Here is a 121,923-nt window from a genome sequence, read left to right on the forward strand (position 1 = left end):
GGGATGTTTGCGGGGCCCCCAGAGCGGAGAGGGACAAACCTCGGATGGTCTCGCCGGGGAGCGGCAGCGAGAGACGCGGATGCTTCTGGGATCCAGAACGACCCACCCAAGGGTCCAAAACAGGCCGCTCCCCAAATAGCCCCCTGCCCGCTCACTCCCCCTCTGTCACTGTGCTGGGCAAGTCCCACTTTTCGGAGGGTGTCTCAGCATTGCCAGGGCTCTGCCGCTGCCTCAGTTTCCCCACATTTACTCCGGCCTCCATTAACGTTCACAGGGTGGTGGAGAGGAGTATTTGCGCAAGATCACGCCAATGTAGCCGTAGCCCTGGGGTCCCTCCAGAGAGGATATGGGATGTGCTGGGGGTGGGGACTCGGGCTGCTGGATCTCTCCCTGGCATGGGGAGGGGCGTGCGGGCCAAGGGCTGGGTTGATGATCAACGTCAATTTCCCCGTGCGAAGGGCTCCCCCTCTCCCAGGAGGCCCTTTGTGGGCACGAACGTCTCCGCCCGCTGGCTCTGGGGGGAGGTGCCCCCAGGTGGCTTTTCTGGTCGGTCACCTGGGACCAGGCTTCTTCTGACCCCCTTTGTGTTGCTGTTGGGGGGGCCGTAGTGGGGGTCTGTCTGCTCTGTAACCCGGTGCCCCCTGTGCTGGGATGTGCAATTCCCACGGACTCACCCACATGTGCATTGGCCCAGACACCCAGGCCCAGCCTGAGGAGAGAACAAGGCGCTTCCCGGGGGGAGACAAAGGGAGGGAGGGGGAGACGAACACCAGGTTTGGGGGAAGGTTTAGTTGCTGGCTGGGGAACATGAAGGAAGCAGCCTTAGCTGAGGTCTGAGGGTCTGTGGGGGACAATGGACCCCCCCCCCCACCCCAAGGGGTCTGAGGCATCCTGGCCCTGACTCCTGTAGCCACGTCACGTCTGTGCTGGGCTGTATCCCGGAGAAGCAATAAACCCTCTTTATTCCACTGGCTGGCAGAGTCTGTTCTTGCTGCTGCGGGGCTGCAGGATCAGGGGAACCCCGACTCGGCGTCACAGGGGGACTTTGGGACCCGGCCCTGGGACCCTGTAAGCAGCAGCTACCTGCTCATTGTCACTGCTCCCCTGCTGCTCGCTCTTGGGTACACGGCCCCAGGAGGCTGCTCCACCCACCCCCGCTCTCAGGGCTGTGAGGTCGAGATCTCACCCCAGGGCTCTGCAATTCACCCTTGTCTATCACAGCCGGTCTGCCGCTGGACCCGTAGAGGGTGGGGAACCCCGGTGGGCCAGCGTCTATTCCGATCTAATTCCGCGGCCCATCGGGGACATCAGTTGGCGGCTCCTTCACGGAGCCGTGAGCACGGGCGTGTACTTGGCGCGGTTTACCCCCATTCCAGACACCTGCCCCTTCTGCGGCGTGAGGGAGAACCTGGCGCATATTTACCTGGAATGCGCCAGGTTGCAGCCCCTATTCCGGCTCCTCCAGAACCTCTTATTGAGGTTCTGGCTGCACTTTTCCCCCCACCTATTCATTTACGCACACCCTATCCGTGGCCCCACAAAGTCGCGAGACCTCCTCGTCAACCTCCTCCTGGCTCTAGCTAAGAGCACCATCTACAATACCAGGAGGAGGATGCTGGACGAGGGGGTTCTCTGCGACTGTGGGGCCTATTTCTGCTCCTCCCTTGTGTCACGAATCCGGGCAGAGTTCCTCTGGGCGGCGTCCACTGGCTCCATCGACAGCTTTGAGGAGCAGTGGGCGCTGTCCGGGGTTCTCTGCTCGGTGTCCCCATCCGGCTCCCTTATTTTGAACCTCTAACCCGCACTCCTTGATCCTTTATTCATTATTTGTCCCAAGCAATTAGTTGGACATGGGTCCAGTGTCCCTCCCATAAAGCTGGGGAGGGGCTTTTAGAAGGTGGGCGGGCTTCGCCCGCCCACCATCCCATGTTTTCAAATAGACCCGGGTCTGGGCCAGATCCCAAGGCCAGTGCCCACTCGGAGCTGTCCCAGGTACCACTGTCCTCTCAGGCTAGCTCCTCCCTGCTGCTTATTTCAGCAAAAGGTATGGAAACGGCTCTCCGCAGTGTGTGCACCTTTTCCCAATAGCATTGTTGGAGGGAGGGCAGGGGGGCTCTGATGTCAGAGTGTCCCTCCTGCCCCCACTCCTGTACCCCGTCTCCTCACAGAGAGGAGGAGCTGGAGGGAGCTTGGCAATACAAGTCTCAGTCACTCACACCCTGTGTGCGTCTGTCATTCTCACACACACACACCCGGCCCAGCACTCTCCTCTCCCGACCCAGCATGTTACCTGAAAACTTCCCAGTGGAGACCCCCCAGGGTTCCAGGAGGGTGGCTGTATTGATTGAGGAATTCGCACTCCACTAGATGGTTCAGCTAAAGAGGAACCAGCTCTCCCTCTCTCACACACACACTAATACACACCCCCACATTCCTGGCTGAGAGGAGAATGCCGCTGAGAGTAAGTTACAAGCAGAGTGGAGGAAAGTTGCAAGAAGTTGTGAGGTTCAACAATCACCCAGCTGACCGTAGGATTCTGAACTTACAAAGGCTGAGAGTTGCAGTCGCGAGGTTGAACAAAGATTCCAAGGAGTTGCAGAGTTTAACAGGCGATGCAGCTGGAACAGTTACAAAGTTTTCAATTACTGGCAAATCACCTGGAATGAAGTGATAGAGAAGACAACTTTCTTCCATCCCCCCCCCCCCCCACCTCCAGCATTGCCGTCAGCAGGAGGTTTTGTCAGTCTCTGAGTCATGTGTTGGCAGGACCTTAGAGTTCAGTGTATTTCCAGGAAATGTACGTGGACATCAAGCAATAGCTCAGGTGAAGGCTTTTGTGCCACACCACACATGTGGGGGGTGTCAGCCAATGGTGAGGGCAGTGCGTGGTGTGTGTGCGTTCTATGTTACACACCCAAGACTTCAACTGCTAGGACACACGGTCCCTTCACAGCAGGCAACCTAGGGAAGGCTGATGGATGCCTCAAGGGGGGGGTCTGCTTCGGGGAGGCAGCACCCCAGTACCCAGCTCTCTGACTGCGTCTGCCCATATGACCGGCTGGAGTTGTTCTGATTGTGTCTGGTTCTGTTACAGCAACTGAAGGAATCAGTTTAAAGCTTAAACAGTTACAGGTTTATTAAAGAAGCTTATAAATCATACGGTTACAATGGCTATTGCTCTATTTCTTAACTGCTAGCAAATATAGATTTAAAAAAGTGGTTACAAAGGAAATAAAGATAGAAGAAAAATAATGGTACCAAGTTAACAGCTTAATCTTTAAAGAGCTCTAAGTCTATGCGTACACTAAGACAAAGGACACATCCAGGTACAATTTTTACCCCCTTCTGCACCTCTTGACTCCAGCGGGTCAGGCCAAGGCCAGTCCCTCAATTCCTAGGAAAGACGAATACGAAGTGGGTGTCCCTGTGGAACCTCGGGAAGTCGAATCACCTATCCCGACCAGCAGGAAAATGGTATATTGACACTCGGAGTAAGTGTTCTGCTGGACCCATCTTTATAGCCATAGGGGCATGCATCCTCTTTCTTATCTGTGGTGCCAAATTGTGTTGGTCCGTCTTTGTGACACCAGTTCTTACAAGGGAGTTGTGAACGTAATTTACACTTGCAAGAGAGATAACTAAATTGTGAGTACTGGACATTCAATACTGGGCGGGAGATTTCTCGCTCCCCCCCCCCCCCGTGAGTGTGTGATGGTATCAATATGGGTTTGAGTCAAGGGCACTCCTTTGCAGCCTCGTGGTCAGCAATTAGCTTGAGCACCCTCACATCTTTGCTTACAGTTGTACAGGGTCACTGTGAGCTAGCATATCCGGGCCTCTTGTCAAGGCTTCGAAGACTATGCTGATTTTACTGCTCTGTGCTCTGTGTGTGTTCTCCAGGCAAGCAAGATGGATGTTACAGGGGGGGTTTCTGTCTGGCTACAGGGGGTTGTGGTTACTTCTGTCCCTGCTTGCAGAGTGGGGTAGTTTGGGGGTTTGGCTGCTCTGGGCATTTCATCATGTTCATTTCTCTCTTACCCTTACGTTTATTTCTGTGAGCAGTGAGTTCTCAAATGCAGAACCTGCCGTGGCTGGAGTCATCATCCCGTGGTCACTGCATCCCCTGGACGTGGCTGGCCCGTCCCTATGGCCCATGAGAAAGGCAGAGCAGGGGGTCTCCATGTGCTGTCCTGGCCTGCGGACACGGCTCCTGTAGCTCCCAGTGATGGGGAACCGTGGCCAGTAGGAGCTGGGGACTCGGTGCCTGGAGACGAGGGGCAGCACATGGGCCAGGGAGCCATCGCTGTAGGTGCAAGATCATTATCGGGAAAACCTTCCTCTCTATCTCTCTTTTTCTTAAAGGGGGACTTTATTTAAAAAAAAAAAAAAAAAAAAAAAAAAAAGCCTGGGAAAGCCTGGGATGCTTCAAGGAGCCACCATGGTAACCTGGACCCAGGCCTTCGGCCCCCTCTGCTGGCCAGAGCCTGAAAAGCAGGTTAGGGAGCTGCTAAACCACAAGGCTGCAGACAGGTCTCCTTTACTTCCAGTGTTCAAGGCTCCTGTTTTCATCTACCCCCTCCTCCCCTCGCGATCTCTGCCTGAGTCCAGGGTTCTCTCCCGGCCCAGGGATCTTTCCAGGAGCTGCTGTATGCCGGAAACCGGGTGGTTTCCAGCCCTGGCTGGTGGCCCCACCATAAAACCACATTCACAGCGTAATTAAGGGGGAGCAGCGGGGGAGGGGAACATATTCTTTAGTTTATGACAAAATGTGGGACTATTCTAGGCTGTAAAACGCCCCACAAATGAACCAACCTCATTTCCCTCCCGCACGAGGGCCTGTCGGAGGGGAGACACAGGAGACGGCAGTGCAGGCTCCATTCCGTGTGTGTGTGCGTGTGCATGTTCATGTGTGTGTTTGTGCGTGTGTGTATGTGTGCACTCCTCTGCACATGCCCTCCACATTCCATTACAAGGGGTCGGCCTCGCTCCACTAAGCCTCAGAACGAGGCTTCTGACACCCCCTGGACCCTACTAGAATTAAGCATGAGGAAATCCATCAGACAGACATAATCCCCAGATGCACACCACACAACCCTGGACTCACTATCACACACCTGATCCACGATTCACGATGACACACTCAAACCAGGATTTGGAATTATACAAACAAAGACACACACAGAGTTCAATACTTAGGCACACACAGTCCAAGGTGTGATTACACACACATGATCCAAGACTTCCTATTACACACACACATGAACACACGGTCCAAGACTCATGATCACATATGCACAGGGCCATTTTTCCAAAAAAGCCTGAGTTACATCCACACTGAAATCACGTTCTTTTGAAAGAAAACTGAAAGAGCAGAGGGGTTTTTCCGGCATTGGTAACCCTCATTCTACAAGGAAGAAGCCTGTTTCTGAAAGATCTCTTCTGGAAAAAGGCCTGTGTGGAGGGGGAAGAGGGAGTTCTTTCCCAAGGGAGGAAAGAGGAAAAAGCACAGGTGCCCGGGTAGCCACTCCACCCACAGTAACCACAGCTCACATACGAGATAGAGTCCATTCAGTGTGGACGCTCCCTTTCAGAAGACGTTTTCCCAGAAGATCCCTTCCGGAAAAGCTTCTTCCAAAAGGAGCCTAGACACAGTCTAGACACAGCCACAGAGTCTAACGCTCATGATCACACACAGGAAGACACACAATATCCGAGATTCACTATTACAGACACACACGATGCAAGAATCAGCCTCCCTTCCCTGCATGCACACAGACACCTGCTGCCGTCCAGTTTTCTCATGCCTGTTTTATACTGTTCATCCCATTCCAGGGGAAGGGAATCCGAGCCCTGCCATGGCAGCATGGTTCCCCAGGGCAGCGGGGCTGTCGTGGGAGGGGGGATCAGGAGAGGCCGTTCACCAGCAGGACAGTAAGGAGAGCCGGGAGGACGAGTCTGGCTGGTTCCAGAGCTACAGTGGCTATGCGGGAGGAGGCTCGGCTGCATTCGACCGTGGTGAGATCTACATCAAACCCCTCGAAGATCCCTTTGAGCTGCTGTATATTAGTGCAGATAGACTTACTGGCGCAGCCTTTCATTATGGTTGTCTCACCTGTGGGAGTCAAGCAAGAGGGTCAGTGTCTGGGAAGCCTTTTATGTCCCCTTCCCTCTCTGAGCCACTCCCTGCTCCCCATCTGGGACCCCATGACAGTCTCTCTTCCTCTGCTCTGATGCAGTGTCACTCAGTGAACCCCCGATCTCTAACGAACTCTAACGGGGCGACGTCAGTCCCACCATTCACCTGGCAATGGTGTTGCTCACTGATGGTGGCAGTAGTGGGATCCTTAACCAGTTCTCATCCAAAGGCCCTGTACAGACCCTGGCAAATAGGGACTCCCAATTTTGTCAACGGCAAGTGTGCAGCAGAGGATTCACCTCTCAGCCAAGGGGTCTGTGCAACACCTGGAACAAAAAGGCCCCGATCTCAGTTGGGGCAACTGTTACACTGTTCCACAATCAGTAAAAAAGAAATATCTCTGGCACTTCCAGGTCCCACCAGCTGGGAGATTTCTGCAGCAGACCCAGGCAGGGTGTGTTTGTCCTGTCACTTTTTCTGTATTACTTTAGAGCCTGCTAGTCAGCAAATCAAGAGACACCAAGGCAGTTTGGGGGAGCCCTTACACAGGCTGCTGTGCACAGGAAAGTATCCTGCCTCAATCAGCGGCCAGCAATAGGTTCTGCACAGAAAGGTATCCAAACCACCAATATGAGGGATATTGCTAATAGCTAGAAATCAGTGTAAGACTGGAAAAAGAAGGTTCAACAATTTTCTGATCATTCATTAAGATCACTCCAGTTCTTTTTGATAAGGAAGAATCTTTTAGAATTTTACATAGCTCTTGACCACAGCAGTTTCCAGTGGTGGGGAGTTCCACAGATTAATGGGTTATTGGCTGGAAAAAACGTTTATTTTAATCATTGTGCACTTCTCCCTTTTCAATTTCATCTTCTCTCTTCTGACAGAGACTGCTCAGAAATTCTGTTGTGCTCTGAGATTTTTCAGGTGAAACCTTTCTGCTGTTAAAAATAGAAATTTGAACACATTTTGTGAATTCAAATATGCCAGACTGTTTCATTCGGAAGAGACCCCCATTAAACAAACTCTGGGAAAAATCAGACTGGTTCATGATTGTAATTCAAAACAAATTTCCCTTCCAATGTTTTATCTACACGCACTCTTTAATGTTTCCCACTCTCAGGGTGGCTCAGGGGTGGGGAAATCAGATAGAGAAACAGCCGGATGCCAATTACCACTTTTCACTGTGCCGCTGACATGCAGGCAGTGGGTCTGGGTGCCTGTGCAGTTCATAATCTCTTCTTCGTTGCAGTCATGGGACGATTGAGAGTAGCAAGCTGGGCAGCGCTGGCCGTTCAGGATGGTGCTATCTGGGGTCACTAGGGTGGTGTTAGCCGGGGGCACTAGGAAAAGTGGAGCAAACACAGTCAGCTTTGGGGACGAGCCCCAGGGGGCAGTGGGACAGGGAAAGCAGCTGGGGGCTGCATCGCTCAGCCCTGGATCCCCCTGCAGGGGGCGCTGGAGCTCTGAGGCACAGGAGGTTGCAGGGGCAGGGAGAGGTTTGCAGCAGGAAATCCTGGATCTAGTTCACACCTGGTGCAAGCCTAGAGCCCCGCCCACAAACCCTCCCCCACTCAGGGGCTCAGTGTTATCCAATGGGGCACACCTTGCAGGGCAGCAGAAATAAAGGTTCTTTCCTAATCCCGTCCCGTCTTCCCACAGGGAGGCCTGAAGGGGCCAGGCAGGGCAGGGGGCGCGCGGGAGCAGACAGGCTGGAGATGAAGGCGGGCGCTGTACCGCTAACAGTGGCTGTTTTGCAGGCCTCCCCGACACAGCAGGTGACGTTCCCGCTCATGGAGATCCTGTTCCCAATAGTCACATAGAGAGGCGCAAGGTTGCACAGGCTGGAGGACACGCAGGCCTTCACAAAGATCGGGCTCCTTGTCCCCTCTGCATGGGAGGAAGAGGAGATGAGGCTTCAGGTTTCTGCCTCTCCCTCACAATGCTTCTCAGGTTTTATTATGATGTATCTAGAGAGGGGGAAACTGAGGCATGACTCACCCCAGGTCAGTAGAGAACCAGCAGGACTCATCCCCCTAGCTACCTCTCACCCGCTGGATTTCTCTTTCCTCCCAAAGTCAGGGAGAGAAAACAGGAGTCCTGACTCCCCCGGCTCTAATCCATGGGACGTCACACCCCTGCCAGGACCAACGAGAGACTCCCCCAGCCTCTCCCTCCACCCACCAGCCCCAGCCCCCTCGCAGAGCCACAGAGAACCCAGGAATCCTGGCTCCCAGGCCCCCTGCCCTAACCCAGCAGCCCCTGGTTCTTGGTGGCCTGACTCCTACCCAGCCTGTGTTCTGGGCTGGTCAAAGTCTCCTGCACCTACTTTCCATGGATTCTACATTAATGATCCCACAGGAATCCAGTTCCTTGCTGCAGACTTGCACTGGGCTCTTACAGCTGTCACCTTCATCGTAGCAGACCTCACAGGAAAGACAGGTCCCTAGAGAAGCAAAGGCAACAGGATCCATCAGTGCTGAGCCTTCGCTGCAGCCTATTGATTGTAATGGAGCTACGGCCCATTGACCCAGCATTACTAGGTTTTGTGCCAGTGATGTCCGTCCCTCTATTACAAAACTAGGGGGAGGGGCAGATACACTGGAGGGCAGGGATCAGGTCCCGAGAGACTTAGACATAATGGAAGATTGGGCCACAAGAAATCTGAGTCCTGCACTTGGGACAGAGGAATCCCAAACATTGTTACAGGCTGGGGACCGACTGGGTAAGTAGCAGCTCTGCAGAAAAGGGCCTGGGGATGACAGTGGATGAGAAGCTGGAGATGAGTCAACAGGGCGCCCTTGTAGCCGAGAGGGCTAACAGAATATTAGGGGGTATTAGAAGGAGCATTGCCAGCAGCTCTAAGGAAGTGATTACTCCCCTTTATTCAGCACTGGGGAGGCCGCATCTGGAGTGTTGTGTCCAGTTTGGAACCCCCACCACAGAAAGGATGTGGGCGCATTGGAGAGGGCCCAGTGGAGGACGACCAAAACGATGAAGGGGCTGGAGCACATGACCGGTGAGGAGAGGCTGAGGGATTGGGGCTTGTTCAGTCAGCAGAAGAGCAGAGTGAGGGGGGATTTGAGAGCAGCCTGCAACTCCCTGCAGGGGGGTTCCAAGGAGACTGGAGAGAGGCTGTTCTCAGGGGTGGCAGAACAAGGAGCAATGGGCTCCAGTTGCAGGGGGGCAGGTCTAGGTTGGAGATTAGGAAAAACTATTTCCTTAGGCGGGTGGGGAAGCCCTGGGCTGGGTTCCCTGGGGGGGGGGGAAATCTCCATCCCTAGGGGTGTTTAAGTCCCAGCTGGACAAAGCCCCGGCTGGGGTGACTGAATTGGGCTGGTCCTGCTTCGGGCTGGACTCGCTGCCTCCCGAGGTCTCTGCCCGCCCTGGGGTTCTGTGAGTCTATGAGAACCAAGGCAGGAGGCCCCGTGTCCCCAGGGGAGAACCGTGAGGACCATCCCCCATCCCGTGTGGGACAGGTGCTGAGCAGCCCAGGGAGAAGATCTCAGAGCTGGGGCGTATTTCACCCCAGGGGGGATCCCCTCTCCTGCAGAGCGACTCTCCTGGGTGGGTTTTAGTGTGACCGCACTGAGCAAGATTCAGAGACCTCCCGCCTCCGTTCTCACCTGTCTCCAGCAGGACCCAGAGGAGGCAGCAGAGGAGAAGCGTCTTCATGGTGCTGGGGCGGGAGCTGGAGCCGGTCTGGGGTCTGAGCCAGGGGGCTCTGGAGCCGCAACCTGTCTGTCGGGGGCTGGCCGTTCTCGACGGAGGCCGGGCAGGGTCGCAAGGAGAGTCACCGGCCCTGAGCTGGGGGCAGGAAGGTTTGTAGCTCAAGTCCTCGGAATATCAGCACAGAGGCCCCAGGAACGTAAGGGCCAGACCCCGCCCCCACCCCAAAGTGTGACTGGGCTTTGGGCACCAGGGTGACGGCCGCTGCCTGCGGTGGGCTGGGCGGGGGCGGTTCTGGGTTTGCTGCAGCTGCCTTGCTCAGCAGAGGCAGGGATGGTGAGGCAGGCTGAGGGGATCCCAGCGGGAGCTCCGATTTCCCACTCTGGGTCCCTGTTCCTAACGTGGCTCCGTCTACACCCACAATGGGTGCCACCCCCTAAAACTCTCCACTCCCTTCATCCTCACTGGTCGGAGGCCCCCAAGAAACATGTGGGACCCCAAATGCCCTAGGGGGGCAGGCGCTCTGTGGTCTGGTTGGCGCTGGCGCAGGCCGGTTCCCTGAGGGGAGGCCCGTGCTGGACACACATGCACCTCGCACCATTTTACTGTTTTGAAATGAACCTTTCGGAGGCAATTTTGCAATATTGCCCGGTGGTTCCTCCTTCCCCAGCGCATGAGCACAGGGAGGGTTTTCTCTGCTTGCTTCCCTCTGCATTTCTTAGCCCCACGCCCTCAAATGGCTACTTAGAAATTGTGTTAGGCCTTGGCCTACATGTCTGCTGTGTTGGCCCTAGGTACTTAGAGCCCCCCCCCCCCCATCCGGCTTTTGTGCCCAGGAGCCCTGGCATAGGGGTAGCAGGGAATGGGGGGTACAGAGGGGATGGGAGATGGGGAACACAGGGTCCCTGGCCTGAAGGGAGGAAAGATGGGGGGCCCACAGAGCTCTTTCATTGAGAGATTTGGAGGGTACATGGATGCCTTGACAGTGGCACAATGGGGTCCCCTGACATGGAAGGGGGGGTAAATGCTGGAGGGTGCAGGAAACCTCCATGGCTGAGGAGAAGGTGAGAGGAAGAAAATGTTCTGTAGCCAGTGTGAGCAGATGGCAAATTGGTTTTAAAGGGACAGACCTGGAGTGGGGGGAGCAGGATGACCCTTCACCCCAGGACCAGTGAGGTACGTCTCTGCTGCCACCCAGGGGGTGCTCACTCTGGCTCGCACCATCAGTGGCTGGTTTCCATGGCGCCCATTTCCAGAGTGGAGATGCTGGGCCCTTGAAGGGCTGGCTCAGAGGTGGGGGGTTTTGGGGTGGGGGGCCACCAACCCACAGACAAATCAGTCGGGGGCCACACTGAGAAGCAAAATCCAAAGCAAGCCCCTCTCTGAGCTGGCCCCCGACAGAGGAGAAAGACCCTCCCCACGTTCCCCTCATGCACCAGCCCCTGGGGGTCTAGACCAGCCCATTCTGTGTCTCCGGCCCCACGGGGGAGTGGGGAGGGGCTGGGCACCAGTGCAGGATCCCCAGTGCTGAGGGAGGGAGCCCTGAACATCCGGGGCCGAATCCAGCCATGTTGGGGGCCACAACCGGGCCCTGGTCCTGAGGTTCCCCACCCTGGTTTAAGGGGTCTCTAACCCTCCCTTCCCACCTGGCCCTGCACCAAGGCTCCAGCCCCAGATGCCCTCAGCCTCCGTCTCGGCCAGGCCTGGGTTCACTCCCAATTCCTCTTCGCGCCATTCAGAGCTGCCCTGGGTCACGGACCCGCAGGGCAAACAGCCCCCAGGGGAGCGGGACCCGCGTTAACCCTCCAGGGGCTCTCAGGGGCCACATCAGGCGACTGTGAGTCACTGCCCTCCGGCTGCTGGGGTCCGTCCCGTGAGCTCTGCCGCAGGCTGGCCCCCACGCCCAGGGAAATGAGAGAGCAGGACGGGGTTTGGCACAGGGCCACCGGTGTGAGCCCACGGACGGGGCAGGGACACGGCAGGAGCCATGACACACTGAGACAGAGGCTGGATGGGACTGAATGGTAAATTTTGTAATCCCTTCAGCTGTTGTTATGGTTAATTTTTTTGTTTTCCTCTATTTTCAGCAGGATACATTTCCCCAGGTTTGCCAAATGTTAGGGTTGGAGCCGTATTTGGTTTGATGTGAATTTCCACATAAGTGATATTTTCAAGTGGGATTCATTTCACTTTCCACAAGGGCGTCCCTACGGGCTTTGTAGCATTTTTTTTGGTTGCTGTTTAATTCCCAAACCTGTGTAAAATGTTGTGGTTTAAGCATTTTATAATTGAATTTTCAAGTTGTGTAAAAGTAGAGTTTTAAGCATTTTTTGCAGTTGGGAGCCATTTTAGTCCTCACACTTGTGCAAACGTGTGGTTTTTAGGCTTTTTTCCATTTAAATCTCCACTGCTGTGAAAAATCCTGGGTTTTAAGCATTTTGGGGGGGAGAGGTCTTCATTTTGGTCTATTTAAATGTTCGTGCTTGTGGGAAATTGTGGATTTTAAGAATTTTGTTTTCAGTTTTAATCCATTTAAAAGTCGATGTGGAGGAGAATAGGAAGTGATTGATAGAAATCTCAGAATGTGGAGCCAGTCAGACACAGCGCACATCTCAGCAGGGCCTGCATCTCCCTGCTCCACTGTCCTCAGCCTGTGGCACACGGCTTTAAACTTCCTCACTGATCAGTTCTGCAGTCCAGGGAGGAATGTGCCCTCCGGGAGCAGACAGGGGCACAGACCCAAAGGGGTGGGCCAGGTCCCCACCATCCGACGCACACGGCAGGCCGGCGGGTGACTGCTCGGCTCCCACCGGGTGGGTCTCTGGGGGCTGTGAGTGTGGACGGGCCCCTCACTGCACGTGGAGGGCGCCCGCCTGGGGTGTCGCTGACCGGTCCCGAGGCTCTGGCTGGCCGGGGATTCCTCTGGCCCGTGGGAAGGGGGCGCTGGAGGTTGAACTGTGGGAACGTTACGGACCCAGAAGAAGGTCAAAGTCCAGGCCCAGCAGGATCCGAGGAGCCGCCCTCCCAGGTGTGTGTGTGTGTGGGGGGGGGGGGTTGGTTAATGAATGGATTCCTTGGTGCCAAGAGGCCGCAGGAACTCAGAGCGTGTAGGGGTCACACAGCCTCATTGCAGCCCCCTCCACCCTGCCGGGCTGTGACCGGGTCCGGCTCCAGCTCCTGCAGCTTCCCCCGGCCGCTTGGCAGGCGCCGACTGGGGAATAACCTCTCCTCAGCCACCAGCCATCGAGGGACGAGAGAGGGAGCCAACGCCCCTCCCCCACTGCTCTGGGGAGTCGATTGAGTCACTGACCCCGGCGCAGGGGATGTTTCTTTCAGGGGAGACGTCTCTGGGAGTGTTGGGGGGGGGGGGTTGTACGTCGGGGTGTCGCGGGAACCTGCTCACTGAGCTCATGTAACAGGGGTGGCAGGTGGCTGGAGTCAGGGGGTTCAGCAGGGTGGGGGTGCCTAAAGCCCAGCCAGGCGATCAGCCAGGGGGGTCCCAGGATCCTGCGTTTAGTGTCCCACTTTAGATGTTCAATAGAGTCAGGGACAGTCTAGGGAGCAGCACAGGTGCCGGTTTCTCTGCTTATCCAGGCAAAGAGACGACACAAAAGCGGCCTTAGCGCTGCTGGACAAGCCCCCTCGTCCGCCAAGGGCCGGGTGTGAGCAACACGGGACCTCAAACGGCATAAAACGGTGACGGCAACAATTGCAAAGGAACAAGCGACTTACCAACGGTGCCAGCGACTCAGCCCCCACCTGGGCGCAGAGACTCTAATCCCGACTCCGTCCTCTGCCAGGCTGACCGACACCGCGCCTTGCCGGTGCGATTTCAACTGGGAGCCAAAGGTCCCTGCAGCTTTGACTGTCAGCTAACGGATCGTGATCTAATATACCCCGTCGATACAGGAAATGCATCTAACAACCGGAAGTGGGCAGGGTGACTTGCTATTACCAGAAAACGAATCTTTTAAAACAACAGTGTTCTGGGACTAACGGTGACTTGGTTCCATTCACCAGCCTATAACAGGGGATGTCATTTTCCCATGGTGCACCCTTCACGATCTGCTCCTTTAAGATACGTAGGCTGTATCTAGACTGGCTGCCTGTCTACACTGGCTGCGAGTATTTGAGCAAGAACACTGACTTCATAAAGTACAAAATCAGTGGTTCTTGTGCAAATACTCTGACGCTCCTGCTCAAGGATTAGCCCTCAGGGCCGCAGGGTGGTCTGGCACTGGCGATGGACCCAACATCCCTCCCAGCTTCAGTCCCTGGAAGGGAGGGATGGGATGTGGGTGGGACACCCCTTCCTGCACCAGGAAGGCAGCGTGGCCTGACGCAGCAAGCCCTGCGATGGGACCAGCTCTGCCACTGGCCAACTGGGAGGCCTTGAGCATGTCTGTGCCTCAGTTTCCCTACTTGTCAAAGCAGGAGAGTCATGACGCTGGTGAGGGAAAGGCATAAAGGGGATGGGAGGTTACACATCTGGGTTCACCAGCGGAGGGAGGCCAGGAGACAGGGCTGTGGGTTGTTTCTTTTGCCCGTAGAAGAGGAAATTTCTGATGGGAAGAAATCCCATGGCCAGCTCTTCCTCTACCCGCACATGGGGCCCTCACCAGACAGGCACCCTGATCCTAGAGGCTCCCACCCAGGCCTCAGGGTGCACGTGCTGACCGATCCCTCCAAGCATCCCTTCGGCTGAGAGAAGGGCCCAGGCCGGCTCACGCCCAGCCTGGGGACAGGCCTGTCTGCACACAGCAGGTGAAAGGAGACCTCTGGCTTCCTGGGCCGCTGGGGGCAGATCTGGGGAGTCGTGCTGGGAAGAGGCGGGGTCACCTGACCCAGAAGGGGAGGAGCCTCTCAAACTCCACCTCCCCCGCCTTGCCTCAGGGACCCCAAGCTACGTTCAGAGGGGGCTGGGCCGGAGGCCCACAGGGAAGCTCACAGAAATGCGCCCCAAGTGGCACTAAGAGCTGGCAGCTCCAGTGCAAAACCTTCAGGGAGCATGGAACCACCCCTCTACATTGCCTAAGGCCTCTGCAGGCCACCCCCCGACCCGCAGGTGTCTCATCCTAAAGGCAGGGAGCATGGGGCACTGAGGAAGGACTGAAAGAATCAGGACAGGCCCAGACTGGGATTAAATGTAGACCCCCAGAGAGTCCCACTCACGCCTGCTCCCCCCACCCCTGCTTCTGGAGCCATCCCACCATCAACAGGCAACGAGCGTCCTGGTGGCCGCCTCCCTCCCAAAATTCAGAACCAGGGGTCCGGCTCTGCCTTTGCACTCCCGGGAGCTCAGACAGGCCTTGCACGTGGTCCGGTCCTTCTGTCCCTCTGCAAGAGAGGAGAGGAGGGAGATTTCACCCTCTCCCACTCAAAGCCCAGCCGGGGAGGAGGTGTGGGGGGGCATCTACCCAGCAGCCCAGTGGGTTGGATACGCCCCACCTGAGGGGGGAATCTGGGTGCAAGGAACATGCCAGTCTGTCCTACAACGTGGGGCGGCTTCCCCCCCACACGACCATAGAGGGGAGAGATCTGGGCTCGAGTTTCTCCCTGACTCAGGCCGAGGCGGGGTTTGAACTTGGCTCCCCAGTGACCCAGCTCAGGCTCTCGGCGCCCGGTGAGGGGTCCCCGCTGCCCAGAAGAGTGGGGGGCTTCCGTGCGCAGGGGCATAGGGCTGAACGACATCTGCAGGAGGGCCAGGGCTCCGGCCACAACCGTCTCTGTGACCTTTCCCATTGTTATGCTTAAACGAAGCACACGAGATCTTTTATGGGGGAAAAGGCAGCACGCCGTATGTATTGGGAATACAACAGTTGCGTATGCTGTTCAATCACTCACACACAAAACAGCATGCATACATCTGTGATGGCGCGTTGGGGGTCTCCTGCACCCCGAAATGGCACAAACAGACTCCACCAGCCGGTGGAATAGAGGAAGTTTATTGCCTCTCCAGGATACAGCACAGCACAGATGTAATCTGGTCACAGAGCTGGGCTAGGATACCTCAGGCCCCCTTGAGATGGGGGAGACTGGGCCCCTAAACTCCAGCCCCTTCCCTAGGCTGTCTCCTCCATGCTCCCAGACAGCAACTAACTAACCCTCTTCCAGCCCTGCCCCCCAGCCAGGGCAGCATTCCCCCTTCCTTTGTTCCTCTCCATGGGGGGTGTCTGGCCATACTCATTTGCATAGTGACTCATCCTGTTTTGCTGGGTCGTGGTACCCACGGCAGCCAGTGGGGGTTACCCCAGAGCCAGCAGCATAGAAACCAGCCAGGTACCCCCACTACGTCACAACATCATCCTGCCAAATGATATCATAGTTACCAGCCCAGAGTCTGTGTCAATCTAGTGGCCAGGTAGATTGAGCACAGAGGGGAGCAGGGCTTTGTCAGTCGATCGATCCGATACTCCTCTCCAGATAGTGTGGCAGACGAACCCAAAGTTCCATAGCAAAGCACCCTGCTTTATATATTCCTTCTTCTCTGTTAAAATCCGTGGATCTCGCTCTGTCAGCTTGTGACCGGAATGTTATCTTGTTGATGTCAGTCATTCCCAAAACATCTCTCGAAGATTCATCCTGCAATTAATCGTCCTTTTGGGGTGCTTGCTCCGCTGCAAGGCTCATCAATCTGCCAATTATCCAATCTCCTTGTGAGCAGGGGTACACATGGATGGTTATAGATGACTTCTCTGCAGTCAGGTTCTCTCATCCTCTGGCCTTTGCCTGCATTCACTCAACCCCCTCCTTTGACCATCTGGTTCTAAAGCCATATAACTTTGCGCATGGCAAAGCAAAAGCCTTGTAAATTAAACAATTAAGGCTTGGCCTTCAACATTAGCAGAATTCCTCTAATCTTATTAACACACCCAAAATACCCAGAACTATTTTTCTACTGCAGAACAAAGAAACTAGGTCTTCAACTGAAAGAACTGGATTTGTAAAATATTAAATGTATGTTTTAATATTTAATATTTAATATATTTATGCCTGATACTGCTATATTATTGCTACATTACTACATTACCTAATCTAAGAAATATAAAAAGAATAAAACTTTCAATCCTAACCATTCTTGAGTGGATCTTATCTTATCTAATTGTTTCATGGCTATATACTGGGAGGCGATCTGAGCTTGCAGTTGCAACTTAACGAACATTCTTTTTGTCCAACAACACATGAATATCATTCCAATTAGGCAAATGCAACACAATGTCAGTACAATCAGCAATGGGTGAAGCATAAATGACACTGTGCTTTTAGATGTGGGAGACCAGCCTGTAAAAACATCATACCAATGATAAGCAGTAAGTTCTTTTTCAGCACCAGCAATTTTAATCATGTCCCCATTTGCATGTGTTATTTGGAGAACTCGCTTTCCCACGTTCTTCTGAGCTTCTTGTAAGAACTGCATGACCTTTTTCTCTAGCAGTAGGTAAATAACTAACTCTCCCCAATTCAGACCGTGGGAAATGGAGAAGTTAACAAATGGGGCAATTAGGGTGCTCTGGGTTTTCTCTATCTTAGGAAGATAATAAGAGTGATTCTTAGAGTACAAGATGCTTGCAGTGCATCTACACTCGTCTACTGGTGGCTGGCTAATGCTGTTATTCTCCCAAAATATTATTTCCCAGGATACAACACATACACATTGTCCATTATGCATTACACAGGTTACATTTTCCAATTCATCCCAGACACATGTGCCTAGCGATATATCCCTACTGCATGGCTCTGTGGTGGCAGGCAGGGAGAGGCATATCCGTCTGCGAGGGTACCACTTTGTACACTGCCATATGTCCAATAATTATTTTTCTTTCCCAACGCACTGACCCATTGTGACGGCGCGTTGGGGGTCCCCCATCTCCTGCACCCCGAAATGGCACAAACAGACTGCACCAGCCGGTGGAATAGAGGAAGTTTATTGCCTCTCCAGGATACAGCACAGCACAGATGGAATCTGGTCACAGAGCTGGGCTAGGCTGCCTCAGGCCCCCTTGAGATGGGGGAGACTGGGCCCCTAAACTCCAGCCCCTTTCCCTAGGCTGTCTCCTCCATGCTCCCAGCCCGCAACTAAACTCACCCTCTTCCAGCCCTGCCCCCCAGCCAGGGCAGCATTCCACCTTCCTTTGTTCCTCTCCATGGGGGGTGTCTGGTTCAACAAGTTTGGCATCACCTTTGCATAGTGAGGTTTTCCCTGCTGGGTCTTGCTCCAGACAGCAGAGGTCACCACAGCCCAGCAAGTACCCCCACTACGTCACACCCATAACACGGGCTAACCAGAACGATCCCATGGCCAATTTGGTACTGGACTGACTTTCCGTAGCTCTGCCTTCACGGATTGTTGATGAGCCATTTTAACAATAATTTATCCTAGTAACAATTCAGTTTCAACTTTGCTGGAAACATACAGTATCCATTCGTGTTTATAAGTATCAAACAAAGATCTTTTTTGTTGTTTAAAAGGTGTTCCAGTACTTTAGCATTGCCTGATATTACCAGAACATTTCATGTTCAAGTGATGATAAGCTGAGAATTTGCATTTCGGTGCATCCCATAGCTAAGGCAATCTTATTTCCCAATTCCAGCTGTTCCTTATACGCAGCCAAGCGGTGGTAGTTAACCATTTTCATAAATTCCATGTTGCTTTCAAGTTACCTAATCCTGTCTGTACCAAATCCACATTGGCATCTGCTTCTCTGTGTATCAAACGCTTCTATAGTTTTGATAAGTCACTTAATTTATTTTCAATTACCTCTAGGTTTACTGTGTTCATAATCCCTGTTCCAACACCAATTCTTCCCAATATAGTGTCTGCTAAATCTCGCTTGGTTTGACTCTGGGGGCTTTGGTGTGTCTATATAATAAAAATCCATTTCCCTTTATCCCAAAAAGAAGCAACCTGACATGCTCAAAAAAAACCAAAAAAACAAAAAAACGGAGCAGCTGCTGTGGAGGAAGGGCCGGGATGGTTCAGCTCGGGTCCCTCCGAGGAGCTGGGGCTGTCGCTGACCCCTGCACAGCCCTAGCCCTTTCCGGGCCCAACGGGGACATGTGCTACCTCTGCCTGGCCCTTCCTTTCAGAGCGACTTTTAGACAAGTTCTATAGCCTTGTCCCAGGAGAGACACAGACACCCCCCCCCCCTTGTGGGCGATCACCTCGGGGTTCACCCGCCATCGTCTGACTTGACCCAGAGCCTGATCTTATATTTCACTGAGTCTGATCAGAACCGAATGATATGATCAGTCCCAGAGCAGACCAATGTCTGCACTATTATACCAGTACTGGGTCCTGCCGTGAAGGCGGGGGACTGGACTCAGTGATCTCTCGAGGTCCCTTGCAGTCCTAGTGTTCTATGATTCTATGATATCTGCCCAGCTTCTGAGCCCCACAAGCCGAGCGCGGCTCCAGGACTCGGGGCCGCAGGGTGGTTCGTCACTAGCGATGGAGGCAACATCCTTCCCAGCTCCAGTCCCTGGAAGAGAGGGATGGGATGCGGGTGGGACGCCCCTTCCTTCACCAGGAAGGCAGCGTGGCCTGACGCAGCGAGCCCTGCGATGGGACCAGCTCTGCCACTGGCCAACTGGGAGGTCTTGAGCATGTCTCTGCCTCAGTTTACCCACTTGTGAAAGCAGGAGAGTCATGTCACTGGTGAGGGAAAGGCATAAAGGAGACTGGGGGGGGGGGCGTTACACATCTGGGTTCACCAGTGGGGGAAGGCCAGGAGACAGGGCTGTGGGTTGTTTCTTTTCCCTGTAGAAGAGGAAATATCGGATGGGAAGAAATCCCATGGCCGGCCCTTCCTCTACCTGCACATGGGGCCCTCACCAGACAGGCACCCTGATCCTAGAGGTTCCCAGCCAGGCCCCGGGGTGCCCCTGCTGGCCCATCCCCCCCAGGCTTCCCTCCAGCTGAGGGAAGGGCCCAGACTGGCTCATGCCCATCCTGGGGACAGGCCTGTCTGCACAGACCAGGTGAAAGGAGACCTCTGGCTCCCCACGCGGCCTGCAGCTTAGTTCGACCTTCCCCGGGGCGCTGCCCAGGCGGGAGCTGGAGGGGAGGGGTGGGAAGGGGCTGGATACAGGGGTTCATAGGATCCCCGGGCGGGCAGGGACCTCAGGGGCCATCGAGTCCAGCCCCGGGCAAAGCATCAGCAGGGTCCAAGCCGGCTTCCTCATCCCTTGTTCCGGAGAACTCCGGTTTGCAAGTGAAGTGAAGTGGAGCGGAGGGGGTGGGGAGCTGTGTCTACACTTCCATTGGAGTCTGCAGGGTCTCTCCCTGGCTCGGGGAGGGGGAGTGCAGGACACGAGCTGGGGGGGCCAGTCCCATAGATCGGCCAAGAGCCGTTTGCAGAGCTCCCTGCCAGCTAGTCCCTTGTGCATGGCAGGGGGGGGGTTGGCGAGCGTGCGAGAGGAAGTGGGTTTGTCAGATCACAAAGCACCGCACGGTCTCTGCAAAACCAGGCGTAGGAGGCTGGCGGCAGAGCGTGAGCAAAACCACTTCCCTGCCTTGCTCAGCCACCAGCTCTGGTGTCCCCCAGCCACAGCCAAGGCCAAAGCCAAAGTCAGGGGCACCGCTCTGGGAAGGCTCAGCCCCCTGAACCTCAGCTAACCCTCCCTTTAATGCTACAGCAGCCTTAGAACAGAGCTCACTAGGCGGGGGCCCCCTTGGTCAGAGACAGAGGCTGCCCCCCACCCCCATAATTATTTACACTGGGTCCCGTAATCAACCAAAGCGCTTTCCCTGAGTATCGAGAGCGGATCTCCGTGGCTGCAGGCGAAGGCAGCCAGATCAAAGTTAGTTACTAAGCCCAATAAAACAAACCGGGCTCAGAACCCCGGCTGCCAATCCCGATTCCTCGCCTTCCCCCCGACTTCAGGCGAAGTCCGTTTCGGGCCAGAGTGGATCTTTCCGCCCGGATCCAGCACGGCCCAGCTCCCCGCCGGTACTTTGAGTGGCCTGTGACAGGAGCGCGAGAGGCGGGACGTGTCGGGGGATGAAAAAGAGAGCTTCTCTACTGAGCTTGCTGGAATCAGCCTGGCCGTGGGGTCCCCTGGAGAGCCGGGGATGGTGGATATGAGTCCCACTCACACCTGCTCCCCCCAGCCCTGCTCCTGGAGCAGACGGGCAGCTTCTGCAGGGCTGGAGAGGGCATCAGCTGACAGCTGTGCTGCCTCCTTACAGGCCAGAGGCCACGCTCAGACTAATTGGCTTCTACACAGCCCACCCGCTGGAACTGAAATGCCCCCTCCCTCATAATCTAAGATCCAGTTCCCGATCAACTTGCTCTCCCGTTTGTTTCATTAAGCAGTGCATTGCACAGTATTTCCGCAAGAACGCTGACGATCTTACATGAGCTTGTCAGTGCTCTTGCGGAAATTCAAGCGGCCAGTGTAGACAGCTGGCAAGTTTTTCTGCAAAATCATTTGATTTTGCGGAAAAACTTGCCAGACTTGACACAGCCTAGGAGGGTGGTGAAGCACTGGACTGGGTCACCTAGGGAGGTGATGGAATCTCCACCCTTATGGGTTTTTAAGGCCCGGCTTTACGAACCCCAAGGGGGCTGGGATGACTTAGCTTGTGTTGGTCCTTTGAGCAGGGGGTTGGACTTGAAGACCTCCTAAGTTCTCTTCCAACCCTAATATTCTATGAGTCTATGAAAATTTAGCCTTATTCACAAATGTTGCTATGTGTAAGCGGGGGAATGGTCCCACTATTGTGGCATTACTAGGAAAGGCACACTAGTAAACTAAATTTAGTGGGGCCAATCTGAATAGATGGAAAATGCCTTTGTCCCAGAAGGTGGTCCGACCTTGAAACCACCGTATCTGTCACTGGTGGGTTTCTCCAGTCGGAAATAAGCACAGACACAAATGTCAAATTTAGAAGATATATCGTGAATACAACACATAACAATACAACACTGCAGAAATCAACCCCTCACCCCAGAAGTAACAGAAGATAGCACAGTATAACTAAAACAGGACAGCACTATACTCAGTGGCTGCGTCTAGACTGGCACGATTTAACGCAAATACCTTTAACGGAAAAGTTTTCCGTTAAAAGCATTTTCGGAACAGAGTGTCGAGATTAGCACGGACGCTTTTCCGCAAAAGCACTTTTTGCGCAAAAGCATCCATGGCCAGTATAGACGCGCTTTTGCGCAAGAAAGCTCCGAAGGCCATTTTACCCAGTGGGCTTTCTTCAGTAAGAAATTAGGTGCCTGTCTACACTGGCCCTCTTGCACAAGTATTCTTGCACAAGAGGGCTTATCCCTGAGCGGGAGTGTCAAAGTATTTGCACAAGAAGCACTGAATTCTTCCATTTGAACGTCAGTGTTCTTGTGCAAATTCAAGCAGCCAGTGTAGACAGGCAGCTAGTTTTAGATGCCAGTGTAGACGCACCCAGTCTGTTCTGAGGTCAGATGAGAGCTGACGCTCAGGACCTTCAAGCCCTTTGGCATAGGCAGCCTCAGGGGGGGAACACTGAGGCATCCAACTGATGGTTTGTCGATGGTATGACGGTGAGTATGTTATGCAGGCACCAGATGGTAATCAGTTCTCGGCTCTGGAATAGGGCCTTCACCACGATGGTCGGAGTGGAAGTGGGTGATAGGCAGCTGCTCTCAGTCCAGAGCTACAGGTAGCTACAACCCACAACACCGGGCAACTGCCACAGTAGTGAGCTAATGCACCCTATAGTCAGCGGTGGAGTTGAGTCTGGTCTGGTCTGGTCTGTTAGGAAGCAGGTCCTGGCCTTTGCCACGGTCTTCTCCAACAGCGATCCAAACTGCCAGCTACCGGAGAACGAGACGGATGTAGGAGCCCAATCCCTTCAGGGGTCTAAGCTTATAAAGATCCCAAGGTGAAAACAGCAGGGCTGTTTCTGACTGGCCAGTTTTTCCGGAAACACTTGCCAGCTGTCTACACTGGCAGCTTGAATTTCCGCAAAAGCACTGACTTCCTACTGTAAGAAATCAGCGCTTTTTGTGGAAATACGATGCTGCGCCCGTTCGAGCAAAAGTCCCTTTTGCGCAAAACTTTTGCGCAAAAGGGCCAGTGTAGTCAGCTCAGATTTGTTTTCCGCAAAAAAGTCCCAATCGCAAAAATGGCAATCAGGGCTTTTTTGCACAAAAGCGCGTCTAGATTGGCCACAGACGCTTTTCCACATAAAGTGCTTTTGCGGAAAAGCGTCCGTGCCAATCCCGACGCTCTGTTCCGAAAATGCTTTTATCGGAAAACTTTTCCGTTAGAAGCATTTCCGGAAAACCCTGCCAGTCTAGACATAGCCCAGGAGTGTCTCTAGTGCACAGGGTGTAGTGCTGGATGCAACTTAGTGTTCCTGGTGCAGACTGTAGTGCTGTCTGCAGAACAACAGTGTTGTGTGCACAACCATGTGCTGTGTGCAAACGGTGGATTTTGGCGGCAAAAGTCTTTGAATCCTTTGGGTTCCATTTTGATCTCCGTGTGGAACTCGACTCCATTTTGATTTCAGTGTCTTTTCGGCTGTAAGGTCCTTGATATTAATGTTCTAACTTACGGTCAACAAAGGGGAACTTTCCTGGCTTATGCGCTACCCCGGTGAAGTGGGTTAGCAAGAGGATCTAAGTCCTTGCTCCCACTTCCTTGACCCAGAGAGCTGCCTGAGATAGAGGGCTCCCCTTCCACTCTCCCATGTGGCAGAGTCCTCGCAACCCCAAGGCTGGGCCCAGGATTCCGGGGTGCGGGGGGGACTCAACCCTCAACCTTGTTGTGGCCCCCTTGGGCAGGGGCTAGGGCGTCCCCACTCGGGGTTCTCTCTCTGCACTGGATGCTTCCCTGACCCACTGATCATTACGTACTGTGCAAAGCAAATACAGCTCAACAGCAATCCATTTGTAAAAAGAAGAAAGAAACAGGAAAGGTGAAAGGAAAACACAGAACCGCTCTCTGGCACGGGGACGTCACAACCACGGTATCTGGAATGCAAGGGAAGTTCGGTCTGTTTCTCACAAGTCCCAGGCCCCGCTCAGACCCTGGCTGTGCTGCAGGGATGCTGCAGCTTGGACACTTGCTCTGGCAGTGGCCACGTGCTCTCCGGCTCTAGGAGGGCCCAACAAAAGGTTAACCTGGCCCTGTTTGGGGCACAGGCTCTGGGATGGAGTTTGGGTGCAGGAGGGGTGCAGGCTAGGGAGAGTTTGGGGGACGGGTGAGGGCTCTGAGCTGGGGCAGGGGATTGGAGTACAGGAGGGGGTGTGGATATGTGGGCTCTGGGAGGGAGTCTGGGTTCAGGAGGGGTGCAGGCTAGGGGAGTTTGGGGGATAGGTGAGGGCTCTGAGCTGGGGCAGTGGATTGGGGTACAGGAGGGCGTGTGGATGTGTGGGCTCTGGGAGGGAGTTTGGGTTCAGGAGGGGTGCAGGCTGGGGGAGTTTGGGGGACGGGTGAGGGCTCTGAGCTGGGGCAGTGGATTGGGGTACAGGAGGGCGTGTGGATGTGTGGGCTCTGGGAGGGAGTTTGGGTTCAGGAGGGGTGCAGGCTAGGGGGAGTTTGGGGGATAGGTGAGGGCTCTGAGCTGGGGCAGGGGATTGAGGTACAGGAGGGGGTGTGGATGTGTGGGCTCTGGGAGGGAGTTTGGGTTCAGGAGGGGTGCAGGCTAGGGGGAGTTTGGGGAAAGGTGAGGGCTCTGAGCTGGGGCAGGGGATTGAGGTACAGGAGGGGGTGTGGATGTGTGGGTTCTGGGAGGGAGTTTGGGTTCAGGAGGGGTGCAGGCTAGGGGGAGTTTGGGGGATAGGTGAGGGCTCTGAGCTGGGGCAGGGGATTGAGGTACAGGAGGGGGTGTGGATGTGTGGGCTCTGGGATGGAGTTTGGGTTCAGGAGGGGTGCAGGCTAGGGGGAGTTTGGGGAAAGGTGAGGGCTCTGAGCTGGGGCAGGAGATTGGGGTACAGGAGGGGGTGTGGATGTGTGGGCTCTGGGAGGGAGTCTGGGTTCAGGAGGGGTGCAGGCTAGGGGGAGTTTGGGGGACGGGTGAGGGCTCTGAGCTGGGGCAGGGGATTGGGGTACAGGAGGGGTGTGGATGTGTGGGCTCTGGGAGGGAGTCTGGGTTCAGGAGGGGTGCAGGCTAGGGGGAGTTTGGGGGACGGGTGAGGGCTCTGAGCTGGGGCAGGGGATTGGGGTACAGGAGGGCGTGTGGATGTGTGGGCTCTGGGAGGGAGTTTGGGTTCAGGAGGGGTGCAGGCTAGGGGGAGTTTGGGGGATAGGTGAGGGCTCTGAGCTGGGGCAGGGGATTGAGGTACAGGAGGGGGTGTGGATGTGTGGGCTCTGGGAGGGAGTTTGGGTTCAGGAGGGGTGCAGGCTAGGGGGAGTTTGGGGAAAGGTGAGGGCTCTGAGCTGGGGCAGGGGATTGAGGTACAGGAGGGGGTGTGGATGTGTAGGTTCTGGGAGGGAGTTTGGGTTCAGGAGGGGTGCAGGCTAGGGGGAGTTTGGGGGACGGGTGAGGGCTCTGAGCTGGGGCAGTGGATTGGGGTACAGGAGGGGGTGTGGATGTGTGGGCTCTGGGAGGGAGTCTGGGTTCAGGAGGGGTGCAGGCTAGGGGGAGTTTGGGGGACGGGTGAGGGCTCTGAGCTGGGGCAGGGGATTGGGGTACAGGAGGGAGTGTGGATGTGTGGGCTCTGGGAGGGAGTTTAGCACCTCAGCATAAGAGAAAGGAGCTGCAGTGATTCCATATAGACATAGAAACTGAGAGAAGACTCTTAAATGCTCCAAACGTGAGAGGCAGAGTTTGAGGAAGGAGCTGTCTGTACAATATCTCACTCTTGTTCACAGAGAGAGGAACTGCGGTGTCTAAGCATTGACCGTCTAGGAATTGGGAGGCCTGTGCCTTTAAGAACACAAGCCCAGGAGCCCACCCCTGCTCGGGGGCTGACATGCAGCATCCTGGGAAGAGAAAGGAAAAAGCCTTTGCACCCCTCGCACCCGCTAGTTACAAGGACCTCAGGTGGCTCGTACCATGGGGTCACTGCTCCCCTCTCCCGCTCCCTAAATGGGGGTTTGTCCATGCACAGGGTCTGGCAGTGTCCCCCATCCCGGACTTAACCCCAGCTACCACCCCCCGCCCCCCGATTCTTCCCCTTCAGCCCCTCTTCTGCCGCTACCTACAGCAGCTTGATCCCCCCAGCCGGTACATTTCTGCCCCCTGCTCAGACCCTGACACGCCCCCACTGCAATTTGCCCCCCTTTATCATTTTAAACCCCTCCAAAGAGGAGGCAGCAAATCCCAGGTAGAAGTGAGGGCAGAGTGAGGGCAGCGGCGACAGCAAAGGCTACTGAGTTTGCTCAGTTCGAAGAGCAGAGGGGGGTGGGGACTCAGGCTGCTGGATCTCTCCCTGGCATGGGGAGGGGCGTGCGGGCCAAGGGCTGGGTTGATGATCAACGTCAATTTCCCCGTGCGAAGGGCTCCCCCTCTCCCAGGAGGCCCTTTGTGGGCACGAACGTCTCCGCCTGCTGGCTCGGGGGGGAGGTGCCCCCAGGTGGCTTTTCTGGTTGGTCACCTGGGACCAGGCTTCTTCCGACCCCCTTTGTGTTGCTGTTGGGGGGGGGTGCCGTAGTGGGGGTCTGTCTGCTCTGTAACCCGGTGCCCCCTGTGCTGGGATGTGCGATTCCCACGGACTCACCCACATGTGCATTGGCCCAGACACCCAGGCCCAGCCTGAGGAGAGAACAAGGCGCTTCCTGGGGGGAGACAAAGGGAGGGAGGGGGAGACGAACACCAGGTTTGGGGGAAGGTTTAGTTGCTGGCTGGGGAACACGAAGGAAACAGCCTTAGCTGAGGTCTGAGGGTCTGTGGGGGACAATGGACCCCCCACCCCAAGGGTCTGAGGCATCCTGACCCTGACTCCTGGAGCCACGTCACGTCTGTGCTGCGCTGTATCCCGGAGAAGCAATAAACCCTCTTTATTCCACTGGCTGGCGGAGTCTGTTCTTGCTGCTGCGGGGCTGCAGGATCAGGGGAACCCCGACTCGGCGTCACAGGGGGACTTTGGGACCCGGCCCTGGGACCCTGTAAGTAGCAGCTACCTGCTCAGTGTCACTGCTCCCCCTGCTACTCACTCTCAGGAGGCTGCTCCACCCACCCCCGCTCTCAGGGCTGTGAGGTCGAGATCTCACCCCAGGGCTCTGCAATTCGCCCTTGTCTATCACAGCCGGTTTGCAGCTAGACCTGGGTCTGGGCCAGATCCCAAGGCCAGTGCCCACTCGGAGCTGTCCCAGGTACCACTGTCCTCTCAGGCTAGCTCCTCCCTGCTGCTTATTTCAGTAAAAGGTATGGAAATGGCACCCCACAGTTTTGGCTACATCTACATTGGCAAGATTTTGCGCAAATACTTTTAACGTAAGAGTTTTTGCGTTAAAGTATTTGCATGAGAGAGCGTCTACACTGGCATGTGCCTTTGTCATTAGAGGAGGTTTTGGAACAAATAGAAAAACTTTATGTTAACAAATCTCCGGGACTGGGTGGCATTTAAAAGAACCCAAATGGGAAATTGCTGAGCTATTATCTGTGGTTTCTAACCTATCCTTTAAATCGGCTTCTGTACCTCATGTCTGGAAGGTAGCTAATGTGAGACCAATATTTAAAAAGGGCTCTAGAGGCAATCCTGGCAATTACAGACCGGTAAGTCTAATGTTGGTACTGGGCAAATTAGTCAAAACAATAGTAAAGAATACAATTATGAGGCACGTACAAGAACAAAGTTGGAAAAAAGTCACCATGGTTTCTGTAAAGGGAAATCCTGTCTTACTATTAGAGTTCTTAGAAGGGGTTAACAGACATGCAGACAAGGGGGATCCAGTAGATATAGTATACTTAGATTTTCAGAAAGCCTTTGACAAGGTCCCTAACCAAAGGCTCTTGTGTAAATTACATGGCCATGGGATAAGAGGGAAGGTCCTTTCTTGGATTGAGAACTGGTTAAAAGACAGGAAACAAAGGGTAGGAATCAATGGTACATTTTCAGATTGGAGAGGGGTAACTAGTGGTGTCCCCCAAGGGTCAGTCCTGGGACCAATCCTGTTTAACGTATTCATAAATGATCTGGAGAAAGGGGTAAGCAGTGGGGTGGTAAAGTTTGCGGATGATACCAAACTGTTTAGGATAGTCAAGACAGAAGCAGACTGTGAGGAATTCCAAAAAGATCTCACCAAATTGAGTGACTGAGCAACAAAATGGCAAATAAAATTTAATGTGGATAAGTGTAAAGTAATTCACATCGGGAAAAATAACCCCAACTATACGTACAGTATGATGGGGGCTAATTAGGCTACGACAAATCAGGAAAGAGATCTTGGAGTTATCGTGGACAGTTCTCTGAAAACTTCCACACAGTGTGCAGCGGCGGTCAAAAAGGCAAATAGGATGCTAGGAATTATTAGGAAAGGGATCAAAAATAAGACCCAGAATATCTTACTGCCCCTGTATAAAACTATGGTACGCCCACATCTTGAATACTGTGTACAGATGTGGTCTCCTCACCTCAAAAAAGATATTTTGGCTTTGGAGAGGGTTCAGAAAAGGGCAACTAAAATGATGAGGGGTTTGGAACAGGTCCCGTATGAGGAGAGGTTAAAGCGACTGGGACTTTTCAGCTTAGAAAAGAGGAGACTGAGGGGGGATATGATAGAGGTCTATAAAATCATGAGTGGTGTGGAGAGGGCTGATAAAGAAAAGTTATTCATTAGTTCCCATAATAGAAGAACTAGAGGACACCAAATGAAGTTAATGGGGAGCAGGTTTAAAACTAATAAAAGAAAGTTCTTCTTCACACAGCATGAAATCAACCTGTGGAACTCCTTGCCAGAGGAGGCTGTGAAGGCTAGGACTATAACAGAGTTTAAAGAGAAGTTAGATAATTTCATGGAGGCTAGGTCCATAAAAGGCTATTAGCCAGGTGATAGAAATGGTGCCTCTGGCCTCTGTTTGTCAGAGGCTGGAGAAGGATGTCAGGAGACAAATCGCTTGATCATTGTCTTCGGTCCACCTTCTCTGGGGCACCTGGTGCTGGCCACTGTCGGCAGACAGGATACTGGGCTAGATGGACCTTTGGTCTGACCCAGTACGGTCGTTCTTATGTTCTTATGTTTGCGCAAGAGCTGTGCTTTTGCGCAAAAGCATCCTTGCCAGTGTAGACGCTCTCTTGTGCAAGGAAGCTTTTCAGTTAAAAGTATTTGCGCAAAATCTTGCCCGTGTAGACGCAGCCTTAGAGTTTAGTGTATTTCCTGGAAACGTTCATGGACATCAAGCAATAGCTCAGGTGGAGGCTTTTGTGCCACACCACACACGTGGGGGGTCGTGGTTACATCTGTCCCTGCTTGCAGAGTGGGGTGGTTTGGGGGTTTGGCTGCTCTGGGCATTTCATCATGTTCATCATGTTTATTTCTCTGAGCAGTGAGTTCTCAAATGCAGAACCTCTCGTGGCCAGAGTCATCACCCCGTGGTCACTGCTGCCCCTGGACGTGGCTGGCCTGTCCCTGCAGCCCCTGAGAGAGGCAGAGCAGGGGGTCTCCATGTGCCGTCCTTGCCTGCAGACACCGCTCCTGCAGCTCCCAGTGATCAGAAACGGGGACCTGTGGCCAGTAGGAGCTGGGGGCTCGGTGCCTGGAGACAGGAGGCAGCACATGGGCCAGGGAGCCATCCCTGTAGGTGCGAGATTATTATCAGAAAAACCTTCCTCTCTCTCTCTCTCCCTCCCCCCTTAAAGGGGAACTTTATTACAAAAAAAAAAAAAAAAAAAAAAAGCCTGGGAAAGCCGAGATTGGTTCACGGCCCCACCACTGTAACCCGGACCCAGGCCTTTGGCCCCCTCTACTGGCCGGAGTCTCCAAAGCAGGATAGGGAGCTGCTAAAGCACAGGGCTGCAGATGCGTCTCCTTTACCTCCAATGTTAAAGGCGCCTGTGTTAATCTCCCCCCAACACGCCACCCGAATCCGGGGTTCATTCCCGGCCCAGGGATCTTTCCAGGAGCTGCTTTATGCTGGAAACTGGGGGGTTTCCAGTCCTGGCTGGTGGCCCCACTATAAAACCCACATTCACAGTGTAATTAAAAGGGCAGTAGCAGGGGACGGGAACATATTTTCAAGTTTATGACAAAAAGTGGGACTCTTATAGGCTGTGAAAGGCCCCACAAATAAACCAGCCTCATTTCCCTCCCGCACGAGGGCCTGTCAGAGGGGTGGCCCAGGAGACGGTAGTGCAGGCTGCATTCTCTCTGTGTGTGTATGCGTGTGTGTGTGCACCTGTGTGTATTCTCTCCCGCTTTCCATTACAAGGGCTTATCCTAGCTCCAATCAGACTCAGAACAAGGCTTCTAACACCCCCAGAACCCACTAAAATTAAATGTGAGGAAATCCATCAGACCACCAGCATCAGACACAAATAATCTCCAGATCCACACCACACAACCCTGGACTCACTATCACACATATGATCCATACACACACAGACACACACACAATACTTAGCCACACACAGTCAAAGGCACGATTACACACACAGGATCTGACACTGGTTATCACACACAAATGAACACATGCTCCAAGATTCATGATCACACACGCACAACATATGTCAATGCAGCAGAGATTATTAGGGAAAATGGCCATTTTTCCGAAAAAACTTAGGTTACATCCACACTGCAATCGCGTTCTTTTGAAAGGAAATCGAAAGAGTAGAGGGGATTTTCCAGCATTGGTAACACTCATTCTACGAGGAAGAAGCCTTTCTCTGAAAGAACTCTTTTGGAAAAAGGCCTGTGTGGAGGGGGAAGAGGAAGTGTTTTCGCAAGAGAGGAAAGAGGAAAAAGCACAGGTGCCCTGGTAGCCACTCCACCCACAGTAACCACAGCTCACATGCGAGAGAGCGTCCATTCAGTGTGGCCGCTATCTGTCGAGAAAGCAGATCACTTTTTCGATGTGCTTTGGCAGTGTGGACACTCCCTTTCAGAAGACGTTTTTTCCAGAAAATCTCTTCCGGAAAAGCTTCTTCCAAAATGAGCCTGCAGTGTAGACACAGCCACAGAGTCAAACAGTCATGATCACACACAGGAAGACACACAGTATCCGAGATCCACTATTACAGACACACACACGATCCAAGAATCTGCCCCCCCCCACACACACACGATCCAAGAATCAGTCCCCTTCTCCATCCCCCTCCCAGACACACACACACAGACACCTGCTCCCATCCAGTTTTCTCGTGTCTCTTTTATTCTATTAATCCTGTTCCAGGGGAAGGGAATCCGAGCCCTGTCACCACCAGCATGGCTCCCCCGGGCAGTGGGGCTGTGCCACAGGAGGGCGATCAGGAGAGGCCGTTCACCAGCAGGATGGTAAGGAGGGCTGGCAGGACGAGTCCGGCTGGTTCCAGAGCCACAGTGGCTACGCGGGAGGAGGCTGGGCTGCATTCGGCCGTGGTGGTATCTGCATCAAACTCCTTGAAGATCTCTTTGAACTGCTCTATATTAGTGCAGGCAGACCCAGTGGCGCAGCCTTTCACCTTGATCTTCATGACTGTCTCACCTGTTGGGGACAAAGCAAGAGGGTCAGTGTCTGGGAACCCATTTAGGACGCCTTTTATGTCTCTGGTCCTATACAACATGGTTCCCTTTCCCCTCTGAGCCACTCGCTGCTGCCCATCTGGGATCCCCACAACGGTCTCCCTTCCTCTGCTCTGATTCAGCGTCATTCAGTGAACCCCTGATCTCTAACAAACTCTAACAGTCCCACCATTCACCTGGCAATGGTGTTGCTCACTGATGGTGGCAGTAGTGGGATCCTTAACCAGTTCTCATCCAAAGGGCCTGTACAGACCCTGGCACATAGGGACTCCTAATTTTGGCAAAGGCAAGTGTGCAGCAGAGGATTCACCTCTCAGCCAAGGGGTCTGTGCAACACCTGGAACAAAAAGGCCCCAATCTCAGTTGGGGCATCTGTTATGCTGTTCCACAACCAAGAAAAAGAAATATCTCTGGCACTTCCAAGTCCCACCAGCTGGGAGATTTCTGCAGCAGACCCAGGCAGGGTGTGTTTGTACTGTCACTTTTTCTGTACTACTTTATAGCCTGCTATTCTACAAAAAGATAGAACCAAGACAGTTTGGGGAACCCTTGTGCAGGGCATTGTGCACAGGAGAGTATCCTGCCTCAGTCACTGGCCAGCACTAGATGCTGCACACAAAGGTATCCAAACCACCGATATGAGGGATATCACTAATACGAAGAAATCCGTGTAAGACTGGAAAAAGAAGGCTCAACAGTTTTCTGATCATGCATTATGATCTCTCCAGCTCTCCCTGATAAACAAGAATCTTTCAGAATTTTACATAGCTCTTGACCAGAGCAGTTTCCAGTGGTGGGGAGTTCTAAAGATTAACGGGTTATTGGCTGGAAAAAGCATTTAATTTAATCAGAGTGCACTTCTCCCTTTTCAATTATATCTCCTCTCCTATGCCAGAGAATGCTCAGAAATTCTCTTGTGCTCTGAGATTTTTCAGGTGAAACCTTTCTGCTGTTAAAAATTGAAATGTGAACACATTTTGTGAATTCAGATTCATCAAACTGTTTCAGTCGGAAGAGACCCCCATGAAAACAAACTCTGGGAAAAATCAGACTGGTTCATTACTGTAATTCAAAACAACTTTCCCTTCCAACGTTTTACAGGCAGTCCCCGGGTTACGTACAAGATAGGGACTGTAGGTTTGTTCTTAAGTTGAATCTGTATGTAAGTCGGAACTGGCATCCAGATTCAGCCGCTGCTAAAACTGACCACCAGTTCCGACTTACATACAGAATCAACTTAAGAACCCCAAGCGTCCCCAAGTCAGCTGCTGCTGAAACTGATCAGCAGCTGATTCCAGGAAGCCCGGGGCAGAGCAACTCTGCCTCAGGCTTCCTGTAGTCAGCGCTGGTCAGTTTCAGCAGCAGCTGACTTGGGGACACCTGGGGCAGAGCTGCTGGGGTGCTGCTGGGGTGCTGCTGGGGTGCTCCAGTAGCACCGATCCTTGGCGCTACTGGAGCAACCCAGCAGCACCCCATCTGTTCTGCCCCAGGCGTCCTGATTCAGCCGCTGCTGAAACTGACCAGCAACGGCTGAATCAGGACGCCTGGGACAGAGCAGCTGGGGTGCTGCCGAGTTGGTCCAGTAGCGCCCAGAGCGGCGCTGCGGGACCAACTGGCAGCGCCCCAGCTGCTCTGCCACAGGCGTCCGGAGAAAAGCCTAGTCTGCTGGGGGGTGGGGCGTACTAGCTGCGTCCCCTCCCACCCCAGCAGACCAGGAAGCCTCTGAGGACGCCAGCAGCGGGACAGCCACGGGGTGCCTGGGCTGCTCCGCTGCCGGCTTCCCCGAGGCTTTGCAAAGCCGCAGGGGGGCTTGGGTAGTGGGGCAGCCCAGGCGCGCCTGGTCTGCCCCGCTGCCCGAGCCCCTCTGCGGCTTTGCTCCGTGGCTTCCTGGTCTGCAGACCAGGGAGACGCAGAGAAAGCCCCGGAGTACACGGGCGGCAGGACCGCGAGGTCCCACAATCCGTGTCCTCTGGGGCGAGCCCCGTTCGTTACTGCGGATCCAACATAAGTCGGATCCGCGTAAGTTGGGGACTGCCTGTATATAAAAGAACTATTTAACGTTCCTCACTGCAGGGACCTGCCCATGTGCGTGGTCTCTCCTGGGTGGGGAAATCGGACAGAGAAACATCCGGATGCCAATTACCTCTTTTCACTGTGCCGCTGACATGCAGGCAGTGGGTCTGGGAGCCTGTGCAGTCGACGATCTCTTCATTGCAGTGATGGGAGAACATAGAGAAGCAGGCTGGGCAGCGCCAGCCGTTCAGGGTGGTGTTAGCCGGGGGCACTGGGAAAAGTGGAGCAAACACAGTCAGCTCAGGCAATGAACTCCAGGGGGTGGCGGGGCAGGGAGAGCAGATGAGGGCAGCACCACTCAGCCCTGGATCCCCCTGCAGGGGGCGCTGCAGCTTTCGGCCACAGGAGGTTGCAGGGGCAGGGAGAGGTTTGCAGCAGGGAATCCTGGATCCGGTTCACAGGTGGTGGAAGCCTAGAGCCCCGCCCACTGACCTCCCCCCACCCAGGGGCTCAGTGTTATCCAATGGGGCGCCCCCTGAAGGGCAGGGGAAATAAAGGTTCTTTCCTAATCCCGTTCCGTCTTCCCACAGAGAGGCCTGAAGGGGCCAGGCAGGGCAGGGGGCGCGCGGGAGCAGACAGGCTGGAGAGGAAGGCGGGTGCTGTACCGCTAACAATGGCTGTTTTGCAGGCCTCCCCGACACAACAGGCGACGTTCCCGCTTATGGAGATTCTGTTCCCAAATTTCATGTAGAGAGGCCCAAGGTTGCACAGGCTGGAGGACACGCAGGCCTTCTCAAAGGACAGGCTCTTCTCCCCTGCATGGGAGGAAAAGGAGATGAGGCTTCAGGTCTCCCGCTCGCAACGCTTCACAGGTGTGATTCTGACCTATCTAGAGAGGGAAACTGAGGCACGACTCACCCCGGGTCAGTAGGGAACCAGCAGGACTGGTGCCCACAGCTGCCCCTCACCCGCTGGATTCCTCTTTCCTCCCAGAGTCAGGGAGAGAACCCAGGAACCCTGACTCCCCCGGCTCTAACCCACCAGAAACACAGCCCTGCCAGGACCAACTAGAGCAGTGGTCCCCCCCATAGCCGCTCCCGTCCCCATAGCCACGTGCCCGGGGCCGGCACTCCCCCATGCGCCGCGTGCCCAGAGCGCGGGCGGCCAATCCGCGGCGCTCCCGGGGCCGACGCTTACCGTGCGCCACATGCCCAGGGCCAGGCCAGCCCCGAGCACTTGGCGGATGCACACAAATGCACCGTGTTGGGGACCACTGAACTAGAGACTCCCCCAGCCTCTCCCCTCCACCCACCAGCCCCAGCCTCAGCCCCCTCGCAGAGCCACAGAGAAAACCCAGGAGTCCTGGCTCCCAGGCCTCCTGCTCTCACCCAACCGCCCCTGGTCCTGGGCGGGCTGACGCCGACCCAGCCTGTGTTCTGGGCTGGTTCAAGGTCTCTGCACCTACCTAGTATGGATTCTGTTTTCATGATCCCACAGGAATCCAGTTCCTTGCTGCAGACTTGCACCGGGCCCGTGCAGCTGTCACCCTTATTCTGGCAGACCTCACAGGAAATACAGGTCCCTGGAGAAGCAAAGGCAACAGGATCCATCTGTGCTGAGCCCTTTCTCCAGCCCCATTGATTATACTGGAGCTACAGGCCACTGGCTCAGCTGGGGACTTCCCCATTGACTCCAATGCAGCTACGGCCCATTGCCCCAGCTGGGATCTCACCCGGCATTGCTTGCTTTTGTGCCAGTGACGTCCATCCCTTTATTGCACAACTAGGGGGAGGGGTGGATACACTGGAGGGCAGGGATCGGGTCCAGAGTGGCCTGGACAGATTAGAGGACTGGGCGAAAAAAAATCTGATGAGGTTCATCAAGGACAAATGCAGAGTCCTGCACTTGGGAGGGAGGAACCCAAAGCATCGTTACAGGCTGGGGACTCACTGGGTAAGTAAGAGTTCAGCAGAAAAGGGCCTGGCGATTCCAGTACATGAGAAGCTGGATCTCACTCAGCAGGGCGCCCTTGTCGCAAAGGCTAACAGCATCTTAGGGGCATTAAGAGGAGTGTTGCCAGCAGATCCAGAGAAGTGATCATTCCCCTTCATTTGGCACAGGTGAGGCCACATCTGGAGCATTGTGTCCAGCTCTGGGGCCCCCTCCTACAAGAGGGATGTGGACGCATTGGAGAGGGTCCAGCGGAGGCAACCAAAATGATTCGTGGGCTGGAGCACATGACCTATGAGGAGAGGCTGAGGGGTTTGGGTCTGTTCAGTCTGCAGAAGAGGAGAGTGAGGGGGGATTTGAGAGCAGCCTGCACCTCCCTGATGGGGGGTTCCAAAGAGGCTGGAGAGAGGCTGTTCTCAGGGGGGGCAGATGCAGAACAAGGAGCAATGGGCTCAAATTGCAGTGGGGGAGGTCTAGGTTGGATATTAGGAAAAACTATTTCCCTAGGCAGGTGGGGAAGCGCAGGGACGGGATCCCTAAGGAGAGGGTGGAATCTCCGTCCCTAGGGGTGGTTAAGTTCCAGTTTGACAAAGCCCTGCCTGGGGTAACTGAGTTGGGGTTGCTCCTGCTTTGCTGCCTCCTGGGGTCTCTGCCAGCCTGGAGGTTCTATGTGTGTATGAAATCCGAGCACAGGAGGCCCCGTGTCCCCAGGGGAGAACCGTGAGGACCATCCCCCACCCCGTGTGGGACAGGTGCTGAGCAGCCCAGGGAGAAGATCTCAGAGCTGGGGTGTATTTCACCCGGGGAGGGGGAGCCCCTTTTCTGCAGAGCAACTCTCCTGGGTGGGTCTTTGCCTGTCTGCACCAGGTAGGGGTCCAAACACCCTCCCGGCCCCGTTCTCACCTGTCTCCAGCAGGGCCCAGAGGAGGCAGCACAGGAGAAGCGTCTTCATGGTGCCGGGGCGGGAGCTGGAGCCGGTCTGGGGTCTGAGCCGGGGGTTCTGGAGACGCAAACTGTCTGTCGGGGGCTGGCCGTTCTCGACGGAGGCCGGGCAGGGTCGCAATGAGAGTCACCGGCCCTGAGCTGGGGGCAGGAAGGTTTGTAGCTCAAGTCCTCGGAATATCAGCACAGAGGCCCCAGGAACGTAAGGGCCAGACCCAGACCCCACCCCAAAGTGTGACTGGGCTTTGGGCACCAGGGTGACGGACGCTGCCTGTGGCGGGCTGGGCGGGGGCGGTGCCGGTTCGCTGCTGCTGCCTTGCTCAGCAGGGCGAAGGACACACCCCGGGGGGCAGGGACTATGGGGCAGGCTGAGGGGATCCTAGCGGGAGCTCCAATTTCCCTCTCTGGGCTCCCTGTTCCTAACACTGCTCCGTCTACACCCACGATGGGCGCCACCCCCTAAAACTGTCAGACCCCTTCGTCCTCACTGGTAGGAGGCCCCCAAGAAACGTGTGGGACCCCGAATGCCCTAGGCAGGGAGTTGCTCTGTGGTCTGGTTAGCGCTGGCGCAGGCCGGTTCCTGAGCGGGGGGGCCAGGCTGGACACACATTCGCCCTCGCACCATTTGAACGCTTGAAAATGAACCTTCTAGACAATATTTTGCAATATTGCCCGGTGGTCCCTCCTTCCCAGCGCATGAGCACGGGGGGGGGGGGGGGGGGGGTTCTCTGCTTGCTTCCTTCTGCATTTCTTAGCCCCAGGCCCTCACATGGCTACTTGGAAATCGTGTTAGGCCTGGGCCTATGTGTCTGCTGTGTCGGCCCTAGGTACTGAGAGCCCCCCAATCTGGCTTTTGTACCTCACAGGTGACAGCCTTTATTGAGGCCTTGACAGTGGCAGAACGGGGTACTCTGGCATGGAAGGGGGGGTAAGTGCTGGGGGGTTTAGGAAGCCTCGGTGGCTGAGGGGAAGGTGAGAGGATGAAAATGGTCTGTAGCCAGTGTGAGCAGATGGCTTTAAAGGGACAGACCTGGGGTGGGGGGTGCAGGATGACCCTTCCCCCCAGGACCAGTGGGGTAGGTCTCTGCTACCCCCCAGGGGTTGCTTACTTTGGCTCGCATCCTCATTGGCTGGTTTCCATGGTGCCCATGTCCCCTGGGTGCAAGTCGGGGAAGGGGGGGGAGGCGCTGGCCCTTGAGGGGCTGGCTCAGGGGTGGGGGGTTTGGGGCTGGGGGGGCCACCAACCCACAGACAAATCAGTCGGGGGCTGCACTTAGAAGCAAGCCCCTCTCTGACGCGGCCCCCGACGGAGGAGAAAGACCCTCCCCACGTTCCCCTCGCGCACCAGCCCCTGGGGGCCCAGACCAGCCCATTCTGTGTCTCCAGCCCCACGGGGAGTGGGGAGGGGCTGGGCACCAATGCAGGATCCCCAGCGCTCGGGGGGGGGGGAGCCCTGAACCTCTGGGGCTGGATCCAAGGCAAGGGGGGGCCGCAACCGGGCCCTGGTCCTGAGGTTCCCCACCCTGGTTTAAGGGGTCGCTAACCCTCCCCTCCCACCTGGCCCTGCACCAAGACTCCAGCCCCAGATGCCCTCAGCCTCCGTCTCGGCCAGACCCTGGTTCACTCCCGGTTCCTGTTGGCGCCATTCAGAGCTGCCCTGGGTCACTGACCCACAGGGCAAACAGCCCCCAGGGGAGCGGGACCCACGTTAACCCTCCAGGGCTCTCAGGGGTGGCACCAGGCGACTGAGTCACTGCTCTCCGGCTGCTGGGGTCCGTCCCGTGAGCTCTGCCGCAGGCTGGCCCCCACGCCCAGGGAAATGAGAGAGCTGGACGGGGGGGATTCATTTCAGCTCCCAGAAGGGCGTCCGTACGGGCCTTGTAGCATTTTATTTGGTTGCTGTTTAAATTCCCAGACCTGTGTAAAATGTTGCGGTTTAAGCATTTTTTGCAGTTGGGAGCCATTTCAGTCCCCACAGTTGTGCACACGTGACGTCTTTAGGGGGTTTCCATTTAAATCACCGCTGCTGTGTAAAATCCTGGGTTTTAAGCATGGGGGGGGGGCGGTTCTTCATTTTGGTCTATTTCAATGTTCGTGCTTGTGGGAAATTGTGGATTTTGAGATTTTTGTTTTCAATTTTTAATCCATTTAAATGTCCACATGTGTGAGAATAGAAATCTCAGGGTTTGGGGCCAGTCAGACACGGGGCACAGCACAGGGCCTGCCTCTCCCTGCTCCGCTGTCCTCGGCCTGTAGCACACGAGTTTAATCTTCCTCGCTGATCAGTTCTGCCGTCCAGGGAGGAATGTGCCCTTCGGGAGCAGACAGGGGCACAGACCCAAAGGGGTGGGCCAGGTCCCCACCATCCGACGCACACGGCAGGCCGGCGGGTGACTGCTCGGCTCCCACCGGGTGGGTCTCTGGGGGCTGTGAGTGTGGACGGGCCCCTCACTGCACATGGAGGGCGCCCGCCTGGGGTGTCGCTGACCGGTCCCGAGGCTCTGGCTGGCCGGGGATTCCTCTGGCCCGTGGGAAGGGGGCGCTGGAGGTTGAACTGTGGGAACGTTACGGAGCCAGAGGAAGGTCAAAGTCCAGGCCCAGCAGGATCCGAGGAGCCGCCCTCCCAGGTGTGTGTGCGGGGGGGGGGGTTGATTAATGAATGGATTCCTTGGTGCCAAGAGGCCGCAGGAACTCAGAGCGTGTAGGGGTCACGCAGCCTCATTGCAGCCCCCTCCACCCTGCCGGGCTGTGACCGGGTCCGGCTCCTGCAGCTTCCCCCGGCCGCTTGGCAGGCGCCGACTGGGGAATAACCTCTCCTCAGCCACCAGCCATCGAGGGACGAGAGAGGGAGCCAACGCCCCTCCCCCGCTGCTCTGGGGAGTCGATTAAGTCACTGACCCCGGCGCAGGGGATGTTTCTTTCAGGGGAGACGTCTCTGGGAGTGTTGGGGGGGGGTTGTACGTCGGGGTGTCGCGGGAACCTGCTCACTGAGCTCATGTAACAGGGGTGGCAGGTGGCTGGAGTCAGGGGGTTCAGCAGGGTGGGGATGACTAAAGCCCAGCCAGGCGATCAGCCAGGGGGCTCCCAGGATCCTGCGTTTAGCGTCCCACTTTAGATGTTCAATAGAGTCAGGGACAGTCTAGGGAGCAGCACAGGTGCCGGTGTCTCTACTTATTGGAGCAAAGAGACGACACAAAAGCGGCCTTAGCGCTGCTGGACAAGCCCCCTCGTCCGCCAAGGGCCGGGTGTGAACAATCCGGGATCTCGAACAGCATAAAACGGTGACGGCAACAATTGCAAAGGAACAAGCGACTTACCAACGGTGCCAGCGACTCAGCCCCCACCTGGGCGCAGAGACTCTAATCCCGACTCCGTCCTCTGCCAGGCTGACCGACACCGCGCCTTGCCGGTGCGATTTCAACTGGGAGCCAAAGGTCCCTGCAGCTTTGACTGTCAGCCAAGAGATAGTGGTCTAATATACTCCATCGATAGAGGAAATGCATCTGGGGGCTTTGCAGAAAACCGGAAGCAAATAGGGCAACTCCCTGTTACTAGAAAAAGAACCCTTTAAAAAAAAAAAGGGTTCAGGGACTAATGGTGACTTGGTTCCTTCACCAGCCTATAACAGGGGGTGGCACTTTCCCCTGGTGCGCCCCTCACAATCTGCCCCCTTAAGATACATTGTGTTTTGTACATGCGCAGCTGTGATGCCAACAGGATAAGCAGTGAACCCAGCACTGGCCATAGGCGCGCTTCCGAGTTCTGCACAGTCCACTAGGAATGAGATAACATCGCCCTGAAAATGATGTTAGTGCACCAAAGAGTGTCCTTGCACAAGTGCACCAGAGAGTGTCCGTGCACCAGTGCACCAAAGAGTGTCCTTGCACAAGTGCACCAGAGTGTCTCTGCACCGTTGGCTTCACACCACAATTATTACAGAGTTCGAGCTCCCCATGTGGATATTGACGCCAGGTGTCTCCATCCCCCTCGCATAGTTCAAACGCCGCAGCCTGGGGATCCGCATGTCATGGGCCAGGCGTGTTCCTGAACCAACCGTTCGGCCTTCACAGCTGCTGTGGAGGAAGGGCCGGGATGGTTCAGCTCGGGTCCCTCCGAGGAGCTGGGGTTGTCGCTGACCCCTGCACAGCCTTAGCCCTTTCCGGGCCCAACGGGGACATATGCTCCCTCTGCCTGGCCGTTCTTTTCTTAGCGACTTTAGACAAGTTCTATAGCCTTGTCCCAGGAGAGACACAGACACCCCCCTCCCTTTTGCGGGCGATCACCTTGGGGTTCATCCCGCCATCGTCTGACTTGACCCAGAGCCTGATTTTACATTTCATTGAGTCTGATCAGAACCGAATGATATGATCAGTCCCAGAGCAGACCAATGTCTGCACTATTATACCAGTACTGGGTCCTGCCGTGAAGGCGGGGGACTGGACTCAGTGATCTCTCGAGGTCCCTTGCAGTCCCAGTGTTCTATGATTCTATGATATCTGCCCAGCTTCTGAGCTCCACAAGCCGAGCGCGGCTCCAGGACTCGGGGCCGCAGGGTGGTTCGTCACTGGCGATGGAGGCATCATCCTTCCCAGCTCCGGTCCCTGGAAGGGAGGGATGGGACGCGGGTGGGACACCCCTTTCTGCACCAGGAAGGCAGCGTGGCCTGATGCAGTGAGCCCTGCGATGGGACCAGCTCTGCCACTGGCCAACTGGGTGGCCTTGAGCATGTCTGTGCCTCAGTTTACCCACTTGTGAAAGCAGAAGAGTCACGTTGTTGGTGAGGGAAAGACATAAAGAGGACTGGGGGAGTTACCCAGCTGGGTTCGCCAGGGGAGGAAGGCCAGGAGACAGGGCTGTGTTGTTTCTTTTCCCTGTTGAAGAGGAAATATCGGATGGGAAGAAATCCCATGGCCGGCCCTTCCTCTACCCGCACATGGGGGCCCTCGCCAGACAGGCACCCTGATCCTAGAGGTGCCCAGCCAGGCCCCGGGGTGCAACTGCTGGCCCATCCCCCCAGGCATCCCTCCGGCTGAGGGAAGGGCGCAGTCTGGCTCACAGCCAGCTTGGATGAGGCCTGTCTGCACGGAGCAGGTGAAAGGAGACCTCTGGCTTCCTGGGCCGCTGGGGGCAGAGCTGGGGAGTCGAGCTGGGAAGAGGCGGGGTCACCTGACCCAGAAGGGGAGGAGCCTCTCAAGCTCAGACTTGCCCGCCTCGCCTCAGGCACCCCAAGCTACGTTCAGAGGGGGCTGGGCTGGGGGCCCACAGGGAAGCTCACAGAAATGTGCTTCAAGTGGCACTAAGGGCTGGCAGCCACAGCCCGAAACCCTGCCCCTCGGGGAGTGCGGAACCACCCCCCCCCCACAATGCCCAAGGGCTCCGCAGGCCCCCACCTCACACGTAGGTCTCCCCCCACAGCAGGGGGCATGGGGCAGTGAGGAAGGACTGAAAGGAACAAGGCACAGGCCCCAACTGGGATGGAATCAAGCACCCCAGAGACCCGGTGGGACATGGCTCAGGCATGGAACATGCGGCAGGCAGGTGGAAGGGCAGGAAGGAAACGTCCCCCAGGAAAGGAGCTTTTACCTCTTTAAAAGAATCAAAGGAGAAACCAGAGAGGGGGAACCAAGCGACATTTCCCTGCGATTTTCCAGCCCTGAGCGGTGGGGCAGGAACACCTGAGCCGGCGCTAGCGGGGGGCGGGGGCTGGGCCGCGCATCTCTCTGAGCGCAGGAATGGACACGGGCGCCTCCCAGACTTGGGCCCCGCTCCCTGCCTCACTCACAGAAACTCCCTCGCCGGCCCGGGCCGACAGATCCCCACGCAGCCTGCAGCTCAGTTCGACCTGCCCTGGGGCGCAGCCCAGGCAGGACCTGGAGGAGAGAGATGGAAAGGGGCTGGATACAGGGGTTCGTAGGATCCCCGGGCGGGCAGGGACCTCAGGGCCATCGAGTCCAGCCCCAGGGCAAAGCAACAGCTGGGTTGATGATCAACGTCAATTTCCCCCGTGCGAAGGGCTCCCCCTCTCCCAGGAGGCCCTTTGTAGGCACGAACTTCCCTGCCAGCTGGCTCTGGGGGGGGAGGTGCCCCCAGGTGGCTGATTGGTCACCTGGGACCAGGTTTCTTCTGAGCCTCTTTGATGGGCGGGGGGTGTGGAAGAAAACAAGCCTTCCCTCTGCGTTGTGATTAAGCAACAAGTAGCCAGAGGCAGTTTTATTAAGAGCTGCAGCAAGGGAAAAACTGGTTCGGACGGGGGGGAGCCCCTCCCCTCGAGGCAGATCTTCGAATACAAGCAATTCTGAAGCAGTTTCTATACTGTCCATTAGATATAATAACAATAACAATTAGTCTCCGTCCCATTACAGACACCAATGGCTAACAGTTATTTAGTTCCACCCAGATGCTCCTTATCTCAAGGTCCCTGCCAGAGTCAGCATTGTATCCTTATCTCCGTACGGAGGCGAGAGGCAAAGGCAGCGTCTAATTACAGATCTCGCGTTGTCAGGTCACAGACTTAGCCTGACTCTTGCTCTCTTGTTAACAAGACCAAAATGGTTGCACACAAATTCCCTTCTTCCCTTTTCCTGCCTCCACACTCCCCCCTTTTGTGCTTACAGCACAACTACCTTTCTAAACCTTTATTTTCATTCAACATTACATAATTAGTACAAACCTAAAAGCTATTTCTATTACTACCTCTTTTACAACAACAATGCAATATGAAACCTTTAATAAGAAAAAGCAATATAATCATTAATATCCCCAATATAATTCTGTGATGCGGCTGGTCTATAATTTTAGTAACATCATACAAGATATCATAATTAGTAACCAAATTAGGGAGGGCAGGTACATGCTGATGGTACCTGTCCATAAGCACAGAGTCCAGATCAAAGGGAGAAACCCAAACCACTCCCACAAGTTTCTCCTTGGCAATATAACACAACATATCATAATTAGGGCAGGTACATAAAATTTCCTTATCAAAGTGGGTGCAACAATCCCTGGGTACAGGGAGGCTCCCACAGCTTCAGAATAAGCGATGCCCTCGACTCTGTCTTTATGCTCCTGCTTTGGTACAGGCAGGGAGGTTACCATTCTGATCTGATTTGAGTGGGGAATCCCCAGAGGAGCTAAAAACAAACTGTTATACTATGCCATGTCCAGGTGGGCCTTTGGGTCCTCATGGATTCTCTACTTCCCCACTCCCATGGATAGGCCTGGAGGAGATGGGGACTCACCACTTCCATAAGGGCTGGGTGGTCAACGCTATCCTATTCTTCAATACTGGCCTTTTAATTCCTTTAATTTAGTTCCATTAATTAACAATCCAATTAGTCTCTGGTCCAAATATCTGGTTAGGTCTAGTGAAGTGGACACAGAGCTGGACAGATCCTTCAAACTATCCAGGATCAATCGGTTGGCTTGGCTGGTGTCTAGGCCTTTACAGGCACTGGATATTACTGCATCTACCAGCCTGGATTCTCATACAATTTCTGGGCTATGACATAAGTGTTGCTGACAGAGTTTCCAGGCCCAAACCAGCCTGCGATGGTATCTGCTAAGCCCCGTCGTTGCCTAATCAGGCACTTGCCAGTTTGATTAGCCAGTCTAGCACACAGCTGGTCTATACCAGTGTGGAACATCACCACGGTAAGGATCAGTGACAGTTGTCCTGGTAGTGTTCATGTTGTTACAATAAATAAAATAATTCTGTGTGAATGAGAGGTGGCCCAAGGCTGTGTATTCCCCATCGCTATTAGTGTGTATTTGTTCTATGTATGTGACTTGAAGGAGGTTACGTCGACTAGAGTCACTGTTTCTCTGATAGGACCAAGCATGGTTCACAGATGTTTAATTGTTAACCCATGCAATTCCATAATTCTTGAGGCCTTTTAAGGCATCAGGCACCAATGCGTAGCAGGGCAAGTAGCTGTTATTGCAATGGTGAGGTTACTAGTTTCCTCATTGTCGTGGGCATCTTTACTTACATATGCTGATGTCCCACTTGCCCGTGTTGTTTCTTACAGATTTCTTATTATCTCTGGCCAAACCACTTTTATGGTTGGTGTGCAAATTTGCAGAAGCTAAATATTTCATTTGTGTAGCCATTAAAGCAAAGCCAATCCGGTGGGGGAGAGGGCTGGTACCCCACTCCCATCCTTCTGTTCACGTGATGCACTCCTTGCTTCCTTCCAGTTCCTTTTTTGTTCACCTGTGGAGACATTGTTAACATTCTCCTAGCCTAAACAATTTCCAAACTATTATCCTTTCACTGAATTTTAAAGTTGCCAATTGACTAAGTTTAGAGTTGCCAATTGATTGGGCCCAATTATTAATTTTGTTGGTTTAAATTAATGCTTCTGTTTTACTCAAATTATCCTTTCATTAAAACAATATCTATACACAACAATATTTGCAATACGTATTACAATTAAAACACACAAGACAAACTTGGACAGAACACAAACTTATTTTGTCATGACACAGAACCATGGTTTTTTGTTGTTGTTGTTTGTTGTTTTTCTTTAGCTGGCACCAGCGCTTTCTGATGATCTGAAAGACAAGAAAACATTTCTACCCCCGTCGGGATGGTCCATTATAACTTAAAATACTGCCTAAGATCTGTTAGGGGAACCGGTTACAGCTAGTTCCTTACCACTTCCATGGGCGAGTGAGCTGCAACTTTCCGAGAACAAGGGCGCTTATCGGTACTCGTGACCTTCCACTCCCTCGAATTACCTCAGAGTTGCTAGCCCTCCCAACAGTGGCATGCCTCAGTTTCCCTCTTGTACCACAGATCAGGCTTAATGTGTGAAGCTATAATGCTTTTCCTTAGCACAAGGTCTTGGTTGGTCTGTTACTGTTCCAGCAAGCAAAAAGCTTTTATTTTCCTCTCATCTGGCACCCTGGTGGTGTAGGGGGACGGTCTGCAGCCGCTGTCGCTGTCTTCAATCGGGTGTTGCCATCCGAGTCACGGCACCAAATTGTGGAAGAAAACAAGCCTTCCCTCTGCGTTGTGTTTAAGCAACAAGTAGCCAGAGGCAGTTTTATTACGAGCTGCAGCAAGGGAAAAACTGGTTCGGACGGGGGGGGGGGGGGGGGAAATCCCCCCCATGAGGCAGATCTTCGAATACAAGCAATTATGAAGCAGTTTCTATACTGTCGATTACATATAATTACAATAACAATTAGTCTCCATCCCATTACAAACACCAATGGCTAACAGTTTAGTTCCACCCAGATGCTCCTTATCTCAAGGTCCCTGCCAGAGTCAGCATTCTATCCTTATCTCCGTATGGAGGCAAGAGACAAAGGCAGCGTCTAATTCCAGATCTCGTGTTGTCAGGCCACAGACTTAGCCTGACTCTTGCTCTCTTGTTAACAAGACCAAGATGGCTGCTCACAAATTCCCTTATTCCCTTTCCTGCTTCCACAGGGGGTACTTTGAGTCCCGGCCCTGGGACCCTCTAAGTATCATAGAATCATAGAACCATAGAACTGGAAGAGACCTCAGAAGGTCATCAAGTCCAGCCCCCTGCTCTAGGCAGGACCAATCCCACTAAACCAACCCAGCCAGGGCTTTGTCAAGCCGAGACTTAAACACCTCTAGGGATAGAGACTCCACTACTTCCCTAGGGAACCCATTCCAGCCTTTCTCCAGCCTCTTTGGAACCTCCCTTCAGGAAGTTGAAGGCTGCTCTCAAATCCCCCCTCACTCTTCTCTTCTGCAGACTGAACAGACCCAACTCCCTCAGCTCCTCCTCATAGCTCAAATGCTCCAGCCCCCTAATCATTTTGGTTTCCCTCCGCTGGACCCTCTCCAATGCGTCCACATCCTTTTTGTAGTGGGGGGCCCAGAACTGGTCACAATACTCCAGATGTGGCCTCACCAAAGCCGAATAAAGGGGAATAATCACATCTCTGGATCTGCTGGCAATGCTCCTCCTAATTCACCCTAATATGCCATTAGTCTTCTTGGCTACAAGGGCGCCCTGTTGACTGATATCCAGCTTCTCATCTACTGGAATCCCCAGGTCCTTTTCTGCAGATCTGCTACTTACTGGGTTGGTCCCCAGCCTGTAACAATACTTGGGATTCTTCCGTCCCAAGGGCAGGACTCTACACTTGTCCATGTTGAACCTCATCAGATTTCTTGTGGCCCAATCCTCCAATTTGTCTAAGTCACTCTGGACCCTATCTCTGCCCTCAAGCGTATCTACCTCTCCCCCCAGCTTAGTGTCATCCACAAACTTGCTGAGGGTGCAATCCCTCCCCTCCTCCAGTTCATTAATAAAGATATTGAACAAAACCGGCCCTAGAACTGAATGTTGGGGCACTGTGCTAGAAACCAACCACCCTCCTGACATTGAGCCATTGATCACTACCCGCTGGTCCCGGCCTTCTAGCCATCTTTCTATCCATCTTACTGTCCATTTATCCAATCCACATTCCCTTAACTTGCTGGCAAGAATATTGTGGGAGACCGTATCATAAGCCTTGCTAAAGTCAAGGTATATCACATCCACTGACTTTCCCACGTCCACCGAGCCAGTTACCTCCTCATAGAAGCTAATCAGATTGGTCAGGCAGGACTTGCCCTTCGTGAATCCATGTTGACTATTCTTGATCACTTTCCCCTCTTCCAAGTGCCTCAAAATGGATTCCTTAAGGATCCCTTCCATGATTTTTCCAGGGACTGAGGTAAGACTGACTGGTCTATAGTTCCCTGGATTGTCCTTCTTCCCTTTTTAAAATACTGGCACTACATTTGCCTTTTTCCAGTCATCCAGGATCTCTCCTGATCTCCACGACTTTTCAAAGATAATGGCCAAAGGCTCCTCAATGACATTTGCCACCTCCCTCAGTACCCTCGGATACATTAAGTCCAGACCCATGGATTTGGGTACGTTTAGCTTTTCTAAATAGTTCCTAACCTGTTCTTTACCCACCAAGGGCTGTCCGTCTTCATCCTATCTTGAGTCACTTAACACATAAGTATGGGAGCCAACCTGGTCCATGAATACAGAGGCAAAGAAAGCATTGAGTACTTCAGCTTTCCCCACATCATCTGTCACTAGGTTACCTCCTTCATCCAGTAGGAGCCCCACAGCCTCCCTGGTCACCTTCTTCTTGTTAACATGCCTTTAGAAACCTTTCTTGTTGTCCTTCACATCCTTAGCCAGTCGTAATTCCAATTGCGCTTTTGCCTTCCTGATACCCACACCCCTCTCCCCCACCCGGCATTCTCGAGCTAGACATTTATACCCCTCCCTGGTCATTTGTCCAAGTTTCCACATTTTGTAAGCTCCCTCTTTGTGCTTAAGTTCACCAAGGATTTCCCCTGGAAGCCAATCTGGTCTCCTACCATGTTTGCTTCTCTTGCTTCACATGGGGATGGTTTCTTTAAAATACCGCCAGCTGTCCTGGACTCCTTTCCCCTTCATGTTAGCATCCCAGGGGATTCTGCCCATCCGATCTCTGAGGGAGTCACAGGCTACTTTTCTGAAGTCCAAGGTGTGTATTTTACTGCTCTCTTTTCTTCCTTTGGTCAGGACCCTGAAATCTACCATCTCATGATCACAGCTTCCCAGGTTGTCACCCACCTCCACTTCCCCTATTAGTTCCTCCCTGTTTGTGAGCAGAAGGTCAAGCTGCACACGGCCCCTGGTCAGATCCTTCAGCACTTGTGTCAAGAAGTTATCCCCAACATTCTCCAGAAACTTCCTGGATTGCCTGTGTACTGTTGTATTGGTCTCCCAACAGACGTCGGGGTGATTAAAGTCCCCCACAAGAACCAGGGCCTGCGATCTGGAAGCTTCTCTCAGTTTCCTGAAGAAAGCCTCATCTACCTCATCCACCTGATTTGGAACACCAATCCCATGGTCGAAGAAACCAAAGGCCTCTCTCCAACACCACCTGTGTAACCGCGCATTTACTTCCTCAGTGGGCGATCCCTACCTAGTCCTTTCCCTTCAACTGGGAGGATGGACGAGAACACCTGGGTCTGGGCACTCGGAGCTGTCCCAGGTACCACTGTCCTCTCAGGCTAGCTCCTCCCTGCTGCATTTCTCAGCAAAAGGTACACAAATGGCTCTCCGCAGTGTGTGCACCTTTTCCCAATAGTTTTGGTGGAGGGAGAAGGGGGGGCTCCGATGTCAGAGTGTCCCTCCTGCCCCCACTCCTGTACCCCGTCTCCACACAGAAAGGAGAAGCTGGAGGGAGCTTGGCAATGCAAGTCTCTGTCACTCACACCCTGTGTGTGTCTGTCATTCTCTCTCAGACACACACCCGGCCCAGCACTCTCCTCTCCAGACCCAGCATGTTACCCCCAAAATTCCCACTGGAGACCCCCCAGGGTTACAGGAGGGTGGCCGTATTGATTGAGGAATTCACACTCCACTAGATGGTTCAACTAAAGAGGGTAGAGCTGCCTCTGAAGGTTTAAACTAAAGAGGAACCAGCTCTCCCTCCCTCCTCCTCCCCCTCCACCACTTTCCCTCTCTCACACACACCAATACACACCCCCCTTCAGTCATTCACACAGACTCATTCCTGCCCTCAGACACTCACACACTCACACTGGCATATGGGTGGCACACGGAGCCGAGGCCTGTGGATCCTGGAGGATCTGCCGGCTGATCACGGCTGGGGAGCTGGTCAGAAGAGAAAGAGCTTCTCCAACAGAGGGCTTCTGCCCCAGCTCTCTCCTCTTATTGCCCCTGTACAACCCCTCGGACTCATCCACCTTCCTCACCTCCTTAATTGGTCCCCTGACTCCTCCCCTGGCTGCAGATGCTCAGCCTTGCAGTCTCTGATCCCAAACACTCAATAGTCTCCACTCACTCACACACATTCCTGGCTCAGGGTTGAATGCCGCTGAGAGCAAGTTACAAGCAGACTGGAGGAAAGTTGCAAGAAGTTCCAAGGGTGGGAGGTTCAACAGTCTCCCAGTTAACAGTAGGTCTCTGAAATTACAACCAAAGTGGCTGAGAGTTACACAGTTGTGATGATTAACAAAGATTATAGCAGCCCAATGAAATGCTGGCTGTTCCCTCTGGGCAGCGCTGGTGCCTCCCTGGCTGTATCTCTGGGCCGCGCTATTGCCTGAGTCATGTCCTTCACCTCTGTGCTGCTCAGCCAGGCTGCCGCGGGGGAGGAAGCGGCACAAGCGTCCGTTTCAGCTCTGTGGTCCCCCGAGTGAGAGGCAGGAGCGGGAGGAGAAGAGAAAGAGCGAGACGGAGAGAGAGGCAGAAGGCGGAGGAGAGCTGGGGGGGGGGGGGGGAAGCAGTAGGAGGAGGAGACAGAGACAGAGACCCGGAGCAAGAGACCAGAGGCTCAGGAGAGAAGACCGACGTGGAAGAGACACCTGAAAATCCCGTCTTATGACAGGCTAATTGGCTAGTTAACAAAGATTCCAAAGATTTGCAGAGTTTAACAGGTGATGCAGCTGGAACAGTTACAAAGCTTCAGAGAACTATTTGCAAATCATCAGTAATGAAGTGATATCGCAGACAACTCCCTCCACTCCCCCAGCAATGCCGTCAGCAGGAGGTTTTTGTCAGGCCCTAACTCATGTGTTGGCAGGACCTTAGAGGTTACTGTATTTCCAGGAGATGTGTGTGTCCATCAAGCAAAAGCTTAGGTGGAGCTTTTGTGCCACACCACACACTGGGGGGGGGGGGGGGAGAGGGAGGCTGTGATTACTTCTGTCCCTGCTTGCAGAGTGGGGTGGTTTGGGGGTTTGGCTGCTCTGGGCATTTCATCATGTTCATTTCTCTCTTACCCTTACGTTTATTTCTGTGAGCAGTGAGTTCTCAAATGCCGAACCTGCCCTGGCCGGAGTCATCACCCCGTGGTCACTGCTGCCCCTGGACGTGGCTGGCCTGTCCCTGTGGCCCCTGTGAGAGGCAGAGCAGGGGGTCTCTACGTGCTGTCCCTGCCTGCAGACACCGCTCCTGTAGCTCCCAGTGACAGGGAACCGTGGCCAGTAGGAGCTGGGGACTCGGTGCCTGGAGACGAGGGGCAGCACATTGGCCAGGGAGCCATCGCTGTAGGTGCAAGATCATTATCGGGAAAACCTTCCTCTCTCTCCCTCTCTTTTTTCTTAAAGGGGGACTTTATTAAAAAAGGGGGGGGCTGAGACAGCCTGGGATGGTTCACAGCCTCACCACTGTACCCTGGACCCAGGCCTTTGGCCCCTCTGCTGGCTGGAGTCTGCAAAGGAGGCTAGGGAGCTGCTATAGCACAGGGCTGCAGATGCCTCTCCTTTAATTTCAAGTTAAACGCGCGTGTGTTAATTCCCGCCTCCCCTCCCGCCTGAGTCCAGGGTTCACTCCTGGCCCAGGGCATCTTTCCAGGTGCTGTTTTGTGCAGGAGGCAGCAGGGTCCTGGCATCCCGAGAAGGCAGCTTTAACCACATTCACAGTGTCATTAAAGGGCAACAGCAGGGGAGGGGAGTCAGCTGAAAAGATTTTCAGTTTTATGACAAAACGTGGGACTATTCTGGGATGTAAAAGGCCCCACAAATAAACCAACCGCATTTTCCTCCTGCACAAGGGCCTGTTGGGGGGGTGGCATGGGACACAGCTGTACAGGCTGCTTCTGTGTGCATGTGTGTGCATGTGCGTGTGCACGTGCGCACCTGTGCGTGTGCTCTCCCCATTCCATTACAAGGGTTGTCCTAGCTCCAATCAGCCTCAGAACCAGGCTTCTAATGCCCCCAGAACCCCACTAAAATAAAAATGTGTAAATCCATCAGACCACCAGCAAGACACATGGACTCCACACACGCACTGTCTCACTATCACACACATGATCCAAGACTCACAGTGACACACACAATCCACAACTTGGTAGTATACAGACACAGACACACAGAGTCCAGTACTATTACAGACACACACACACGATCCAAGAATCAGCTCCCGCCCTCCAACACACAGACCCCTGCTCCTGTGCAGTTTTCTTGTGTCAGTTTAATTCCGTTCATCCCGTTCCAGGGGCAGTGAATCCAACCCCTGCCACCAGAGGCGTAGGACCCCAGGTCGGGGGCTGTGCCGTGGGAGAGGGGATCAGGAGAGGACGTTCACCAGCAGGACAGTAAGGAAGGTTGGGAGGACGAGTCCGGCTGGTTCCAGAGCCACAGTGGCTACGCGGGAGGAGGCTGGGCTGCATTCGGCTGTGGTGAGATCCACACCGGGCCCCCCGAAATCCTGTTTGAACTGCTGTATGTGAGTGCAGGCAGATGCAGTAGCACAGACTTTCATGGTGGTCTTTATGGTTGTCTCACCTGTTGGGGACAAAGCAAGAGGGTCAGTGTCTGGGAACCCCTTTGGGAAACCTTTTATGTCTCTGGTCCTATACAGCACAGTTCCCTTCCCCCTCTGAGCCACTCCCCGCAGCCCATCTGGGACCTCCCGCCGGTCTCCCTTCCTCTGCTCTGATGCACTGTCACTCAGTGAACCCCAATCTCTAACAAACTGTGGAGCAGGCCAATGTTACGCCCACCATTGACCTAGAATTGGTGTTGTTCACTGATGGTGGCAGTAGTGGGATCCTTAATCAGCTCTCAACCAAAAGGCCTATGCAGACCCTGGCACATAGAGACTCCGAATTTTGGCAAGGGCAAGCATGCAGCAGAGGATTCGCCTCAGTCAATGGGTCTGTGCAACACCTGGAACAAAAAGGCCCCGATCTCAGTTGGGGTGTCTGTTACACTGATCCACAACCAGTAAAAAAGAAATATCTCTGGCACTTCCAGGTCCCCCCAGCTGGGAGATTTCTGCAGCAGACCCAGGCAAGGTGTGTTTGTACTGTCACTTCACTTGTATTACTTTAGAGCCTGCTAGTCTACAAATCGAGAGACACCACGGCAGTCTGGGGGCCCTTGTGCAGGGCGCTGTGCCCAGGAGAGTATCCTGCCTCAATCAGTGGCCAGCACTAGATCCTGCACACAAAGGTATCCAAACCACCAAAGTGAAGAATATTGCTAATAGCCAGAAATCAGTGTAAGATTGGAAAAAGAAGGTTCAATGGTTTTTTAATCATTCATTATGATCACTCCAGCTCTTCTCAATAAGCAAAGATCTTTTAGAATCTTACATAGCTCTTGACTACAGCAGTTTCCAGTGGTGGCGAGTTCCACAGATTAATGGGTAAATGTCTGGAAAAAGCATTTAGTTTAATCATAGTTCACTTCTCCCTTTTCAATTTCATCTCCTCTCTTATGCCAGAGAGTGCTCAGAAATTCTCCGGTGCTCTGAGATTTTTCAGCTCAAACCTTTCTGCAGTTAAAAATAGAAATTTCAACACATTTTGTGAATTCAAATTCATCAGACTGTTTCAGTCAGAAGAGACCCCCATTTAATGTTCCCCACCACAGGGGCCTGCCTATACATGTGGTGGCTCCAGGGTGAGGAGATCGGACAGAGAAACAGCCGGATGCCAATTACCTTTTTTCACTGTGGTGCTGATATGCAGGCAGTGGGTCTGGGTGCCTGTGCAGTCGATGATCTCTTCCTTGCAGTGATGGGAGAACTCAGAGAAACAGGCTGGACAGCGCCGGCCGTTCGGGGTGGCGTTATACGGAGGCACTAGAAAAAGTGGAACAAATGAAATCAACTTAGGGGACATGCCCCAGGGGGCAGCTGGGCAGGGAGAGCAGCTGGGGGCTGCACTGCTCAGCCCCGGACCCCCTGCAGGGGGCGCTGCAGCTCTGGAGCACAGGAGGTAGCAGGGGCAGGGAGCGGTTTGCAGCAAGGAATCCTGGATCCGGTTCACACTTGGTGCGAGCCTAGAGCCCCGCACACCGACCTCCCCTCAAAGAGGGGTTCAGGGTTATCCAATAGGGAAATAAAGGCTCTTTCCTAATCCCGTTCTCTCTTCCCACAGAGAGGCCTGAAGGGGCCAGGCAGGGCAGGGGGTGCGGGGGAGTGGACAGGCTGGAGAGGAAGGCGGGTGCTGTACCTCTAACAGTGGCTGTTTTGAAGGCCTCCCTGTCACAGCAGGTGACGTTCCCGCTCACAGAGTTCCCGTTCATAAAAGTCATGTAGAGGGGCGCAAGGTTGCACAGGCTGGAGGGCACACAGGCCTTCACAGTGAGTGGGCTCTTCATCCACCCTACATGGGAGAAAGAGGAGATGAAGCTTCAGGTCTCTGCCCCCCCCCCCCCCCCCGCCCCGCAAAGCTTATCAGGTGTGATTATGACTTATCTAAAGAGGGGGAAACTGAGGCACGACTCAATCCATGTCAGTAGAGAACCAGCAGGACTGGTACCCCTAGCTGCCCTTCACCCTAACCCTTCAACCTCACCCTCTGGATTTCTCTTCCCTTCCTTGAGTCACAAAGAGAACCCAGGAGCCCTGACTCTCCTGGCTCTAACCCACCAGACACCACACCCCTGCCAGGACCAGCTATAGACTCCCCCAGCCTCCTTGCAGAGCCACAGAGAAAACCCGGGAGTCCTGGCTCCCAGGCCCCCTGCTGTAACCCAGCTGCCATTGGTTCTGGGTGGGCTGACGCCGACCCAGCCTGTGTTCTGGGCTGGTTCAAGGTCTCTGCACCTACCTATTACCACTGTGTCCTGTTCTGGGCACCACATTTCAAGAAAGATGTGGAGAAATTGGAAAGGGTACAGAGAAGAGCGACAAGAATGATTAAAGGTCTAGAGAACATGACCTATGAAGCCAGGCTTCATGAACTGGGCTTGTTTAGTTTGGAAAAAAGAAGATTAAGGGGGGACATGAGAGCGGTTTTCAAATATCTAAAAGGGTGTCACAAGGAGGAAGGCGAAAATTTGTTCCTCTTGGTTTCTGAGGACAGGACAAGGAGTAATGGGCTTAAAGTGCAGCAGGGGAGGTTTAGATTGGACATTAGGAAAAAATTCCTAACTGTCAGGGTGGTCAAATATTGGAATAAATTGCCAAGGGAGGTGGTGGAATCTCCCTCTCTGGAGATATTTAAGAACAGGTTAGATAGACATCTGTCAGGGATGGTGTAGACGGAGCTTGATCCTGCCTTGAGGGTGGGGGGCTGGACTCGATGACCTCTCGAGGTCCCTTCCAGTCCTATGATTCTATGATTTCTGTTCTCACAATCCCACAGGAATCCAGTTGCTCTCTGCAGGCTTGCACAGGGCCCGTACAGTTGTTAGGGCCACCGACCAGGAAACACAGGCCCCTAGAGAAGCAAAGGCAACAGGATCCATCAGTGCTGAGCCTTCTCTGCAGCCCCATTGATTGTAATGGAGCTACGGCCCATTGACCCAGCTGGGATCTCACCCTGAAATTCTTGGTTTTGTGCCAGCGATGTCCGTCCCTCTATTGCACAACTAGGGGGAAGGGTGGATACACTGGAGGGCAGGGATCGGGTCCAAGTGACCAAGACCAATTACAGGATTGGCCCAAAAGAAATCTGATGAGGTTCAACAAGGACAAGTGCAGAGTCCTGCACGTGGGAGGGAAGAATCCCAGGCATTGGTACTGGCTGGGAACCAACTGGCTAAGCAGCAGTTCAGTAGAAAAGGCCCTGGGGGTTACAGTGGATGAGAAGCTGCAGAGGAGTCAACAGGGCGTCCTTGAGGCCAAGAAGGCTGATGGCTAATTAGGGGCATTAGGAGGAGTGTTGCCAGCAGATCCAGAGATGTCATTATTCCCCTTTATTGGGCTCTGGTGAGGCCACATCTGGAGTATTGTGTCCTGTTCTGGGCCCCCCTCTACAGAAAGGATGTGGAAACGTTGGAGGGGGTCCAGCGGAGGCAACCAAAATGATTTGGGGGCTGGAACACATGACCTACGAGTAGAGGCTGAGGGATTGGGGCTTGTTCAGTCTGCAGAAGAGGAGAGTAGGGGAGGGGGGCTTGAGAGCAGCCTGCAACTCCCTGATGGGGGGTTGCAAAGAGGCTGGAGAGAGGCTGTTCTCAGGGGGGGCAGAACACGGATCAATGGGCTCAAGTTGCAGGGGGCAGGTCTAGGTTGGAGATTAGGAAAAACTCTTTCCCTAGGCGGGTGGGGAAGCCCTGGGCTGGGTTCCCTAGGGAGGAGGGGGGGGAATCTCCATCCCCAGGGGTGTTTCAGTCCCAGCTGGACAAAGCCCTGGCTGGGCTGGTTGAGTTGGGCTGGTCCTGCTTTGGGAAGGGGCTGGATTTGATGCCTCCCAAGGTCTCTGCCAGCCTGGGGGTTCTGTGAGTCTATGAGAACCGAGGCAGGAGGCCTCGTCTCCCCAGGGAGAACCGTGAGGACCATCCCCCATCCCCGTGTGGGACAGGTGCTGAGCAGCCCAGGGAGAAGATCTCAGAGCTGGGGCGTATTTCACCCGGGGGGGGAGCCCCTCTCCTGCAGAGCAACTCTCCTGGGTGGGTCTTTGCCTGTCTGCACCGGGTAGGGGTCCAGGCACCCTCCCGGCCCCGCTCTCACCTGTCTCCAGCAGGGCCCAGAGGAGGCAGCAGAGGAGAAGCGTCTTCATGGTGCCGGGGCGGGAGCTGGAGCCGGTCTGGGGTCTGAGCCGGGGGGCTCTGGAGCCGCAAACTGTCTGTCGGGGGCTGGCCGTTCTCGACGGAGGCCGGGCAGGGTCGCAATGAGAGTCACCGGCCCTGAGCTGGGGGCAGGAAGGTTTGTAGCTCAAGTCCTCGGAATATCAGCACAGAGGCCCCAGGAACGTAAGGGCCAGACCCTGCCCCCACCCCAAAGTGTGACTGGGCTTTGGCACCAGGGTGACGGATGCTGCCTGCGGCGGGCTGGGCGGGGGATGGTGCTGGGTTTGCTGCAGCTGCCTTGCAGGGCGAAGGACACCCCTCTCCTGGGAGGCAGGGACGGTGGGGCAGGCTGAGGGGATCCCAGCAGGAGCTCCGATTTCCCTCTCTGGGCTCCCTGTTCCTAACCCATCTCTGTCTACACCCACGATGGGCACCACCCCCTAAAACGTCGTTCTCATTGGTTGGAGGCCCCTGCGAAAGGTGCGCTCTGTGGTCTGGTTGGCGCTGGCGCAGGCCGGTTCCCTGAGGGGAGGCCCGTGCTGGACACACATGCACCTCGCACCAGTTCAATGTTTTAAAATGAATCTTCTAGAGGATATTTTGCAATATGGCCAGGTGGTTCCTCCTTCCCCAGCACATGAGCACGGGGGGGCAGGGGGGAGAGGTTTCTCTGCTTGCTTCCCTCTGCATTTCTTAGCCCCACTCCCTAAAATAGCGACACGGAAATCGTGTTAGTCCTCAGCCTACGCACCTGGTGTGCCAGCCCTAGTCACTGAGAGCCCCACCCCAATCCAGCTTTTGTATCTCACAGGCGGCAGCCAACGGACTCCTGGCATAGGGGTAGCAGGGCATTGAGGGCACAGAGGGGAGAGGAGATGGGGTCAGAGCCCCCAGCCCGGGTGGAAGGGGAGAGAGGGCATAAAGCCCTCAGCCTGGTGGCGGGGAGATGGGAGCACAGAGCCACTGGACTGAGGGGAGGGGAAACAGGACTGGTCCTGCCATGAGTGGAACTGAGGCGGCCGCCTCTAGGGCCAGATGTGGGGGGGCGGGTGCCACTCGGCCGCAGAGTGCAGAAACGTGTCTGCTGCTGGTGCGTATGTAGGCAGCAGCCCAGCCCCGTGAGAGGAGAACAGGAAGGAGGCAGAATTGAGCCTTTCAAAGTTTTGGCCCAAGCGAGGGGGTCTGGCATTTGAGCTCCCCGCCTCCGGTGCCAAAATGTTGTGGGCCAGCCCTGAGGGGAATTGGGAAGGAATGGGGGGGGGTAAGTGCTCGGGGGTCCAGGAATTGGTGGTGGCTGAGGGGAAGGTGTGAGGATGAAAATGTTCTGTAGCCAGTGTGAGTGGATGGTGAATTGGTTTTAAAGGGGCAGCCCGGGGCGGGGAGATGAACCCTCCCCCCCAGGCCCAGTGTGGTAGGTCTCTGCTGCCCCCCAAGGGGTGCTCACTCTGCCCCGAACCCTTAGTAGCTGGTTTCCATGGCGCCCATGTCCCCTGGATTCAAACCAGAGTGGTGATGCTGAGTCCTTGAGGGGATGGCTCAGGGGTGGGGGGGCCACAGACAAGTCAGACGGGGGCCGCACTGAGAAGCAAAAACCAAAGCAACCCCCCTCTGACCTGGCCCCCGACGGAGGAGACAGACCCTCCCCACGTTCCCCTTGCGCACCAGCGTCTCGGGGCCAAACCAATGGATTTTGTGTCTCCGGCCCCATGGTGGAGCCCTGAACTTCCGGGGTCAGATCCAGGCAAGTTGGGGGCCACATCCGGGCCCTGGTCCTGAGGCGCCCCACCCTGGTTTAAGGGGTCGCTAACCCCCCTCACTGGGTCCTGCCCCGAGGCTCCAGCCCCTGCTGAAGTTCAGGCCAGGCCTGGGTTCACTCCCGGTTCCAGCTGGTGCCATTCAGAGCTGCCCTGGGTCACTGACCCACAGGGCAAACAGCCCCCAGGGGAGTGGGACCCACGTTAACCTTCCAGGGGGCCTCAGGGGCGGCACCAGGTGACTGTGAGTCACTGCCCTCCGGCTGCTGGGGGCCCGTCCCGTGAGCTCTGCTGCAGGCTGGCCCCCACGCCCAGGGAAATGAGAGAGCTGGACGGGGTTTGGCGCCGGGCCACCGATGTGAGCCCACATATGGAGGAAACTTGCGGTAGGAGCTGTGACACGCTGAGATAGAGGCCAGGTGGGACCGAATGTGAAGCTTTTTAATCCGTTGAACTGTTAATATGGATTATTTTAAGCATTTCCCACTAGCTTCAGCAAGATACTTTTTCCCAGGTTTGTCAAATTGTAGGATTGGAGCGGTTTCTGTTTTGATGTGAATTTCCACATAAGTTATTTTTTCAAATTGTATTCATTTCAGTTCCCAGAAGGGCGTCCATACGGGCTTTGTAGCATTTTATCTGGTTGCTGTTTAAATTCCCAAACCTGTGTAAAATCCTGGGCTTTCAGCATTTTTTAGTTGAATTATCACAACTTTGCAAAAGGAGAGTTTTAAGCATTGTTTTCCAGTTGGTATCCATTTAAATCCCCACAGTAGTGCAAACATAGGGGCTGTGTCTACATTGGCACCCTTTTCCGGAAAAGGGATGCTAACGAGACACTTCGGAATTGCAAATGCCGGGGGGGATTTAAATATCCCCCACGGCATTTGCATGAACATAGCTGCTGCTTTTTTCCGGCTCGGGGTTTTGCCAGAGAAAAGCGCCAATCTAGACGGGATCTTGTGGAAAATAAACCCTTTTCCGGAAGATCCCTTATTCAAGTAGGCCTTATTCAACAATCCCTTGTTGCGTGGCATTTGAGCACACCGTGCATGCTCTCCCTGGCCCCACCGTGCCTTGTAGATGGTCGGTGCGCGGTGCCGGGGAATTTAAAGTGCGGGGCTGCAGCTCTCTGTCACAATCCCCCTCCTCCTCCTGCAGCTGCCAGCCGGCCTTCTGGCTGACCCTTCGGAGGACAGCCCATAGGGAAATTCCCGATGCCCCACCAGGCCAGTCCGCCCCTGCCTCCCCCACTATTTTGGGGACTCAATTAAGTCTTTGAACACGGTGCAGGGGTATTTATTTAAGATGAGACATATCTATGAATATTTGGGAGCTTGTAAATCTAGGTATTCGACTAGCTAGGAACCTGTTCATTGAGCTCGTGTAAAATAGGAGTGGCAGGTGACTGGTGTTCAGGACAGCCTAGGGAGCAGCACAAGTGCCGGTGTCTGTGCCTAAGCGTTGCTGGACAAGCCGTCGCTCTTCTGCCAAAGGTTGAGTATTAACAACCCGTGACCTCGAACAGCATAAAACGGTGACAGCAACAATTGCAAAGGAACAAGCGACTTACCAACGGTGCCAGCGACTCAGCCCCCACCTGGGCGCAGAGACTCTAATCCCGACTCCGTCCTCTGCCAGGCCGACCGACGTCGCGCTTTGCCGGTGTGATTTCAACTGGGAGCCAAAGGTCCCTGCAGCTTTGACTGTCAGTGGACAGATCGTGGTCTAATATACTCCGTGGATAGAGGAAATGCATCTGAGTGTTCTTGAGGAAGTGGGCAGGGTGACTCACTGTCACTAGAAAACGAATCCTTTAAACAAAAATGGTCAGGGAGTAACTGTGACTTGGTTCCATTCACCAGCCTATAACAGGGGGTGTCACTTTCCCCTGGTGCGCCCCTCACAGTCTGCTCCCTTAAGATCCAGTTTGTTTTGTAAATATGCAGCTGTGATGCCAACAGGCTAAGCAGTGAACCCAGCACTGGCCATAGGCGCTCTTCCGACTTCTGCACAGTCCACTAGGAATGAGATAACATCGCCCTGAAAATGATACTAGTGCACCAAAGAGTGTCTCTGCACCGTTGGATTCACACCACAATTATTACAGAGTTCGAGCTCCCCATGTGGAGATACAAGCCAGGTGTCTCCATCCCCCTCGCGTGATACAAACGCCGCAGCCTGGGGATCCGCATGTCATGGGCCAGGTGTGTTCGCGAACCAACTGTTCGGCCTTCGCAGCTGCTGTGGAGGAAGGGCCGGGATGGTTCAGCTCGGGTCCCTCCGAGGAGCTGGGGTTGTCGCTGACGCCTACACAGCCCTGGCCCTTTCTGGGCCCAACGGGGACATGTGCTCCCTCTGCCTGGCCCTTCCTTTCAGAGCGACTTTTAGACAAGTTCTATAGCCTTGTCCCGGGAGAGAGACAGACACCCCCCCCCTTGTGGGCGATCACCTCGGGGTTCATCCCAACATCGTCTGACTTGACCTAGAGCCTGATCTTACATTTCATTGAGTCTGATCAGAACCGACTGGCATGACTAGCTCCCAGAGGATACCAGTGTCTGCACTATTGTATCTGCCCAGCTTCTGAGCCCCACAAGCCGACCGAGGCTCCAGGACTCAGGGCCGCAGGGTGGTTTGGCACTGGCGATGGAGCCAACGTCCCTCCCATCTCCAGTGCCTGGAAGGGAGGGATGGGATGTGGGTGGGACACCCCTTCCTGTACCAGAAAATCAGCGTGGCCTGATGCAGCAAGCCCTGCGGTGGGACCAGCTCGGCCACTGGCCCCCTGGGCGGCCTTGAGCAGGTCTGTGCCTCAGTTTCCCCAATTGTAGTAGCAGGAGAGTCACGTCACTGGTGAGGGAAAGGCATAAAGGGGACTCGGGGAGTTACCCAGCCAGGTTCGCCAGCGGAGGGAGGCCAGGAGACAGGGCTGTGGGTTGTTTCTTTTCCCTGTAGAAGAGGAAATTTCTGATGGGAAGAAATCCCATGGCCGGCCCTTCCTCTACCCACACATAGGGGCCCTCACCAGACAGGCGCCTTGATCCTAGAGACCTCCAGCCAGGCCCCGGGGTGCACCTACTGGCCCATCCCCCACATGCCTAAGCTCCTTCTGCAACCCATATGACAGTGTGAGTGCCTGAGGGCAGGAATGAGTGTGTGTGAATGACTGAAGGGGGGTGTATTGGTGTGTGAGAGGGAGAGCTGGTTCCTCTTTAGTTTAAACCTTCAGTGGAAGCTTCATCTTCTTTAGCTAAACCATCTAGTGGAGTGTGAATTCCTCAATCAATACGTCCACCCTCCTGTAACCGCTGGCGGTCTCCAGTGGAAATTTTTGGGGGTAACATTTTGGGTCGGGAGAGGAGAGTGAAGTGCAGGGTGTGTGTGTGTGTGTGAGAGAGAGAATGACACATGTAATCCCCAGACGCACACCACACACGCATGGATTCACTATCACACACATGATAGAGGTCTATAAAATCATGAGTGGTGTGGAGAGGGCCGATAAAGAAAAGTTATTTATTAGTTCCCTAAATATGTCTACACTGGCCACTTGCTTTTCCGGAAAAGCAATGATGATCTACTGTAAAATCGTCATTGTTTTTCCGGAAAAACTATGCTGCTCCCGTTCGGGCAAAAGTCCTTTTCCAGAAAAACTGTTCCGGAAAAGGGCCAGTGTAGACAGCACAGTAGTCTTTTCTGCAAAAAAGCCCCGATCGCGAAAATGACGATCGGGGCTTTTTTGCGGAAAAGAGCATCTACATTAGCCACGACGCTTTTCCGGAAAAAGTGCTTTTCCAGAAAAGCATCCTGCCAATGTAGACACGCTTTTTCTGGAAATACTTATAACGGAAAACTGTTCCGTTTTAAGCATTTCCAGAAAAGGGTGCCAGTGTAGACATTGCCCCAATGAAATTAATGGGTAGCAGGTTTAAAACTAATAAAAGAAAGTTCTTCTTCACACAGCGTGTTGTCAACCTGTGGAACTCCTTGCCAGAGGAGGCTGTGAAGGCTAGGACTATAACAGAGTTTAAAGAGAAGCTAGATAATTTCATGGAGGTTCGGTCCATAAAAGGCTATTAGCCAGGGGATAAAATGGTGTTCTTGGCCTCTGTTTGTCAGAGGCTGGAGAGGGATGGCAGGAGACAAATCGCTTGATCATTGTCTTCGGTCCACCCTCTCTGGGGCTCCTGGTGCTGGCCACTGTCGGTAGACAGGCTACTGGGCTAGATGGACCTTTGGTCTGACCCAGTACAGCCGTTCTTATGTTCTTATGATCCAAGACTCACAATGACACACACAATCCAGGTCTCAGGATTCTATATACATGGGCACGCACACACACAGAGTCCAATACTTAGACACACACAGTCCAAGATGTGATTACACACACATTGTCCAATACATGCTATCATACACACACGTGCACACAGAATCCAGGACTCATGATCGCACATGCACAGGGTATGTCTACATGACAGTTTTTTGGGAAAACGGCTGGTTTTTCTGAAAAAACTTGAGTTACATCCATACTGCAATCACAGAGGGGTTTTTCTGGCATTGGTAATCCTCGTTCGGTGAGGAAGAAGCCTTTTTCCGAAAGATCTCTTCTGGACAAAGGCCTGTGTGGAGGGGGAAGAGGGAGTTCTTTCCCAAGAGAGGAAAGAGGAAAAAGCACAGGTGCCCTGGTAGCCACTCCACCCACAGTAACCGCAGCCCTTCCTCTGTAGCATGGGGTACAGATCACAGCTGGAGGATTCTCTGCATCTTGGGGTCTTCAAAGTATTTGAAGGCTTCAATATCTGAGATATGGGTGAGAGGATTATTCTAGGAGGGGTGGGTGAGATTCTGTGGCCTGCACTGTGCAGGGGGTCAGACTAGATGATCACAATGGTCCCTTCTGACCTTAAAGTCTATGAGTCATATGAGTCTATGAGAGCGTCCATTCGCTTTTTCAATGCAATTTCGCAGTGTGGACGCTCCCTTTCAGAGGAAGTTTTTCCAGAAAATCTCTTCCGGAAAAGCTTTTTTCAAAAGAAGGCTGCAGTGTAGACACAGCCACAGAACCTAACGCTCATTATCACACACAAGAAACACACAATATCCGAGATTCACTATTACATACACACACACACACACACACACACACGACCCAAGAATCACTCCCCTCCCCCCCATAGACACCTGCTCCTGCCCAGTTTTCTCATGTCTGTTTTATTCTGCTCATCCCGTTCCAGGGGACGTGAATCCGAGCCCTGCCACCAGCATGTTGCTCCCCAGGGCAGCGGGGCTGAGCCGCGGGACGGGGGATCAGGAGAGGCCGTTCACCAGCAGCACGGTAAGGAGGGCTGGGAGGACGAGTCCAGCTGGTTCCGGAGCCACAGTGGCCCCGGGGGAGGAGTCTGGGCTGCATTTAGCCATGGCGAGATCTGCACCGGGATCTGGATACAGGAGTTCGTAGGATTGATTTTGCTCAGCTGTACGTTTCGATTATTTTCGATGGGAATATTTTTCCCTTTGGATGAGGGGCATGAGACTGTGTGTAGTGAAACTGACGTTTTCTGCTACAAGGCAGAATACAGAGGAAACTTGGTGGCCTCCCGCTTTTTCTCATGGCTGTATCACATCACAGCTGATGTTTTCCCTTAGCCATAGGGGTGTGTAAGAGCCTGAAATCCTTGGTTCTAATGGCCAACATCCATGCACCTATTGGAGAGAGTCGTTATGTAACGAGGTGCCGCAGGATTCCAATGAAATACCCACAACTTGACCCCTATTGCAAGGGAGCGTTAAAAATAAATACAGAAAAAATAAATAGCCGTAGTCTATTGTTTGAGCTAGTGAATTAAGCAATAGCTTGAGCTTTAGCGCAATTCAGTTCCACCCTGTCTCTGACAAAGGTCTCACCTTGGGTGAGTCATCTCACCATTCTGTGCCTCAGTTTCCCAGCGAGAACCATATTTCTTGCCCGCTCTAGAGTGCTGTGGGAGCAACTGATGAGCTTGTCAGGGCGATGCTGACACTGGGTGGTTTGATGGTGGAAAAGTCTGAACTTTGTGAACCTCAGTGTCTGCAGGCAGGAAATGGATATTGCCCCAGCGTTTGCTGGAAGTGTGACAATAGAAAGGCATGGAAGCAGAAAAATGCTTAAACAAGCCAGTGTGATCAACTGAAACACCACACACACACACACACACACACACACTCTCTCTCTCTCTCTCTCTCTTTCTCTCTCTCTCTCTCTGAGACTCTGAGACTCTGACTCGGCCAAGCCTGGGGATAAAAAATTCTCCCTAGAGCGCTGTGGCTCCGGACTGGCGCTGCCTCGTTTCCCCACTAGGGGTCACTCTCAGCCACAAAAATTGAAACTGTTGCCCACGGAAATAAATAAGGAATCGCCAAAGGTTCGGTCCCCGCTTTGTGTTATTCGGTGCGACCCAAAGGGGAAGCGAATCCGGCCGGGATCCCGGGGCCGCTGGGCGGGGAGGGAGCTGCGGGGGGGGGGGGATGCAGGTGCAGGGGCGTTGTGAGTGCGTGTGCCCGTGGCCCGGGCTGGGGGATCAGCGCTGGGACGAGGATCCCGGCTGCCTTCAGAGCTGGGCGTCCAGCCAGCAACGGCCACGTCCGGCCACCCCGCTCTGAATGGGGCCGTGCCCTGGCCGAGGGGGGAATCACAGAACGAGGGCGACTGAGCGGGGAGTAAGGGGGGGGAGGCACTGGCCATGTGACTGCGCCCCCCAACCTGGGGAAGAGCCAGGCCCCGCCCTCCCATACTCCAGGCCCCGCCCCTGCTCCATCCCCGCCGCGCCCTGGTTGTTAATTCTCCTGCTGGGGGAACAAACACGGGCGGGCTGAGCTGAGAGCAGGAGGGAGGCGGCCCCGACCCACGCACGGGCCAGATGACAGGGTGGGTGGGGCTAGAGCCACAGCCCTGGGGTACCGGCACCGCGGACCCCTCCGTGCTCCGTGCGTCAGAGCAGAGAGGGCCAAGCCTTAGATGGTCTCGCCGGGGAGCGGCAGCGTGAGACGGATGCTTCTGGGATCAAGAACGATCCACCCACGAGTCCAGAACAGGAGGGAGAGAAAACAGGCGGCTCCCCAAACAGCGGGAACAAAACGGGCCGCTCCCCAAATAGCCCCCTGCCCGCTCACTCCCCCTCTGTCACTGTGCTGGGCATGTCCCTCTTTTCAGAGGGTGTCTCAGCATTGCCAGGGCTCTGCTGCTGCCTCAGTTTCCCCACATTTACTCCGGCCTCCATTAACATTCACAGGGTGGTGGAGAGGAGCTGGGAGCCAGGACTCCTGGGCTCTCTCACTGACTTGGGGGGGAAGGTCTAGTGGCAAAAGGCACTATTGCGTCCCTGCTTTTTCAAGAGAGAGCATCTAGACTCTACCGACAAGGCGCTTGCTTTTACAGAACTGGCTGTAGTCTAGATGCTCTTTGTCAACAGAGGCTTTGTCCACAAAACCCTGTAGTCTAGACTCACCCCCACTGGCTTGGGATGCTGGGAGACTCGTGGTTAGCGCTGGGGTGGCAGGGGCTGGGAGCCTGGGCTTTCTGCCTGACTCTGGCTGCAGTGTCAGATTTAGTGGCCAGAGGGAGGGGGCTGGGTGCCTGTAGGGGAGCCTGGAGAACCCCCCCCCCTCTTCCCCAGAATAATATTGTCTGCATTGTCCGACCCTGCCTTAACTGAACTAACGATGCTGCCTTGAGCAAAGTGCGGATTTCTATTAGGCTTAATTATAATAATCTTCTACTAATTGCTTTTGCTTCGCACTGTATGAATTGCTTTAGAATGGATAGTGTTTAAATTGAACAGCCCTTGTTTGTAAGGCTTGTATGTAAACAACTCTATCGACTGCTTCAGGCTAGCAGCGAATAGGAAAGTGGTGACGTCTCTCCGGAGTGTCCTGCTTTCCCTTGGTGCTACACATCGAACCCCAGGGCAGTGCCCAGAGAGTTGGATCCCACCTCCTGCTCCGGGAGGAGAGTGTGACCTAGTGGTTAGAGCCCCGCTAGGATGCCACTTACCAAATGGTCCTTAGAGTCGGGTTTGCCTGATGTGAAATCAGGGCCCCGTTCCGCCAAGCTGCACCCGTCTCTCGCTTGGGTCTGTCCAGCGGGGCTGGGGCTGCCTCGCTTTCCCGGTTTATGCACCGGCGGCTGCGATGCAACATAGAAACCGTAATGGATTTGCGCTCGGCTCCAGGGAGAGTCTGTAAGTTTGTATCCCCCTCGCTGGTGTACTGTGGCTGCACCGGCCCTGCCTCCCTGAGACCTCTGGGCACCCTGGCACGGCCCCTGCCTTCCTGCCGGGAAGCGGGATTCCAGGAATGGGAGCCTCTTTTAACCCTTTGCCTGCCTGGCGCGGGGAGGCCTCTCGGCTCCAGGGACCCCGTGGAGAGGCTCCGGGAAGGGCGTCTCCGTGCCCCCGAGAAACGCCCCGCAGCCGGCAGGGCTGCCCGCGTCTCAGCCACTGGGTGGGCCCCTCCGCGAGGGGTGAGCGGGGCGCTCAGCGGGAAGCAGGGGACTCAGCCCCAAACGCTCAGGGGCTGGAAGCGACGCCCGGGCTCCCAGACCCCGCTCCCGTCCCCCGCTGGGCTGCACCCGCCCAACGCGTTCCCAAGGGGCCTGCCCCACGCGTGGCCCTGCAGCAGGGGGCGCCGCAGGAGCGCGAGAGGCGAGGCGGGCCGTGGCCGTGGGGTCCCCTCGGGGGTGCAGCGCCCGGCCCGGGCTGCCACGATAGGCCACGCGCCGACCAATGGGCTTCAGCCCCACCCACTCGAACACCCCCCCCCCCCATCAGTACCCAGTTCCCAATGAACAGGCGCTCCGCTAAGCAGCGCATTGCGGGGGGGGGGGGGGGGCTGCTGCAGGCCATAGGGGGCCCAGCATGTGTGGGGCGGGCATGGCACCAGAGGGGAGGGGGCTGGGTCAGGAGCCCGCTGCACTGGAGGCTGGGGCTCCTCTGGCCTTGCTGAGATCGCCAGGGATCCCTGCTCAGGGTTGGGGGGGGTACAGGAGTGTAGTGAGACCTGTCCCCCCCCCCCCGGTAGTACCATGTGTGGGGCGGGCATGGCACCAGCGGGGAGGGGGCTGGGTCAGGAGCCCGCTGCACTGGAGGCTGGGGCTCCTCTGGCCTTGCTGAGATCGCCAGGGATCCCTGCTCAGGGTTGGGGGGGTACAGGAGTATAGTGAGACCTGCCCCCCCCCCTCCGGTAGCACCATGTGGACACATGAGCCCGTTGAGAAAGGCACCAGCCTTCCTGCAGAGACAGCAAACCCACAGGGAGGGCGAACCCGCGGCTCCTTTGGACGCGGGGTTGGGAGCCCTGACGGGAGGGGGGGTCGCCAGTGGGTGGGGCAGCAGGACCCGTGGGGTCTATTCCTGGTTGGCTACGGGCGGGTTACTAAAGAGCAGGCTTCTGGGGGAGCGAGGTGCAGTGGTTAGAGCAGGGGGGGGGTGGCAGGACTCCTGGAGGAGCAGTGGCCCCACAGAGACCAGGGTGGGGTTGGGACTGCAGTCAGGTCTCCGGGGTTCTCCAGAGCGGGGTGGGAGGGGGGAGATCTGGGAGCCAGGACTCCTGGGGTCCCTCCAGAAAGGACACGGGATGGGCTGGGTGTCACCCGCCCACAGTGCGGGGCCCACGGCCCTGCTGCGGCGTCTGACCCCAGTGACGCCCAGCCCAGGGTCTGAGCCTCCCTCCCCCCCAGCCATTGCTCCAGCATCTTGTGCAGGGGAAACATTCAGGGCCTCAGGGTGCCGGGAGGTGGGACTGAACGAAGGGCTCCACACAGCCCCCCCCCCCCATCTGTTTACCGCAGTCCCCCTGATTCCCAGCTCTTCTCACCGGCAGCGATCACTTCCCTTTCCCCGCAGGAGTGGAACGCAGACTCTCACTTCACTGCCCTGCTTTCACCTGCTGGACTCCCCTCCCCTCCCAGAGCCAGGGCCAGGCCCAGAGCCTGCTGCAGAACCACTGCACCCCATGCCCTTCCCATGGGTGGGCTAGACCCCCTTGAGTCCTGGCTTCTAGACCATTTGCGCTAACCACTGCACCACACTTCCCTCCCAGAACTGGGGAGAGAACCCAGGAGTCCTGACTAGCAGGTCCCCTTCCTCAATCATCATGATGGAGCCCCAATTTCCTCGGCTCAAGCAGCATTACTCTGCCGTGCCCCTCTTGTCATGAATCATGGGCTGTGTAAATGGTTAGCATGAGTGCATGAATAAATGAACAGGAAGTGAGCCGAAGAGAGGCCAAGCTGAGGTGCAGGCAAGAGCCTCGAAGGGTTATGGACTTGTTTACACCTGTCAGAAAAAGGACTGTGTGAGATAAAAGAACTGTGTATGTAGCTGAGGCAGCGTTCCCAGCATTGCCAGATAAGAAAAAGTAACAAGGGAAGGATCTAACCAAGGACAGACCATTGTTTCACACTCGTGGTGAGACAAAAGGTGCAAAACCCAGATAATTCTGGATCAGTCATGGACACACCAGTAAGAAGAAGGGGGTATCACTAATGGACTGTATTCAATCAGTGGATGGCATCTCACTGGATTGGCCCCTGCCGAGGGGATATATCCCACACCATTTCCCCCATTTGCAGTACCAGGCAAATGAGTTGAAACAATAGTAAAGAATAAAATTGTGAGGCACGTAGAAGAACATAATTTGTTGGAAAAAAAGTCACCATGGTTTCTGTAAAGGGAAATCCTGTCTTACTAATCTATTAGAGTTCTTTGAAGGGGTCAACAAACATGCGGACAAGGGGGATCCAGTAGATATAGTATATTTAGATTTTCAGAAAGCCTTTGACAAGGTCCCTCACCAAAGGCTCTTGTGTAAATTACATGGCCATGGGATAAGAGGGAAGGTCCTTTCTTGGATTAAGAACTGGTTAAAAGACAGGAAACAAAGGGTAGGAATAAATGGTAAATTTTCAGAATGGAGAGAGGTAACTAGTGGTGTCCCCCATGGGTCAGTCCTGGGACCAATCCTGTTCAACTTATTCATAAATGATCTGGAGAAAGGGGTAAGCAGTGAGGTGGTAAAGTTTGCAGATGATACCAAACTGTTTAGGATAGTCAAGACAGAAGCAGACTGTGAGGGACTCCAAGAAGATCTCACCAAACTGAGTGATTGGGCAACAAAATGGCAAATGAAATGTAATGTGGATAAGTGTAAAGTAATGCACATCGGGAAAAATAACCCCAACTATACGTACAGTATGATGGGGTCTATGACAAATCAGGAAAGAGATCTTGGAGTTACTGTGGATAGTTCTCTGAAAACTTCCACACAGTGTGCAGCGGCCGTCAAAAAGGCAAATAGGATGCTAGGAATTATTAAGAAAGACATAGAAAATAAGACCCAGAATATCTTACTGCCCCTGTATAAAACTATGGTACACCCACATCTTGAATACTGTGTACAGATGTGGTCTCCTCACCTCAAAAAATATATTTTGGCCTTGGAAAGGGTTCAGAAAAGGGCAACTAAAATGATTAGGGGTTTGGAACGGGTCCCATATGAAGAGAGGTTAAAGCAACTGGGACTTTTCAGTTAGAAAAGAGGAGACTGAGGGGGGATATGATAGAGGTCTATAAAATCATGAGTGGTGTGGAGAGGGCGGATAAAGAAAAGTTTATTTATTAGTTCCCATAATAGAAGAACTAGAGGACACCAAATGATATTAATGGGTAGCAGGTTTAAAACTAATAAAAGAAAGTTCTTCTTCACACAGCGTGTAGTCAACCTGTGGAACTCCTCGCCAGAGGAGGCTGTGAAGGCTAGGACTATAACAGAGTTTAAAGAGAAGCTAGATAATTTCATGGAGGTTAGGTCCATAAAAGGCTATTAGCCAGGGGATAGAAACAGTGTCCCTGGCCTCTGTTTGTCAGAGGCTGGAGAGGGACGTCAGGAGACAAATCGCTTGATCGTGTCTTCGATCCACCCTCTCTGGGGCACCCGGTGCTGGCCACTGTCGGCAGACAGGATACTGGGCTAGATGGACCTTTGGTCTGACCCAGTACGGCCGTTCTTATGTTCTTATGTTCTTATGAGCTGGAGTCCATCGATTTGGTATATTGGAGTAACGTGCACGTCGGACTTCTGCCTCAACCAAATCAACCGACGTTACCTGGGGTCTGGCCACACTCACAGCCCCTCAGAGACCTACCTGGTGGGAGGCAAGCAGTCACCCGTTAGCCTGCCGTGTGCATCAGATGGTGGAGACCTCGCGCACCCCTTTGGGTCTCTACCCCCTGACGTCTCTTGGAGGGCACATTCCTCCCAGAACTAAGCCCTTCAGAAGAGTAACAGTCGTGTGCTACAGGCAGAGAAACAGGCAGAAGACAGTGGAGGAGGGAGACGCCGTCCCTGCTGGGCTGTGCCGTGTGTGACTGGCATCTAATCCTGACTGTAGGATCATAGAATCCTAGACTCCTAGAACGCTAGAACGGGAAGGGACCTCGAGAGGCATCGAGTCCAGTCCCCTGCCCTCACGGCAGGACCAAGCACCATCTAGACCATCCCTGACAGGTGTCTGGCCAACCTGCTTTTACATATCTTCAGTGAGTGAGGGAGATTCCACAACCTCCCTGGGCAATTTATTCCAGTGTCTGATGACCCTGACAGGTAGGAACTTTTTCCTAATGTCCGACCTAAACTTCCCTTGCTGCAGTTTAAGCCCATTGCTTCTTGTTCTACCCTCAGAGGCCAAGATGAACAAGTTTTCTCCCTCCTCCTTATGACACCCTTTTAGATACCTGAAAACTGCTCTCATGTCCCCCCTCAGTCTTCTCTTTTCTAAACTAAACAAACCCAATTCCTTCAGCCTTCCTTCAAAGCGCATGTTCTCTAGACCTTTTATCAATCTTCTTCCTCTTCTCTGAACCCTTTCCAATTTCTCCACATCTTTCTTGAAATGCGGTGCCCAGAACTGGACACAATACTCCAACTGAGGCCTAACCAGCGCACAGTAGAGCAGAAGAACGACTTCTCGTGTCTTGCTCACAACACACCTGTTAATGCATCCTAGAATCATATTTGCTTTTTTTGCAACAGCATCACACTGCTGACTCATATTCAGCTTGTGGTCCACTATAACCCCTAGATCCCTTCTGCCTTACTCCTTCCTAGACAGCCGCTTCACAATGTATGTGTGAAACGGATTGTTCCTTCCTAAGTGGAGCCCTTTGCATTTGTCTTTATTAAACTTCATCCTGTTTAAAGGGAAAGAAGAAGACATTCTATTAATATATTAGAAGCATTAGGAAGACCAAGGACAGGGTAGGCCCACTGGTCAGTGAGGAGGGAGAAACAGTAACAGGAAACTTGGAAATGGCAGAGGTGCTTAATGACTTCTTTGTTTTGGTGGTGCACTTGACTCAGCGTCCGGTGACCGTGGTTCGGCGAGGGGACGCGCCGATGCTCCCACCACGATCAAGCTTGCACTGCAGGGACCCTGAGCTGCAGGGGAAAGAGGACCATCCTTAGCTCCCCTGCTTTCTCTGCAGAACCCCGGAGTCCTAATATGTAGGTCCCCCACCCTCTTGAAACCACCAGACCCCCACTCCCTCCCAGGAGACACGTCGGGCCCATTCCGTGGCCTTGTCCATTTCACTACCTGCTGGGGGCCGGGACTCATTGGCCAGTTCCCTGAGGCCTGGCGGGGTTGCTAGGAGACTGACTGAGACATCGATGGTGCGATTCCCTCCTGTCAGGGCGCAACCTCCCGAGTCAGCACAAACGGGCCCGGCTGTTCCCCGGATGCTGGAGGCAGAGAGTGGCAGGCGGCTTCCAGGCCTAGAAGGCCCACACTGGCCTGTCGTGAACTCCCCGGGTACGTCTACACTACAACGTTAATTCGAACTAACTAATTCGGACCGCCCTGCCCCCCAAGAGTTGGTGGAGGGCGGGGAAGTAGGGGCAGGTGTCATCCCCTGCAGTGGCGCTGCCCCTGGTGGCCCTGGCGTACGCCTGCCGCAGCTGCTTAACTTTAATGCGCACCTGCTCCCGGGAGCGCCTGTGTCCCTTGTGGGCCATGGCAGTCGCTAAGCAGGCATAGACGGCCGCGTTCCTCCTCCTAGTGCGGAGATCATGGACGTTGGGGGCCTGCCCCCAGACCTCAATGAGGTCCATGACCTCCGCACTAGTCCAGGGGGCCGCGCGCCGTGTACGGCCCCTGGCTGGCCCCGGGGTGCTCGGGGTCTGGGCAGGGGACAGCTCGATGCCAGTGGCTGCCTGGTTCATGGTGGGGCCACTCGGTCAGGGGCAGAGACTGCTGGCAGGGCTGTCTGACTCCAGTACCGTCTGGCCAGAGTTTACCCCTTTAAGGGCCCGGGGCTGGGGGAGAGGAGAAGAGTTTTCCTGGTTGTGCCCAGAGAGGCCACCAGGGGGAACCTGGGGAGGGCTAGCCTCCCACTAGTTCGAATTAAGGGGCTACACACCCCTTAATTCGAACTAGCTAGTTCGAACTAGGCTTAGTCCTCGTGGAATGAGGATTACCTAGTTTGAACTAAGCGCTCCATTAGTTCGAACTAACTTTGTAGTGTAGACATATCCCCTGTGGGCACAGCAAGGAACTACCCCCCCCCCCCCCCCCCCCCAAGCCACAGAGCTACCAATATCTGCTTTGGACGGTGGCTTCTTTACCCCCTGCTCTCTCTGCTCCACCAAAGGGCTTCATTGCTCCCTCCACTGATCAAGGAGGAGGCTGGGTGATGTAGAAGCTGCAGAAACCATTTTATGTTTAGCTAGAAGCCATCTTGTAGAACAGAAACCATTTCAGCTTTTTGTCTTTGCACGAAGGCCAGAGTGAACTTTCTATCACCCCATGTGCCAGGCCAAGACAGATGTGCTATTGGAATGTGTTCATTGGGCTAGTTCAGACAGGAGAGGCACTCCCTCGTACCTGTCCGACTTCTTGTTGATAAGGCTTTGTTTTCCCTAGCTTAATTGAGGATTTCTGTAATTGGATGCCCTGACATCAGGCTGTTTGGTCAAGGGTATAAAGATACTAGGACTGATTGTATTAGGCAGCTTCACTGGGCCTGGCTTTGCTGGGACCACGTTTGGCTCACTTGGCTTTTATTGGCCAATAAAACTATCTGTTTAGCCACGTAAACTAATTGAAATCTTTGCTTCAACAGTGAGCTATTGTCTGGCTCTAAGACCCCACCCTGACGGCAGCCCCCAGGCCCACTCTGTGCACAAGGGCCCTTCTGCAGAGCTCTCCTGCAGGGGAAACAGTTACGCTTCAGGGCATCAGGAAGTGGGACTGAAAGAAGGGTTCCACACGGCCCCCTCTCCTGTTTTTACCCCAGGCCCCCCGATTCCCAGCTCTTCTCACCAGCAGCAATCGCTTCCCTTCCCCCCCCCCCCAGGAGTAGAACCCAGACTCTCTCTTCGCTGCCCTGCTTTCACCCGCTAGACTCTCCTCCCCTCCCAGAGCCAGGGCCAAGACCCCAAGCCTGCTCCAGAACCACTGCACCCCACTCTCTTTCCATGGGTAGGCTAGACCCTCCCCCCAAGTCCTGGCTCCCAGGCCACTTGTGCTAACCACTAGACCACACTCCCCTCCCACAACTGGGGAGAGAACCCAGGAGTCCTAACCAGCAGGCCCCCTCCATCCTGCATTAACCATCTTCATGAAGCCCCAATTTCCACGGCCCAAGCAGCACGACTGTCCCGTGCCCCACTAGCCCCTCGGCAGAACCCAGGCGTCCTGGCTCCTACCCCCACCGCTCTAACCACTGGGTGCCGCTTCCCCCAAGACCAGGAGCAGCTGCCAAGAGTCCTGCCCTTAATCAATGTGGCCCCAGGAACAGAACCCAGGCTGCCGGCTGCCCTGACCATTGTGGGACCCGCTGCCCCTCAGGGCCGCCTGAGCAGAGCTGGAGTCTCGCTTTCCTGGAATTCCATTTCTTGGCAGGAAGGCGGGGGACGTGCCAGCGCGCACAGAGGCCTGGGGGGAGGGCAGGGCCGGCGAGAGGAATAGAAACTTACAGACTGTACCTGGAGCCGAGCGCAAATCCATTAAGGTTTCTATGTTGCATCGCAGCTGCCGGTGTATAAAACGGGAGAGCGAGGCAGCCCCAGCTCCGTTGTGACAGGCCCGCGCAAGAGACAGGTACAGCTTGGTGGAACGGGGCCTTGATTTCATACCCAGAAAACCTGACTCTAAGGAGCATTTGGTAAGTGGGAGCCTAGCGGTGCTCTAACCACTAGGGAACGCTCTCCTCCCAGAGCAGGGGTTGGAATCCAACTATCTGGGCACCCAGCCCCCTTGCTTTACCCTCTAAATGTGAGATGGCAGCCAAAGCCAGGCAGAGAACCCAGCAGTCCTGGCTCCCAGCCCCTCTCCATCACCCTGTGAATGTTAATGAAGGCCAGAGCCCCCCAGACAACGTGGGGAAACTGAGGCAGATGCAGAGAATTGGCAATTCTGTGGCACCCTCCGAAAAGTGGGATGTGCCCAACAGCATGACAGTGGTGGGAGGACGGGCGGAGGGGGGAACATCAGTGGCAAATGCCACCATCTAGGAGGGGAATTTCTAGCCCCAGCTCTGGCTGCAGTTGGTCTGTGGCATCAGGAGTAACCCTGAGCAGGTGGGGAAGGTACCAACTCCCTGTGGTGTGAGGAGCAAAACCCACCTCCCTGGGAGAGAGGGGTCAGCAAAATTCCCCACCCCCCACCCCCAGCCTCCAGGGAAGGTGGAGTGACTGTGCAGCATCCCCAGGCTCCAGGGCGGGGGCACACGGAGAACTCGGCCCTGGAGAGAGGTGGGTTTGCCTGGCCTGGTCCCTGCGATCCCTCCGCTGTTAAAAGCGGCGCGTGCTGGGGAGCCTCTCTGCAGGCAGCTGGATGCTGTGAGGTGCGGCCCGGTTGCAGCGCGGAGACACGGGGTTCCCGGCCCTCCAGGCAGCGTGGGGGCCCTGTAGAGAAGGCTGGGACCAGACCCAGCCGACACAACAGGGTCTAAATTGTTTCTTGCTGACACGGAAACCTGCCTGTTTTCTCTCCTGCTGTTGGGAGAGCCGCCTGTTTTCTCTCCCGCTGTTTGGAGAGCCGCCTGTTTTCTCTCCCGCTGTTTGGAGAGCCGCCTGTTTTCTCTCCTGCTGTTGGGAGAGCCGCCTGTTTTCTCTCCCGCTGTTGGGAGAGCCGCCTGTTTTCTATCCTGCTGTTGGGAGAGCCGCCTGTTTTCTCTCCCGCTGTTTGGAGAGCCGCCTGTTTTGTCTCCCACTCAGGGCTGGCCCACAACATTTTGGTACCTGAAGCGGTGAGCTCACCTGCAGAACCCCACTTGTTATGCCCTGCCAGCAGGATTGTGAACTGTTAATAACTACTCTCTGAGAATGGTTATCCAGCCAGTTATGCACTCATCTTACATTAGCCCCATCTAGGCTGGATTTACCTAATTTATTGATAAGAAGGTCATGCGAGACCGTATCAAATGCCTTACTAATGTCAAGGTATCCCACGTCCACCGCTTCTCCCTTTTCCACAAGACTTGTTATCCTATCAAAGAAAGCGATCAGATTGGATTGACGTGATTTGTTCTTTACAAATCCATGCTGGCTGATCCCTATCATCTCATTATCTTCCAGGTGTTTGCAAATGATTTACTTAATTACTTGCTTCATTATCTTCCCTGGCACAGAAGTTAAACTGACTGGTCTGTAGTTTCCTGGGTTGTTCTTATTTCCCTTTTTATAGACGGGCATGAGATTTGCCCTTTTCCAGTCCTCTGGAATCTCTCCCGACTGCCATGATTTTCCAAAGATGATAGCTAGAGGCTCAGATACCTCCTCTATCAGCTCCTTGAGTATTCCAGGATGCATTTCATCAGGCCCTGGGGACCTGCTGACATCTAACTTTCCCTACTTTTTTTAACTTGTTCTTTTCCTATTTTAACTTGTAAACCTGCCCCATTTCCATTAGCATTCACTAGGCTAGGTTCCCGCCATCATCAGACATCTGAAAACCAAAACGAAGAAGTCATTAAGCACCTCTCCCATTTCTAAGTTTCCTGTTATTGTTTCTCCCTTCTCACTGAGCAATGGGCCTTCATCTTCCCCTTGCTTTTAATATATTTACACACTGTTTTCTTGTTACCCTTTATGTCTCTAGCTAGACATTACTCTAATCTTTGCTTTTCTAATCTTGCCGCTACATAATTGTGTTTTTAGTTTGTATTCACCCTTTCAACTTTAACCTAGTTTCCACTTCTTATATGACTCCTTTTTGATTTTTAGATTATGTAAGATCTCCTGGGTTAGTCAAGGTGCTCTCCTGCCAGACTTTCTAACTTCCTTACTGTGACGTAGTTGGGGTACCTTGCTGGTTGCTCGGCTTGGGCTGTGGGTGACCCCCACTGGCTGCTGCCTGTACCAAGGCCCAGCAGAGTAGCTGATGGGCCAGGAAGGTGACCTGTTCTACCAGTTACCCCCCAGGGAGAGGAACAAAGGAAGGGGGAATGCTGCCCCTGGCTGGGGGCAGGGCTGGAAGGGTCTTTAGTTTCTGTCTGGGAAGCAGGGGAGAAGGAGCTAGGGAGGGGGCTGGGATTGTAGGGCCCAGCCACCCCCCATCTCAAGGGGGGCACTGAAGCCTCCTAGCCCCAGTTCCTGTAACCAGATTACATCTGTGCTGTGCTGCAGCCTGGAGAAGCAATAAACTCCCTCTAGTCTACCGGCTGGTGGAGTCTATTTGTGCCATTACCGGGGGTCAGGAGACGAGAAAAACCCGACGCGCCGTCACACTTCCACAGTGGAATAGTCTGCTTTTGGGCTCTTAATAATATCCCTTTGAAAAACCGCCAACTTTCTTCCGTTGATTTTCCTCTTAATCTTGCTTCCCAGGGGAGTTTACTCATCAGCTCTCTGAGTTTACCGAAATCTGCCTCCCTGAAATCCATTGTCTCTGTTTTGCTGTTCTCCCTTCTCCCGTTCCCTAGAATCCTGAACGCTAGGATTTCACGGTTACGTTCACCCAAGCTGCCTTCCACTTTCAGATCTCCAACCAGTCCCTCCCTATTTGTTAACATCAAATCTAGGGCAGCGTCCCCCAGTAACTTGCTCAAACTTCTGGAATAATTTCTTTTTCCAGTGAAGGGGGCCATGAGGTGGCCGCCCCAGAACTGTGGCAAATTGCTCAGGGGTGCCTCCGTGCTGCCGGCCGGTTCCATCCTGGGCGGCCTCTGACTGATCCCCTTCCAGACTGTCGGGGAAGGATCCCCTGGCCAGAGACTGGAACGCCCCAGCCACCCCCGTGTCCATCGGCTGCTCCCGGCACCATGAAGGCTCCTCTGGCCGCCTGCCTCCTCACTGCTCTTCTGGCCATGGGTGAGTGGGGCTGGTTCCCCAGCAGCCCCCATCTCCAATCTGCCTGCTGGGGGCTCTGGGCATGGAACTGAGAAGCAGGCACCGAGCCAGGGGCTCAGCCGGGGAATCTGGGGGACAGCAGGAGAGGGCCCGGAGTGACACAGCCCCCAAGGTAGCTGCACAGCAGCCAGTGGGGCAGGCTGCCAGTGGGGCTGGGTTCCTTTTGGGCAGGACCAACTGGTGTCAGTGGGGCAGGGCCCAGTTGGTGTCCGGGCCTCATGTTCTCCCTCCCTCTCCAGGGGCCTGCCTGCTGTGTGAGTTTTGCGCTGGGCCTGGAGCTGACTGCAGGGGCGACCGACAGTCCTGCTCTCCTGAGTTCGACTCGTGCAGCGTCGCGCTGACAGATAGAACTTGGGGTAGGTGCTTGTACTCGTGGTGGGACCTTTGGCAACTGAAGAATTTTAGGGGCAGGGGATTCGGGAGCCCCCATGTTTGGCAGCAGGTTTAGGCCCTAAATGCTGCAGATCGGGAGAGAAATCACTTGCTCTGGCTCCGTGGAATCTCCAGTGAGTCCTGTCGCCGCCCCGTGCCTCAGTTTCCCCTCGGGGAGAGGAAGGCTGCTGGCTCCGGGCTGTCAATGTGAAGAGGGTGCTGATGGGGTGGAAATGGGAGGAGGTTACAGCTCAGACCTCTCCTCTCATGCAGAGAGAGAGAAAAATCAAGCTACTGTCAAGGCCTGTCTGACCTCCCGCACGTGCAAAGCCGGACCCGTCTCTGTGAGTTTTGGGAAGGCAAAGGCAATAAGGACGATCGTCGCCTGCTGCCAGGGGGATGGCTGCTCCCCAGAAGTGGCTAAAGGTACAGCGCCCCGTCCCCTCCCCCATCCCTGCACTTCCTGCTGCCTGGAACCTCCCCTCGGTCCTCCCACCCGGCAGGGGGCTCCCCATTGAATAACACGGAGCCCCGGGCTGGGTGGGTGGAGTGAGTGGGCGGGGCTCTAGGCAGGCACCAGGTGTGAGCCCAGCTGCCCCCCTGCCCAACCAGGGTGGGATCCAGTGCTCCTTTCATAGACCTCTCCCCTGCCCCTGCTGCCTCCAGCATCCCCAGAGCTGCAGCGCCCCCTGCAGGGGGATCCAGAGCTGAGTGGTGCCCCCCCCCAGCTGCTCTCCCTACCCTGATACCTCCTAGGGCTTGTCCCCCGAGCTGACTGCATTTGCTCCCCCTCTTCCAAGTGCCCCCAGCTAACACCACCCTGAACGGCCGGCGCTGCCCCGGCTGCTACGCTCACCCCCCTGAACAATGTCGTGAAGAGACCATCGACTGCGTGGGCCCCGAGACCCAATGTATCGACATCACTGTAACCACAAGAGCTGGTAACTTCCAATAACTTCTTCTGGGGGGATTTTCCTTGGCCCTTTCCCTCCCTCTGCCCCCCCATAGGGCAGGAGACAGACACCAGGTGGGGCCCACTAGGGAAAGGTGTCCGCCGCAGATCAGGACACCGGGGCTCTGTGCCTCTGGACTGACCTCGAACCCGGGTCTTCCCCTTCCTGTGCCTCTCGCTCTCCACCCGACCTCCTCAATGCAGGGCCTGGCTCAGCACAGGGAGCCTGGCCATGCTGGGCTCTGCCCACACAAGGGACTGAGCCGTGCTAGGCACTACAGGCTTGCAGGGAGATATTGCCCCTGCCCCAATGAGCCTGCAGTCTGAGTCAGTGTGGTAGGGAAACTCTCCCCAGATAAGTGGTGAGGAAACTGAGGCAGGGAATGGTGCCATGACTAGCCCCAACTCACACAAGAAGGTTGCAGCTGAGCTGGGAATTGATGCTAGTTTTGCAGAGTCCCCTTATGGTGCTTTAATACACTATGAAGCCATGGTTCTTCGAGATCCCACCGCTGCCACCAACACTGAGCTGCTGCTCTGCAAGAGTCCGACCCAGTACAGGTGTCCTCAGTGAATGGGGGAGGCCGGTGACTTGAAGGACACCCAGTGAATGCATGGGAAGGAGAAGGGGGGGGGCATGTCAGACCAGAGAGGCTGGAGGAGTAGAGCCGAAGGGGCGATGGAGTCCGGGGGAGGCCGACGTGGGGCCCAGAGGCAGATCTGAGGCCGGGCTGGCTGATGTGTTCTAGTCCATCCCCAGGAAGAGAGCTGCACCCCTCCCACTGATCATCTTCCCCCTCCCTCTCCCCACGCAGGTGGAACTCCCCCAAAGGCCGTCATGAAGGGCTGTGCGACCGAGACCGCCTGCACCCGGATAAAAGACGTGTCAGGGGCCTTCCCAGGGATCCTTGGAGAGCTAACCAACGGCAAATGCACCCCAGCCGCCAGCACAGTCAGTGCAGCCGTGCGCCCCGCCGGGCTCTTCCTGCCCGCCCTGTCCGGGCTCCTCCTGCTGACGCTTCTCTCCTGATGCCCCCTCCCAAGGCCAGTGCCAATGCCTACATGGCACATGCTGGGACCCCTGCTGCCTGCATTTGCCCCGCTGATGGCCTCTCCAGCCTTGGAGAAGAGGAGGCTGCCCATCTGCTCCAGGAGAGGAGGGAGAGGCATGAGTGAGACTTGTACCCACAATCCCCGGCTCCATAAGGGACCCCAGGGCCGGGCTGGCTCCAGCCAGCTCCGCTGAGAGTCTCCCTTTATCGCCCCCACGGCCACGGCTCGCCGCTTGTGCTCCTATAGCACCCCCTGCTGCAGGGCCAACCGCAGGACAGGCCCCTTGGGAACCTGTTGGGCACCCCGGCAGGGTTGCTGGTGCGGCCCAGCGGCTCTCAACTCCACTAAGGGGCGTCATTGCTCCTTTCACTGATCGTTGAGGAGGAGGCTGGGGACATGGCTGTCTCTCCCCTTGCCCCTCGAAGGTAACTGCTGCCCCCTGTCTGCGTACGAAGGCCCCTTTTGCAGAACCGGGAACATTCCCAGCCTCCAAGTGCCGGGAGGTGTGACTGTCACGTGGCATTATCTTGGGAAAATACCACAGCAGAGTTCGCTTACCCAAACTTTCTCCGTACCCCACTTCCGATGCCCCACTTACAGCTCTGTCCAGTCAGTGTAGACCTTGACGCATCATCCAGATGACTCCTCTCCTTGGCTGTGTCTAGACTGGCAAGTTTTTCCGCAAAATCATCTGCTTTTGCGGAAAAACTTGCCAGCTGTCTACACTGGCCGCTTGAATTTCCACAAGAACACTGACGATCTCATGTAAGATTGTCAGTGTTCTTGCAGAAATACTGTGCTGCTCCCATTCGGGCAAAAGCCCTCTTGTGCAAATCATTCACGCAAGAGGGCCAGTGTACACAGCACAGGACTGTTTTCCGCAAAAAAGCCCCAATCGCGAAAATGGCCCTCTGGGCTTTTTTGTAGAAAACCGTGTCTAGATTGGCCACGGACGCTTTTCCACAAGAAGTGTTTTTGCGGAAAAGCACCCTGCCAATCTAGACGCGCTTTTCCGAAAATGCTTTTAATGGAAAACTTTTCAGAAAATCATGCCAGTGTAGACGTAGCCCTAGTGAAATAGTTTTTCCTAATCTCCAACCTAGACCTCCCCCACTGCAACTTGAGCCCATTGCTCCTTGTTCTGCCACCTGCCACCCCTGAGAACAGCTGAGCTTGATCCTCTTTGGAACCTCCCTTCAGTAGTTGAGTCATATCCAGTTTCTCTCCCACTGGAATCCCCAGGTCGTCTTTCTGCAGAACTGCCGCTTAGCCAGTCGGTCCCCAGCCTGTAACAATGTTTGGGATTCCTCCTTCCTATGTGCAGGACTCTGCACTTGTCCTTGTTCAAGCTCATCAGATTTCTTTTGGCCCAATCCTCCAATTTCTCTAGGTCACTCTGGACCCGATCCCTGTCCTCCAGAGTATCTACCTCTCCTCCTAGCTTAGTGTCATCTGTGAACTTGCTGATGGTGCAATCCCTCCCATTATCCAGATCATTAATTTTGTCACAGATATTTCTGTTAAACATCAGGGACAGGTCTCAGGCAATTCAGAGAAATTCATAGAATCATAGAATCATAGGACTGGAAGGGACCTCAAGAGGTCATCGAGTCCAGCCCCCCGCCCTCAAGGCAGGACCACGCTCCGTCTACACCATCCCTGACAGATGTCTATCTAACCTGTTCTTAAATATCTCCAGAGAGGGAGATTCCACCACCTCCCTTGGCAATTTATTCCAATATTTGACCACCCTGACAGTTAGGAATTTTTTCCTAATGTCCAATCTAAACCTCCCCTGCTGCACTTTAAGCCCATTACTCCTTGTCCTGTCCTCAGAAACCAAGAGGAACAAATTTTCGCCTTCCTCCTTGTGACACCCTTTTAGATATTTGAAAACCGCTATCATGTTCCCCCCTTAATCTTCTTTTTTCCAAACTAAACAAGCCCAGTTCATGAAGCCTGGCTTCATAGGTCATGTTCTCTAGACCTTTAATCATTCTTGTCGCTCTTCTCTGTACCCTTTCCAATTTCTCCACATCTTTCTTGAAATGTGGCGCCCAGAACTGGACACAGTACTCCAGCTGAGGCCTAACTAGTGCAGAGTAGAGCGGCAGAATGACTTCACGAGTTTTGCTTACAACACTCCTGTTGATACAACCTAGAATCCTATTTGCTTTTTTTGCAGCAGCATCACACTGTTGACTCATATTCAACTTGTGGTCCACTATGACCCCTAGATCCCTTTCCGCCATGCTCCTTCCTAGACAGGTCATGGAACCATGTGACCTGTCCTGACTTTTACTATAAATATTGTGACACAATGTGAGGCACTGTGCAGCTGTGGGGCTGGCTCTGGGGCCCTCACCACTGTTGGGTGCGTGGAGGTCCAAGGTCCCCCTCCACCCATGTCTGGCAGGTCCCCCTTGCTGCTCTGCTCCCTGATCCCCAGTGTCAATGGGATCTCCAGTCTGATTCACGAAGACTCCCTCCCCCGGCCTCTGCTTTAACCAAAACGTACCAAAAGAATTCTAGTTATCAGGTGAGTTACGAGCAGAACGGTTGTGGCATGAAAGTGGGTTCTGTGCTGAATCGGGGGGCATATGAGGGTTGCTCTGGGGAGCCTGGGTGCAGGATAGCTCCATTGGGAGGGAAGTGACAGAAGGGAAAAGTAGAGCTCTAAGAACATAAGTGACACAAGCAGTATATTAATAGAATTATCAACCCCCCCCCCCAGACAAGTAACCCCAATAACTGAGCGCACCCCAAGTAATGGGCAAATCTGGTAACAGAACCCAAATGCTAAGGGTCTTCCTGGCTAAATGCATGAATAATCAAGAAGTTTTACCAAAACTGTACAGTCACGAAACCCTCGCCGATGACAAGAAAGAATACAAGTGCAAAACATGTGCATAGTTCAGTTCTGTATCAGAAAAAGGACATTGTGTAAATAGCTGTTGATAAAAACATCTTTGACCAAAAAGCTAACTTTTTATTTGTACACCAGGTTATACGGTAATAAAGTTTTTAAAATTTGAAAAATACTTCTCTGTATTTGTGTCCATGTGTACAATGCAAATTATACAGGCAGCAAGGAGGGAGCGAGTTGTGAGTGTTCTCGACCACAAAAAAAAGGCAGGTTTATCTGGGGTTCTGGGCTGAGCCTTCCCAGAGCGGTACCCCTGACTTTGTACTTTGGCTGGGGGAGACCAGAGCTTGTGGCCCAGAGGGCAGGGGGGTGGGCACGGTAGCGTCTTATTAAGCCTTGCGTAGGGTCTACCGACTGCAGCGGGGAGAGAGAGCTTCCCCTCAAGCCTGAAAGCTGCCGTGGCTGGGGGACACGGGCTCTCCCCAGCATAGAGCCGTCCGGATAAGCCTGAGTCCCAATCCCCTGCCCCACCTGCAGACCTCCCCAGCTCTGAGCCCTCTTCTGCCCCCCAAAACTCTCATCCCTGTCCCCACCTCAAAGCCCCGAGCTCAGAATCTGGACACTCTTGCACACCAGCCTTGAGCCCCACCCCAAACTTGGAGACCCTCTCCTGGATCCTAAGCCCCTCATCCCAGTCACCCAGAAGCCTGTACCCCCAGACCCTCCACCCCTTCCCCCACAGAGCTCCTTGCATGGAGCACCAGGACCCAAAGGGAAGCAGTTTTGCTCACGCTCTGTCACCTCCGACGCCTGGTTTTGCAGAGACCGCGCGGTGCTTTGTGATCTGACAAACCCACTTCCTCTCGCACGCTCCCCAACCCCCCCCCTCCCCCCCATGCACAAGGGACTAGCTGGCAGGGAGCTCTGCAAACGGCTCTTGGCCGATCTATGGGACCCCCCCCCCCCAGCTCGTGTCCTGCACTCCCCCTCCCCGAGCCAGGGAGAGACCCTGCAGACTCCAACGGAAGTGTAGACACAGCTCCCCACCCCCTCCGCTCCACTTCACTTCACTTGCAGACCGGAGTTCTCCGGAACAAGGGATGAGGAAGCCGGCTTGGACCCTGCTGATGCTTTGCCCGGGGCTGGACTCGATGGCCCCTGAGGTCCCTGCCCGCCCGGGGATCCTACGAACCCCTGTATCCAGCCCCTTCCCACCCCTCCCCTCCAGCTCCCGCCTGGGCAGCGCCCCGGGGAAGGTCGAACTGAACTGCAGGCTGCGTGGGGAGCCAGAGGTCTCCCTTCTGGAAGACAGTATAGGGGACAGTGACCACAAAATAATAGAGTTCATGATCTTAAGGAAAGGTAGAAGGGAGACCAGCACAATTGAGGTAATGGATTTCAGGAAGGCAGATTTTGATAAGCTCAGAGAACTTGTAGGTAAGGTCCCATGGGAAGCAAGACTGAAGGGAAAAACAACTGAGGAGAGTTGGAAGTATTTCAAAGGGACGTTGTTAAGGGCCCAAAAGCAAACAATTCCGCTGTGTAGGAAAGATAGAAAATATGGCAAAAGACCAGTTTGGCTTAACAAGGAGATCTTGCATGATCTAAAAATAAAAAAGGAGTCGTTTAAAAAATGGAAACTAGGACAACTAACAAAGGATGAATATAGGCAAGCAACACGGGAATGCAGGGGCACGATTAGAAAGGCAAAGGCACAAAATGAGATCAAACTAGCTACAGGCATAAAGGGAAACAAGAAGACCTTTTATAAATACATTAAAAGCAAGAGGAAGACCAAGGACAGGGTAGGCCCACTGCTTAGTGAGGAGGGAGAAGCAGTAACAGGGAACTTGGAAATGGCGGAGATGCTCAATGACTTCTTTGTTTCGGTCTTCACCGAGAAGTCTGGAGGTGTGCCTAACGTAGTGAATACAAGCAGAGAGAGGGTAAGTTTAGAAGATAGGATACACAAAGAACAAGTTAAAAATCACTTAGGAAAGTTAGATGTCAGCAAGTCACCAGGTCCTGATGAAATGCATCCCAGGATACTCAAGGAGCTGATAGAGGAGGTATCTGAGCCTTTAGCTATGATCTTTGAAAAATCATGGCAGACAGGGGAGATTCCAGAAGACTGGAAAAGGGCAAATATTGTGCCCATCTATAAAAAGGGGAATAAGAACAACCCAGGAAACTACAGACCGGTCAGTTTAACGTCTGTCCCAGGGAAGATAATGGAGCAGGTAATTAAGGAAATCATATGCAAACACTTGGAAGGTAATAAAGTAATAGGGAATAGCCAGCATGGGTTTGTGAAGAACAAGTCATGCCAAACTAATCTGATAGCTTTCTTTGATAAGATAACGAGCCTTGTGGATAAGGGAGAAGCGGTGGATGTCATATACCTAGACTTTAGTAAGGCATTTGATACGGTCTCGCATGATATTCTTATTGATAAACTAGGCAAATATAACTTAGATAGGGCCACGATAAGGTGGGTGCATAATTGGCTGGATAACCGTAGTCAGAGAGTTGTTGTTAACGGTTCTAAATCCTGCTGGAAAGGGATAACAAGTGGAGTTCCTCAAGGGTCTGTTTTGGGACCCGTACTGTTCAATATCTTCATCAATGATGTAGATATTGGGTTAGAGAGTACGCTTATTAAGTTTGCAGATGATACCAAACTGGGTGGGGTTGCGACTTCTTTGGAGGATAGGGACATAATTCAAAATGACCTTAGCAAGTTAGAGAAATGGTCAGAGGTAAACAGGATGAGGTTTAATAAAGAGAAATGCAAAGTGCTCCACTTAGGAAGGAACAATCACTTCCATACATACAAGATGGGAAGCGACTGTCTAGGAAGGAGCATGGCGGAAAGGGATCTAGGGGTCATAGTGGACCACAAGTTGAATATGAGTCAACAGTGTGATGCTGTTGCAAAAAAAGCAAATATGATTCTAGGTTGTATCAACAGGTGTGTTGTAAGCAAAACTCGTGAAGTCATTCTGCCGCTCTACTCTGCACTAGTTAGGCCTCAGCTGGAGTACTGTGTCCAGTTGTGGGCACCACATTTCAAGAAAGATGTGGAGAAATTGGAAAGGGTACAGAGAAGAGCGACAAGAATGATTAAAGGTTTAGAGAACATGACCTATGAAGCCAGGCTTCATGAACTGGGCTTGTTTAGTTTGGAAAAAAGAAGATTAAGGGGGGACATGACAGCGGTTTTCAAATATCTAAAAGGGTGTCACAAGGAGGAAGGCGAAAATTTGTTCCTCTTGGTTTCTGAGGACAGGACAAGGAGTAATGGGCTTAAAGTGCAGCAGGGGAGGTTTAGATTGGACATTAGGAAAAAATTCCTAACTGTCAGGGTGGTCAAATATTGGAATAAATTGCCAAGGGAGGTGGTGGAATCTCCCTCTCTGGAGATATTTAAGAACAGGTTAGATAGACATCTGTCAGGGATGGTGTAGACGGAGCGTGGTCCTGCCTTGAGGGTGGGGGGCTGGACTCGATGACCTCTCGAGGTCCCTTCCAGTCCTATGATTCTATGATTCTATGATTCTAACACCCGTTTAGGTACTTGAAAACTGGCAATGTTTCCCCTCCCTCTTCTCTTTTCAAGGCTTTGGGATTCTTTTGTTTTTGTTATTTTGTTTTTTTGCAACAGCGTCACACTACTGACTCGGATTCAGTTTGTTTGCCTCAGACGGTTTCTCCGGTTTGTCCAGATAATTTTGAACTCTCACCCTGTCCTCCAAAGCACTTGCAGCCCCCTCCCCCCGGCTTTGTATTATCCGCAAACTACAATCATACTCTCTACGCCAATATCTAAATCATCGATGAAGATATTGAACAGAACTGGTCACAAAAGAGATCCCTGCAGAACCCCACTTGTTATGCCCTGCCAGCAGGATTGTGAACCGTTAATAACTACTCTCTGAGAACGGTTATCCAGCCAGTTATGCACCCAGCTTACAGTAGCCCCATCTAGGCTGGATTTCCCTAGTTTATTGATAAGAAGGTCATCCGAGACCGTATCAAATGCCTTACTAATGTCAAGGTATCCCACGTCCACCGCTTCTCCCTTATCCACAAGACTTGTTATTCTATCAAAGAAAGCGATCAGATTGGATTGACGTGATTTGTTCTTTACAAATCCATGCTGGCTGATTCCTATCACCTTGTCACCTTCCAGGTGTTTGCAGATTATTTCCTTGCTTCATTATCTTCCCTGGCACAGAAGTTAAACTGACTGGTCTGGAGTTTCCTGGGTTGTTCTTATTTCCTGTTTTATAGACGGGCACGAGATTTGCCCTTTTCCAGTCTTCTGGACTCTCTCCCGACTTCCATGATTTTTCAAAGATGAGAGCTAAAGATTCCTCCTCTATCAGCTCCTTGAGTATTCCAGGATGCATTTCATCAGGCCCTGGGGACTTGCAGACATCTAACTTTCCCTACTTTTTTTAACTTGTTCTTTTCCTATTTTAACTTGTAAACCTGCCCCATTTCCATTAGCATTCACTAGGCTAGGTTCCCGCCATCATCAGACATCTGAAAACCAAAACGAAGAAGTCATTAAGCACCTCTGCCATTTCTAAGTTTCCTGTTATTGTTTCTCTCTTCTCACTGAGCAATGGGTCTGCCCTGTCCTTCATCTGCCTCTTGCTTTTCATATATTTACACACTGTTTCCTTGTTACCCTTTATGTCTCTAGCTAGACATTACTCTAATCTTTGCTTTTCTAATCTTGCCGCTACATACTTATGTTATTACTTTGTATTCATCCTTTCAACTTTAACCTAGTTTCCACTTCTTATATGACTCCTTTTTGATTTTCAGATTATGTAAGATCTCCTGGGTTAGTCAAGGTGCTCTCCTGCCAGACTTTCTAACTTCCTTACACAGTGGAATAGTTTTCTTGTGGGCCCTTAATAATGTCCCTTTGAAAAACTGCCAACTTTCCTCAGTTGTTCTTCCTCTTAATCTTGCTTTCCATGGAAGTTTACTTATCAGCTCTCTGAGTTTACTGAAATCTGCCTCCCTGAAATCCATTGTCTCTGTTTTGCTGTTCTCCCTTCTCCCATTCCCTAGAATCCTGAACGCTAGGATTTCACGGTCACGTTTACCTAAGCTGCCTTCCACCTGCAAATTTCCAACCAGTTCCTCCCTATTTGTTAACATTAAATCTAGGGCAGCGTCCCCCAGTAACTTGCTCAAACTTCTGGAATAATTTCTTTTTCCAGTGAAGGGGGCCGTGAGGTGGCCGCCCCAGAACTGAGGCAAATTGCTCGGGGGTGCCTCCGCGCTGCCAGCCGGTTCCATGCTGGGCAGCCTCTGATTGATCCCGTTCCAGACTGTCTTGGACCGATCCCCTGGCCAGCCACCTCTGCTCCCATTGGCTGCTCCCGGCACCATGAAGGTTTCTCTGGCCACCTGCCTCCTCACTGCTCTGCTGGCCACGGGTGAGTGGGGCTAGTTCCTCAGCGGCCCTGATTTCTGAGCCGCCTGTCAGGGGCACTGGGCATGGAACTGAGGAGCAGGCATCAAGCCAGGGGCTCAGCCGGGGAATCTGGGTGACAGCAGGTGAGGACCCGGAGTGACACAGCCCCCAAGGTAGCTGCACAGCAGCCAGTGGGGCAGGCTGCCAGTGGGGCTGGGTTCCTTTTGGAGACCCAATGTATCGACATCACTGTAACCACAAGAGCTGGTAACTTCCAATGACTTCTTCTGGGGGGATTTTCCTTGTCCGTGGGAGGAGTGAAATCTCCCTCCTCGCCTCCCTTGCAGAGGGACAGAAGGACCGGACCACACGCAAGGCCTGTCTGAGCTCCCGGGAGTGCAAAGGCGGAGCCGGACCCCTCGTTCTGAATTTTGGGAGGGGGGCGGCCACCAGGACGCTCGTCGCCTGCTGCTGGTGGGACGGCTGCTCTCCACGCATGGGAAAAAGTACAGCACCAAATCCCCTCCCCCACTTCCTGCTACCTGGGCCCTCCCTCTGGTCCCCCCGCCCTGCAGGGGGCGCCCCATTGGCTAGCATGGAGTCGCTGGGGGGGTGGAGTGAGTGGGCGGGGCTCTAGGCAGGCACCAGGTGTGAGCCCAGCTGCCCCCCCCTCCGCTCCCCTCCGGGGTGGGATCCAGGGTTCCGTTTGCAAACCTCCCCCCTGCCCCTGCTGCCTCTGGCATCCCCAGAGCTGCAGCGCCCCCTGCAGGGGGATCCGGGACTCAGCGGTGCAGCCCCCAGCTGCTCTCCCTGCCCTGACTGAGGATCGTCCCCCGAGCTGACTGTGTTTGCCCCCCGTTCCCAGTGCCCCCGGCTAACAGCACCCTGAATGGCCGGCGCTGCCCCGGCTGCTACGCTCCCTCCCCTGAGCAGTGTCGTGAAGAGACCGACTGCGTGGGACCCGAGACCCAATGTATCGACATCTCTGGGACCGCCAAAGCTGGTAACCTCCACGAACTTCTGGGGGGATTTTCCTTGGTCATTTCCCTCTGCCCCCCTGTAGGGCAGAAGCCAGACACCGGGTAGGGCCCCCAAGGAAAGGTGTCGGCAGCAGATCAGGACACCAGGGTTCTGTGCCTCTGGACTGACCTTGAACCCGGGTTTTCCCTTCCTGTGCCTCTCGCTCTCCATCTGACCTCCTCAATGCAGGCCTGGCTCAGCACAGGGAGCAGGGCCTGGCTCAGATGAGAGACCCAGCCACGCTGGACACTAAAGACTCGTAAGGAGATATTGCCCATTCCCCAACGAGCCAGCAGTCTGTGTGGGCAGAGTGGGGAATCAATTCCCTCAGTTAAGAGGACGGGAAACTGAGGCAGGGAATGGTGCCAGGACGAGCCCAAACTCACACAAGGAGGTTGTGGCTGCGCTGGGAACTGACGCTAGTTTTGTGGAGTCCGACCATGGTAATAACGCACAACGAAGCCACCGTTCTTCGAGATCCCACTTCTGCCACCAACACTGAGCTGCTGCTCTGCAAGAGTCCGACTAATACAGGTGTTATCAGTGGGGTCTAGAGTGGGGCGGCAGGTGACTTGTTCAGGGACCCACAGTCAGTGCATGCAAAGGAGAAGGGGGAGGCCATTCTGGGCTAGATAGGATAGAGGCGGTAAGGGGAAGCAGAGCCGATGGTGGCCAGGGGAAGTCAACGTGGGGCCCAGAGGCAGATCTGAGGCCAGGCGGACTGTTGTATCCTAGTCCGTTTCCAGGAAGAGAGCTGCACCGCTCCCACTGATCATCTTCCCCTTCCCCTTTCCCATGCTGATGGGACTTCCCCAAAGGCCGCCCTGAAAGGCTGTGCAACTGAGGCCGCCTGCATCTGGGTAAAAGCAGGGTCAGGGGCTTTCGCAGGGATCACTGCGGATCCAGCCACTGTCAAATGCACAGAAGCCTCCAGCGCGTTCAGTGGAGTGCTGCGCCCCGCCGGGGTCCCCCTGCCCGTTCTCTCTGGGCTTCTCCTGCTGACGCTCAGCTCCGGAGCCCCCCGCTGGTGCCAGTATCCACCCCACACCCACAGGGGCCCGTGCTGCGTACAGTAGCCCCTCTCTGCAGCCGCTCTCCACCCCAGCCAGAATCTGCCCCCAGCCGGATTCGCTTCCCCCTGTGCAATGCGCTGCTTAATGAAACAAAGGGGAGAGCAAGTTGGCTGGGAATTGGGCATTTCCGTTTGAGTGGCTGGGGCTGTGAAGAAGCCAATTAGTCTGAGCATGGCCTGTAGAGTGTAAGGAGGCGGCACAGCTGATGCTGTCTCCAGCCCTGCAGAAGCTGCCCGTCTGCTCCAGGAGCAGGGCTTGGGGGAGCAGGCGTGAGTGGGACTCGTACCCACCATCCCCGGCTCCCGAGGGGACCCCGGGGCTGAGCTGATTCCAGCAAGCTCAGTAGAGAAATTCCCTTTTTCGTCCCCACGTCCCGCCTCTCGCGCTCCTGTAGCACCCCCTGCTGCGGGGCCACCCAGAGAACCGGCGGGGAGCTGGGCCGTGCTGGACCGGGGCAGAAAGATCCGCTCTGCCCCGAAACAGACTTCGCCTGAAGTCGGGGGGAGGGCGAGGAATCGGGATTGGCAGCCGGGGTTCTGCGCACGAGGCTGGGCGGGGCCAGTTTGTTTTATTGGGCTTAGTAACTAACTTTGATCTGGCTGCCATCGCCTGCAGCCACGGAGAACCGCTCTTGATGCTCAGGGAAAGCGCTTTGGTTGATTACGGGACCAGTGTAAATAATTATGGGGCAGGGAGACAGCTGGGCAGCCTCTGTCTCTGACCAAGGGGGGCCCCGCCTAGTGAGCTCTGTTATAAGGCTGCTGTACTGTATAAGGAGAGTTTATCTGGGGTTCAGGGGGGCTGAGCCTTCCCAGGGCGGTGCCCCTGACTTTGTGCTTTGGCTGGGGGAGACTGGAGCTGAGTGCCCAGAGGGCAGGGTGGTGGGCACAGTAGCTTCGCTTATTAAGCCTTGCATAGGGTCTACTGGCTGCAGCGGGGAAAGAGAGCTTCCGCCCAAAAGCTGCCGTGGCTGGGGGACACGGGCTCTCCCCAGCATAGAGCCGGATAAGCCAGAGCCCCAATCCCCTGCCCCTCCTGGAGCTGCCCAGCTCTGAGCTCCCTTCTCCCCCCCACCCAAAAGCCCCCAGCTCAGAATCTGGACACTCTTATACCCCAGCCCTGAGCCCTGCCCCAAACTTGGAGACTCCCTCCTGGATCCTAACCCCCTCATCCCGGCCACCCCAGAGCCTGCACCCTCAGACACAGGCCTTGCGCCCCAACCCTCCGCCCCCTCCCCCCACAGAGCTCCTTGCATGGAGCACCAGGACCCAAAGGAAAGTGGTTTTGCTCACGCTCTGTCACTAGCCTCCTATGCCTGGTTTTGCAGAGACCGCACTGTGCTTTGTGATCTGACAAACCCACTTCCTCTCGCATGCTCCCCAACCCCCTCCCCGCCCCCCCATGCACAAGGGACTAGCTGGCAGGGAGCTCTGCAAACGGCTCTTGGCTGATCTATGGGACCCGCCTCCCCAGCTCGTGTCCTGCACTCCCCCTCCCCGAGCCAGGGAGAGACCCTGCAGACTCCAAAGGAAGTGTAGACACAGCTCCCCACCCCCTCCGCTCCACTTCACTTCACTTGCAAACCGGAGTCCTCCGGAACAAGGGATGAAGAAGCCGGCTTGGACCCTGCTGATGCTTTGCCCGGGGCTGGACTCGATGGCCCCTGAGGTCCCTGCCCGCCCGGGGATCCTATGAACCCCTGTATCCAGCCCCTTCCCACCCCTCCCCTCCAGGTCCCGCCTGTGCAGCGCCCCGGGGCAGGTCGAACTGAGGGGCAGGCCGCGTGGGGAGACAGAGGTCTCCTTTCACCTGGTCTGTGCAGACAGGCCTGTCTCCAGGATGGGCATGAGCCGGCCTGGGCCCTTCCCTCAGCTGGAGGGAAGCCTGGGGGGGGATGGGCCAGCAGGGGCACCCCGGGGCCTGGCTGGGAACCTCTAGGATCAGGGTGCCTGTCTGGGGAGGGCTCCCATGTGCGGGTAGAGGAAGGGCCGGCCATGGGATTTCTTCTCATCAGAAATTTCCTCTTCTACAGGGAAAAGAAACAACCCATAGCCCTGTCTCCTGGCCTTCCCCCACTGGTGAACCCAGATGTGTAATGCCCCCCCCCCAGTCTCCTTTATGCCTTTCCCTCACCAGTGACATGACTCTCCTGCTTTCACAAGTGGGTAAACTGAGGCAGAGACATGCTCAAGACCTCCCAGTTGGCCAGTGGCAGAGCTGGTCCCATCACAGGGCTCGCTGCGTCAGGCCACGCTGCCTTCCTGGTGCAGGAAGGGGTGTCCCACCCACATCCCATCCCTCCCTTCCAGGGACTGGAGCTGGGAGGGATGTTGGGTCCATCGCCAGTGCCAGACCACCCTGCGGCCCCGAGTCCTGGAGCCGCGCTTGGCTTGTGGGGCTCAGAAGCTGGGCAGATATCATAGAATCATAGAACACTAGGACTGCAAGGGACCTCGAGAGATCACTGAGTCCAGTCCCCCGCCTTCACGGCAGGACCCAGTACTGGTATAATAGTGCAGACATTGGTCTGCTCTGGGAGCGGCTCCTATCCTTCAGTTCTGATCAGACTCAATGAAATGTAAGACCAGGCTCTAGGTCAAGTCAGACGATATTGGGATGAACCCCGAGGTGATCACCCGCAAAGGCGGGGGGGTGTCTGTGTCTCTCCTGCGACAAGGCTATAGAACTTGTCTAGAAGTCGCTCTGAAAGGAAGGGCCAGGCAGAGGGAGCACATGTCCCCGTTGGGCCCAGAAAGGGCCAGGGCTGTGCAGGGGTCAGCGACAGCCCCAGCTCCGCGGAGGGACCCGAGCTTAACCATCCCGGCCCTTCCTCCGGGGGGCGTGAAGGCCGAACGGTTGGTTCAGGAACACACCTGGCCCATCACATGCGGATCACCAGGCTGCGGCGTTTGTTTCACATGAGAAGAAAGGAGAAAAATGGTGGAAATCTCAACACAGGGAGCTCGAAATCTGTAATTATTGTGGTCTGAAGCCAATGGTGCAAGAACACTCTTTGGTGCACTGGTGCAAGGACACTTTTTGGTGCACCGGTATCATTTTCAGGGCACTGTAATCTCATTCCTAGTGGACTGTGCAGAACTCGGAAGAGCGCCTATGGCCAGTGCTGGGTTCACTGTTTAACCTGTTGGTATCACAGCTGCACATGTACAAAACAAAATGTATCTTAAGGAGCAGATTGTGAGGGGCGCACCAGGGGAAAGTGCCACCCCCGTTATAGGATGGTGAATGGAACCAAGTCACCATTAGTCCCTGGACACTTTTGTTTAAAGGTTTCATTTTCTGGTGACAGGGAATCGCCCTCCCCGCTTCCCATTTTCTGCAGAGCCCCCAGATGCATTTCCTCTATCGATGGAGTATATTAGACCATGATCCGTTAGCTGACAGTCAAAGCTGCAGGGACCTTTGGCTCCCAGTTGAAATCGCACCGGCAAGGCGCGGTGTCGGTCGGCCTGGCAGAGGACGGAGTCGGGATTAGAGTCTCTGCGCCCAGGAGGGAGCTGAGTCGCTGGCACCGTTGGTAAGTCGCTTGTTCCTTTGCAATTGTTGCTGTCACCGTTTTATGCTGTTCGAGGTCCCGGATTGTTCACACCCGGCCCTTGGCGGACGAGGGGGCTTGTCCAGCAGCGCTAAGGCCGCTTTTGTGTCGTCTCTTTGCCCAGATAAGCAGAGAAACCGGCACCTGTGCTGCTCCCTAGACTGTCCCTGACTCTCATTAAAAATCTAAAGCGGGACGCTAAACGCAGGATCCTGGGACCCCCCCTGGCTGATCGCCTGGCTGGGCTTTAGGCATCCCCACCCTGCTGAACCCCCTGACTCCAGCCACCTGCCACCCCTGTTACATGAGCTCAGTGAGCAGGTTCCCGCGACACCCCGATGTACAACCCCCCCCCCCCCAACACTCCCAGAGACGTCTCCCCTGAAAGAAACATCCCCTGCGCCGGGGTCAGTGACTTAATCGACTCCCCAGAGCAGCGGGGGAGGGGCGTTGGCTCCCTCTCTCGTCCCTCGATGGCTGGTGGCTGAGGAGAGGTTATTCCCCAGTCGGCGCCTGCCAAGCGGCCAGGGGAAGCTGCAGGAGCCAGACCCGGTCACAGCCCGGCAGGGTGGAGGGGGCTGCAATGAGGCTGCGTGACCCCTACACGCTCTGAGTTCCTGCGGCCTCTTGGCACCAAGGAATCCATTCATTAATCAACCCCCCCCCCCCCCACACACACCTGGGAGGGCGGCTCCTCGGATCCTGCTGGGCCTGGACTTTGACCTTCCTCTGGGTCCGTAACGTTCCCACAGTTCAACCTCCAGCGGCCCCTTCCCACGGGCCAGAGGAATCCCCGGCCAGCCCGAGCCTCGGGACCGGTCAGCGACACCCCAGGCGGGCGCCCTCCACATGCAGTGAGGGGCCCGTCCACACTCACAGCCCCCAGAGACCCACCCGGTGGGAGCCGAGCAGTCACCCGCCGGCCTGCAGTGCGCGTCGGATGGCCAAGAGCTGTCCCACCCCTTTGGGTCTATGCCCCTGTCTGCCTCTGGAGGGCACATTCCTCCCTGGACTGCAGAATTAGTCCGTGAGAAAGATTAAACTTGTGTGCTACAGGCAGAGGACAGCGGAGGGGGAAGCAGCAGGCTCTGCTGAGCTGTGCCCTGTGTCCGGCCCCAAATCCTGAGATTTCTGCCGAGCGCTTCCAATTCTCACACACATGGAAATTTAAATGGATTAAAAACTGAATGCAAAAATCTTAAAATACGCAATTTCCCAGAAGCATGAACATTGAAATAGACCAAAATGAAGAAAAAAGCCCCAAAATGCTTAAAACCAAGGGCTGTGTCTACATTGGCATGATCTTGCACCAAAGCGGCTGCTTTTGTGGAAAAACATGCTCCCTGTCTACACTGGCGGGGAGTTTTTGCACAAGAACACTAATGTTCTAATGTGTGAAATCAGGGCTTCTTGTGCAAGAACTATGATGCTCCTGCTTTCACAAGTGGGTAAACTGAGGCAGAGACATGCTCAAGACCTCCCAGTTGGCCAGTGGCAGAGCTGGTCCCATCACAGGGCTCGCTGCGTCAGGCCCAAGAGGCCAGTGTAGACAAGCAACATGAATTTCTTGCACAAGAAAGCCCTATGGTTAAAATGGCCATCGGAGCTTTCTTGCTCAAGAGAGCGTCTACACTGGCACGGATGCTCTTGCAGAAAGGCACATGCCGGTGTGGATGCTCTCTTGTGCAAATACTTTAGTGCAAGAACTCGTGCGTTAAACAGTATTTGCACAAGATCATGCCAATGTAGACACAGCCCAGGATTTTACACAGCAGCGGAGATTTCAATGGGAAAAAAGCCTAAAAATCACACGTTTGCACAACTGTGTGGATTGAAATGGCTCCCAACTGCAAAAAATGCTTAAAACTCTACTTTTACACAACTGTGAAAATTCAATTTTAAAAAGGCTTAAACCGCAACATTTTACACAGGTTTGGGAATTTAAAAAGCAACCACATAAAATGCTACAAAGCCCGTACGGACGCCCTTCTGGGAGCTGAAATGAATCCCACTTGAAAATGTAACTTGTGGAAATTCACATCAAACCAAAAATAGCTCCAATGCTAGCATTTGGCAAACCTGGGGAAATGTATCCTGCTGAAAATAGTGGAAAACACAAACAATTAACCATAATAACAGCTGAAGGAATTTAAAAAATTACCATTCAGTCCCACCCGGCCTCTGTCTCAGTGTGTCACGGCTCCTGCCGTGTGCCCGCCCCATCCGTGGGCTCACACCGGTGGCCCTGCGCCAAACCCCGTCCTGCTCTCTCATTTCCCCGGGCGTGGGGGCCAGCCTGCGGCAGAGCTCACGGGACGGACCCCAGCAGCCGGAGAGCAGTGACTCACAGTCACCTGGTGCCACCCCTGAGAGCCCTGGAGGGTTAACGCGGGTCCCGCTCCCCTGGGGGCTGTTTGCCCTGCGGGTCAGTGACCCAGGGCAGCTCCGAATGGCACCAGCTGGAACCGGGAGTGAACCCTGGCCTGGCTGAGATGGACACTGTGTGCCTGGGGCTGGAACCTCCAGGCAGGCCCCAGTGAGGGGGGTTAGCGACCCCTCAGGCCCAGGGCCCGGTTGTGGCTCCCAACTTGCCTGGATCCAGCCCTCAAGGCTCAGGGCTCCCCCCTCAGCACTGGGGAGCCTGCGCTGGTGCCCAGCCCCTCAACACTCCCCCATGGGGTTGGAGACACAGAATGGGCTGGTCTGGGCCTCAGGCTCTGGTGTGCGACGAGGGGAACGTGGGGAGGGTCTTTCTCCTCCGTCGGGGGCCACGTCAGAGAGGGGCTTGCTTTGGTTTTTGCTTCTCAGTGCAGCTCCCGACTGATTTATCTGTGGGTCGGTGGCCTCCCATCCCAAAACCCCCCACCCCTGAGCCAGCCCCTCAAGGGCCCAGCACCCCAACCCTGGACATGGGCGCCATGGAAACCAGCCACTGAGGGTGTGGGCTCTCCCCAGCATAGAGCCGGATAAGCCAGAGCCCCAATCCCCTGCCCCTCCTGGAGCCGCCCAGCTCTGAGCTCCCTTCTCCCCCCCACCCAAAAGCCCCCAGCTCAGAATCTGGACACTCTTATACCCCAGCCCTGAGCCCTGCCCCAAACTTGGAGACTCCCTCCTGGATCCTAACCCCCTCATCCCGGCCACCCCAGAGCCTGCACCCTCAGACACAGGCCTTGCGCCCCAACCCTCCGCCCCCTCCCCCCACAGAGCTCCTTGCATGGAGCACCAGGACCCAAAGGAAAGTGGTTTTGCTCACGCTCTGTCACTAGCCTCCTATGCCTGGTTTTGCAGAGACCGCACTGTGCTTTGTGATCTGACAAACCCACTTCCTCTCGCATGCTCCCCAACCCCCTCCCCGCCCCCCCATGCACAAGGGACTAGCTGGCAGGGAGCTCTGCAAACGGCTCTTGGCTGATCTATGGGACCCGCCTCCCCAGCTCGTGTCCTGCACTCCCCCTCCCCGAGCCAGGGAGAGACCCTGCAGACTCCAAAGGAAGTGTAGACACAGCTCCCCACCCCCTCCGCTCCACTTCACTTCACTTGCAAACCGGAGTCCTCCGGAACAAGGGATGAAGAAGCCGGCTTGGACCCTGCTGATGCTTTGCCCGGGGCTGGACTCGATGGCCCCTGAGGTCCCTGCCCGCCCGGGGATCCTATGAACCCCTGTATCCAGCCCCTTCCCACCCCTCCCCTCCAGGTCCCGCCTGTGCAGCGCCCCGGGGCAGGTCGAACTGAGGGGCAGGCCGCGTGGGGAGACAGAGGTCTCCTTTCACCTGGTCTGTGCAGACAGGCCTGTCTCCAGGATGGGCATGAGCCGGCCTGGGCCCTTCCCTCAGCTGGAGGGAAGCCTGGGGGGGGATGGGCCAGCAGGGGCACCCCGGGGCCTGGCTGGGAACCTCTAGGATCAGGGTGCCTGTCTGGGGAGGGCTCCCATGTGCGGGTAGAGGAAGGGCCGGCCATGGGATTTCTTCTCATCAGAAATTTCCTCTTCTACAGGGAAAAGAAACAACCCACAGCCCTGTCTCCTGGCCTTCCCCCACTGGTGAACCCAGATGTGTAATGCCCCCCCCCCCAGTCTCCTTTATGCCTTTCCCTCACCAGTGACATGACTCTCCTGCTTTCACAAGTGGGTAAACTGAGGCAGAGACATGCTCAAGACCTCCCAGTTGGCCAGTGGCAGAGCTGGTCCCATCACAGGGCTCGCTGCGTCAGGCCACGCTGCCTTCCTGGTGCAGGAAGGGGTGTCCCACCCACATCCCATCCCTCCCTTCCAGGGACTGGAGCTGGGAGGGATGTTGGGTCCATCGCCAGTGCCAGACCACCCTGCGGCCCCGAGTCCTGGAGCCGCGCTTGGCTTGTGGGGCTCAGAAGCTGGGCAGATATCATAGAATCATAGAACACTAGGACTGCAAGGGACCTCGAGAGATCATTGAGTCCAGTCCCCCGCCTTCACGGCAGGACCCAGTACTGGTATAATAGTGCAGACATTGGTCTGCTCTGGGAGCGGCTCCTATCCTTCAGTTCTGATCAGACTCAATGAAATGTAAGACCAGGCTCTAGGTCAAGTCAGACGATATTGGGATGAACCCCGAGGTGATCACCCGCAAAGGCGGGGGGGTGTCTGTGTCTCTCCTGCGACAAGGCTATAGAACTTGTCTAAAAGTCGCTCTGAAAGGAAGGGCCAGGCAGAGGGAGCACATGTCCCCGTTGGGCCCAGAAAGGGCCAGGGCTGTGCAGGGGTCAGCGACAGCCCCAGCTCCGCGGAGGGACCCGAGCTTAACCATCCCGGCCCTTCCTCCGGGGGGCGTGAAGGCCGAACGGTTGGTTCAGGAACACACCTGGCCCATCACATGCGGATCACCAGGCTGCGGCGTTTGTTTCACATGAGAAGAAAGGAGAAAAATGGTGGAAATCTCAACACAGGGAGCTCGAAATCTGTAATTATTGTGGTCTGAAGCCAATGGTGCAAGAACACTCTTTGGTGCACTGGTGCAAGGACACTTTTTGGTGCACCGGTATCATTTTCAGGGCACTGTAATCTCATTCCTAGTGGACTGTGCAGAACTCGGAAGAGCGCCTATGGCCAGTGCTGGGTTCACTGTTTAACCTGTTGGTATCACAGCTGCACATGTACAAAACAAAATGTATCTTAAGGAGCAGATTGTGAGGGGCGCACCAGGGGAAAGTGCCACCCCCGTTATAGGATGGTGAATGGAACCAAGTCACCATTAGTCCCTGGACACTTTTGTTTAAAGGTTTCATTTTCTGGTGACAGGGAATCACCCTGCCCGCTTCCCATTTTCTGCAGAGCCCCCAGATGCATTTCCTCTATCGATGGAGTATATTAGACCATGATCCGTTAGCTGACAGTCAAAGCTGCAGGGACCTTTGGCTCCCAGTTGAAATCGCACCGGCAAGGCGCGGTGTCGGTCGGCCTGGCAGAGGACGGAGTCGGGATTAGAGTCTCTGCGCCCAGGAGGGAGCTGAGTCGCTGGCACCGTTGGTAAGTCGCTTGTTCCTTTGCAATTGTTGCTGTCACCGTTTTATGCTGTTCGAGGTCCCGGATTGTTCACACCCGGCCCTTGGCGGACGAGGGGGCTTGTCCAGCAGCGCTAAGGCCGCTTTTGTGTCGTCTCTTTGCCCAGATAAGCAGAGAAACCGGCACCTGTGCTGCTCCCTAGACTGTCCCTGACTCTCATTAAAAATCTAAAGCGGGACGCTAAACGCAGGATCCTGGGACCCCCCCTGGCTGATCGCCTGGCTGGGCTTTAGGCATCCCCACCCTGCTGAACCCCCTGACTCCAGCCACCTGCCACCCCTGTTACATGAGCTCAGTGAGCAGGTTCCCGCGACACCCCGACGTACAACCCCCCCCAACACTCCCAGAGACGTCTCCCCTGAAAGAAACATCCCCTGCGCCGGGGTCAGTGACTTAATCGACTCCCCAGAGCAGCGGGGGAGGGGCGTTGGCTCCCTCTCTCGTCCCTCGATGGCTGGTGGCTGAGGAGAGGTTATTCCCCAGTCGGCGCCTGCCAAGCGGCCAGGGGAAGCTGCAGGAGCCAGACCCGGTCACAGCCCGGCAGGGTGGAGGGGGCTGCAATGAGGCTGCGTGACCCCTACACGCTCTGAGTTCCTGCAGCCTCTTGGTACCAAGGAATCCATTCATTAATCAACCCCCCCCCCCACACCTGGGAGGGCGGCTCCTCGGATCCTGCTGGGCCTGGACTTTGACCTTCCTCTGGGTCCGTAACGTTCCCACAGTTCAACCTCCAGCGGCCCCTTCCCACGGGCCAGAGGAATCCCCGGCCAGCCCGAGCCTCGGGACCGGTCAGCGACACCCCAGGCGGGCGCCCTCCACATGCAGTGAGGGGCCCGTCCACACTCACAGCCCCCAGAGACCCACCCGGTGGGAGCCGAGCAGTCACCCGCCGGCCTGCAGTGCGCGTCGGATGGCCAAGAGCTGTCCCACCCCTTTGGGTCTATGCCCCTGTCTGCCTCTGGAGGGCACATTCCTCCCTGGACTGCAGAATTAGTCCGTGAGAAAGATTAAACTTGTGTGCTACAGGCAGAGGACAGCGGAGGGGGAAGCAGCAGGCTCTGCTGAGCTGTGCCCTGTGTCCGGCCCCAAATCCTGAGATTTCTGCCGAGCGCTTCCAATTCTCACACACATGGAAATTTAAATGGATTAAAAACTGAATGCAAAAATCTTAAAATACGCAATTTCCCAGAAGCATGAACATTGAAATAGACCAAAATGAAGAAAAAAGCCCCAAAATGCTTAAAACCAAGGGCTGTGTCTACATTGGCATGATCTTGCACCAAAGCGGCTGCTTTTGTGGAAAAACATGCTCCCTGTCTACACTGGCGGGGAGTTTTTGCACAAGAACACTAATGTTCTAATGTGTGAAATCAGGGCTTCTTGTGCAAGAACTATGATGCTCCTGCTTTCACAAGTGGGTAAACTGAGGCAGAGACATGCTCAAGACCTCCCAGTTGGCCAGTGGCAGAGCTGGTCCCATCACAAGGCTCGCTGCGTCAGACCCAAGAGGCCAGTGTAGACAAGCAACATGAATTTCTTGCACAAGAAAGCCCTATGGTTAAAATGGCCATCGGAGCTTTCTTGCTCAAGAGAGCGTCTACACTGGCACGGATGCTCTTGCAGAAAGGCACATGCCGGTGTGGATGCTCTCTTGTGCAAATACTTTAGTGCAAGAACTCGTGCGTTAAACAGTATTTGCACAAGATCATGCCAATGTAGACACAGCCCAGGATTTTACACAGCAGCGGAGATTTCAATGGGAAAAAAGCCTAAAAATCACACGTTTGCACAACTGTGTGGATTGAAATGGCTCCCAACTGCAAAAAATGCTTAAAACTCTACTTTTACACAACTGTGAAAATTCAATTTTAAAAAGGCTTAAACCGCAACATTTTACACAGGTTTGGGAATTTAAAAAGCAACCACATAAAATGCTACAAAGCCCGTACGGACGCCCTTCTGGGAGCTGAAATGAATCCCACTTGAAAATGTAACTTGTGGAAATTCACATCAAACCAAAAATAGCTCCAATGCTAGCATTTGGCAAACCTGGGGAAATGTATCCTGCTGAAAATAGTGGAAAACACAAACAATAAACCATAATAACAGCTGAAGGAATTTAAAAAATTACCATTCAGTCCCACCCGGCCTCTGTCTCAGTGTGTCACGGCTCCTGCCGTGTGCCCGCCCCATCCGTGGGCTCACACCGGTGGCCCTGCGCCAAACCCCGTCCTGCTCTCTCATTTCCCCGGGCGTGGGGGCCAGCCTGCGGCAGAGCTCACGGGACGGACCCCAGCAGCCGGAGGGCAGTGACTCACAGTCACCTGGTGCCACCCCTGAGAGCCCTGGAGGGTTAACGCGGGTCCCGCTCCCCTGGGGGCTGTTTGCCCTGCGGGTCAGTGACCCAGGGCAGCTCCGAATGGCACCAGCTGGAACCGGGAGTGAACCCTGGCCTGGCTGAGATGGACACTGTGTGCCTGGGGCTGGAATCTCCAGGCAGGGCCCAGTGTGGGGGGTTAGCGACCCCTCAGGCCCAGGGCCCGGTTGTGGCTCCCAACTTGCCTGGATCCAGCCCTCAAGGCTCAGGGCTCCCCCCTCAGCACTGGGGAGCCTGCGCTGGTGCCCAGCCCCTCAACACTCCCCCATGGGGCCGGAGACACAGAATGGGCTGGTCTGGGCCCCAGGCTCTGGTGTGCGACGAGGGGAACGTGGGGAGGGTCTTTCTCCTCCGTCGGGGGCCACGTCAGAGAGGGGCTTGCTTTGGTGTTTGCTTCTCAGTGCAGCTCCCGACTGATTTATCTGTGGGTCGGTGGCCTCCCACCCCAAAACCCCCCACCTCTGAGCCAGCCCCTCAAGGGCCCAGCACTCCGACCCTGGCTTGCACCCAAGGGACATGGGCACCATGGAAACCAGCCACTGAGGGTGTGGGCCAGAGTGAGTGTCCCCTGGGGGGCAGCAGAGACCTACCCCACTGGCCGTGGGGGGAAGGGTCATCTTGCATCCCCCACTCCAGGTCTGTCACTTTAAAACCAATTCACCTTCTGCTCACACTGGCTACAGAACATTTTCTTCCTCACACCTTCCCCTCAGCCACCGAGGTTTTCTGCACCCCCCAGCAGTTACCCCCCTTCTTCCATGCCAGGGGACCCCATTCTGCCACTGTCAAGGCCTCTATGTACTCCCCAAGTCTCTCAATGAAAGAGCTCTGTGGGCCCCCCATCTTTCCTCCCTTCAGGTCAAGGACCCTGTGTCTCCTATCTCCCCTCCCCTCTGTGCCCCCCATTCCCTGCTACCCTATGCCAGGGGCCCTCGGGCTTCCACCAGTGAGGTACAAAATCCAGATTGCAGGGGGGCTCTCAGTACCTAGGGCTGAAACACCAGACATGTAGGCCAAGGCCTAACACGATTTCCAAGTAGCCAGTTGAGGGCCTGGGGCTAAGAAATGCAGAAGGAAGCAAGCAGAGACCCCCCCCCCCCCCCCGCCCCCCGTGCTCAGGAACCACCGGGCAATATGCAAAACATCCTCCAGAAGGTTCATTTCAAAACAGTAAAATGGTGCGAGGTGCATGTGTGTCCAGCACGGGCCTCCCTCAGGGAACCGGCCTGCGCCAGCGCCAACCAGACCACAGAGCGCCTGCCCCCCTAGGGCATTCGGGGTCCCACATGTTTGAGGGTCCTATGACCAGCGAGGACCAAGGGGGTGGACAGTTTAAGGTGGTGGTGCCCATATTGGGTGTAGACGGAGCTGCATTAGGAACAGGGAGCCCAGGGTGAGTAATCGGAGCTCCTGCTGGGATCCCCTCAGCCTGCCCCACCATCCCTGCCCCCCGGGGTGTGTCCTTCGCTCTGCTGAGCAAGGCAGCTGCAGTGAAATTGGCACCGCCCCGCCCAGCCCGCTGCAGCCTACAGCCATCACCCTGGTGCCCAAAGCCCAGTCACACTTTGGGGTGGGGGGCTGGGTCTGGCCCTTACGTTCCTGGGGCCTCTGTGCTGATATTCCCAGGACTTGAGCTACAAACCTTCCTGCCCCCAGCTCAGGGCCGGTGACTCTCATTGCGACCCTGCCCGGCCTCCGTCAAGAACGGCCAGCCCCCGACAGACAGTTTGCGGCTCCAGAGCCCCCTGGCTCAGACCCCAGACCGGCTCCAGCTCCCGCCCCGGCACCATGAAGACGCTTCTCCTCTGCTGCCTCCTCTGGGCCCTGCTGGAGACAGGTGAGAACGGGGCCGGGAGGGTGCCTGGACCCCTACCCGGTGCAGACAGGCAAAGACCCACCCAGGAGAGTTGCTCTGCCGGAGAGGGGCTCCCTCCCCCCCCCCCCCCGGTGAAATCTGCACCAGCTCTGAGATCTTCTCCCTGGGCTGCTCAGCGCCTGTCCCACACGGGATGGGGGATGGTCCTCACAGTTCTCCCCGGGGAGACGGGGTCTCCTGCCTCGGTTCTCATAGACTCACAGAACCCCAGGGTGGGCAGAGACCTTGGGAGACATCGAATCCAGATTCCTGCCCAAAACAGGACCAGCCCAACTCAACCAGCCCAGCCAGGGCTTTGTCCAGCTGGGACTTAAACACCCCTAGGGATGGAGATTCGCCCCCCTCCCTAGGGAACCCAGCCCAGCAATTCCCACCTGCCTGGGGAAATCATTTGTCCTAATCTCCCCAGACCTTGTGATGGCGCGTTGGGGTTTCCCGTCTCCTGCAGCCCCGTAATGGCACAGACAGATTCCACCAGCCAGTTTATTGCTTCTCCAGGATACAGCACAGCACAGATGTAATCTGGTCACAGGAACTGGGGCTAGGAGGCCTCAGTGCCCCACCCTTGAGATGGGAGGTGGCTGGGCCCTACAATCCCAGCCCCCTCCCTTGCCCCTTCTCCCCTGCTTCCCAGCCCAAAACTAAAGACCATCCCTTCCACCAGGGGCGGCATCCCACCTTCCTTTGTTCCTCTCCCTGGGGGGTAACTGGTAGAACAGGTCACCTTCCTGTCCCATCAGCTACTCGGCTGCACCTTGGTACAAACAGCAGCCCGTGGAGGTCACTCACAACCCAAGCAAAGTACCCCCACTATGTCACAGACCTCCCCCACTGCAACTTGAGCCCATTGCTCCTTGTTCTGTCACCGGCCACCCCTGAGAACAGCCTCTCTCCAGCCTCTTTGCAACCACCCTTCAGGGAGTTGCAGGCTGCTCTCAAATCCCCCCTCACTCTGCTCTTCTGCAGACTAAACAAACCCAAATCCCTCAGCCTCTCCTCATAGGTCATGTGCTGCAGCCCCCTCCTCATTTTGGTTGCCTCCACTGGACCCTCTCCATTGTGTCCACATCCTTTCTGTAGTGGGGGGCCCAGAACTGGACACAATACTCCAGATGTGGCCTCCCCAGAGCTGAATAAAGGGGAATAATCACTTCCCTAGAGCTGCTGGCAATGCTCCTCCTAATGCCCCTAATCTGCCATTAGCCTTCTTGGCTGCAAGGGTGCCCTGTTGACTCATCTCCAGCTTCTCATCCACTGGAATCCCCCCAGGTCCTTTTCTGCAGAACTGCTGCCTAGCCCGTCGATCCCCAGCCTGTAACAATTCTTGGGATTCCTCTGTTCCAAGTCCAGGACTCTGCACTTCTCCTTGATGAACTTCATCAGATTTCTTGGGGCCCAATCCTCCAATATGTCTGACACACTCTGGAGAAGATCCCTGCCCTCCAGTGTATCTGCCCCTCCCCCTAATTGTGCAATAGAGGGATGCACAACACTGGCAAAAAACCAAGTGAGATCCCAGCTGGGTTAATGGGCCATTGCTCCATTGGAGTCAATGGGGCAGATCCCAGCTGGGTCAATGGGCCGTAGCTCCATTACAATCAATGGGGCTGCAGCGAAGGCTCAGCACTGATGGATCCTGTTGCCTTTGCTTCTCTAGGGACCTGTGTTTCCTGTGAGGTCTGCCACAATGAAGGTGACAGCTGTACGGGCCCGGTACAAGTCTGCAGCAAGGAACTGGATTGCTGCGGAATCATTAAAGTAGAATCCATGCGAAGTAGGTGCAGGAGACTTTGACCAGCCCAGAACACAGGCTGGGTAGGAGTCAGGCCACCAAGAACCAGGGGCTGTTGGGTTAGGGCAGGGGGCCTGGGAGCCAGGACTCCTGGGATCTCTGTGGCTCTGTGAGGGGGCTGGGGCTGGTGGGTGGAGGGAGAGGCTGGGGGAGTCTCTCGTTGGTCCTGGCAGGGGTGTGACGTCCCATGGATTAGAGCCGGGGGAGTCATGACTCCTGTTTTCTCTCCCTGGCTCTGGGAGGAAAGAGAAATCCAGCGGGTGAGGGGCAGCTGTGGGATCCAGTCCTACTCGTTCTGTACTGACCAGGTGTGAGTCGTGCCTCAGTTTCCCCCTCTCTAGATAGGTCATAATCACACCTGTGAAGTATTGTGAGGGGGAGGCAGAGATCTGAAGCCTCATCACCTCTTCCTCCCATGCAGGGGAGATAAAGACCCCGATCTTTGCGAAGACCTGCGTGTCCTCCAGCCTGTGCAACCTTGCACCCCTCTACGTGACTATTGGGAACGAGATCTCCTTCAGCGGGAAAGTCGCCTGCTGTGTCGGGGAGGCCTGCAAAACAGCCACTGTTAGCGGTACAGCGCCCGCCTTCCTCTCCAGCCTGTCCACTCCCCGGCGCCCCCTGCCCTGCCTGGCCCCTTCAGGCCTCTCTGTGGGAAGACAGAATGGGATTAGAAAAGAACCTTTAATCTGCTGCCCTGCAGGGGGCGCCCCATTGGGTAACCCTGAACCCCTGTTTGGGGGGAGGTCAGTGGGCGGGGCTCTAGGCTTGCACCACCTGTGAACCGGATCCAGGATTCCCTGCTGCAAATCTCTCCCTGCCCTGCAATCTCCTGTGCCCCAGAGCTGCAGCGCCCGCTGCAGGAGGATCCAAGACTGAGCAGTGCAACCCACGACTGCTCTCCCTGCCCCGACGCCCCCTGGGCCTTGTCCCCAAAGCTGACTGTGTTTGCTACACTTTTCCCAGTGCCCCCGGATACCACCACCCTGAATGGCCAGCGCTGCCCAGCATGCGAGTCTGAGTTATCCCATCACTGCAGCAAAGAAGAGATTATGAACTGCACAGGCACCCAGACCCACTGCCTTCATGTCAGCAACACAGAGAAAATCGGTAATTGGCATCCCTCTGTGTCTCTGTCTGATTTCCCCACCCAGGAGACACCACGCAAGTGGGCAGGCCCGTGCTGTGGGGAACGTTAAAGATTTCTTTAAGATAAAACGTTGGAAGGGAAAGTTGTTTTGAATTTCAATAATGAACCAGTCTGATTTTTCCCAGAATTTGTTTTCATGGGGGTCTCTTCCCACTGACACAGTCTGACGAATCTGAATTCACAAAATATGTTCAGATTTCTATTTTTAACAGCAGAAAGGTTTCAGCTAAAAAATCTCAGAGCACAAGAGAATTTCTGAGCAGTCTCTGGCAAATGAGAGGAGATGAAATTGAAAAGGGAGAAGTGCACTATGATGAAAACAATGCTTTTTCCAGTCAATAACTTGTTAATCTTTGGAACTCCCCATCACTGGAAACTGCTGTGGTCAGGAGCTATGTAAAATTCTAAAAGATTCTTGCTTATTAAGAAGAGCTGGAGTGATCAGAATGAATGATCAGAAAACTGCTGAACCTCCGTTTTCCAGTATTACACTGATTTCTAGTTATTAGTAATATCCCTCATATCGGTGGTTTGGATACCTTTCTGGGCAGGATCTAGTGCTGGCCGGTGATTGAGGCAGGATACTCTCCTGTGCACAGCGCCCTGAACAAGGGCCCCCAAACTGCCTTGTTGTCTCTTGATTTGTTGACTAGCAGGCTCTAAAGGAATACAGGAAAAGTGACAGTACAAACACACCCTGCCTGGGTCTGCTGCAGAAATCTCTCAGCTGGTGGGACCCGGATGTCTCAGGGTTATTTCTTTACTGGTTGTGGAACAGTGTAACAGACGCCCCAACTGAGATCGGGGCCTTTTTGTTCCAGATGTTGCACAGACCCCTTGGCTGAGAGGTGAATCTTCTGCTGCATACTTGCCCTTGCCAAAATTGGGAGTCTCTGTTTGCCAGGGTCTGTACAGGGCCTTGGGATGAGAACTGGTTAAGGATCCCACTTCTGCCACCATTAGTGAGCAGCACCATTGCCAGGTGAATGGTGGGACTGTTGTCACCCTGTTAGATCATTAGAGATCAGGGGTTCACTGAGTAACACTGCATCAGAGCAGAGAAAGGGAGATTGTCACGAGGTCCCAGATGGGCAGCAGGGAGTGGCTCAGAGGGGAAAGGAGACCACGTTGTATAGGACCAGAAACATAAAAGGCTTCCCAAAGGGGTTCTCAGACACTGACCCTCTTGCTTTGTCTGCCACAGGTGAGAGAACCATAAACTCCACCATGAAAGGCTGCGCCAGTAAGTCTACCTGCACTAATATGCAGCAGTTCAAAGGGATTTTCAAGGGGTTCGGTGTGGATCTCACCACGGCCGAATGCAGCCGAGCCTCCTCCCGCATGGCCACTGTGGCTCTGGAACCGGCCAGACTCGTCCTCCCAGCCCTCCTTACCATCCTGCTTGTGAACGGCCTCTCCTGATCCCCCTCTCCTGTCACAACCCCCCTGCCCTGGGGAGCCACGCTGCTGGTGGCAGGGCTGGGATTCACTTCCCCTGGAACGGGAGAAACAGAATAAAACAGACACGAGAAAACTGGACGGGATCAGGTGTCTGTGTCTGTGTTTGTGAGGGGGAGGGAGGCTGATTCTTGGATTGTGTGTGTGTGTGTGTGTGTGTGTGTGTGTGTGTGTGTGTGTGTGTGTGTGTATTAGTGAATCTCGGGTATTGTGTGTCTTCTTGTGTGTAATGAGTGTGGCTATGTCTACACTGCAGGCTCCTTTTGAAAGAAGCTTTTCCAGAAGAGATCTTCTGGGAAAACGTCTTCTGAAAGGGAGCAGCCACACTGCGAAAGCGCATCGAAAAAGTGATCTGCTTTTTCGACAGATAGCGTCCACACTGAACGGACGCTCTCTCGCATGTGAGCTGTGGTTACTGTGGATTGAGTGGCCACCAGGGCACCTCTGCTTTTCCCTCTTTCCTCCCTTGGGAAAGAACTCCCTCTTCCCCCTCCACACAGGCCTTTTCCAGAAGAGCTCTTTCAGAAACAGGCTTCTTCCTCGTAGAATGAGGGTTACCAAAGCCGGAAAAACCCCTCTGCTCTTTCAGTTTTCCTCATGTTGTTGGTCCCTGTCTGTTGGACGCCATTTCAGAGGTTTGCCCGAAGAAAACTGATTGGACAAAAATTAGCGGCTGTAAGCAGGACAAAGGCGAACTCCCTGCCGATTATTAGATAGGCTAGCAAGGGTATTTGAGCAACATTTCAGTGCATACGAAAGCTGAGAGCAGGGGAAGTTGTAACTGTGCACGACAGCATTTGTTGGGAAGGTATGGGACAAGGATATACCCTGACAGGACATTTGCTCTTTCAGGCCAATGATAGCTGTGTACACGTTAATACCACCACCTTCCAAGACATGCACTTTCATCTCACCACTGTTATGGGAAATCATGTCATTTATTGGCCCGCTGACAAGGTCCTACGAACAGCCCTTAGATTCCAAATACCCCGCGACTGGACTACTCTAGTACCGACCGATTCCAGAATTTACTTTCACTCTTACCAGAGGTCCAGAAAATCTCTGAATTACAAGGTCAAATTCATGTTCTCCAAAATACCTATCAAACTGAGGCACATGCTTTCCACACAGTCTATAGAACATCCCTCCTGTGTACTAATTATGATGTATCGTGTTATGTAACTAAGGCTATGCAGCGACCCCGTTATAGAGTTATTGCGGGGATATTAATGATTGTATTGCTTTTGCTTATTGTAGGATTATTTTATTGTTGTTATAGAGGATGTCCTAATGGGAATAGTTTTCATGTTCATACTAATCCTATATTACCATTGCAACCAATCCATACCTGTGAGGTCAATCCTCTCGATGTCAGAACAGAAATACAATGTTTAATGAATATAGAGATTTGAAGGAGTAGTTGTGCCTAGGGCATAAAAGGGGAGAGTGTGGAAGCAGGACTAAGGGAGAGGGGATTTGGGTGGCCATTTCAGGGTTTGTCAGTAGCAGAGCAAGAGTCTGGGTCACTCTGACTCCTGCTAACGCGAGAGCTGAAAGAGACGCTGCGTTCACCTCTCTGCCTCGCTCTCCAGGATAAGAGTGGAATGCTGACCTCAGTGAGAACCTTGAGATAAGACAGTGTCTGATGAGAACTGAGTGGGCAGGGAAGTAATTGTTTAATGTAACGGAAAGGTAGATATATTGGCTTTTAATTGTTTTGTAGTTGAAGATCCACTTATGCTGTCTTCCCTTGCAATATTGCTCGAATAAACTGCCTCTGGCAACTTGTTGCTTAAACACAACGGAGAGTGAAGGCTCGTTATCTTCCACAGTGTGCCTAAGTATTGAACTCTGTGTGTGTGTGTGTGTGTGTGTGTGTGTGTGTGTGTGTGTGTGTGTGTAATCCCAAGTCCTGGTTTGAGTGTGTCATCGTGAATCTTGGATCAAGTGTGTAAACGTGAGTCCAGGGTTGTGTGGTGTGCATCTGGGGATTATGTCTGTCTGATGGATTTCCTAATGTTAATTTTAGTGGGGTCTTGGGGGAGTCAGAAGCCTCATTCTGAGGCTGATTGGAGCGAGGCCGACTCCTAGTAATTGAATGGGGAGAGCATGCGCAGAGGCGTGCACACACACACACTCACAAACACACATACACGGAATGGAGCCTGCACAGCCGGCTCCCGTGCCACCCCTCTGACAGGCCCTCATGCAGGAGGGAAATGAGGTTGGTTTATTTGTGGGACCTTATACAGCCTAGAATAGTCCCACTTTTTGTCATAAAACTGAAAATATGTTCAGCTGACTCCCCTCCCCAGCTGCTGCCCTTTAATTACACTGTGAGGCTATGTCTACACTGGCAGCTTCTTGTGCAAGAACTCTTTTGTGGAAGAGTTCTTGTGCAAAAAGTCTTCCACAAGAGAGCATCTACACTGCCATGTGCTTTTGCACAAGAGATGTGCTTTTGCACAAGAGCATCCATGGCTGTGTAGATGCTCTCTTCCGCAAGAAAGCTCTGATGGCCATTTTAACCATAGGGGCTTCTTGCGCAAGAAATTCATTTTGCCTGTCTACACTGGCCTCTTCTGGAAGAGCTCATGCACAAGAGGGATTATTCCTGATGGGGAGAGGAATAACTCTTCTGGAAGAAGCCCTGTTTTACAACATGATACTGTAAATTTACTTGTGGGAGAACGCTCGTGCAGTGTAGACAGCCAGCAAGTTTTGCAGAAGAACAGCTGTTTTTCCGCAAGAAGCTGCCAGTGTAGACGTACCCACAATGTGGTTTTCTGGAAGGGCCACTAGCCAAGGCTGGAAACCCCAAACAGCCACCTGGGGATGCCAGGGCCCTGCTGCCTCCTGCATAAAGCGGCTCCTGGAAAGGCACCTGGGCCAGGAGTGAACCCCGGACTCGGGTGGGGAGATGAACACAGGCATGTTCAACATTGGAAGTAAAGGAGACGCATCTGTAGCCCTAACAAAATACAGGACTATGTAGCACTTTAAAGACTAACAAGATGGTTTATTAGGTGAGGAGCTTTCGTGGGCCAGACCCACATCCTCAGATCAAATAGAGGAAGAAAATAGTCACAACCATATACAGGCAGTCCCCGGGTTACGTACAAGATAGGGACTGTAGGTTTGTTCTTAAGTTGAATCTGTATGTAAGTCGGAACTGGCGTCCAGATTCAGCCGCTGCTGAAACTGATCAGATTCAACTTAAGAACCCCAGGCATCCCCAAGTCAGCTGCTGCTGAAACTGATCAGCGGCTGATTCCAGGAAGCCCAGGGCAGGGGCTTCCTGTAGTCAGCCACTGGTCATTTTCAGCAGCTGCTGACTTGGGGACACCTGGGGCAGAGCAGCTGGGGTGCTGCTGGGTTGGTCCAGTGGCGCCCAGAGCGGCGCTACGGGACCAACCGGCAGCGCCCCAGCTGCTGTACCACAGGCGTCCGGAGCAAAGCCGCGGAGCACGGGGGCAGCGGGACAGCCCAGACGCGCCGTGGATATCCTGCTGCCCTCGGGCTCCGTGGCTTTGCTCTGCTTTGCTCCCCTTCCCCCTGGTCTGCAGACCAGGGGGAGGGGGAGCAGAGCAGAGCGGCGGAACGCGCGGCCAGCTGACAGCCCAGACGCGTCTGGGCTGTCAGCTGGCCGGGCGTTCCGCCGCTTTGCTTCCTCTCCCTGGTCTGCTGGAGACCAGGGAGAGGAAGTGCCCCGTTCGTAACTGCGGATCTGACATAAGTCGGATCCGCGTAACTCGGGGACTGCCTGTATACCAAAGGATACAATTAAAAAAATGATCTGAGGAAGTGGGTCTGGCCCACGAAAGCTCCTCACCTAATAAACCATCTTGTTAGTCTTTAAAGTGCTGCATAGTCCTGTATTTTGTTTCAGCTACACCAGACTAACACGGCTACATTCTATCTGTAGCCCTGTGGATTAGCAGCTCCCTCACCTGCTATACAGGCTCCAGCCAGCAGAGGGGCCAAAGGCCTGGGTCCAGGTTACAGCTGTGGTGCTGTGAACCATCCCAGGCTTTCTTAGACCTTTTTTTTTTTTTTTAAGGGAGAGAGAGGAAGGTTTTCCTGATACAATTCTCCCAGCTACAGTGATGGCTCCCTGGCCCATGCGCTGCCCCTCGGCTCCCGGCACCGAGCCCCCAGCTCCTACTGGCCACGGTTCCCCATCACTGGGAGTTGCTGGAGCGGTGTCTGCAGGCAGGGACAACGCGTGGAGACCCCCTGCTCTGCCTCTCACAGGGGCCACAGGGACAGGCCAGCCACGTCCAGGGGCAGCAGTGACCACGGGGTGATGACTCCGGCCACGAGAGGTTCGGCATTTGAGAACTCACTGCTCACAGAAATAAACGTGATGAACATGGTGAAATGCCCAGAGCAGCCAAACCCCCAAACCACCCCACTCTGCAAGCAGGGACAGAAGTAACCACAACGCCCCACGTATGTGGTGTGGAATGAAAGCCTCCACCTGAGCTATTGCTCGATGTCCACGTACATTTCTTGGGAACACACTAAACTCTAAGGTCCTGCCAACACATGACTTAGAGACTGACAAAACCTCCTGCTGACTGCAATGCTTGAGGGAGGTGGGGAGGGAAGTTGTCTTCTATGTCACTTCATTACTGGTGATTTGTCAATAGTTCTCTGAAGCTTTGTAACTGTTCCAGCTGCATCGCCTGTTAAACTCTGCAACTGTGTAACTCTCAGCCCCTTTGCTTTGTAAGTTCAGAATCCTACAGTCAGCTGGGTGATTGTTGAACCTCCCACCATTGTAACTTCTTGCAGCTTTCCTCAGATTTGCTTGTAACTAGCTCTCAGCAGCATTCTCCCCTGAGCCAGGACTGTGGGGGTGAGAGTGGAGACTGTTGTGTACTTGGGGTCAGACACCGCAAGGCTGAGCACCTGCAGCCAGGGGAGGAGTCGGGACCAATTCAGGAGACTGCTGCTCTGCTGGAGCAAGGGCAGCCTGGGCCTGCTGGCTGGTGAGGAAGGTGGATGAGTCCCAGGGGTTGTACAGGGGCAATAAGAGGAGAGAGCTGGGGCAGAAGCCCTCTGTCTGAGAAGCTCTTTCTCTTCTGACCAGCTCCCCAGCCATGATCAGCCGACAGACCCTCCAGGATCCACAGGCCTCGGCTCCATCTGCCACCCATATGCCAGTGGGAGTGAGTGAGGGTCTGAGGGCAGAATGAGTGTGTGTGAATGAATGAAGGGGGGTGTGTATTGGTGTGTGAGAGAGGGAAAGTGGTGGGGAGGGAGGGGAGGAGGGAGAGCTGGTTCCTCTTATTTTAAACCTTCAGTGGCAGCTCTGCCCTCTTTAGCTGAACCATCTAGTGGAGTGCGAATTCCTCAATCAATACGTCCACCCTCCTGTAACCCTGGGGGGTCTCCAGTGGGAACTTTGGGGGTAACATGCTGGGTCGGGAGAGGAGAGTGCTGGGCCGGGTGTGTGTGAGAGAGAATGAGACTTGCATTGCCAAGCTCCCTCCAGCTCCTCCTCTCTGTGAGGAGACGGGGTACAGGAGTGGGGGCAGGAGGGACACTCTGACATCAGACCCCCCTTCTCCCTCCAACAATGCTATTGGGAAAAGGTGCACACACTGCGGAGAGCCGTTTCCATACCTTTTGCTGAAAAATGCAGTAGCCGGGACTTAGTCTGAGAGGACAGTGGTACCTGGGACAGCTCCGAGTGGGCACTGGCCTTGGGATCTGGCCCAGACCCAGGTCCAGCGGCAGACCGGCTGTGATAGACAAGGGCGAATTGCAGAGCCCTGGGGTGAGATCTCGACCTCACAGCCCTGAGAGCGGGGGTGGGTGGAGAAGCCTCCTGGGGCCGTGGCCCCGAGAGCGAGTAGCAGGGGAACAGTGACACTGAGCAGGCAGCTGCTACTTACAGGGTCCCAGGGCCGGGTCCCAAAGTCCCCCTGTGACACCGAGTCGGGGTTCCCCTGATCCTGCAGCCCCGCAGCAGCAAGAACAGACTCCACCAGCCAGTGGAATAAAGAGGGTTTATTGCTTCTCTGGGATACAGCCCAGCACAGACGTGACGTGGCTGCAGGAGTCAGGGTCAGGATGCCTCAGACCCCTTGGGGTGGGGGGGTCCATTGTCCCCCCCAGACCCTCAGACCTCAGCTAAGGCCATTTCCTTTGTGTTCCCCGGCCAGCAACTAAACCTTCCCCCAAACCTGGTGTTCGTCTCCCCCTCCCTCCCTTTGTCTCCCCCCGGGAAGCGCCTTGTTCTCTCCTCAGGCTGGGCCTGGGTGTCTGGGCCAATGCACATGTGGGTGAGTCCATGGGAATCACACATCCCAGCACAGGGGGCACCGGGTTACAGAGCAGACAGACCCCCACTACGGCACCCCCCCAACAGCAACACAAAGGGGGTCGGAAGAAGCCTGGTCCCAGGTGACCGACCAGAAAAGCCTCCTGGGGGCACCTCCCCCCCAGAGCCAGCGGGCGGAGACGTTCGTGCCCACAAAGGGCCTCCTGGGAGAGGGGGAGCCCTTCGCACGGGGAAATTGACATTGATCATCAACCCAGCACTTGGCCCGCACGCCCCTCCCCATGCCAGGGAGAGATCCAGCAGCCTGAGTCCCCACCCTCCTCTGCTCCTCGTCGCTTGCAAACCGGTGTCTAATGCGGTGCAGCCAAAGCAATGGCTGAGGGGGGCGGGGCTCGGACCCTGGGCTGGGCCTCCCAGGGGTCAGACGCAGCAGCAGGGCTGTGGGCCCCGCACTGTGGGCAGGTGACACCCAGCCCATCCCGTGTCCTTTCTGGACGGACCCCAGGGCTACGGCTACATTGGCGTGATCTTGCACAAATACTCTTTGATGCAAGAGTTCTTGCACTAAAGTATTTGCACAAGTGAGCGTCTACACTGGCACAGGCCTTTGGGCAAGAAAGCTCCGATGGCCATTTTAACCATAGGGGTTTCTTGCACAAGAAATTAACGTTGCCTGTCTACACTGGCCTCTTGAGCAAGAACAGTTGCGCGGGGGGGCTTATTCCTGAGCGGGAGTGTCAGAGTTCTTGAGCAAGAAGCCCTGATTTCACACATTAGAATGCAACACCTCCGAGGGGACCAGGGCCGGGCGTCACTTCCAGCCCTTGAGCATTTGGGGCTAAGTCTGCTGCTTCCCCCTGAGTGCACCACTCACCGCCCTCGGGGGGGGGGGAGCCCACCCACTTCGTGAGACAAAGGCTGCTCTGCCAGCTGCAGGGCGTTTCTCAGGGGCACAGAGGTGCTCTTCCCGGAGCTTCTCCACCGAGTCTCTATAGCCGAGAGCAGGCAAAGGGTTAAAAGAGTCTCGCTTTCCTGGAATTCCCGGCAGGAAGGCCGGGGGATGTGCCAGGGCGCACAGAGGCCTGGAGGCAGGGCAGGGCCGGTGAGAGGAATAAAAAGTTAGAGACTCTATTTTGGAGCTGAGTGGAAACCCATTAAATCTTCTAAGTTACGCCACAGCCACTGGTGTATAAACCATGAAAGCGAAGCAGCCCCAGCACCAACCTCTCTGGGACAGACCCAAGTGAGAGACGGGTGCAGCTTGGCGGAACGGGGCCCTGATTTCACACCCAGCAAACCCAACTCTAAGGAGCATTTGGTAAGTGGCACCCTAGTGGTGCTCTAACCCCTAGGAAACACTCTCCTCCCAGAGCAGGGGTTGGAATCCAACTCTCTGGGCACTGCCCTGGGGCTCGGGGTGAGCAGGACACTCCAGAGACACTTCACCACTTTCCTATTCACCGCAGCTTTAAGCAGTTGATAGAGTTGGTTAAATTTTACAAGCCTTACAAACAAGGGCTGTTGAATTTCAACCTTCAATCCGATTCATTCTAAAGCCATGAACACAGCGCCCAGCAATGCCAGAGCAATTACTAGATTATTGTAATACAATAGTTAAGCCTAGTTCACTTACACTTCACCCGTAGGCTCCCTACAGTACCGGGCAGGAGGCAGTGGTCTCTTTGATACCCTGCGCTGGGTGGCCGGTGTGAAGGGGGCTATTACTTCTAGATACATCGAGCAGGACGTGTGGGTCAAACTGGCTCCCTCCTTCCCATCGATTCTTCTTACTAAGCCCATTTGATAGCAACGCCAGACTTGGTCGTTCTAGTAATATCTACCAATCGGCCATATTGTGTACGACCTCTATTGTGCCCATCTTTGGGATACATGCTGCTATTCAGGCTGTTGCGAAAACGAGATACTTGATTGTCAATTTTCTGGCTGTACCTGTGATTTTTGCTTGTCAGAAATGTTGTGCACTGGTACCGGGTTCCTCCCAATGTTCTTGGCAGGGTGTTACTGGGCCATGCTCCCTACACACGATTGTTTAGAGAACTCCCCCCAGCCTGACCTGCCTGCTACCTGCACCCGACGTGAGTCGGGCCTGGGTTTGCTGTGTTACAAACCCGCACTTTGCTCAAGGCGGCATCGTTAGTTCAGTTAAGGCAGGGTCGGCCAATGCAGACATTATTATTCTGGGGAAGACGGGGGTGTGACGTAGTGGGGGTACCTGGCTGGTTTCTATGCTGCTGGCTCTGGGGGAACCCCCACTAGCTGCCGTGGGTACCACGACCCAGCAAAACAGGATGAGTCACTATGCAAACCAGTGGCCAGACACCCCCCATGGAGAGGAACAAAGGAAGGTGGAATGCTGCCTTGGCTGGGGGGCAGGGCTGGAAGTTAGGGAGTTGGTTGCTGGCTGTCGGAGGGCATGGACGAGACAGCCTAGGGAGAGGAGCTGGAGTTTAGGGGCCCAGTCTCCCCCATCTCAAGGGGGCCTGAGGCATCCTAGCCCAGTTCCTGTAACCAGATTACATCTGTGCTGCGCTGTGCTGGAGGAGCAATAAACCACCCTCAATTCCACTGGCTGGTACAGTCTGTTTGTGCCATTTCGGGGTGCAGGAGACGGGGAACCCCCAACGCGCCGTCACACTGGTGTCAGAAGTGGGATGCACTGCACCCCGTGGATGAAGCTCCCAGCGGCAAGCGACAAGGCGCAGTAGAAGCAAGAGCCCTGGAGCCAGGCGTGCTGGAGACAGAGCGAAGCGGTTCCTGGGAATCGTGGGGCGCTGCAGCACTAGACTGGTGAGTCTGCACCGAGGGGCCCAGCGGGCAGATGGCCTACGCCCGACTCTTGAAGGCAGAGCTGGTGGGGCTGTGCAGAGAGAGGGGCTTGCCTGTGCGGAAAGCAACCAAGGCCCAGCTGATTACCCAGCTGGAAGAGAATGACCAGCCACGGGGCCAGGATCTTGTCCCCAGGGGAAGCAGCCAGACCCCCCCTGAGAGTGTGTCAGGCTCAGAGAGGGGGAGGAGCGCTGGAACCCAACGGAGAGATGAGACAGCGTCTCCCGGGAGGCCTGCAAGCCGTAGCCCATCTAGGGCAGGGGCCAGCCCAGCGGAGCTGCGGCGCCTGGAGATCCAGCTGCGGATCAGGGAATTGGAAGTAGAGGACCGAGAGAAGGAGCGCCAAGATCGAGAGAAGGAGCGCCAAGACCGAGAGAGGCAGCGACAGCATGAGCTGGCCATGGCAGAGCGGAGAACCGGCGGGGCACCGGCTGCGCCAAGTGCGGATGAGCCCCAAGGTCCCAGGGCTGCCAGCCACTTGGAGAGGCTCGTGGTGGCCCAATTGAAGGACATGGGTGACATAGACGGGTTCCTCAGCTCCTTTGAGAGGGCCTGTGGACTGCAACGGGTTCCCCCAGCTGACTGGCTGCAGGAGCTCATCCCCGCACTGAGCCAGGAGGCGGCCGGAGTGCTCAGTCAGCTGGAGGACCTACAGCCAGGGGATTACAACCGAGTCAAGGAGGCCCTGCTGCACAAGTTCGGGCTGACCCCCGAGATGTACAGGAAGAGGTTCCGGGGGGTACAGAAAGGGCCACGGGAGACCTATGTGGACCTGGCCTCCCGCCTGGCGCAATACTGCCGCAAGTGGGTGTCTGGAGTCGGAGCCCAGACCGCAGAGGAGCTGCTCAAGCTGGTCATGATGGAGCAGTTCTATGAAGCGTGCCCACCCAAACTGAGGCTGTGGCTCAAGGACCGGAGACCAGAGAACCCCCAGGAGGCCGGGAGACTGGCGGACGAGTTCACGGAGAGCCGGTCCGGGTGTGAACGGGAGTCCCGGAGAGAAAGGGAACCGCGCAGAGACCGGATCTCGGCTGAGCGACGGAGGGAGTCAACTACGGGGCGAGACCAAGGAACAGGTCGTCTGCGCCCCAGAGAACCAGCCAGGGCCTGGACAGAGACAGCCCAAAGCCTAACTTGCCAGCGCTGTGGGCAAAAAGGCCACAAGAGGGCTCAGTGCACCAGGTCCCTGGACCGGGGACTTTCCAGGGTTAACTGGCTGGGGCGGGAGGAAGGGCAGGCTGCCCCAGAGGCAGGGGCTGGCAGGCAAACCTCAGCTCAGAGAGAGGGGAAGGATGCTCAGTGCACCTCCCCTGGGAGGTCTGATTCTCAGGAGGCGGATTTCTCCGTGTACCGGGTGGGGGCAGGACGGCCCCTGCGGAGCGAGTGCCTCATACCCCTGGAGGTGGATGGTAGGAAGGTGACGGGCTTCTGGGACACGGGGGCGGAGGTGACTCTGGCCCGATCCGACATAGTGGCCCAGGAACGGATACTACCCCACGCGCAGCTGACCCTGAAGGGCATAGACGGGTCCCCGTTTAAGGTGCCTGTAGCCAGGGTGCATCTGAAATGGGGGGCCAAGGAGGGCCTCAAGGAAGTGGGGGTGCACCCGCACTTGCCCACCGAGGTGCTGATGGGGAACGACCTAGAGGAGTGGCCCCATGAATCCCAGCGGGCTCTAGTCACCACCCAGAGCCAGCGGGGGGCTGACAACGTGGGTCCAGGGAAGGACTCCCGGCAGCGTCCTCAGGGTCCCATCCCAGTGGACACGGGGTCCAGCCAGGCTGGGACTCCGGACCTAGGCAGAGGTGGGGGACAGGTCCCGATCCCTGCCTCAGCAGCTGAATTCCAGGCTGAGGTGCAGGCAGACCCCTCCTTGCAGAGGCTGAGGGACCAGGCTGGCCTCCGTGCAGCTCAGCCCCGGGGGAGAGGTGGCCAGGAGAGATTCCTGCGGGAGCGTGGGCTCCTGTTCCGTGAGTGGCTCCCCCCCAGGAAGGCGAGGGCATGGGGGGTCCAGCGGCAGCTGGTCGTCCCCCGAAAGTATCGCCTCAAGCTGCTGTATTTGGCCCACGATTCCCCCGTTGGGGGCCACCGGGGGATCCGGAGCACCCGGCTGAAGCTGCTCCAGCACTTCTATTGGCCGGGAATCTTTACAGCCGTGCAGCGGTACTGCCGGTCCTGTGACTCCTGCCAGAGGGGCGGGAAGGCCCAAGACAGGAGGAAAGCGGCTTGGGGGTCTCTACCCCAGATAGACCCTCTGGGCTGGCTGAGAGAGTTATGGGAGGGGAAGACCTCCCTGGATGGAGCGTCGGGGGTGGAAGCCGCCCTGGCTGTCCAGAGAAGGCTCACTGGGCTCATGGCCCCGGCCCGAGAGACCCCGGCCAGAGATCAAGGCCAGCGGAAGGGTGGGTGTGACCCCCGAGGACAGGCCTGGGCCAGTCACCCTGGAGCGGGGCGGCGAGTGGACAGAGGGAAGCCAATTCATGTGGGGCCTCGCCACGGCCGGCCCGAGTCAAGGGGAGCACCCATGTCCCCAGGGCGGGTTCCCACGCAGAGGACCCGAACTTCCCTAGGTCACGAGCGGAGTGACCCTGCTCAGTTCGCTCTCGGAGGGGGGAGAACTGTGACGTAGTGGGGGTACCTGGCTGGTTTCTATGCTGCTGGCTCTGGGGGAACCCCCACTGGCTGCCGTGGGTACCACGACCCAGCAAAACAGGATGAGTCACTATGCAAACCAGTGGCCAGACACCCCCCATGGAGAGGAACAAAGGAAGGTGGAATGCTGCCTTGGCTGGGGGGCAGGGCTGGAAGTTAGGGAGTTGGTTGCTGGCTGTCGGAGGGCATGGACGAGACAGCCTAGGGAGAGGAGCTGGAGTTTAGGGGCCCAGTCTCCCCCATCTCAAGGGGGCCTGAGGCATCCTAGCCCAGTTCCTGTAACCAGATTACATCTGTGCTGCGCTGTGCTGGAGGAGCAATAAACCACCCTCAATTCCACTGGCTGGTACAGTCTGTTTGTGCCATTTCGGGGTGCAGGAGACGGGGAACCCCCAACGCGCCGTCACAGGGGGTTCTCCAGGCTCCCCTACAGGCACCCAGCCCCCTCCCTCCGGCCACTAAATCTGACACTGCAGCCAGAGTCAGGCAGAGAACCCAGGAATCCCCCCACCCCAGCTCTAACTACTAGACTCTCCTCTGTGAGCCAGTCAGAGTACCCAGGAGTCCTGGCTCCCATCACCTCTCCAGCTCTAACCATTAGACCTCCCCTTCCCAAGCTAGTGAGATACCTAGGAGTACTGTCTCTCAACCCCCCCCCCTCAGATCTAACCACTAGACCCCCCCCCTTTTCCAAGTCAGTGACAGAGCCCAGGATTTTCCTAAAGGGGCCATGTGGCTTTATTTTTTAATTTTTCTGGCTGGCTGTCTACACACTGGGCCACTTATTCCGGAAAAGCAGCCGCTTTTCCGGAATAACTTGCTGGCTGTCTACACTGGCCACTTGCTTTTCCGGAAAAGCAATGACGATCTACTGTAAAATTGTAAGTGTTTTTCCGGAAAAACTATGCTGCTCCCGTTCGGGCAAAAGTCCTTTTCCGGAAAAACTGTTCCGGAAAAGGGCCAGTGTAGACAGCACAGTAGCCTTTTCCGCAAAAAAGCCCTAATGGCGAAAATGACGATCGGGGCTTTTTTGCGGAAAAGTGCATCTAGATTGGCATGGGTGCTTGTGCACAGAAAGTGCTTTTGCGCAAAAGCATCCGTGGCCAGTCTAGACACGATTTTGCACAAGAAAGCCCCGATCGCCATTTTAGCCATTGGGGCTTTTTTGCGCAAAACAGTTCTTCCCTGTCTACACTGGCCCTATTGCGCAAGTATTCTTGTGCAAGAGGGCTTTTTCCCGAGTGGGAGCGGGAAAGTATTTGCGCAAGAACCACTGATTTTGTACATTACAAAGTCACTGCTCTTGCGCAAATTCAAGCGACCTGTGTAGACAGCTGGCAAGTTTTTGCGCAAAAGCACTTGCTTTTGCGCAAAATCTTGCCAATCTAGACGCACCCTTAATGTTTTTTTCATAATAACTCTTGTAGTCCTTTTTTGGGGGGGGGGTCTCCTTTTTTTCCTCAACAGAATTTTTTCCCCAGTGTTTTCTTTTGGGGGGGGGGGAGGAGAGAGGGGTTGTTCGGTATTTTTATTTAAACCATCTGGCAACCCTTGGTGCGCAGCTGGAAAATCAGAAAATACCGGACATTGCACATTGCACATGTTTGGAATTTTCTGATTTTTTTTACTGGACAGAACATGCAAATACCAGATTGTCCAGTACAGTACTGGACACCTGGCAACCCTACAGTGGGGCAGGGCCCAGCCGGTGCCAGTGGAGCAGGGCCCAGCCCATGTCAGTGGGGAGGGCCAGCCGGTGTCAATGGGGCAGGGCCCAGCCCGTACCAGTGGGGAGGGACCCAGCTGGTGTCTGTGGGGTGGGGCCCAGCTGGTGCCAATGAGGCAGGACACAGCCAGTATCAGTGGGGCAGGACACCGCTGATGTCAGTGGGGAGGGCCCAGCTGGTGCCAGTGGGGCAGGTTCACGTTCTCCCCCCTTCAACAGGGGCCGGTGTGGGGTGCGAGGTCTGCGTCGCTCCAGGGCCAGCTGCCGGGGCATCCGCCGGCCCTGTGGGGCTGGGACTGACTGGTGCGCCACGGCGCTGGTAGAAATGACACTGGATGGGTGAGCGGCTGTAACTGACAGGGGCGGGGAGCAGGCTGGGAGCAGGGACGCCTGGGCCCTCACATCAGCCCGGCTCTGGGAAGGCCATGGGGGCCGGGTTGGAGCAGCAGTCATGGAGCCTGGAGGCCTGGGTTCTGTAGGTGGAGCTGCCTGGCCAGCCAATAGGAAATGCAGAGGAAACGGTTGTTGCCTAAGCCCCGCCCCTCCCCCAGAGGTCGTTTAGCATCGGTCCCCGTGCAAGGAAGCCCCCTGCTCTGCCTGAGCCAGGCAGCGGGGCACCAGGGTCTGACATGGGTCAGCCGTCAGTGTCAATGGAGGGGGATGCTACCAGTCCCCAGGGGATGGGGAGATCCTCCGTTGTACCAGGCCCAATGTGGGGAGAGCGCTCCCAGAGGGACCCCGGGATCAGGCCCTGCCGGCGCTATTGGCAGGGATGCCTCGTCTGGGAATCCTGCCATAGCCAGGGATGAGCTGGACACTCGATAGTGGGGTGTGAGCCCCCTGATGTACCCCTGGCTGGCAACTCTGGCAACTGAAGAACTTCAGGGGCAGGAGATTCGGGGTCCCCATATTCAGCAGCAGCTTTAGGCCCTAAATGCTGCAGTTCGGAACAGAAATCGCTTGGTCTGGCCCTGTG

The 121,923-nt window shown here is 55.0% G+C and overlaps 4 protein-coding genes across 10 annotated transcripts; 2 read left to right on the forward strand and 2 right to left on the reverse strand.

Annotated features, from left to right (window-relative positions):
• Nucleotides 1–3,056: 3,056 nt before the first annotated feature.
• Nucleotides 3,057–13,702, reverse strand: LOC142819590 (phospholipase A2 inhibitor NAI-like). Of its 2 annotated transcripts, XM_089772673.1 has the most exons (6): nucleotides 13,538–13,702; nucleotides 9,763–9,943; nucleotides 8,466–8,582; nucleotides 7,874–8,026; nucleotides 7,312–7,479; nucleotides 3,057–6,112 (listed from the first exon to the last, which is right to left on the reverse strand). In XM_089772673.1, exons 2-6 carry the CDS (start codon nucleotides 9,809–9,811, stop codon nucleotides 5,904–5,906), a joined length of 696 nt encoding a protein of 231 aa, XP_089628799.1. In that variant the 5' UTR covers nucleotides 9,812–9,943; nucleotides 13,538–13,702; the 3' UTR covers nucleotides 3,057–5,903. The 2 variants fall into 2 exon arrangements, with proteins under 2 accessions (XP_089628799.1, XP_089628798.1); XM_089772672.1 differs by lacking the exon at nucleotides 13,538–13,702 and having other exon boundaries at nucleotides 9,763–10,115.
• A 17,331-nt stretch (nucleotides 13,703–31,033) lies between these two features.
• On the reverse strand, nucleotides 31,034–59,964 carry LOC142819592 (phospholipase A2 inhibitor gamma subunit B-like). 4 transcript variants are annotated; one of them, XM_089772678.1, is made up of 6 exons: nucleotides 59,100–59,964; nucleotides 55,714–55,894; nucleotides 34,875–34,991; nucleotides 34,075–34,224; nucleotides 33,540–33,680; nucleotides 31,034–31,358 (listed from the first exon to the last, which is right to left on the reverse strand). In XM_089772678.1, exons 2-6 carry the CDS (start codon nucleotides 55,760–55,762, stop codon nucleotides 31,141–31,143), a joined length of 675 nt encoding a protein of 224 aa, XP_089628804.1. In that variant the 5' UTR covers nucleotides 55,763–55,894; nucleotides 59,100–59,964; the 3' UTR covers nucleotides 31,034–31,140. The 4 variants fall into 4 exon arrangements, with proteins under 4 accessions (XP_089628804.1, XP_089628805.1, XP_089628803.1 ...); XM_089772679.1 differs by lacking the exons at nucleotides 55,714–55,894; nucleotides 59,100–59,964 and adding exons at nucleotides 36,263–36,442; nucleotides 39,619–39,814; XM_089772677.1 differs by lacking the exon at nucleotides 59,100–59,964 and having other exon boundaries at nucleotides 55,714–56,098.
• Nucleotides 59,965–72,221: 12,257 nt separating this feature from the next.
• On the forward strand, nucleotides 72,222–79,442 carry LOC106732672 (phospholipase A2 inhibitor and Ly6/PLAUR domain-containing protein-like). The gene is made up of 6 exons (XM_014578347.4): nucleotides 72,222–73,725; nucleotides 76,638–76,873; nucleotides 77,152–77,268; nucleotides 77,558–77,710; nucleotides 78,085–78,225; nucleotides 79,052–79,442. The coding sequence occupies exons 2-6, from the start codon at nucleotides 76,825–76,827 to the stop codon at nucleotides 79,264–79,266; spliced, it is 675 nt and encodes a 224-aa protein (XP_014433833.3). The 5' UTR covers nucleotides 72,222–73,725; nucleotides 76,638–76,824; the 3' UTR covers nucleotides 79,267–79,442.
• Nucleotides 79,443–98,567: 19,125 nt separating this feature from the next.
• LOC142819570 (phospholipase A2 inhibitor gamma subunit B-like) lies at nucleotides 98,568–107,516 on the forward strand. Of its 3 annotated transcripts, none has more exons than XM_075907573.2 (6): nucleotides 98,568–98,741; nucleotides 102,811–102,991; nucleotides 104,688–104,804; nucleotides 105,244–105,396; nucleotides 105,789–105,932; nucleotides 107,177–107,516. In XM_075907573.2, the coding sequence occupies exons 2-6, from the start codon at nucleotides 102,943–102,945 to the stop codon at nucleotides 107,392–107,394; spliced, it is 681 nt and encodes a 226-aa protein (XP_075763688.2). In that variant the 5' UTR covers nucleotides 98,568–98,741; nucleotides 102,811–102,942; the 3' UTR covers nucleotides 107,395–107,516. The 3 variants fall into 3 exon arrangements, with proteins under 3 accessions (XP_075763688.2, XP_075763690.2, XP_075763691.2); XM_075907575.2 differs by lacking the exon at nucleotides 98,568–98,741 and adding an exon at nucleotides 101,059–101,172; XM_075907576.2 differs by lacking the exon at nucleotides 98,568–98,741 and adding an exon at nucleotides 102,391–102,547.
• The last annotated feature ends 14,407 nt before the right edge of the window (nucleotides 107,517–121,923 follow it).

Source organism: Pelodiscus sinensis, chromosome 22 (assembly GCF_052426305.1).
Source record: "Pelodiscus sinensis isolate ZL-2025 chromosome 22, ASM5242630v1, whole genome shotgun sequence".
Taxonomy (NCBI): domain Eukaryota; kingdom Metazoa; phylum Chordata; order Testudines; family Trionychidae; genus Pelodiscus; species Pelodiscus sinensis.

Coding starts and splice junctions, on each gene's coding strand:
- LOC142819590 (XM_089772673.1), bottom strand. CDS start 9,811: ATGAAGACGCTTCTCCTCTGCTGCCTCCTCTGGGTCCTGCTGGAGACA. Junction 8,583..9,762: donor CTGGGTCCTGCTGGAGACAG/GTGAGAACGGAG, acceptor TTGCTTCTCTAG/GGACCTGTCTTTCCTGTGAG. Junction 6,113..7,311: donor CAGCGGCACAGTGAAAAGTG/GTAATTGGCATC, acceptor TGACTCCCACAG/GTGAGACAACCATAATGAAA.
- LOC106732672 (XM_014578347.4), top strand. CDS start 76,825: ATGAAGGCTCCTCTGGCCGCCTGCCTCCTCACTGCTCTTCTGGCCATG. Junction 77,711..78,084: donor CTCCCCAGAAGTGGCTAAAG/GTACAGCGCCCC, acceptor CCCTCTTCCAAG/TGCCCCCAGCTAACACCACC. Junction 78,226..79,051: donor CACTGTAACCACAAGAGCTG/GTAACTTCCAAT, acceptor CTCCCCACGCAG/GTGGAACTCCCCCAAAGGCC.
- LOC142819592 (XM_089772678.1), bottom strand. CDS start 55,762: ATGAAGACGCTTCTCCTCTGCTGCCTCCTCTGGGCCCTGCTGGAGACA. Junction 34,992..55,713: donor CTGGGCCCTGCTGGAGACAG/GTGAGAGCGGGG, acceptor TTGCTTCTCCAG/GGACCTGTATTTCCTGTGAG. Junction 34,225..34,874: donor GAAAACAGAATCCATACTAG/GTAGGTGCAGAG, acceptor CCTCCCATGCAG/GGGAGAAGAGCCTGTCCTTT.
- LOC142819570 (XM_075907573.2), top strand. CDS start 102,943: ATGAAGACGCTTCTCCTCTGCTGCCTCCTCTGGGCCCTGCTGGAGACA. Junction 104,805..105,243: donor TAAAGTAGAATCCATGCGAA/GTAGGTGCAGGA, acceptor CCTCCCATGCAG/GGGAGATAAAGACCCCGATC. Junction 105,397..105,788: donor CAAAACAGCCACTGTTAGCG/GTACAGCGCCCG, acceptor CACTTTTCCCAG/TGCCCCCGGATACCACCACC.